Source organism: Thalia democratica, chromosome 6 (genome assembly GCF_965202585.1).
Source record: "Thalia democratica chromosome 6, ktThaDemo2.hap1.1, whole genome shotgun sequence".
In the NCBI taxonomy this organism is placed as follows: domain Eukaryota; kingdom Metazoa; phylum Chordata; class Thaliacea; order Salpida; family Salpidae; genus Thalia; species Thalia democratica.
This window is the reverse complement of record NC_139170.1, coordinates 28866354-28974601: the sequence shown is the minus strand read 5'-3', so window position 1 is coordinate 28974601 and position 108248 is coordinate 28866354. Positions and strand designations below refer to the sequence as shown.

Here is a 108248-nt window from a genome sequence, read left to right as displayed (position 1 = left end):
AAGTTTTTTTATTATTAACATACTTATTTAGTTGAGTTTTAAGACGTCATTATTTTTTTTTTCAACATTAAATTTTTTTTTTATAACATATGCTTAAATGATTTGTTCAGAAAATTTCCAAATTTGCACGGTTTTGGTTCTTTTTTTACATGGTTTTATAGCAAAAGTAAATTGTTTTTTAAATAAGTTTTATTTTTAACAGACTTATCTAATTAATTTTTTTAACGTTATTATATTTTTTCCCAACTTACTATTATTTTTCAAACATATGACCCACTTTAGTTTTACCTAAATTCTTAATATTTGATCAAAAAGTCCCTCAAATTACGTAAACAAAAAAATTAGGTAAAACTTGTATGGGTCATATATTTGAAAAATAATAATAAGTTGGGAAAAATATAATAACGTTATAAAAATTAATAATAAAAGTCTATTAAAAATAAAATTTATTAAAAAAATAGTTTACTTTTGCTACAAAAACATGTAAAAAAAACAACAACTGTGCAAATTTTGAAATTTTATGAAAAATTTATTTACGCATATGTTATACAAAAAATTGAATAAAAATATTAATAACGTCTTAAAACTCAATTAAATAAGTATGTTAGAAATAAAAAATTAGAAAAAAAATTTTTGGAGAAAAACGTTGCAAAGTGAAAAAATGAAAAAAAAACATTAAATTTTTAAAGGGGCCCCACTACAAAAATAAAACCCCAATTCGATAAAAACTATTGTGAAAACCTAAGCAAAAGAACGTTTTTTAGAATAAAAATAAAAAGTTCCAAGTTAGCATAAAAGAAATTGAAAATAATTGGTTTCAAAGTTGGGTTAAAAAAAAATTACAAAAAAAGCCATTTAAGCCAAGTTTACGCACCTGTATTATAAATGGTTATACACACGAATCGAGTCACACCATATTCAGCATTATCTGAAAGAACTTTTTCTTATTTTGAATGATATTCAATATACATTTACTACCAGGTTTAAATTTCTACACTGTGCTTTAAAAAAAGTAAAGACATCGGTTAGGTAAGCATTTTAAGTGGTACGCACCCGCCTAAGGTATGCATAATATTAAAAAATGAATAAAATCAATAAATAAAAGCAACAATGTGTATCATAATTTCTTTAATAATTAAATTGTTTTCTTTTATGCTTCAACAATTTATTTCAAGTTAAAGATAGTTTGCAAATCAAAATAAGAAACAAAAAGATATAAAAAAAAATATTACACAACTAAAACGATGTCTGCCGGACTTAACCTTGTAAAATATTATAGCAAACTTTAGAACGTTGTTCGTGTGTATAGTCTAAAATTAAGAATGTGCTATTAATTACAGTAAAGACATCGATAACATACAAACTTTAAGAAGTACGCCCCCGCCTAAAGTAGACACTGAATCATAAAATGAATGAAATGAATGAATAAAAACAATAACATACAGCATTTATTTTACCCTTTTTTTTTTGTTAAATGTTAACAGTATAAATCAAAAAAAAAAATCAGCAAGGAATATTTTACAATGTCGAAGTCTGGACTTTCGTGAGCTGAGAGAAAAGCTCAAATTAACATACAGCTTTGATCATACCATTTCAATCTATAGACCAAATTTAAGCACAACTAATATAGTAAAAGAATAAGTCAGCTTGTTGAATAAATAACTGCACTAAAAATGATTAAAAAGTATAATAGTAAACGAGTAAAGAACATATTTCGTTTACAGAAACAGGTTAATCCACAATTAGGTAATCATTTTAACTTAAGTACTAGTTAAAATAAATATTCTAAACCAGTAAAGAATAAGCTCAAATCTGTTTAGCTGTGCAACTGTATCAAGACTTCAGTCGGAACGCACATACTTAACTGTAATCAAAGCAGACAATATATACAACTATTTGGACACAAATTTTATTTATTTTTCATTTGCATGTTGTTAGAAAAGATTTTGTGTACATTTTATTTACAATTTTCCATGTAAATATACTATTCCAAATTTTCGTTTTAATTTTTTTTTTTTTCGTTGGTTTTATTTGTTGAAGACTAAGTATTTTTTTTAAATTTACTAATAATAGGTTGTAAAAGAGGTTTTTAAAAAATCATTCTTTATTCGGTCGTAATAGATTGTAAAAACATGTGGTGTACGACTCGATAACAAAAGTATTTTTCCTACACTAGGTTTTTAGACCAAACTTTTAGAGCGTTTTTATCGTGTAATAAACAGTACTTTTGTCCTAGACATGACATTAAAAGGTATCCAAGAAGTGTGCGACTTAATAACCGAAAGATTTTTTCGTGCACTAAGTCCTAGGACTAAATATTTTGAGCACTTTACTTTTTTCGTTCAATAAACTATAAGTATTCAGTGCTCAGTTGGTATGGTAATATTAGCATTGTAAAAACCCTGCTTCAAACTTAACAAATTACTGCAATAAATTATATTTTAAATATAGTTAAACTCAGACCAGCTTCATTTTAACGAGATTTCTTCAAAATTAAATTAAGTTTGACTGTTAACTTTGAAGTTGCAACTGTGTTGTTTTACATTCTATAAATAAGATTTAAATTTTATATCTACATAAAATTAAAATAGAAAATTTAGTTTTTGTAAAACCTATTTTTAGTTAAAGTATTTAAATCTATGAATATATACAGGTTTTGATAACATTTTTTGAATTTCAATCTAGTGTATGTAAAAGAAACTCAATTTCTTAACTTTGTAAAAAGCTAAAACTTTATTTGTTTAGTCAAGTTTTTAGTTTATTAGTTTTCGATAATTCTAATTTGATATTATATTGCTTAAGGATAAAATAACTGTTGTTGTGAATAATTAACTTTCAAAATGTGTTAAGTAGTAATCTGAGAATTTAAAAATAAAATCATACAAAAACGTTAAGAAATTTGCATTTTTGAGTACATAAAATTTGAATCTAAAATCATACAAAAAAGTTGTTAAAATTTTGCATTATCGATTATAACCAATATCTATTTCGGCCATCAACAACAAAGTTGAGATGTTTGCGCCATCAACAATAAATAATGAACTTTACACGACCAACAACAACAGCATCCGAAAAAACCTACGACCGGTTTGGTCTTTATTAGGACTCATCAGGCAGGTATAGTCGCGAGAAACCACTGTTGTGATCTTACCAAGCGGGCTTAAGTATAAAGTACTTAAGCGACCGTTTGTGAGTAAAGTTGAAAAAATTGACTTAGCTAAATCGTTCATAGCCCAACGTCTCAGACATTGTCAGCTCATTGTGAGGTTACAGTCTGTGCCAGGGGCTGTAGCTCTACCTAAAAAAATGAAAAACTATGCTTTTTTTTTTAATTTTAGAGCTTAAGCTTAACCACGCTGCTTTAAATGGGTCCCTGCTTTAGCTGTACAACCCTAAATTACGTCAATGTAATTTTATTTTATAGTTGTGGAATTGAGCTTTAAAATTTTGAACTTTCTTTTATTTTAGCTTAAAAAATAAGAAAGTTATGTTATTATGAAGCTGTAAAAAACAACTCGAGCAGGTGCAATTCGAGCAGGAGCAACTCGAGCAGGATCAAATCGAGCAGGGAAAACTCGAGTAGAAAAAAAATCGAGCAGGAAAACTTGAGAAGGAAAAACTCGAGCAGGGGCAACTGGAGCAGGGGCAACCTCGTTTTTTTAAGTAACTTGCATGTTTTCTTTTCTATCACTAGTTAGATAAGTCATGAAATTAAATTAGTAAATTTATACTTGTGCAAATACAGAAACTTACATGGACATAAATAAAAATAAAAACAGCTATAGTTGTTAAGAAACGGAAATGATACACAAAGGTATGAGATATGTGTTTTATTTTTTATTATGATATATTATATAGTAAAAACATTTTATATATTATATATTTAAATTAATTTATTATTTAGTTACACAATTATGTTCAACTTTTTTTTTTTGAAAAATTTCCAATTTACCATATTACCTTTATGATTTTAATCTAGGTGTTTCAAACTAGGGGAATTTTTAAATTGACAATGTCAATCTACAGCACCCTCTAACAAAAAAAACCACGCGACGCCACTGACCTGTGTTACTACAACTTTTTCAACTTTATTCACAAACGGTCGCTTCACAAAATTGATGGCCGAAATAGATATAGGTTAAAACTGATCAAACGAGCACAGACTATAATCTCACAATAAGCTGACAATGTCTGAGACGTTGGGGTGTGAACGATTTAGCTGTGTTAATTTTTTCAACTTTACTCACAAACGGTTGCTTCGGTACTTAATACTTAAGCCCGCTTGGTAAGATCACAACAGTGGTTTCCTCGCGACTATACCTGCCTGATGAGTCCTAATAAGGACAAAACCGGTCGTAGGTTTTTTCGGATGCTGTTGTTGTTGGTCGTGTAAAGTTCATTATTTATAATTTTCGATTATGAGATTTTTAGGCTAAAAATACTTCAATTCACCCACAGTGTTCTCTTAAGAATTTAAGCATGTTCAAGAACCTAAAGCAAGGTTTCCAAAATGAGCTTAGGAGACATTGCAGAATTTTATGGAACCATAAGCATCAAAGGGGTCATGAGTAGTTAAAAGGCCACAAGGGGCCTTGAGACCATAACATAAAACTTGCACTACATATTTTGGAGATGGTGGTGAATAGCAAAAAAAAGTCCTAGGTGTATTATTATTAATTATTATCAGTTTATTCAAAAGAAGTTTTTTTTTTAAACTTTGTCGGAGAGGGTCATAGTTTTTTTTCTTTAAAGGTGGCCTTATGAAAAAAAATTTGAGAAACCCTGGTTTAAACTATAGTTTCCAGAATTTTAGTATGGAGTAAACCTAGCCATTTTAAACACTATAGTGTCTAAAACTTTTATCGTTAGTCTTGAGCGCCTAGTCTTGACGAGTTAAGGTCAAGAAGTATAAGATTTACAAAAGCTAAACTTAACAAAACTTCATTATCATGGCCCTGCATTGAAAAAAACTGGCTATTATGATCATAAAACATACTTATAAAAAACCGACTGAGATTATAACAAATGTATAAACTTAATTGTTTTTAAATAAACACAAAACTTAAAAAATAATCCAAAATTGTTTGTTGATTATTAGATAGTTAAAACAACTTTTATTTTAATTTTTAAATTTTCTACTTAAGTATTTATTATTAAAAAAGTCGTAAATTTAACTTCATAGTTTATATTTTTACTGTAGAAATATTAATTAAATGAAATTTTTTATCAGTTTTAAAAGTAAAGTTTTAAATAAAATAAATAAACTATAAGGAAGTTATAATGAAGAAACTTTGGCTGAAAGAAAAATTTTATCTGTTTTAAAAACGAAACCTTAAAAATTGTTTAATGTGTGGCCATGAGTCAAGAAAGATTCTTTTTGACAGTTCGATAATAACTTAACACTTGCAAAAATGATATTTTCTTTTCGTTCTGGCGTTTTCTTCTAACAATTTTTTCAAATCAGAAACCTTTAAAATAAGAATTTTTTTTATATCATTTTTTAAACTTTTAAATTTTGACCTTATTTCGTCAAGGCTAGTCTAGACTTAAACTTATCTAAACTTTAATTAAAAGCATTTACAACCGCTACATTTACACCATACTCAAGCTCTAGCTACAATGACTAATGCTCACTAATTTATAATTCCTCTTAATAATTATCTTATATTTTAAAGCATACATTACAACAAAAATAATTTGGATAAAGTAAGCTAAAATTATGTGTACATTTTTATGATTAATTATGTATTTAATTTTTACTGTATATGAAGTTACGTGTTTTTGTAAAACATTTTATGATTTTTAAAAGTATAAATTTAATTTTTTTATATTTCCTAAAAGTATGAAAACTAGTTTAAGTAGGAACAAGTTGTTGTACACTTATTTGCTACAGCTTTTAAAAGTGTTTAAAAACTTGAAAGTAACTGGTTAAGAATTATTTTATATAAAAATTAACAGCTGTTTAAAATCCTTTTTTTATTTATTTCATTCAATTATCAACTTCGTTTTAGTTACTTCGTATTAATTTCTTTTAGTGCATAAAAGTTAATTAATTTGTGAGTTTAATTAGTTTTCTTCGCACTTATAATGTTTTCTTTGGAATCTTCCAAGAAAATCGAATAAAAACTAGAAAATATACAAAATGAGTTTTATATATTATGTTTTTAAGTTTAGGAAAGTCAAGATTAATACTTTCTGTAAACAACTTTTTTCTATTTATCAAACTAGCTTGTTTGTAATTCTTCTAAATTTGTTCTTAATTTTAAGCTTATAAATTTTTTGTTTGTTGCTTTTCTAAATTATAGTGAGTTTGATGCACTATACTTAAAAAATGCATTCTAATTTGAAGCTTTAAAATATTAATGCAAAAAAATAGTTTTTTAACTTAGTATCCAATTATATTAAGCGTTTAATTTTTCATTTCATTAAAAAGAAAAAAGCTTTAATGTTTACGTTAATAAATGTTTTTGAATATTTAAGAATTTAAGAGTTGTCCTAAAACGTAAAAACAACGCTAATAGTGGTAATAATGCTACTATTTTGATTAGAGAACAAAAAATATTCAATCAAAGTTTTTTTTCTAAGTTTATAACTTTAATGAGTCCATGATAAAAAGAATGCGAATAAAACACGAAACATCTTTAGAACACAAATAGAAACTTTCATTTAACATTTTTAAGAAATCTGTAAATAATACCTTAAGATTAGTTTAATCTAATTATTTTAAAGTATATGTATTTTGATATTTATAGTCTAAGGCTAACACCCTTGTTTTTTTTTTGAACCGAGAGGTATGAAACAAAATGTTTCATTCAAATTTTCATTCATAACAAGTTAATGAATTTTTAATAGAAAATTAATATAAATTTTAAAATGAAAGTTGCTAAGACTAGTTATTACTACTTTTAAAAAACTATAAATAGTTTGCTTTAGAGAAATCTCAAATAAAAAACAAAAATCGTTTTACTTAAAAAAAATCTATTTAAATTTAAAGTTTAGTTTGTAAAAAGACTTAACAATTATAAAAGTTAACAATCTTCAATAACAAAAAAAACATTTATTTAAATTTGTAAAATTTGTAAAAAGACTTAACTATTGAGAAAATACATTTTGTCTTTAATAAACCTATAAAGCACATCCAAACAAGAACATTATCTAATCGATAAAACAAGGTATCGAATGTAAAAAAAACATTTACCTTACAATTAATTATATTTGATCGAGAAAAGATAAAAATCAAAAATAAGTATTTAGCAGTTATTTATTAAAATAAATACAAGAACATTACGCACAAAAACGTCATTATTTTATTTCAAAACACTTTTTTATGTCATTAACTAGTGCTAGAATGTTTACTTAATTAAATTTTTAGCTAAATTTCATAGAAGTTTTATAATTGTGAATAAATAAAAGTTAGTTAAATATTAGTAATAGGACTTATATTAGTAATAGTTATTGTTATACGGTCTTTAAATCTATACTATAATTAATTTTTGTATTCACATTGACTAAAAAAACATACATTAACAATAGATAATCAAGTAAAATGTTTAAGTAAAATTTAAATGTTTGTTAGCATAACAAAAACAAAACTAAAGTAACTATCAACAGTTAAGACAAAAAAAACGTCTACATACTTAAGCAAGCAGGTTTTAGTTTTTTGTATAAATATAAGTCAAGCTTAAAAACTGTGACAGCATTTATAAAAAAACTTTTTAGGAGTGATTAAAACACTAATACTTTTGTTTTTAAGATAAAAGGAAAATGTTCTCTTTAAACAAATGGCACTTTTATTAATTACAGTGGACTCATAAAAAAACTATGACCGAAAACATGATAAGAATTTTAAAAAATAGACAACTGTCTGTTAGATTTCATCCAGAGAAATTTGTAACAGTCAATTATTTCAACGAGTCCATGATAAACAGAATGCGAATAGAACACGAAATACCGCACGGGTTGGAATCTTCGAACGAGTATATCCAGTGCGCTTCTTGGAACAGCAATGGGCACTTATTTGCCTGTGGAAAATATGAAAGAGGCCTACAAGTGTTCAAGCCTTTCGAAAACACTGAAGCAAGTTTCATACCTGTCCAACACAACCACTACTTGACTTATGCTTTGTTTTTGGAAAAACATGAAAACCTGATCGCTGTTTGCTCGAGAAATCATGGCTACTTTACTTGGGGCACACTGAACGGGCTGGAAGCCGACGACTATATCAAAATATGGGATTTGGAAGCGAAAACTGCAGTAAAGTCCTACAACTTTAAAGGATTTGTGAAACAAGTAGCAACTTGTAAAGGTCTTCCCAACTACTTTTGGTTTAATGTCGATCATAAAGCGCAACACATAGCAGAAGCGGACGTAAGATCTCCTTCGTACAAATCGATGGTGTTAAATGACGCTGAATGCAGCACAACTTTGTTTCAATCGAGAACTTTTGATATAAGTCCTGTAGACGGAGTCACAGTTGTTGTTAGCGACAAGAATAAAATACTGTTTTATGATCGAAGAATGATGAGTTCTTTTACAGTTAATCATCCTACTAAAGTCGTTGATATTAGCTCGCTTAAAGGTGATAGATCCCGTATTTTGAAGGTCAAGTATAGCCCTAGTGGAAACAAATTGTTCATCACAAGCTCATACAGCTTGGAAAATATCCAGTATGTTGTTCCCGCATGTGACACTAAAGTTGAAAATTTCAGAGAGTTTGCATTTAAAGATCAATTTATGGATGTAATTCTAACTAAATATCCGTCTTTTCTCGGTGAAAAATACGTGCTTTTTGACGCATATTTTAGAAAATATTCGGTTGTTTTCAACTACGAAAACATGCGTTACATTGGTAAAATAGACTTTTTAGGTCAATCAAATTATTTTTCCGACATTAGTAGCATGCCTCATCCTTTTTACTGTCTGATAGCTTCAACAAATCCAGAAACGATAAATTTTATTACTCCTACTTCATCTGCAACTGATGAAATGTAATAGTTCAATAAAAATTTGCACTCTAGTTGTTTAATACTTTATAAAAATTTATTTTTTTATCACTGGACAAAAGTTTACTATAGAGAATTAAGCATGTTAATAAACGTAAATTTGACAAGAATTGACGTCACTGATCATACCACAAAACGGTAGCTTCAAGGTATAAAAAAAAAGCTTTAGATTGACGACTGAAAGGTTTTTCGGTTACGACTAACTGACGAGTTTCAATGAAAACATAAACGGGATCTCAGTTTACAGAAAACTTATGGTCTGATGATCGAAGTGGTATGATAAAAACGTTTTGCAGTTGTGACAAGCGCTAAATGTTTGTTATATATAATACAAGACAAACTAATTTAAGATTGTTTTTTTTTCAACTGTCTTATGCATTTTTTATATCTATAAGCTTAAAAAATGTTTATTGAAATTTTGTCAACTTTAAAGCGTTGTCAAATTTTCAATCTTTAAAACATTTACTTTCGGAAAAAAATCAAAACTAACGTTAATTGTCAATAAGTTGCGAGTTTTAAGCTTGTTGTATCCCGAGAACCATTAAAATAGCTTAATTGTATTTGTACTGATAGCTTCGTTTCATTAACAAATTAAACAAATAATTTTAAGATATCATAAAAACAAAGTTTTCTGTATGAAAATGTCATCGTTCGAACTTGAAGTTATTTGTTATGCCATTTAAACACAGCTTTAATGACAGTGTTATTGAAGTTTAACAAGGTTAAACTCTTATTAATTCAATAAAGCTATAACTATTTTAGTTACCTTACAAATTAAAGGTATAACTATTAAAAAGAACGTGTAATAACTGAAGCTATACTGTATTTTGACTGTTGATGAATATTATTTATCAGAATATCAGAATATTATTCATTTTACAGACAAAACTTGTATGTAAAAGTTTTTAATCAAAATGCTGTGATATTGATTCAAATTACCACGTAACTTCGTTTTTAGAATTTATTTGTTTCTTAAAACTTTGTTTGTTGTATTTTACAGTAAGTATGTTTTGTAATTTGAGTTTAGTATTGTTTTTAAAACTTTGCAATGTTTTAGAAATATATTTATAGCTAAATGTTTTATATAATCGTTTGTCGATAGAAAATTCAAAATGAGCTGTAATTACGAATATGTAAACAACTTTAATTATACGATTCGTATTTTTTTATGTACTGACTGTTTTGTATAACGTATGTTAACTATAAGAAAATTTTTAATTCAATGCATATTTTAATTTAGTTTTTAAGTTTACCTTTTTTTGGAAAAGTTAAATGATTTTACTTATAGCAAAAGTAAAAGTTTTATTTGTATTATCTCTATAAACATGCATTATTTTAATGTGTTGCTTAAAGTGAACTGATGAAGGACTGTTGTCCGAAATTAATTTGCACAAAATGTTGCAATAAACTGGTAGATTTTTAAACCATCGTTTATTTATTTTTTGTAACCACTGATGCAGGGAAAAAAATAACTAGTAAAAACAATTGACTTGTGTCCTGGACCGATTTGCGAACTATTTATAAATCTTATCTAATAAAGCTTAATAAATTGTGAAGTGTTATAGTTAGTACTATAGCGGTCATGAAAAATGTTCTTTAAATTAGGTTATATTTTCTCTCAAATTAAAAGTTAATTGTTTTACAAGTTTTTACAACATAAAAACATTAAAAAAAATATTTAAACACATGTTTTTGTAAGAAGTATAAATTTTAAAAAATTACAAAAAAAAATTTTACCTAGTGGTAGTTTTTTATTATGTAATTACTCTTTAAAAAAATTCATAAAGAATAATCTTATTTAAAAACCACCTATATAGACTTTTCAGTAAAATGAAAAATTACGACGCCAGAATACAGAAAAACTAAAGAAAAACTAAAGAAAGTTATGATAAGAATATTGTAATATTCTTGCAAGACTTTATTATGCAAACTAAGTTTCAGTCAAAGACCTCGTCAGTGCTTAAATGAAGAAAGTCTTGAAAGAATAAATATATTATTTTTCCTCTAGTATTTGAAATCTCTTTAATTGTTTTCTAGAAACTAAGACATACAATAGCAAGAATATTATGTTAGACGCAATAGAACTCAATAAAATAATATCTGGAACTATATAGTTTTTTAAATTTAGATCTTCAAGATCTTGGTTTGACGTATTAAGTTCAAAAACATAGAAGCTTTAAAACAGCTAAATTTAGTAAAGCTTCATTTCCGACGTCTCTGCTTTTTAAAATAAAATAAGAAAAAATGCTTTTAAGTTTACTTTTTATTTAAAAATATTTCCTTTTTTTTTGTCATGCAGAGTTGCAATAAATATGAAAACTCTAAATTATCAGGTACAAAAAATTACTAAATACTTACTGTTCAAGACTCTTTATTTATTGCAACTCTGCTTGACAAAAAAAAAAGAAATATTTTTAAATAATAATTAAACTTAAAAGCATTTTTTCTATTTTATTTTACAAAGCAGAGGCGTTGGAAATGAAGCTTTACTAAATTTAGCTGTTTTAAAGCTTCTATGTTTTTGAACTTAATACGTCAAGCCAGTATCTTGACGATCTAAATTTAAGAAACTGTATAATTTTTAACCTCTAGATTTACGCTTTCTTAAGTTAAAGTATTTATTAGTAAGTAACTGTCCAGAAAAAAAAACTTGTATTGTTAATTTAAAACTAAAGCTTTAAATTATAAATGCAGCTTGAGATTTCATTGATTATAACTTTTCAACCTGGACAAAACTTTTTTAGTCGCCAGGGATACCATCAAAACTTTATGCTTTGTCTTTTAAAGATAAATTCAAAGCGAAAAAGTAAATTAGGTTAAAAGTCTTTGATCGTTATTTTAAGTAAATAAAGACCTGAAGCAGGGTTTTCGAAAGCCATCTCAATAAATGCCTTCTCGGTAGAAGTTTAAAAAATAACCACTTTTATGCTACTTAACTACCCATTACTTTTTAATATTTTCGACGTCTTACTTACTAACGCCCATGGATAGCAAAAGTCACCATTTAAAGGGTGATATTACCTATTCTGGAAAAACTTGACCTAATGTAAAAATAAAGATTAAAACAACTAAAAGTAGAAAGAAAAACTTAAAAAAGTAGTACCTTTGAATATTTTACTAACTATTTCATAAAAATATTTACAATAGTAGTCTTAAGTAACATAAGTTGCTAGATAACTTTTTTAATCTTTATAAAAACACTTAACAACAAATGATTCATAAAAAAATATCTATACGAAGATTTTTTACTAAAACTACGCAAAAGTATACCTTAATAAGTTTAAAGTAAAAATTGGAGTATTTATAAACCAATGGTCCTTAGGCTTAAAATACAACGTTTTACAACATTTAAAACAAAACTTTTAACTAAATTTTAAAGTTTAGTTATGACCAAGTGTTAACTTAATTTTCTTCTAAATTTAGTTATAAAAAAACGTCAAAAATAAAAAACAATAGATACACACGCTTTTGTACTTTGTAAAAAGTTAAAATTAAGCTTATTTTTTCCAGCATAAGCTACTAGACTTTTAGAAAAGGACTACTGATGAACATCAACTGCACAGGGCTTATAAAAAATAATTATGTATGAATAAAATTAGATTTTAAACTTAATAATTATGATCAAAAGTTTTTTTATACGTAAAACTTTCGTTACGTTGAAATTTTTTAATTATAATTTTAGGTGTTTATTAAATTTTTGTATCTTATATTATAAACTTTGTAATGATGCAGTTCAAATCATTTCCCATGGTTGCCATAAATAAAGAAATAGCAACACTAAATACATAATAAAAGTTTATTTGTTTTAATGCTATGTCCAAACAACTGTTGTAAATTAAATTAATTTGCAAAATAAGTTCTGCTTCATTAGTACATAATAACTTGTGAAAATCTAAAAAGTATTATTTTAAACAACAGTTTTTAAGTAAATATAATCTACATATATAAAATTCAGGTAGATTGTTTCCTATATTATTGTTCAAAAAACTGTTTTTTATTTATTATATTAAGGATTGCCATGATTCTATAAATAAACAATCCTGATTGGACAGTTGCTTGTTAAATGTTAAAATTTCGTGCTTGAGTAACTTTCGGCGTTTTGATAATAGAAATATTAAAACTTTGCTTTAATAACTCATTGCATACTTTAATCAAGTAAAACTCAAAAAGTTTCAATGCAAAAGTGGTCCTACTAGCAAATATGAAAAAGCCACAGTTGGTAAGGCTCAGTTGTAAAACTAACTGTACTTTTGCTGCACTAACCATAACCCAGAAGCGGTCATGTTGTACTAATAACTTCACCTATAACTTTAAGTTGTTGATTTTTTATTGCTTTACTGACAGAAAACAACAACAAAATGCATTTGTAATTACAACAACAGTAGAAGGTTTTTTATTCAACCTTTTTTTTCTGTAAAATAAGTGTATGTGTTTTATGAAAGGGAAAGAAAATATTGTTAATATAGAAATAAATAGTTATTATAACAAGCAACTGATTTTTTTATGTGTATATATAACAGGCAAAAATAATTTTACTGTTATTGGTAAAATGTTTATTTTTTATTATGTAAAGTATTTGAAAAGTTTTCTTAGTTGGTAGGAGTTGCAATATAGTATTTAAGTACATACCATTTGGTAATTATTAATATCATAAAATGCTTATGATTTTTATCTAAATTTTTTGTATAAATATCTAAATTTCATTAATAATTAATATCATATTGAAGAATGTGTATTTATGAAATGAATAGTGTTTAGAGTTTTAGACCTTTACTTTTTTAGCTTTCATACTGAAACAACATTTATAATTAAATAAATTGTTCTAAAAAAATAGTATTAATTAAGTTTAAAGCCTTTCTTTATAATTTAATTAAAAATTTTCTGACGGTACTAAATTTTACTATTACTCAATACATCATGTTTTTCTTTAGTTTAATTTCTAAGCAGTAGGATATTATTTGAATTTATTTTGTTGTTTAAAATAATTAAACCTACTGCAGTAATGTATTACTTGACCTTTTTTTAATCAAAAAGCCACTTAAAAAAAAAATTTAAAGTATATCTTGTGGTAAAAAAGTTCAATTTATTCCTATTCAAATCGAAAAATACATTCAAGTTTAATTAGCAACTTTTATCTTTAATAGCTTTAATTAAATTAAACAACCCTTCTGCTTAAAACTTTTTACTCTAAAGTATTTCTGAGTATCTTATTATATTATTAACGTCTCGTTTTAAGGTCTGTTATTAACTGAATTGCTCAGCTTGATAAAAAGTACTTTTAACAAATTAGGAAAGATGGTCAGTCGTCATGCTTTTGTAAAACTTGTGTTTCAGCATCGCCAGATACAGTTTAGACATAGATAGTCTTTTTTTACACAACCCTGATACTCTTGTTTTTATAACATCCATCCCTCTATGTGTTATATTATTTCATAAAGTTTGTATTACAAAACAACATTTTTGCATTACAAATGAATAGTTTTCTTTATTTGTTAACTTATTTTTTTTGTTCAAATAACTTCCTGGCAGAAAAACAAAACTACACACTAATAGTAAAACAGAGTTGCCAAAAAACCGAGAAACCTGGAAAAACCTGGAATTGAAAATTCAGCCTAAAAAACCTGGAGTTTGAGAAATTTTGAAAAAACCTGGAATTTTAAACACAAATCATAAAAAAACCTGGAAAAGTTCGGAAATTTTTACAATTTTAATATATTCAGAAGTAAAATTTCGATTTTACACAAATCTATCATATAGATAAAAATTTATTGTTATCATCAAATTTCTTTTTATTAAAAAATACATTTAAAGTAGCTTTACAGTATCTTTTCATTTTATTTAAAACTATTTAACACATTTTTTTTTACCTTAAACTTTACTTTAAACGAAAAATAGACCAAAAAATGTGTACTTTTAAAAATCTGGAGGAAATTTTAAAAACCTGGAGAATTTTTTCCAACAACATTTGGTAACCCTGTTAAAATGATTAGTAAAAAATAAAAAAACTTAAGGCTAAAAACTGGGTCAGCAATTCTTTTGTGTCTTTATTAAAAAATATGTTTTAGTCTATAAATGGAATAACCAAAAACTTTTTGTTGAAAAAGTATATTTTCTAAAAGAAGTAAATAAAATTATGAAAAGAACAAAAAAAGTCTTTAGGGTTTTTTTAAACCATGAGACTTTAGATATTCAATTTGTAAAAAAATAAAATTATAACACAGAAGTTCAGGCTAGTCTAGTTTTTTGTTTTAAACTTAGGCTCTTGCTAGTTTTGCTTTAAATTTCAAGTTTAGGTCAATTCAGGCCAGGTTTCTTTTCAAATTAGGCCAACACATGGTGAACAGTTTCTTTAAATTAAGATAATTTGTTTAAAAATTCAAAATTTTGACAGTTTTTTAAACTGTTTAATATTTTTAAGGATTTCAACATTACTTTTAGAACAATTGAACAGTGATATAACTCTGACAGCCTTCAAAGAACCTTTGATTGATCTTTTTGTTTTCAATCAGATCACATAAAAAGTGGGCTAATATCTTATTTACAGAAAAAACATGATCTTAGAAACAAAACCTATATTTGAGGTTTTTTGTAAAAATATTTAATAGCCTACTTACGTGTTTTATAAAAGTAATTAAAAAAAAAATAAATAGTTTTCAAACAACTTGTTTTATTTTCAGTAAACACTATACTATGTTCAATTTAGTTTTTAAAAATAGGAAAATATGACAAGCATACGTAATGGTCAGTCTAAACTGTTTAATGCTGAGTCAGCAAAAAATATTTTTTTAAGTTAGAAAAAATTTAATCATTTAATGTTTTTATTTTTGCAATTTTCAATATGTTTGTTTAAAGTGGGATAGCGATATAAATGAAAAAAAGCTTTAAAAAAATTTGCTGACTCTTTTTTTTTAGCTCAGACTGACATTTAAGTATACTTTTAGTTAGAAATAAGTATTTTGTGTAATTTAACTTATTTTTGTAAACCATTTTCTTAAAATATTTTTAGAGAAATTTAGTAATTTGTCATTTAAAAATTTTGCGAAAAAAGCGAAAACTAGTTACATTTAAATCTATATTACTTTAATACTTATATAGGGATAGGAACAAAACCTATATTTAAAAAACCTTGACAAGTATGGGTTACATGACTAATCAAATTCGGACAATTAAAACTACGACAACTTAAGTTCTTAAATTAAAAGTTTAAAAGCCATGTTTCAAAAAATAATTTATAGTTGAAAATGATAAGAGATTAAAAGTGGTAATAGATCTAATTAATAAGATTATGATTTTTAAAAATGAATCAAAAATTTATTCATTCAAAGATAATTTCAAAATCTACTAATAAAAAACGATATTCAAATTTCTTTGGACCTAATATTTTTTGCGCTTTTTTGTCTTTTAATGAACAATTAAATTAAAACCAGTTTTTAACAAATGCTTACAATTTTGCGAAATAAATAAAAGCATCTTTAGGTAAATTAAAAAGATCAACCATTTTTTTACCTTTTTCTAATATATGTTACTTTTTGAGATATGACCTCTTAAAAATTATTATGAAGAATTTGAATTGTCGGAATTTAAATTGTTGGAATTTAAACAGTCGTGCACCCCTTACTATGTACAAAACATCATTTGATTTTATCATAACCAAACAAGTCAAGACCGCCTTTTCAGATAACTACGCAATGTACACTGTGCATGGTCAATATTGGCAGTAATTGGCTTTAATTTTTTTTTTTTACTAAAAAACTGTTTTTAATTTAACTACATGTTTAGAAAGTTTGTTTGTATTTATTGTTTTTATTTGTAACAAAAAAAGGCAAAGAAGCCTGATATATATCATTAATTGATCGACAAAAAAAACAAAACGCTTAAAATTTTTGTTTGTAAGAGCTTGTGCACGAAGAACCTTTTGGTTATCGAGTCACACACCACGGACATTTTAAGGTCTTGTCCTGGACAGGATAAAGATAAAGTTAATGAGTGGTATTTAGTTTTATATTAGATGTTTTTTCCAATTCACATATCTTTGACAATTTAGAGCCATAATACTTTGTTCTATTGTTTATTCTTTTCGGCAATAATGGTAAAAACTTCAACAATTTGTAAAGTTTGTCTTTAAAATGATTACAGGGTTGCTACTTTACCTAGAAACCTGGAAAAACCTGGAATTCGACAATTTAGGCTAAAATAACTTAGAAAAACCTGGAATTTGAGAAATTTTGAAAAAAAAACTTAAAAAATCTGGAATTGTGAACAAAAATCACTTAAAAAAACTGAAAAAACCTGGAATTTTAACAATTTTCACATCTTCAGTAGTAAAATTTCGATTTGACTCAAAAAATCTATCATATAAATAAGAAATATTTGTCCTCATCTAAATATTATTTAGTTAAAAAGCATATATAAAGTAGCTTTACATTATCTTTTCAATGTTTTTATATTATTTAACAAAGTTTCTTACCTTAGACTTAACTTTAAACTAAAAATAGACCGAAAAATGCGTATTTTTGGAAACCTGAAAAGAATTTGAAATACCTGGAAAATTTTTTTAAAATCAAGTGGCAACCCTGTGATTACAAAAGAATAGTTTTTTGCTTAACAAATATATACAATCCTAGTCAAATAATTCAAAATATAAATGCAACATACTTATTTAGAATTAGTTTTTAAACTAGTTTTTCTTACCATTTCAGTTAATTCAAAACAGAGGTTAAATATGAAACATAACCTTATAATACCTAAAACAGCATTATGCAATATACGACCAGACAAGAAAAATATATCCGTTCTAATACTTATTTTCTATTTGAAAACTTTTACAAGATAAGTAATTTCTTAAAAAATTTTTGAATCAGTTTTATTATGTACGTTGCGGTAATAATTTTTGATCTGTTTCTAATTACTTAAAATTTAATCTTAGTTTTTTTAATTTCAGATATTCAGTATATAAATTCAGTAAATATTTGACGGGCCGGATCCAGAAAAATATAGTCCTCAGCGGGCCAGATCATTTCAAGTTAGTGATCTTTTGGATTAAGCTGGATTCTTTTTTTAGATCCGGATCCCACTTTAAACATATTATCCGGATCCGGCTAAATACTAATTTTAGACAAAGATCTAGATCCGAATGGAAGCTAATTTCAAAAAGATTTGGATCCGGTTAGATGCTTATTGATCGGGTATTTCAGAATTTTGAATCAATATATTAATTACCAAGGTTCTCAAGTATGAAATTTTATGTTAAATTTAGTTAAGTATTCATAATTCTATATATATTATAACTCTGGACCGAATTAATACTAGTTAGTCCTAAAAAATTATAATTTGGTTACTAAAAGTTACTCGAGCCTAACATTTTAAGCTAAAACATAAAAAAAATGCTAACTATTCGAAATTAATTAATTTTAAAAATCCTTATCTGGAGTTTATATTGATAGTATTTGTTCAAAAATTAACAAACAATACAATATTAAACTACTATTATTTAATTTGATTAAGCTAAAGAAGATTCATTACATTTTTCTGCATGTATAAAAGAAACAAAACAAAAAATAATTCTGATATAATAAACAGTTTTACCATAAAAAGTAAAAAAAAATAAAAAAAAGATCTCGATGAAACACTTAAGGTTGATCATGTATTAGAGTTGTTTAAATTTAGTTGCATGACAGTTTTGGAAAATCTGCAAGTGCACTGAAACACCGATTAGGTTTGAAGTTAGCTTATCCTTGTTAATGTTTATGGTCAGAAATGTTTGTTTTCAAATGTATGAAGTATCGAACAACACAACTAGTTCCATGGTCATCTTTAGAAGTTGAGAAACTTTAGCTCGATCAATTATACATAAAATTTATCTAAAAATTTTATAAAAGCAATAAAAATTATTTGTTTGATTTCAAATTTTCTTATTAACTTATTTAAAAAAACAGTTAAGCCTAGATAACAAATTACTTTGGCTTGAAATTTTAACACTTTTACTTTCAAAATATCAAATAGTTAAATTAACTTACGAAATTTAACCAAATTCTGTACTTTAAAAATATTATTATCAAACAGTGCACCTAAAATACTTTAATAAGTTTACTAACATAAAATAACGAAATATTTAAACAAAAAAGAAATTAATATGTATTTTTAGCATAACAAACCTTTTAGTTTAATAGACTTTAAGATTAAGATCGATTTTACTAGTGAAAATATTACTAAACGAAAAACTAAAACATAAAACTGTCACATTATACTTTTAATGTTGTCAAGTTTAAAGAATTTAGCAAGAATAATTACGCTAAAAAGAAGTCAATGAGACATTTTTGGATCATTAAAGTTTTTAACAAGTTATTTAAAATCTGGAACTTTATTTGAAGTAGATATTCTCAGTAATGACTGCAAATTGGTATCAGTAAGATTTGAACGCAGCTTACTTTTGTTTATATACATGGTTAAGAATGTTTGTTTGCAAAAATATGTAGACCAAAACAGAACAAATAACTTCATTGTCATCTTTTTTAAATTAACAAACTTCGACTTGTTAAGTAATTCATAAAATCTGTCAATTTTTCAGTTTTGAAATTTTCTTTTTGTGTACTGCCACATTAAAGTTCAACAGTTCTAACAATAATACTAAGTACATTTTCGGTGTCAAATGTCGACGGTGATGAAATAATGTCAAATTCTTCACTTAATTGTTAAAAGTCTGCAAAACAACGACCAAACTTATTATCAAGTGAAACTATTGTCATCAATTGGTCATCACTAAACTTAACCATATATTTAATCAAAAAGTCCTTAATGAAAAAACAATAGCAGAAAAAGTGCAAATTGTAGTCTAAACTTAAAACATTTGAAAAAAATTTAAATTTGAGCAGTTTGACTTAGAAAATTTGTCGATGTTTAATAAGATATTTTTTTTTACTTTTAAACAACTCAATACTTATCTGGAAAAGACAACAACTTTTTACACGTCTATGTTTTATGAAATCATTATGGTAGGTAAGATCATCAAAGTTACTTTAGCAAACAATTGCTTTTGATAATTTGAGAAAGGATTACTTCAACTGACTTAAAACAGAACAAGATACTATAACAAAATAGTGTTTTATCACCACAAAATAATAAACCATTTTAACAAACGTTTTCAGGGTCAAAGTCTTAAAGTTTTGTTTAATGAAATACTTCAAAAAAGGTTTTGTACAAGTTTTGTGATAATTAAATTGGCTGGCCGGATTTTATATAAATCTTGAAAATGCTTAGCGGGCCGGATCATCCACTTGCGGGCCGGATCAATGTTGTCCGCGGGCCGGATTCCATTTAAAATCAAAAAAGGTTTGGGGGCCGGTCATTTTCACTCTGCGGGCCGGATCCGGCCCGCGGGCCGTACGTTGCCCACCCCTACTCTAAACTCATAAAAAAATTGCAAAATTTTACTAGAAACTTACAAAGTTACTAATTTTTCAACTCCTTCATCTGCTAAAAATTAGTAAATTTACAAAACTCTCAAACAACTACCCTACTTGAACAACCACTTTTTTCTGCCTATTAATATTAATGATCCGTGGCCAAAATTTTCCTAGTGAAACTGTGATATATACACAAATGTTTATCTTGCATAGATTTGAAATCAAACTGATTTTTGTTTAAGTAAATAATCAAGTTTATTATAATTAAGCACTAAGTTTAATATTTTATGTAACAATTTATAATTCTTTTAAAGTTGTTTAAATTTAAAAAATAAGTTATAAGAGAGGTATATGCCTCGGTTAAGTTGACTTAATTGTAATTTTTGTAGAATAACTGAAGTTTTAAAATAATTAAAAATAGATAAGTTTGAAAAAAGGAATTCGATTTAGAAAATTCAGGATAATTTTAACTAATAGTCATGAAACTTTTCTCAGCTAGAACTGTGGCAACCCTGTAATTTACTTACACAAAAGTACAGGCGTCCGCTAAGAAATCTGTTTTATTCCATCTTTGTCATCAATTATAATATTTGCCAATCACTGTTTACAAACTTGCTAAAGTTAAATTTATTTTAAATAAATTTGTATTTTTCACAGGCACATAGAGCACACATAAAAACAATGTTTTTCGGTAAATTTCTAAGAAGAACCGCTAGGGACATCACCATGTGTTGTGTCGGGTTCGTGCCCATGTTGACCTTTATCAACTCGCAAGTTTACTACGGATTTGTGAGACCGGATGATCGGGTATTCGGGTGGCTACACTATTACTCGTTTGATTGCGTGAAAGAAGCCGCCAGCAAGCGGAGAGAAGAAAAAATAGCTGAGGCAGAACGAATGAAGGCGGACTCGATGAAATAACTTGTATGTCGTCGTAATAAATTATAAACAGCGGTTGATTGATTTTATGGTTTGTTTTTAAGGCATAAAAACACAAGTTTGCATTGTACTTTACTTTGTGCAAATGGTGGCATAGTATTTTCACTTTTCTTAACTTAGACTTTTCTTTATAAATTACTAAATAACTATTGCGTGGAAATAGACTACAAAATTTTGTCATATAATAACAACTTAGTTTGGAGAGGAGTATATGTAATTTACAGTTAATTTAATAAGTTTTAAAAGAAATTATATTATTACCATAAACTATTAAAAAATTATTTGTTATATACGATTAATTGGTTACAAATGTGGCTAGCTCGCGTAAATTGATAATTTTGATGACAACAAAAATTAAACTAAGATTTATGTTTAATCTTTAGAGATTAAATTCTTTTTTTTTCGAAGTTTGACTTTTCAAAACTCTAATACTTATATAGACTATTTTCATTATATTTTTATTGGATATGCTATAGTTTTTTTTTTTGAAAATAGCATTTGGTTTTCAAAATTTAATTACATTTAAATGATTTTTATAATTATTCTTTTATATAACTCAAAGGTGCTATTATAACAATATAAGGTTATCATCTACAAGATCATATAGCTGAAAAGTCCAAAATTAAATGTCTCCATATTTTTCACAGGTTTATGTACAAATATTAGAAAAGCTAAAAATAAATTACTTAAAAATTTAGTTCATTATAAAAAACCTTTTTTGAGGGTTTTGATAGGAGTTTTATGAAGTCTGCTTACGGTTAATTTTTTTATTAAAGTAACGATTTTTACATAAAAAGATATTTTAAATAGTTTATAATGATTTTTTTTGTGTTTTATATAACCTTTTTTTTCTACAAAAAAATTTTTTTGATTAACTTATAAACCTTAAAATTAAAAAAAATATTTGAATTTAAATTAAAAAAGTTGTTGACTACTTTACATAGAAAAGAAACGAAACCAATTTTAATGTTTTTTAATTAAATTTTAGTTAATTTTTAGTTTAGAAAATTGACTTCTTAAATTTTTGTCAAAAAAAAACTCTTTGCCTAAATTATAAATACCAACTTTAAAATCATTATATTTTAGTTGAAAATTTCTATTAGTTTATTAAGTTTATCAATAGGTTAAAAAAAGAATTTTTGATTCAAAAACGTTATGTTTAACTAACTTTATTTCAAATTGACTATAATGAATATTTCTATGAGTAAAAACTTATTCTTATAAAATGGTTTTACGCTTCCTATAAGTTTCTAATATAACATAAACAATTAACATCTATAAACAAATTGTTGCAGTATAGATTGAACACAATTTATTTTGATTTGTAGCGTTTTGAAATCGGCTCAGTAGAATTTATTACATAAAAAGTACTATTAATTACAAAACATAAATGATAGAAGACAAATATAAAGTAAAAATACTTCTTATACTTTTTATGAAATAAGTTACGAATTATTATGATTAAAATGTAAGTTAATTGTCAATAAAAAAGTTTACAAACAATGTTTAAAAAAAAGTAGTTTAAAAAAATTGTGAATTAAGACATATAAAGATTTTAAATTATCCTAACTTTTATTATACTTTTATTAAAACATTCAAAACGTTACAAAACTCTTTAAAAAGAATTTTTAATTAGAATGTATGATTTAAAAAAAAATAAGTTTTCTAATACTTTTAGTATATTAATCAATTTATAGAGAAAAAAACTAGACCCTTTCAAGATTTCTTTTAAAGCATAAATAAAATTATTTTTCAATGCACACAAACTCAATAAAATACAACTATAACAATTTGTTTTATACTGGATTAGATAAAACCGTTAAAGCAGTTTTCAAGAAAATGGCAAAACTTAAAAGTATTTGTTTTACAAATTAAATTTTGATTATTTTAGGGAAATTTAAATTTCAAGGCTTTATAATAATTATTTTATAAGCACAACAACTATTTTTACTGTTGTACTTACGGATTACAAAAAGAGTAACATTGACAAGGAAAATAAATCTCAAAAAAATATTTTGTAACGAAATACTTACGAAAAGACAAGTACTCGTTATATGTAAAACTATAAAGCAACAACAAAATTAATTAGTTTATTTGTTTTAGCTACTTAATGATTTCAATAAAGCATCCTCAACAAGTTTTACATCGCTTAGAATATCTCATAAAAACCCACAAAGTATTTGCAGTACATACTTGTACACTAGAAAAAAATACGACTCCCAAAGCCGACAGAAGGGATAACTTAGATAAACGGTACGAACTATTCAATTCTTGTCTCCACTTCAAAAAACTACATTTTAAAACTTAAACCTTAAATTTTTAGTAATATTGGTTTTATGTATACACTTAAATAATTTTTATGTAGATACTATTTTCAACAAACTAAGGGTTTTTATAATATTCAAGCAAAATTTCAAATTTTCATAGTCATTACAAGCATATGTTTCTTCAAAACTTTAGTCCTAAATTGTCCGCAATATAAGTTTAATGTACTCTCTTATAAAGTTTTTATGAGACTACTGTTATTAACAATTTAAAAGCTTTTATAAAACCCAAGCAAAACTTCTAATTGATATAGCCAATACTAACAAATACTTCTTTAAATTTTTTATAGCTACGTCATGATTCAAATCAGCCAAATTATAAACTTAAAGCTCTTGCAATACGTACTAATAAGCACAATTTTATTTTAACAATAATTACTTTGAAAACTTTGAACAGAAAAAAAGAAACCTTATTATTGTTCTGTTATATACTTTTTTACTAACATTTTGATTTTGACACTTAGCCTAAAAAAAAATTAAACTGTAACACACATTAAAACGTAATATAATATTTCAATTAGTTTTGTTTCATAAGTAAATATTTGTTTTTAAGTGAAGATTATTTGTATTTATTCATTTTTTTGTTTTAGCACTGTTTTCCATCACTTTCATATATCTTTCTAGAATTTTTTAAATAAGCACTGAAGAGGTCTTTGACTTAAACTGAGTCTGCTTTATAATATCTCGAAATAATTTATAAGAGGTTACTTGTGTAAACTTTATTATAAAATATCATCGTTTTTATTAACATTTTCAAGTTTAACAACCAGGAGAATAAAAAACAAGCTACATACCAAATACATTAATTACTTTCGAGAGTAAAGTAAACGTAGTTGAATATATATTTTCCTCAACGTAACTACATTCAAGTGCATAGTAGGCCTTGAAAACTTATGATTAACCTATGATATTTATATAACACTCAGACAAAACTGTTTTTTTTTTTTAATCCCAAAATGAGTTAGCCTGAGAAGCTGGTATATTGATTTAATTTTTCTAACTTGAATTGTAAATTCACCAACAGCGTTTTGATGTTTTAACAAAAATACTACTAGTTAGCTTACTTGCATTTTATTTAAAAATAGTGTAATAATGGTTTTTCTCATAATTTTGTATATGTACTTTCAAACTACTAATGGAAAGCGAAATTTGAGGGAGTAAAACTAATTTGATAAACTAAATAAGTTTTAAAAATTATTTTTTATTCTTATTGTCGAAAAGATTTTTTTAAAGTTCTTCTACATACAAAATTTTAAACTGTAAAACTCGTAAAAACAAAATTGTTTTATATCTAAGTTATAGCCACTAAAACATTCCTCTGTTACAAAAACTTTTTAATACGAGCTAGAATTAAAACAAACAAACTTAAAATAAAGTTTTTACGTGACAGAATAAATCGTGGAATCTTATTGAATTGGTTAGGACATACCAACACAGCTAAAAAGTTTTACATTTAAAATTTAGTTTCTTAAACATTTTAATGTCACCTATGCATAAGCTTCTTAATTTAAAAATAAACAGCTCTCAGTTTATATTGACTAGGTTTTAAATAAAACTTTTTTTAAACCAAAGCTTGGACAATTATAACGCAAGACGTTTTAAAACTAAGTCATTATTTTCGCATTTACACAAAAAAAGCATCTAGTCGTATTGAAATCAAATTAGTATAAAGTAATTAAGGGTAAGGTATTTTATATAGAACGGTTAAGCAACGCATAGTGTTTATTAGCATATATCGTACAATTCATGTAATAAAAACTTTCAATAGAAAAAACAAGCACTAGTTTTTTCAAACCGCCCTATAAAAACCACTATTTTTATTGTACTGAGTTTAGAAAAACAAGTGGAAGTTAAGTGTACAACATAACAGTAGATAACAAATTAAGCTAAAGAATATACCTTGAATGCAATTAATTGTTCCAAAACTTTTCCTAATTATTTTAACATACTTTTTATAGTTGAGATAGTTTTGATTTTATTGTTAAATTTTGTTGTTTTTTTTTACTTTCGTAACAATAATTTCCATTTTGATTTTAACAATTTAAGCTAAAACTACTTTAAAAGTATTTTCAACATCTAGATTAGTTTGGATCCAAAACATTTCGTTTTTGATTTTTGAAATAAAAGACATTTGAGTACATTAATATTTTTACTAAAAAATTTCAACGTATTGTTTACTTCTTTTAGTGCTCTCTGTTATAGCTTTCCAAATCTTATATTTAAGTTTTTTAAAACAAAATATTTGGTTTAAATTTTGTTTATAAATATAAGGCTACATTTTTTACACTACCATTAAAAAAATTCATGTAAAGTGTGATTTTTAAAATGTTTAATAAAACATGAGTCATCAATTATCCGGTTGTTGTGGTTAATTTATTATTTCAGTAAATGCAAAAAAAAACTTATAGAAAGCTATTTATTTCAGACAAATTTAAGTATAAATGTAACATAATGCTTATCTAAAACTAAATTTTGTCTTTTCTATACTTTGGACCTTTTTTACTATAATTTTGTATATATGAATTTGAATTATAAGAACCAAAAGTTAAAACTAAGTAGGATTTTAAATAGATTTATAGTAAAAAAAATTTAAAGAATTTATTGATTTTTTATTGAAGATTTGAGACAACAAAAGTCGTAGTTTTATTTACTTTATTACTTCATCACAAACTAAGAAAAGGAATTGATACAGAAAAGCTTTATAATTTTTTAACAATATGTTATGTATAAAATCAAATCATTGACTTTTTACTACAGTTAGCTTTTACATAAGTTATAAAACTGTATGAATAAGACTGCTCAATATGTATGAGCTTAACTTTTGAAATATTATTTGTTCAACGACTGTTGCTTTAGTTGACACCGTTTCTCCTAAAACACAAGTACAGCATCCTCAAAAAATTACAAACAACAGCTCTGGCCAAATTTACTACATTAAATAACATCGAATTCTCCGAAATTACATGGCATGTGCTATTTGAAATCAACTGCTCAGTACCAAAAAAGACAGATAATTGATCTATTTGCAGTTTAGAAATAATGTCCATCGCCGAAGCGGACAGAGACAAAGACTTAATGTAAGAAAAGAACTAGTTTCTACATGCCCTTATTTTAGATCTAGTTATTTCTATATTTTAATCTATTTATTGTTGTGTGTGAAGAGTATTCTATTAACTAAGAGGTCTCGTCAAAATTGTTTCTGTAGACAATACAAAGTTATTTACTGTACTAATATTATACTTAGTTATTATTATTATTTTTTTTTTATACCAACCTAAGTTTCATTTGTTTCTGTCAGTTTATTCATAAGTATTATTTTGTTTGACGAAAGTTGTTGCTAATTTTTCAATTTACAACTATTAATTATCCTCATATTTACTAAAGCACGTAATTACAATGGCTAATACTTTCTCGTTAGATGATCTTACTATATATATTTGTGTTCTTCGTGTTATCTTATTCTTACTTAAAAATATCTGAATTCTTTTAGGAGAAACAGTGTCAGCTAAAGTAAAAATTGTTGAATAAAAAGTACTTTAACAGTTAGTTTTTTTTAAATTAACAAATATTTATTTTTAGTCTCATTATTATTGCTTGAAGTACTTTCAAATGTATAATTCAAAAAAATCAACAAAGTTTTTCTGTACACTCATTATTATTTTTTGAAGTACTTTTAAATGTGTACTTCAAAAAATCAACAGTGTTTTAATTTTGCACTCAGTATTATTGCTTGAAATACTTTTTAGTGATAATTATAAGTTTAAAATTTAAACTTTGTTGAATTTTTTGAAGTATAACAACTTTTTTTATATAGCAATAAAAATAAAGACAAAAAAGTTACAAAATATAATCAACAGAGAAAAGGAAGATTTGAGAAACTTAAGTATTATTGTATTATAATTGTATTACAGTTATCAAAAAAGTAAAGTTTTTATATTAAACAGTTGTCAGAAAAAAAGCAGAATGACAAACTTGGAAAAGCTTAATTACATAATATAAATACCTTTTGTGTTTTTACTTTTAAAATCAATATCAAGTTTGATAGGCTTATGTACTAAATAGGTAAAACAGTTATACAGAAGATCTTAAATAGTTCTATTAGTTAGAGAAGATTTTAAAACTTGAGAAAAAAATTTTTTTTCAGATATGTATCAGCTTTGCAAGTTTTAGCATCAGTTATTCTAGCTTTCAAACTATAAAGTATTTTTTAATTAATTTTTTTATTAACACATTCAAAACTCTGTTTTATCGGAAATTTATTTTAGTAAAATAGTACTATTTTTAAAGTGTTTTTAGTTAAATATAGGAATAATTTTAAAATTCTATTTACTACATGGTTTTAGTGGGAAATGATTCCGACCTTGTCAAAAATCATAAAATAGTAAATCGCACTAGACAATTTTTGTTTATGTAAAAAAATTAAAATCTATAATTAATTTGCACATTTATCATATTTATATAACCTCTTTTCTTTACAGTAAATTGAGCAATTTTTTTTACTTAAGACAAATAACTATAGTGTTTTAATGTTTAGTAATATAAAGTTTTTAGGGTTAAATGTTTTAACTAAAATAGTACAAAGCAAAAGTGACATATATGTAAAAGTTTTTAAATAGAAAAAAAAAACATAAAACAACCGTAAAAAGCAATAATATATCAGATATTTATTTAAATAAGAAAATATTGTAGGACTTATTTTAAATTAATCATTAGTATTTTATTATTCAAGAAAAAACGCTTTTGCTTTTTTTTTGTCTATAGTCCACGTTATTATATAAAATATTTACTCTTTTTAGGTAATTTAGTTTCGTTTTAACAGTTTGTATTTTTTAAATTTAGACCTTAGCAATTAGAATTCAAACAAAAAAAAACAGAAGTATTTTCATTTAATTCGAAAACGTTACTCAACAAACTTATCTAAATAAAGATAAAAAGAATAAATCACAGAAAAAGCGTTTAAAAGTTCAGCTATATTTTAGATTGTCAGCTATAGAAATTATACACTAAAAATTTATTTAGACACCTTTTAATTAATTCAAAAATCTTAAATTTGTTTACACTACTAATTAAGTCTCAAGGCTCAAATGTTATCAATTTATCAATTTAAATCTTGACAAAATTTTAGTCTTTTTGATAAGCTAGTCTCTACAGTGTTTTATTTCAAGAAATAAGTAGAAGTTTCTATATTTATTTCTGCATTTGAATGGTTTTTGCGGATTCGTAAAAGTTTTAATCTAACTTCAATTGCAAACTGTTATCTTTATACAATTCTAATTAATAAAATAATAAGAAGAAAACAAGAAAACATTATAAAAAGGATTTAATTAGTTTGTTATAGTTTTTTTGTTATGAACTTGATTACATTAAAATAACCTTTAAATACTTTGTTCAGATTATAATAATTTTGAAACTCAGTACGTTGGTTATTACTTTTTTCTTTTAATTTCCTTACTTCAACTGCTCATACCTAAATTTTTTCCATCACATAGCAACAGATTCCGTTTCTTTGACTCATGTTAAACCGACACGGTTAGTAGATATTAAACTTTTACTTTATACAATTGCTTTATAAATACTAATGTCAGCAATCGAAATTTTGTTTTTACAAAAAATGTATACATTTTAGCTTATTAATTGTTTAAAAATATTAATATACTAATTACGTTAAGAAATTTTTGCAATTCCTTAAGTAATAGTTTTCGTTAAATATTAGTTGATTTTGGTAAATATTAAAATTTAATCTTAAGTTTTTATAAAATTTATAAAGTTATTTTTTTTATACTAAACAATACTAATTTAGATCCATGTTAGAAATGTTCTGTATTTTTACAGCTAAAACGTTGTTACAACAAACGTAGAGCAGTAGGATACTCAATATTTGTTTTGTTAGATCTACTCTTGTTCTAAAAACACGGAATATGACAGTTTCCGGTGATAAACCCAATCCTGCTTGGCAAAAGGATGGGTGCCAGGGGTCGTATTTGTCGGTAAAAGAAATTTTTGGATTCCACTGAAAAACCACCGCCTGCTATAAGCTGAGCAGCCCTCAGCCAATAAAATGTTGTTTCGCCACAGTTTACCTTCCTCAATGAGTGAATGGGGATAGCTTAAAGTGAAAAGTAAACTGAAAATAAGTTATCTGACAAACATAAACGGAAAAAGAGACCCACTCTCAAACTGGTAAGCGGGAACGTTCTTACCATGTTTGCGTACTTTCACCGACTCTGTTTGAAATCTTCTTTTTAATGCTATTAAAGCTTGCTTTTTGTTCCTCAATAGCTTGTATTAAGCTTTATACGAGAACTGATAGAAGACATTTCAATTTTGCAAGTCTAAGAGCAAAGCGAAATCTGAAGATTGTCACAATACGTGATCTTTTCTTTGCTAGTAATTCAGAACTCGTGGCTCACTCTGCCCAAGACCTGCAGATACTACTGAATCAGTTTTTATCATCATGCTCGTTCAGCCTCACTATAAGTCTTAAGAAGCTATAAATCAATGAACAGATATTTTACGACCATCAATCAAAGTCAATGGCAAGGATCGAAAATGTAAGACACTTTGTACACCTTGGCTCAATTGTTGCGTCAAACGCATCATTGGGCACATAAACAAATAGTCGTATTGGTAAGGCCTAAGGCACTTTCGGTCGTTTGACTGCAATAGTTTTGAATAAACAAAAGTTAGGCATTCGTACAAATGCTAATGTTTATTGTTCCTGTGTATGCAGTACACTGCTATGCGGTAGTAAAACATCGACGTTGTATAGCGTGCAGGAGAAGAAAACTAACCAGTTCACCTACGATGCCTTCGTCGCATCCTTAGAATAGTATGGAAACAAGATCACCAACGAGAAAGAGTTGAGATATACTAGTCTTACCACTATGAACTTTACCCTCAGTCAGCGCAGTTTTCGCTGGCTCGGTCATATTCTGAGGATAAGTGCTGTGCGAATCCTAAAGTCTCTGTTGTATCGCGAGTTGATCGTTGGCAAACGCGACCGAGGTCGTCCAAAATCACTTTTAAGGACGATGAGTTAGAGCTGCTTGCAAACGAAGTGCGCCAAAAGGAGATTTGCTGTACACAAAATACTGAAAGAAAGGGAAAAACGATGCATTAAGAAATCGAAGAAGATGAAAAAAATGAGAATCGGAATAAATGTTATTCATTTTTATTTATTTGTATTTTTATTTCTTACAATCACTTTTTTAATATATCATATTTATTATTTGTTTTTTCTATATACACAAATGCATAGCCGATCCCGGCTGACAGCGGGTCTTTTATAATAATTATTACTCTTGTTCTGTTAATAAATGCTTGCACATTATTTACTTTACTGTTTGTTAGCGCTACTTGTTTGATTAAAAACGTGCAAATTTTTTGTTGATTAAATTTTCTTTTTATACTGATTACTTTCTCACATGATTAATCATTTTGCACTATAAAGCTATAGAAAGTTTCTCAAGTTCACTAGATGTAAACTGAGCTACCTAGCTACATGTCCAGGCAATATACTTCAAAAGTTGCTACATCAAAGTTTAATTCTTGTAAGTAATGGCTATCTTTTTGACAAGTTTTTGATATTTATATTTTAATGACTAGATAAAATAAGATTTACAACAAAAATAGTTGAGCAGGATTCTGTTCTTAATAATAAGAGAAGTTATAGTTTAAGAAGTTTTCAGCTGAAATATAGATTTTTTGCAGAGATTAAATAAAAACATATTGAATAAGTACTTAATTAAAAACTTTAGTTTAAATAAAATATATTATCTCTGCTTTTCTACATGATTTAAAAATGGCAGTTAGAATCACAATTAGTGACCCTGCCACATTCAGGCTAAATTTTTGTAGGTTAATGTTATAACTTCAGTTAAACACATTTCTTGATAGAAATAACTAAAGAAAATATAGTTGTTATTTAATGTTGTTTATGTAAATAAATGTTATTTTAGTTTATTTTTATTAATGCAGTTATGATAACATTATTACCTGAACTAATTTAGATGTTGAAGTTTCAAAACATAAGCTTAGACCAATAATTTTTACATGTAAAAAAAAATCCGTCTTTAACTCTACCCCTTGCAACAATAAACGAGTTCTGGGAAAAATGAGGTTGTTGCATCATATTCAATTTTAATCCCTATTAGTATTTAACTTCATCTTATATAAAACCAATAAAAACCATTTGGAGAACACTCCCAAGGCTAAAATCTCCACACTAAAAACTACAAAGTGTGGGAAAAGATATAACTTCAATAACTTGAAATTTACAAGCATGTTGTTTATTTTCCAAATCTTAGTTGAACTATTTTAATCTTTTTTAACTAACGTACTAATTTTTTTTATTGAGCCAATATCATGACCATTGTTGCTGGTAAAAGCACAGAGAAACGAACTAGATTTATGTATAATGTATATTACTTGCTTGACTTCAAAAATTTTTGTTATCTTAAAGGAAAGAAAATGATGTTTTACTACCTCAAATAAATTAAATTTTTGCCACACTAATTCTTTGTTTATATTACTTTCAATTATTTTAAGTTCCTATTTTTGTGTGTTCACTAAAAACTGATCATGTCATCTTAACTATTTATTATCTAATTATGACATTGAATTGAAAATCAGTCTTAATTAAAAATTAACTTTGATTAAATTAAAAATAACTCTAAAACAACAAAGGCCATAAATATTATTCATAATAAATAAAATTCATAATTTAGTTGAATATAAAATAAACCAGTCGAAATGGTACTATGATACAAATTAATCAAAGAACAGCTGTAGGATATTATGAACTTCTAGGATAGAATTCTTTAGATTAAGTTAAAATGTTTTTATAATAATATTTTTGTATAATAAAACCTTTAAAGTTTATGGGTATTATCAGTTAATGAGTATAGGAAAGAAAACTTATCTGAGTATACAAAGGTACCAAATATTAAAATCAAAATATTATTCTGAATAAATTTGGAGGATTCTTTAAACATTACTTGATTGTGTTCATGGATAGTGCTAGTTAAAATGTATACCTTAAATGTAGAGAAGTAATTTTATGTTTTATAAAAGTATTAAAACTAAAAATGTTTGGGACAAAGGTACCGATTTTTTCGATTTTGTAATGAATATAATGAGTAAAATTAACTGTTTTAGCTGAAAAAACTGAAATGAAAGATTCCTTGATAAGAATTCCCATTCATCAGTACATTCATGTACTAGATTATAACACCAACATCACTAAAATTCAAGTTGGACCACAGACCTACATTCGTCAAGAAAATGAGAAGTTAGTTTAAAAGCCTTCTAATTTAAATTATAATAAAAAAAAAAAAATTTTTCAAGATAATTTTTAGTTAATCAAGTTTTTTTTTTGTTAAAGTTAAAACCCTTGCACTTGATGTTGTAATAATAAAATAGTTTTTTATTCTTAATCGAAAACTTTATAATTTTCTTGGAAAAAATTTCAATGATACTTTTGAAATCCTTATTTAACTAAATTTTTTTTACCTATTTAAAAAATATATAATTAAAATCAACAATTAAAAAAAAAAGTTTATTATGTATCACAACCCCACTAAAAATAAAAGTTATTAATTGAAATTTTTTCAATTACTTTATAACTTTAGTATTATTTGAATATGTGTATTAAACTTCTTATTAATTTTTGAGCATAGCAAATAAATTAAACTAAAATATAGTCAATTAAAGCCTTTTCTAATTCATATTCAAATACATTAAATTGTAATACTTAAGTTTTGAAGCTGAGTTTTATTGTTTTTTTTTTATTAAGTGTAACTAATTAGTCAAGTTAATAATGTGCATACAAAGTTACTGGTGTATACTGTAAAAGTTAAGTGCACCATTTACTTACATTCTAGTTTCTCATTATAGTTATGATAATGTTCTAGTTCTAGTTAAAACTGATTTAAAACTAAAACATCCAGACTGTGCAATAAAAAAAAAACTTGATTATAAATTGATATGGTGTTTAGCTTAAAATATTTATATAAATTTATGATATGTAGTGATATTAAAAAGGTTCAAAAAAATATTTAGCCAATTATAAGGAATGTAAATAAAAATCTAACTCATAGTCCTAGAAAATGAATAGCCAACGTTAAAACCACTAAGATTATTGTGTAGAACAGACATTATACATATGTTCGAATAATTAAATTAATAAATTGACCAACAGCTCCCTACTAACATGGTCCAAAAAGTAAAATTAATTTGATGAGCAAAGTTGTAATAAGGTAATAAATTTAGAAATAAATCAGTACCAAAGACTATACAAAAAGCTAATAAAGTTAACCATTTACTACTTGAGATTCAATAAGGAGTTAAATAATTTTAAAATGATTGTAAAAACAGTCATTGAATTATAAAATTAGATCTTAAAATATTTATAAAAAAGTTAAACAATAAAAGCTGTCTTAAAATCTAATGGTCTAATTTTGTACTGATCTTTTAAGTTTCAATATAAATTGGTGATCTAAACTAACTTTATATCAAAAAAGTTTATAAATTTATAAAAATTTAAGTCAAGGAATCAAACAAAACATATACTTGAATAAATATCATAAGTTAAAAAAAGGTTTAGTAATAGTTAAAATAATCAATTATAAATACTACTCCACCTTGATTTTTACAAGTTAATCTGATTTTATAGAGTTTTATCTGAGCTATCAGACATTTTTAATAGCTTGAGAAAATTCCAAGTATTTTTTGAGATATGAGCAGTCAAAGTCGGTGACCTCAATAGGTTTTTAATGGAAGGCACAAACTAAAAACGCGAAAAAAGACTATTTCTATCTCCTCCTTCATTTTTTAAGCAATCTTCTTCAATTTTTTTACAGAAAGTGTATTATTAAGTTTTAAAAAGATTAAATGTAGGATTTTTTTAATTTTGAAAAAATTAAATTTTTATTAAAAAAAACCACCTATTTTTTTGTGTCTTTATCTAAAACTTTTATTTTAATAACTTAAAAATTCCACCATTCTAAGTCTTTTAAACTATAAAAGGATCGTTTCCTGAAAATTTAAGGTCTCTAGCTCAAAAAATGAAGGAGAAGATATATTTTTAGTGATTTTTAAATTTCCAAGAAAATTGACCCCAAAAAAAATTTGCGGTCCATACGTTTGTATCGGAATTTTTTTAAAAAGGAACAAAATCTCTTAAGTTTAACAATATTTTTTAATTCTATGAAAACTGGCTTGTAGTATATACTTGAAGCTTTCATATAATAAGATCCAACTTTTTTTTAATAAAAAAAATTCTAACCCCCCTATGCCCTTAACTATTCTTAAATATAATATTGAACATAAAAATTTTACATGAAAAATTGAAAAAAAATTCAGTAAATTATTCAAAATTTTACCACCTTAACTGGAACTCAATTTTATTAATTCCACAGAATACAAGCTGGACCATTGAAAATGATCACAATACCGCCAAGGTATTACTGTGTGATTGAGAATCCAGTTGTGATGGAATGCGGCTCGCCAGTTGTCGACCAGTATGGTCAGGTCAAGGTTAAGCACGCTGACAAGGAAGTCCGGTTCTCACAAGAACCTTTCCCCTTGTATCCTGGAGAAGTTTTAATGGAGGTAAGACCGTGAGATATTTAATTTTAAAATTACTTGGCATTTACTGATTTATTGGCACACATGTAGTCTGACGATCTAATAGGTATGATCAAACCTTGTAAACTTGAGCTTATCATACCGCATATAAAAGTCCAGGCTTCGGTTCTGTAGAATTTTGCCAATGTTTTTGTTAATAATCTTTAATTCAACAATTTTTGACAACTATTATTCGGTGTTAAGCTTTTAATATGCAAGACTATATACCCTTAGTAAATTTAATTTATGAATTAAATACACTGAAAACAAAAACTGCAATTATAGTTTATTTATTTACATTAAAAACATAAAAAAGTATGAAGTTACATGGTAATATAGTGTGACATTTCAATGTATTTTAACTAATAACGAACATAAAGCCACAATTAAGGATTGGCATACTACTTTGTATCACATTTAATGCAAAAAAAATCAGTTCACCAAAACTAAGGTTTCTTGTGAAATCGAAAACAAGTTTTGGAATAAAATAAAATAAAAACCTTTAAGGCTGTCACTCCACTTCGCGTAGTCAAGTCCAACACTGCTTTGAAGCTGAAGGCGGATGAAGATTTCGACGACAAGACCGCAGGAGACGAATGGCTGTTCGAAGGACCAGGTAAAACTAATTATTCAAAAAACAATTTTCATAAGATATAGAAAATTAAATCCGTTCACAATACATAGTTTGTAGAAACTGTAACAATCTACTTAAGGTACCATTATGGATTGCATTTGAAAATTAGTACTCCGTAATTATACTTAGCATTTAATTTCAGAATCTATTTAATAGACTACGACTAGAGTAAAAAAATAAGCATTGGATAGATTAAAGTTAGTTCACCATAAGTTTTAGAGTTTTATTAATTTTTAGCAACCTACAAGCCTCGAAAGGAGGTCTCAGTGGTTGAAACGGTCTACGCTCAAATCATTGGAACGAACCAAGCTTTGATGCTGCGCGCCAAAAAGCTAATGACAGATAGAGATGGTAAAGAAAGAGTGACTGGTTTGTTTTATTTTATTTGATTTGTTTGTCTTAAATTCTGTCTCTAAATAAGTATACTCCAACAGATAGTACTGTAACTTTTTTCTAACTATCATTATGCCTCTTCAACATAATTGTTACATGCCTAAACTTTTAGGTATAATTTTAATTAATAAAAATTAACCGTGATTCTCAGGTAAAACTGTTTTTATATCAAATCGTACAGCATATTTATAGGAAGACTACTAAATAATAGAAACTAGTATAAAGTATGAATATCAAAAATAAATATATAATCACTTCATGTATATAAGCAATAACAAAAGCCTAATGATAATATAATAAATAACAGGTGAGCAATGGTTAGTTCATGACATTGGTGCTTTCCTTCCTGGCGCTTATGAGGAAATTGTTGAAAAAGTATCCGCGTACATCCTCACTGAGAAAGTTAATTTATATTTTAGTATGTTGTTTTGAGCCTAATTGAGTGTTAGATATTTCGTAAAGCTTAATAAACTTATATTGTTCTGGTAGCTCCTCAGCTAAATTGAGTTGGCAAAAAGTATTGAAAGTTTTTCATATGAGAAAAATAATAACTTGATCTGCTACTATTCGTGGAGAAAGCAAAAACTTAAATGCATTTTATTTAATGACTAGTAAATTTCAGAAAGCGCTTCACATGCGGGCACGCCAAACGTTGGAAGACTTCACTGGCAAGAAGCGCTTTAACGGCGAAGAATGGCTCATCAAAATGTCCGATGCAGAGTCTCACATACCAGATGTGTTTGAAGAGGTTTGTAATATAAATCGTTTTCATAAATTATAGGACCTTCAAACTAGAAAAAAATTAAATGTTTAATTTTCTGAAACTGGTAAACCGTGTATTAGTTCAGTAATGTAAGCTCTCCGTGATTATTACAGTGCAAACAAGGTGTCAAGTGTTCAAGAAACAATTTTTACTTTTTCGAAAAATAAATCTTATTAGTTGAACGAATTTAAACAAAATAAAGTCTTGAACCGTGTCATCTAAATTTTTGTTTTTTACATCATCAGGTCGTCGGGGTTGTGGACGTGACGACGCTGACCAGCCGCCAGTACTGCGTGGTGTTGAACCCGGTCGACCCAGTGACTGGCAAAAACAAGCTGGGCGCAAAGAAGCTGATCAAAGGAGAAATTTCCTTCTTCCTCCAGCCGGGAGAAACTCTAGCTGCCGGAATACAGGTTTGTTAATTTAGCTTGAGACTTATCTTTGAGTTCAAAAAAAACCATCTACATTCAACGTGTATTATATATAATGCTTAATGGACCGAACCATTACTCTATTTAATCTAAAAGTTAAAAACACTTGGAATTAAAAAAATCAATCTCATATTAAAATTTATTGATGTAATTAGTTATGCAAAAGTTGAGAAATTAGAAAGCATTTTTTTACAAAACTTTTTATTAATAAATTTAAGTTTAAAATCACTTGTAAACCTAAAAATTTAACTTCGTACAACGTTCGCATATACAAAATAAACCTAATTTTATTAATAGAATGTGTATGTATTGGGTGAAGACGAAGGTTTAGTGTTGAGGGCAGTCGAGCACTTCGTTGACGAAGACCAGAACGAACGAAAACCTGGCGACAAGTAAGTCAAAAAACTAATACCCAAGCATATAAGCTTACTCTTCTTAAGGTGCGAATGTTGTTTTTGTAAACAAAGTTTTATTGTGTAAGAGTTTTCGTAAGAAGCCGTTATTCTTTTGTAGAACTGTTTGCACAAGCGCTAACAATTGGAAATGACGTAAAACAATTAAAATAAGTACTAAATAAATAAAACGAATTTTTTTATTACTTAAGTTGTAAGTACCCTACAATTTTCGAGCTTTATTTAGCTTTTTTTTTCAAAAAATTAATAGAATGATTATAAACCTACTATTTATTAATACTAGGTTTACTAAACATAAAGACGTATAATGTGCAAACGACTTAATGTAAACAATTAAAATGGTAGTTAAATAAAGTTATAACAAAAGTTTACTTTGCATGCAATTTTTTCTGCTACAATTTTAATGCTAGTAATTAAGTATTGAATAAATTAGCCTTGTTTGAACTAAGATTACCGTAACTGAAGAATTAAAATAAAATCCTGCTAAATAAATGAGCTGCACCAAGTCGGAAATAACACCATTTTAATTATTTTTAATTCTTGAAATGATTAAAAAAATTTGCAACTCCGTTAACAATAGTCAATATCTAAAATTTCCATAAAAAAATTAAAAAGTTATAAAAAAGCCATTGTTTTTAAATGAAGCGTAAGATAATTTGGTGAACATGCGATGTTGATCATAAAATAATATTAAAACTACATTAAACATATTTTCTTAAAAAAACAAGTTTTTGCTGATTACTGAGTTTGTTTTAAAATATTCTAGTGAAGTTTTATTAATTTAGCTTAACAGCTTAGTAGAAGTTACATATAAAGTAATAAAATCTAAAAATATTAAAGGCATCTTACTGTTACAATTATAAAACTTAAAATTAAGCTATGAACCATAAAAATTATGGCACTATTGCTTCAAAAATCTACTAAATGATAAAACAAATCTTTCCAATAGTAGAAAGATTAAATTCAAAATTTGAAGCTTCAACCTCAAATGCCGTACGAGCTAATAATAATTTTACTTATAAAGGTGGAGGATCCGAGGGCCTTGCGAGTACGTTCCTCCGGTCACAGTGTGCGTTCACGCCAAGAGACAGGCTATTTCCCTTGATAAAAATGAGGGCATCTACGTGCGCAACTTGAAAACTGGTGAAGTGAGTTCACAATATGTTACATAATGAATAGCTAAGTTTAAAATAGTATAAGCCACTACTTCTTTAAGCAATATAATAAGTACTTATTTATTTGGTGCACAACTTATTGACACGGACTTCACTATTTTAAAAGATTAAGTAGATTAAGTAAGTATCAAAAATGTGTTATAAATTAAAAACAGGTGAGAAGCATTATTGGTGAGACTTATATGCTAACTCACGAAGAAGAGCTGTGGTCCAAGCCTCTACCGGAGCAAGTAGAGAAATTGCTTGGTATCAATGTCGATCCTTTGGCCGACAGAGCCTTGATTGCCAAAAGTTGGTTTTAATTATTAAACTAAATTGTTCTGATTGTAAATAAGCTATTAAAAATATTATTAATAGTTAATTAAGTAATATCGAAAATTGTAATTAATTTATTTAAAGAAAAAATTAACTTCTAAATAAGCTTTTTTACCTAACAGTAATGTTAGCAATAAAATTTAGTGAAAACAAAAAATTTAAGTATTTTAATTAATAAAAAATAAGCTTCGTAACCAACTAGGTTTGAAATAGGTTTTAAATTGACATATCTAAGTTTAAAACCTCTTAAATTTATTAATTGTTAATTACAGGAGCTCCTGCAGCGGGCGGCGACGACAGTCGGGGCAAGCGCAGGGACAAGACGAGAGTGGTCACTTACCGGGTTCAGGCCAACTCATGTGTTCAAGTGTACGACTACAAGTCCAAGCGTTCCAGGTTTGTGCAGTAAATCGAAAAATAAATAAACTTATTTGAAGTAAAAGTCGTCGTTTGTCCAGATCAGCGATTCTTAACCTGGAGTAAATTATCTTGTTTTAGGGGGTAAATTTTCTCTATTACAAGTTATGTATACGAATGTTTTTAATTGTTTTTTAATTTATAAATTAATATTTACCTAAATTTTTTATGTTAAATAAACTCATATATATCAAGTTTAAGTTCAAAAAATCTACTACCTTCCTCAAATTAAACACTATTCTGTATATTAGGGGTAAATTTGATAATTACTTTCACAAAACGCGTAAATTTGGTAATAATCTTTCAAATAGGGGAATAAAACGAAAAAAAGTTGAAAAAGGTATAAAAAAAGACTTTAATTGACACGTTTAAGTTAAATAGAACAATAATTACAAAACTACTAAAAAGTAAGACCAAGAACTAATTAAAATAGAATAAAAACAAAAATGAAACCATTATGTAAAATAACCGAAATTGTAATAGGAACAAATATTTTCCAGGGTTGTGTTCGGTCCCAACCTGGTCATGTTGGAGCCGGACGAGCAGTTCACTCAAATATCGCTGTCGGGCGGCAAGCCGAAAAAACCCAACGTCATCCGGGCCCTTTCCCTGCTGCTGGGCCCCGACTTCTGTACCGACCTGATCATCGTCGAGACTTCGGATCACGCCAGGCTGCAGCTCATGCTCTCCTACAACTGGTTCGTTTGACGACACCTAAAATTTAAAAAAATGATATAATATAAATTAAATAAAACTGATATCCACTCAATGCTATTACTGCACTAAAATATTTTTTTTTACAATTTTAATGTTTAAATAGTGTTTATAAATAATTTACTGAGGATAATTAATTTAAGTCTGTTTGATTTTTAAATTGAACGTTTTTATTAACAAAACGGGCGTGCTTGACGCTAGCAAAAAACATTCGCAGGCATTTCGACACCACCGGAGCGGAAAACAATTTGGAAGAATCATTGAAGCTGTTCTGCGTTCCGGACTTCGTCGGAGACATGTGCAAAGCGATCGCTTCCCGGGTGAGAAGCGCAGTGGCATTGAAAACTTTTGACGATTTCCACAAGGTAAAATTGTTAAATTGCTAATACAACGTATTAAAGTTTTATATAGAATTACTTATGAATTCATGGTAGTTTTTAAAGGAAGATAAACTGTAGTTAACTTTATACGGTTCAATTTATTTATACATAATACTTATCACTGACTAACACTTATTGTAAATTCTTCAATGCTAGTTTAAAAAAAATCGTATTAAAGTATTAGTTAATTACTAAATAAATAAAGATATTTCTTGATACAACTACATGTTCGCTTAACCAACATACATTTCAGAACTCGTCAAAGATAATCCGATCGTCGGTGTTCGGAGTCAACGACCAGGGCAAGGTAAAGGAGACTTTCGAGTTTCCGCAGAACAAATTAGTCGTCACCAGCATTGACATCCAGTCTGTTGAGCCGGTTGACCAGCGGACGAGGGACGCGCTTCTCAAGTCCGTTCAGTTGGCCATCGAGATCACCACCAATTCGCAGGAGGCCACTGCCAGGTTAGCATAATTGTAGAATTTAATGATAACATATATGATATAAAAATCAAAAAGTTATAATTTAAACGGCTAGCTTTGGCAAACGATTAACTCCAGTTCATCAATTAACTAAGTACGAAATATAATTACCAAATTCAAAATAGGTTTTATGTATCAAATAAGTAATTAAGTACACGCAGGTTGTATTAAATAAATAAAATAATGTTAATATTTATTTGGCTCACATAGTTTACTAATAAAGGCACAACGCTCAAAAGACCGAGCAGGAGGCGAAAGGCAAGCTGGAAAGGCAACAAATAGAAGACCAGGCGGCAGCCGAGAAGGCGCGGAAGGAGCTGCTTAATTTAAAGGCGGAGAGCGCGGCAATCGAGAGCACTGGAACCGCCAAGGCCGAAGCAAAGGCGCTGGCCGAGTCTGCTCAAATCAAGGGAGAGGCCGAGGTGAAGCAGGCGGAGCTGCAGGCCCAGGCTTCAAAAATTTCCAGCGTGAGTTTTTTGCTTGAAACATTAATTTAATTTTTTAGATGATTTAACGAATGCACTAAATGTAGGCATTCGTTTGAATAATAAATTTAAATATAGAAAAGAAACAAAAACAAATAATTACAATCACTAAAATAAAACAAACAAAAACACCAAAAAATAAACCTAAAAACTAAACTTGCACAGGAAGCGCAACTGAGCCAGATGAGGAATGCGAGGGACGCAGAGTTGGACTACATGAAGAAGCAGAACGACATGGAGGTGGAGAAGAGCCAGCAGCTGTCCAAGATCGAAACCGAGAAGTTCCAGAAGATGGTGGAGGCTATCGGAGCCGGAACCATCAAGGAAATGGCGACTGCCGGTCCCGCCTATCAAGTTGGTTTCGTTTGTAAATTGAACTTGTTGAGTTATGAATTTGAGTTGTAGCTTTGAATTCAGCTGGTCTTGTGTGGCTGATACTGTGGATAAAATATTTTGAAGATGTTTTGCGTGGCATAGTTGAACACTTAAACATATTAAATTATTTTTATATAGAGTTTGCTAGACACCAATTTCAAGTTATAATATATTTAAAAATGTTTTAAAAATTAAATTACAAATGTATAATTAAAGATATCATAAACTATAACCTCTTGAGATATATTTAAGTTGAAAACTAATTAAGTTGTAAAACTAGATCATTAATGTGAGCTTTATTCGCTTACTTTACAGCATATAATTTAACAGTTTTAATAAAAAATTCATGCAACCTACTTAAATTAATTAACATATCAAATTCTTGAACTTTGCAATAAACTTGTAAATGAAAAGTGATAATTAAAAAAAAAAAAGACACAAATGTTAGTGCAAACCTGTAGTGTAAATTTAAAAGTGCTTTTTCGGACGAAACACTAGAAATAATGTTTATTTAAGTCTTATTCGAATCGCTTTTTACATTTAAAGTTAATTTTTTTTTCTTTAACTTAAAAAGTTAAACAAAATATTAACTAGGATAGTAGGTTACATAAAAAAACGCTATGTGCAAAGTTTGTATCGATTAACTGTCAAAAAGAATAACACACAAACTAATATTCAGGTCAAACTGCTCCAGAGCCTCGGTATTCAGTCCACCATATTCACGGACGGGAAATCCCCGCTCAACTTGTTTAACACTGCGCAGGGATTGGTGGCCGGAAGCACTTCTGCTGGCAACAAGTCTTATGTGAGCGACTTGAAAACTGATGAAACCGACTAGTTTTTCGCGCACTTATTTGTACATAATAGCTTAGTTTGCTTTTTTTTTGAGGTGGCATTATCGTGCATTATTTCATCATTCCTAAACGTTTCTGTTCATATGCATAATCATCTTGTGTTTTTCGAGTACTTCTTTTCCTAATTTACAAAAAATCACTGAGTTACACGTTTCTTTTTTCGTTAAAATAAATTTATTTGCTGATGGTTAAGTGTTTAATATGTAGATAACACAAGATTTCAGGCAAATCTTTTCAAATTTGTAGAAACAGTGCTAAAATTAAGAGCAAGTGCGGAAATTAGTAAGCTATAGAACTACTTAAATTTAAAGTAACTTAAAGATAGTTTCCAGTCTGAAGGTGAACAACAAAATACTAGTTAAGTTTTTTCTTAAATATTGCTAAATTATAATTTAATTAGTTTTTGTATTTCGATGTATGTGCAAACTTTTCTCATTGACAGTTTGTACACAAAATTGTATGCTAATCAATCTACTTCCTGCAATTAAAGTAAGTTTGAAAGTTTTTATGAGTTACGAACTACGTTTATCTATCTTCGCTTAAGAAGTTCACGTTTCATAACAAAATAATAAATTTCAAAATATAGAGATGTATATGCTAAAAACTTTGTATTGTAATAGAGCATGCGCATATATTATCTTAAATTGTACACACTGAAAATTAAATTAGTTAGAAAAAAACTCCATTTGATTTGAATATTAGTAAATATTTAACTTAAAACATATTTGACTACGTAATTGAAATATATTTTGAAATTAAAAAATATACGAAGTGAATACTACAAAAACTAAGCTTAAATGTTTTTACTAAAAGCAAGTTTTTACAAACGTGAAATAAAAATGTATGCTAATCTAATACCCGCTATTCAAAAAGTTCAGTACCATCATACACCATTTCCTTTCCTATAAGTTTTAAACTACGTTTAGCTACGCTTATCAACTCATTTATTATTTGAAATAAGTTTTATGTAACTAAAAATTAACTTCATCTTTGTTAAATGAGGTTAATTTAAGTCTTCACGTTTTAACAAATAAATTTAAAATGGTTAATTACTACGTTAAAGAAGATAATTGTTACAAACTTCTAGCAGAAAAAACAAAAAAATAATTTTTAAAACTATTTTCTGTAGTATAAAGTAAAAATGTATTGTAGATTCAAATTACTTACTAGATTTTTTAAAATTTAGTAATAAGTATTTAAAATGAACCTAAGCAGCTGTTAATATTTAATAAAGATATGAAAAATAAAATTTTAAACTATCGTAATGCGGTGGAAGAAACCTCTAGGGTCAATGATTAAAAACAGTTTTTATAACAGTATATCAACTACCTTACGAATTTAAATATAATTAAATTAATTGGATGGCTTATTCTCCGAACTTAATAGTAGATTTAACTGCTTTGAAGTTGAACTTTATTTAAAAAAAACTAAACTAGTTGCTTAAATTGACCTTTCATTTTAAAACTTTGAAAACTAGTTTATTAGCTGTTGCTTGAAAACAATTTTATATTGACTTGAACTAGAATGATTTAATACAATACTTAAAAATACTAAGTTAGCAAATTTTCTCTTAATAATTAAACTCTAGACTAATTGAAGCATTTTTATAGGTTTTAAACTTATCAAGAATTGAAATTAGTTTTAGTAACACCTTGAAGACCAGTTAGCACTTGATATTAAGTTCACTTTTTACGAATACCGTTGTAACATCCGAGCTTATGTGCGTCTTTATTTTTGAAATTGACTATTTATTTTAAAACTATATACGTTTATAGAGATGTAACTGGGTTAAACTAGTCTTGATTTTTTTCTTGTGATAAACTATGATGTCAATCTAACTTTTTTACTTCGCTTGATTTTACAGTGTAATAACCTTTAAATTACAAACAAGCTTCAAATTTTTGGTTAACATACAATGTATAAGCTCAAGTTAAATGCTTAGTTTAAAATAAAAATTTTTGTAGTGTAACGTCGAAGCAAAATTTATAATATTTAAATAATTGATCAAATAAAGCTAATCTAAGAGAAAAAATTGTGTTATGCTTATGGTAGCATGTAGCTTTAATGATGAATATTTGCAGTAGTATGTTAAAAAAGCAATGTCAAATTTTTTGACCAAAATTTTTTACTTTACTTAATAATCGATAATATTGATTTTATTTAAATAAACGAACTTCATTAATTTTTTTTATTACTATAAAAGCTCAATAAGAAATTCAACTCAAATGGTTTGTAGCTTGATGACTAATAGTTCTTTCTCTTCGCTAATCAATTAACCATACGTTTAAGCTTCTACATTTCTTTCTTTCTGTTGAAAACAAATTGAAAGTTTTTGATATATCTGTTAAAACTGTAGTCTAAATATTTAAATGATTAAATTATTAGTTAGAAATTTAGCTTATGACTTATACTTAAGAAAGTGCAGTACAGTTAGCTTAACAGCTTCTTTTAAAGTTTTTCACATACAATTTTACCTAAAATGTTTATTATTAAATATATTTTACTATTTTTTAAGTTTAAAAACATAGTTAGTCTAATTCCTCTTCATTATTAAAGATATTATAACCAAGCGTATTAATAAATCCCTTGAAGCCCTTACTCAGAAAATAAAAGTTGTATTTGATTTTTAAAGTAAAACAAGTGTGGTGGAAACTATGTTCAAAGTTATTTTTGTACGAAATCTATTTTGAATTTTGCACTAGTATTGCTTTATGACATAAATTGTAATTAAAGTAAAAATATATTATAATTAAAATAAACTTTACTAAATATTAAGCGAAAATTAATGAAAAACTCAACTTAAACAAAATATAAGGTAAATTTGAAAGACAATTCCAAAATCCTAAACAACATTAGTGTAAAAGTGACCTTCTGTGCAAAAAAAGTGACTCTCGTGCATTGTGACACCTACCCAAGTGTGGCTTGGTGCCATAGGAGTTCCAATGACAACATTTAATACTGTTTTAGTTGAAAAAATGTAAAGAACATAATTTCTAACCTAACTAACAAAAAAGTTAATATAAACTTCACATTTAAGTATTTAACAAAAAATTAAAATATGAGTTTTGTAAACCAAAAATTTATATTTTTTTTAATTTCAAAGATTTAGTAAATTATTTATTAGATATAAATTATTCATATTTTAAAGGAAGTAAAATAACTAAAGAATTTAGTAACGTTGTTATTTTTTAATAATGTTTTATTATTATTATATTATTTTTCAAGATTTAATTTTCGAGTTATACTAAAACTATTATTACGACTAAACAACCGTATTTATGATTTTTAGAGTCTATTCTATTGTTATATTGTGTTTAGTGATCTATCAGATCTACAAGTTAGGATCCTGCCGGATCAAGATCCATAAAAAAAAATCTGAGAATCCGGGAATCAAAGCAAAAAATGGTAACTGCTTAAATCTGTTGTACTTTGAAACTAATTAACATTATGTGATTTAATACACAGAGTTCTTTGTGAATGGAAAAACTGTTTTTATTGCTGCCATTTTGTTAATTCAAGTTTTCCCAAAGTAGGGCAATTTTGGCTATCAGAGGGCAACAAATAGCAGTGTAGCAAAAAAGTAATTCGTTAATTCCCTAGTAAAAGGGAGATTTCTAATAAAGGGGTAGATTATTTTTAAAGTTTCTGTCAAAGAGTCTATTATGAGAATGAGTTTGAAGAATTTTGATACATACCAATATCAAAGATCTTTAGCTTTATTTTCATTAAAAAATTATGCCTATCTTTAATTAATAGTGGACTTTTTTGGAAACTACTAAATTTTGGCTGTTGTTTTACAGATTTCATTATACGCTCAGACTCTGGACAGTTTTATTTCTTAAAGTGCTCAATTAAATATATTTTTTCTGTACTTAGATACAACTGCACCTGTTGATTTTAACGACTATTTTGGCTTTTTTTTTTGTTTTGAATAAAATATTATTTTTCAATTAAATTTAATTACAGTTGAGACATTGATAAAATGACGCGATTTTTCATGTAATAAGCAAGCATTTTACATTTTTGGTTTTATGCATAACAACTAAAGTTCTTAGGAGCAAAATAAAATAATTTTTAAGCGCATTTTTGATTGAATTTTTTACTTAAAACAAATAAAGATAACTTAATTTTTTGTTTTTAACTTGTAAGGTATAAAATATCAAGGAAAACCAAATCCATTTAAAAGCTCAGAAAAGACATTAGTGTCTTGTTCTAGCACTTTTGTACTTACGTAAAACCCTGTGCTTGTTTTATATTTAGTTGTGTTTAAAATTATAACAATTTTGCATTTACAAACAGATCACTGAATTTTGAAATTATTAATTAGTCTTACTCTTTTTTTCCAAAAGTTTGGCTCCTAGAAAATAACTGTACTAAAAACAATTTTCATTTCTAAAGTGTTAATAAGTTTAAAATTACTCAAGTTTATCTTTATTTTTTGTAAGTTTGACTTTTTTAGCAACAAGTTAAAAAATTATAAGTCAAATCTGATTGTATATTTGATTTAAGTAATATCAAAATACAGAGCTTACAAAAGTCTTAATTTTTGAATTTAACTAAACTATAGAACAAGGCATGTTTGCAGATTTAAACTAAATGTTTTCTGTTAAGTTTATTTTTATAAACAGCTCCAATGAAAATCTACAACAGGTTTCAAGATAAACCATGACTATACATAAAAATAAAGGAAAATAATTAAATTACGTTATGTAAAGTAAAAGCAAGTGTGACTTAAAATACATATACTTTTATTTATTTTCGGGTTTTCGACATTGCTGATAAAAGTAATTAACACGTTTTTAGTTTTGACTTGTGATTAATGTTAGTGAAGTAGTTAATACTTTTATGTTAATGTTTTTTAGAATAAGAACACAAAAGTGTTAATAAAATATTTTTTTGTAAACATATAACTTTATTTGTAAACTAACACTTATGTTACACTTTATAAAAATAAGACTAGTATAATATTTCGAACAATTTGTGTTTTGTAAACAAGCGTATATATATATCTGATAAAAAAATACGTTTTAAACATCTAGTTCGACTTTGAGAAAGTTTCTAAGAAAAAAAGTTACTAAAAAGTATATATTTTATGATACACTGTTAATTATTTCTAAATATACATGTATTTATTAGTATCTAGTTCAGTTATGTTTTTAATTCAACAAAATCCTTTTATAAATAATTATATTTTTATAAAAAAACGTGTATTGTAAACCAATTAAAATTGTGGATATTTCATATCCCTAAATGGTTGTAAATATTTTATACAATTTTAATTAAACATAGTCATATTACACTTTTCCAATAGTTGTGTTTGTTGTCAGCTTGTTTTATTTGAAGGTATAAAGTTAATAAGCCTCATAAAAATATTAAGCATAAACTATTTAACTTTAATGACAACATAATAATGATTAAGCAATACAAAGCTTTATAACCTTTTTTACAGACATAAGTTAAATTATAATGGTTTTGCAAGTAGAAAAGACATGCCCCACCAGCGTCACGACCAAAAGTGGCACTTTCACTTTTTACCCCCAGTACGTGCCAAGATGCAGGGCCGAGCAAATTTGCCACAACTTCGGTCAGATATTAGCGCCAGTCACAAACATCGAAGACAGATGGGCCCTGCAGGAAATCGCAGATCAAGAGTGCGGAATGTTTGTGACCCCAACTGACATACCCAGTTACCACATTGGGTTGAACAACCACGTTTGTGGGGGCAAAGTTACCAGGGTTTTTACAAACGGAGTTGCGTGGGACGAAAAAGTTCACCCCAAGTTGTATTATATAACCAAACTTAAAAGTAATTGTTATGCTACGCTGTGGACTCCTTTTAATGGGTTCAATAACCGCATAGGTGTTTACGCAAGGCCAGCTAATTGTTCCGATTTTTCGTTTCGATTTATTTGCTTGGACCCGGCTAAAAATGAAAACAGCGTTGTAGTGACCGAAGTAGACCTTGGTGTGAACAAGTCTGTGAATAGTGAAGCGTTGTTTGTTGATGGTGGGAATGTGAACCAACTAACAGTTTGGTGGCAACTAACTGGTTTTTGTGTTATAGCTTCGGTTTGCTTTCTTTTTATTGTTATCAGGTTATTGAATAACAAAAATAAATTTTTAAAATTAGACAACGATTCTTTGAAGGGTAAAATTGAATTACTTGAGAAATGCCGTACCGCGGAAAATCTAATTAAATAAATAGTTTAATATTTATAAAAACTTTAGTTTTTCATACTTCCAGAATGATAAAGGTTACTATAAGTGTTCAAAAAGATAAGATATAAATAAATTTGAACAACTTTTTTTTCAATTTATTTTTAGTTTATTAGTTTTTCTGAAATGTTACTTCATAATTTTCTAAAATATTAATAGTTTACGATGTTTTAATTTAACAACTTGTTGGTTTGTAAGAAAATTTAGATATTAGTTAAGTTAAACATTAATTATAAATAAGTCTTTTAAATTTTGCTGCCACCAACAAAAGTTATTCTCAAATACCTTTACAGAAGAAAATAAAATTAAACAACGGACCCTAAATATTTTTAGACAAACTATTTGTTTTATATTTTAAGATGCTTTGTTTAAATTGAAATAAAGATAATTTACATTACTTTGTTAATTGTATCTATATTTTACATTTGTGTAAAAGTTACTCAGAATGACATTTTTACTGAATAAAAAAACCTCTAATAAGTTCTACTTTTATTATAAAAATTGAAAAACGAATTATTTATGAGTTTTAGTTTCTTAATGTTAGTAATTTATTTAATCGTATCACAAAATAACAAGTTTAAAGAAAATTAAAACTCTTAAGGTAAACTTGTTAAATTTTGTAACCATGTTTTTTTAAATATAATAATTTTTACCAAAAAGAAGAAGTTAAAAAAAAAAGTTTTGGTTTGATAGCTTTTTTTATTAAATTACTGAATTCACTCGATGTTATCATTTTTGCCTAAAATAAACAAATAAAAAGTGATCTTTTAATGCATTTTATATTCACAATGTGAGAGTAAATATTATACACTACGTTATTGTGATAAAGAAATTTTGAAATTAAAACAATTTTTTTATTGTTTATATTTTTTCTCAGAACTTTAAACTTATAAACATTTCTTTTTTTAAATTTGTTACCAATGATGTTTTTTTAAAACTATAGTTTGACTTAGAAATACTTAAACATATATACGTTAAAATAAGAGTAATAAAAATCAATTGAAAAATATTGTCTAGAAATAATAAACTAGTTTTCTATGGATAAAATAAGTTTTAACTGTCAGCTGAAAACTCTAGGCGCTTCTGATTGGCTAGTACTTATTTTTTCTTACTTTTAAGTTTTATTCAATAAACTTTGTTTTTCGATTTATTTGAAGTATAGATGGTTTAGGTGAGTTAAAGGTAAATGTTTAGATTTAAAGTCTTAAGTCAATTGGGTTAGAGATACAAATTTTATTGATGTGCTGTTTTTTTTTTATTTTTAAACCTCATTTGCAAAATATGATTAAAAAAAAATTTTCTAAAACTTTACTACTGCAGCAGAAATATGGTTCTTTTATTATTTTCCGAACCAATTGTCAATTATTTAAAGCTATCAAATAATCTTCTTGCGTTCTCATACCATGTAATAAGTACAATTAACGATAAACCGAATTCCTTTGAGTATTAAAAATGCTGATTTTTTTGAACTATAATATATTTCGTAGTTTAAAGAAGAAATAATTTTAATTTACAATTAAAGACGTCATCATTGTTATTTTGATAGTTTTAATCCTGTATAAAAAATGCGGTTTTAATTTTTTAAAAAGATATTATTATCACCACACGGCTTAAGATCAACATTTTTATTCCTAACATAAATATCTTGACTGTATTTTTTAATTAGTTTTATATATTATACGAAAAAAAAGCATTTAAAATAATTGGTTTAAAGTTAACGAAAAAACCTTTCGGTTATCGGGTTGAATTTCATGGATACCTTTTAACGTCTTGTCCAAGACAATTTAAATTGATTTTACAAATATTGAAAAAATATATATTATATTTTAATTAAGAGTTAATCTAAGTTCAGCCAAAAAACTATTTCTTTTGTCGAGATTGATTTTTTTTTGACTAAAACAAAGAATTAAAAGTAAACATTAAACAATACTTAGTAAACTAAAATAACTGTTTGTTAAATTTCTTTTTAAAGTAATTTTTTAAATTAATTGTTAACGTAAAAAAATATTTTTCCAAAAAATATAAGGCAGGTTTCAGTAAAAAATAATTTATAAAGTGTCTTACAAATATATTACCAAAAATAAACTAAACTTTTAGTAAATATTTGACTTAAGGTCATTAAAGTTGTAATTTTTTACAACAACACAACTTAAAAAGTAAAATAAGACCAGTGTTATACTTGACTATAATTTTTTTTTATATAGATCATCAAAATTAACTAAAAACGATTCAACTTTAAATGCATATTCATCACATCAACAATTCAATGATGTTACGCAGAAATAAGTTTAGTGTGCTTAGTATTATACTGCAATATTGAATGTAATTTTTCTTATTATACTATTAAAATTTTTAACATATTTTTGTATCAAAATTGCTATTATCTTTTAATTCTTCTAGGATTATTAAAATTTTAATGACCTTTCGCTATTTTGTACTGCAGTTTTGAATTACAGTTTTTTTCAGATAAAATTTTCTTCTGTAATTACTTAAAATAATTTTATAATTATTTTGATAATGCAAAGTACCAAGTGTTTAGATGAATACCAGTTTTTTCACCATGAGTATTAACTTTTTCATAGACTACTTTAGTAATTACAGACTAAAGACACTAAACTTCGAATCATAACAAAGCAGCACTTGCAAAGTAGTTGACAGTCTGCTACATGTTATCTTTGAATAGCATGACCTGTTGACGTAACATATAAACGTTGGTATGTATCCTGTTTGGAACTCATTTTTATCTAATATCAAGAAATTACTTGTATCCTATGAAAATTGTATAATAAAATCTTAGTAGACTTAAGTTAAAACTAATTAGCTCGCTTAAAATAAAAAACATCTTTAACTTTTTTTTTAAATAAATAAAAATACTTTAAAAATATAACCACTACAACTAAAAATAAAACTCAATTTGTTTTATTAAAAAAAGCTATCCTTTCTGCTCACTTCCACAAACGGTTTTAGAATTAAGTAACTGTTTTTTTATTGGTCATTTTCATAAGTTCATTTTCGTAAGATAGTTTTGAACCATTTTGTTCAAATCGACATTAAAGAAAATAAAAAACAATGTTACTAAAAGAATTAAAATGCATTAAATGACAAAAAACGATTTTCTGTATCTTCTAAGGAGAACAATTTTTTGTTGTTGTTTTAATTCGTTTTTAACCTAAGATATCAATTAATTTTTTTTATTGAATTGTTTATGTTTAGTAAAATTAGTTTATTATGAATTTTTTTTTTAAGGAGTTTATAACTTTGATAAAATTTTACAAGATAAAACTAATCTGTGAAAGAAAAAAACATACCTCTTCTTATACTTATAAAAATTCCAATAAAAAGAAAACTTTGATAACTTAAAAGCTAAATGATGGTAAATCTGGCATTTTTTTTTTGCGTTGGTTTTGTGGTTCCTCACGCAGAAAAAAAAAAATCAACCGGAAACTGGAGCGTCCGGGCAACAGATGCACACTATGTGCGTTATAAGTTCGCATGTTTGTTTTTCATGTGTTGTAGATTCATAATAAAACTTTTCAAAAACAGTTTTGGTTGTTTTCGTATTTAAATTTATAGTACTTAAAAATGTTGAGAATTATTTATAAGTTTAGACTTAACATAATCAATTAGGTAAATGTTTTAGTACTTTTATGCTAACAGAACTAGTAATTTGAACGTCTAAAACATTAAGCCTTACCGCCAATAATTTAAAGATTGTCTTTGAAAACTAATTTAAATCATATTATTAAAATAGTTTTGATTATTTTTCCTTTTTTCAATGTGAATGACAAAAAGCATCGGTCTAACATGATAATGAGTTTGAAACAATTGAAAGTAGAAAAATCTTGGTATAAGGTATTGTCATAAACAAAATTTCGTTTATCCTACATTTTAATTTATTTTTAAACTATATTATTAAACTGACAAAAATGTTTGATGTATATTTGTCATAAATTGATTATAAACATAATTTTCAAACGTGTTGTTATCATGTACAATCTCAGTTGTCTTCTGAAACTAAAAACCTATCTTGAAAAAACTAGCTTTAAATTTATCGACTTATTGGGCAGACATAGTCTCGAATCGTGATTAAAGATAAACTTAAATATTGGCTATGTTACTAATCAAATTATAAAATAAATCTTGTATAAGATCCTGTTTTTTTTTAATTAAAATTGTTATATCATTTTTATTTACCTTAATAAAAAATAAAAAGGTTTATAAATATTATAAATTTAAACAGTTTGAAAAAAGTTATTATGCTTTTATTTGTATGTACTGATATGCTTTAACTACCGTATAGTTGAAAAATATTTAACTTCAAGTATTTCTAAAAATTCCAAGTAGACTATAAGCTTAGAGTCTGTTTATTTTTTTTATCAAAGTATAACTGATAGAAACACTCAAAAAACACTTACTATTAATAAATTTATTACAAGTTAAGTAAATAAAAAACTTTTGTTGTTACATTTAGTATAATTTTGTTATTAAGTGCAGGCTTTTGTTACTGCTCAAACAAGTAAGTATAATTCAAATTGGTAAGTCAAAATATGTAGTGCAAAGTTTAAAGACGTTATAATTTTTAATTGATTAACTTACTAATTAATTTCTTTTAATACATACAAAAAACAATACAAAATGTTTATGTTGTAGAACTTGGAAGTATGTACTAATTAAAAGTAAGTTCTTTTTATCATACAAAAATCATTTGCTGCAGTTATAAGGACATTTTTTCTAAAGGTATGCTGTTTAGATTTAAAGTCACATTCATCAGCCTCTTTTCAATTTTCTTAGCTAAAATTTATAAATTTAGAAAATGGTTAATACTTAACATAACAATAACGAAAACAAACTAATGTTAAAGTTATCAATAAAGAAAAAATCTAGACCTATTTTAACAATCGAGTACACAAATTATAAAATTATCGTTTGTAACAGTAACGATTTATTTACAATAATATTTTAAGAGTTTTTGTTAAAACTGTAAAAAAAAGGTAAAACTTTATTAGTATACTAACTGCTACTGATAAAACATGAATATATTTTTATAAATCTTAAAAAATAACTTTTTATTTATTTACTACAGAAAATACTTCAGTTTTTGATTTTCATGTCTATAAAACTTTTTATTTTGATAAAACTACAATACAAAAATATGATTTTGGCTTTGTAAAACAATGCAGTTAAAAACAATGACCACAAAAATTTTGGTTCAGCATTTAAAAACGTAGTTTAGTATTTTAATACTAAACTGTGTATTATAACTTTTCTAACAAAATTAATCATTTTCATTTTAATTAATAACCATTTTGAACTAGTTTTAACTGGTTAAAATAATGTACTTACTTGATTTCTCAGCTCATTATTTTCTTGTCTTTTTTTTTCACTTTTTGTTGTTTCCTTTTTAAATAAGATGAAAAATTGTTAATTTACTAGTTTGATGAAAAAAAAAATTAACAAATAAGTTGCTTTAAATCGATGAAATTTTTGAACAGATAGTATAGTTTTACTTTATTGTATTCAATTTGATAAAGTCTTTTAATTTGAAAAACAGTTTTTTTTATACATTTACCAATAAAATAAAATCAAATCCGTGCTTGAACATTAAAGTGAAAACTAATTTTCAGTTGCTAATTTTTTTTTAGTTTGGCTATATAAACAATACTAGCTTTAAGTTACAAAATATACTGATATTGTGCAGATTGCTTACATATTCTAACTGATTTAATAGTATTTTGACATCTCGTTTATAGTAACTCATCATCGTTAACGTCGTCAGCTGGTGTATTATGAACTCCTTAATTATTGCTAGCCTATCCTTAAAAATCAATTTTGTTGTTTAAAATTTCCATAATTTAATACTATTTAAAATTAAATTAATAAACAATTTTTGAATTGATTACATAGCTTTGGGTGCTTTTAAAAAGCTACTTTTTTTTAAAGGTTTGTACAAATGAGGTTAATTGAACAAAAACGAAAACTTGCTCAAACATGGTTTTGATTCAAGGACCTGAATACACAAAAAGACCTCTCGGTCTTTGAGTTGCATACCCAGCTTTAATCAAAGTTATAAAGAGCCAAAAAAAAAAATTAAGTCAAAATTTAAACTCTAAAACGAAAAACTCTATAAAAAATGAGACTATTAAACTTTTTTCGAAACAAAAAATCAAAAAAAAAAAGATTTTTATATAACAGTATCTAACATTATACCTACATGAGATATATATTGAACTCTACGTTAAAAGGTAAAGTTTTAATCTGAAATGTTTTTAATTTTTTTTTCCAATAGTTTTAGCAAATAATTTAACCTTTTATATGACGTTTATGAAAAAAAAATAAATGAATGAATTTCAAGTTTTAAAAAGTATGTTTAAGAATTTGGATTCTATTATCAACCTATTTTTACTTATTAAAATAAGTAACAATGAAAAAGAGCTATAATATTTTAAAAATAAAAATAAAAATATAACTGCAATATTGAAAAAAAAGCAAAATAAAGCTATATAAATAAAAACTTTTTTTTCTTAATCTAAGTAAAAAGTATAAAATAAATATATCCTTTTCATTATAACTATAATTTTTTACAAATTTGAATAAATACCTAGAAATAGGAGTTTTACTATACCAAAATAATAATGTAAACAAACACAAAAAAGCATTTATAGTAGTTAGTAAGTTTTTTGGAAAAAAAAATCAAATAGAAAAAATTATAATAATCATAGAATAACAATAAGTCAACCTATTACTAGTTTCAAACTTTATCAGTAATTTCAGCTTGAGATTAAAATATTTAACTTTTTTTTTTCTTGAAAATATATATAGAAATTAATAGTTTTACACAAATGAAATGTAGGCTATTAAATGAAGTTGTTTACTAATACACTAACAAACTAAAAAAAAATTATATCAAAACTTTCTATAAACTAGACTGGACCAATAGATACCTTATACCACAAATAACACTTAGTATGTCAAGAGAAAAAATATGTATATACTAGTTTGTTTTGAAGTAAGTACAAAAAAAGCTTTTAAGATTAAACTGAGTTTTCAGATTTTTATAATTATATTGCTTTATTATATTTATAGTTCATATTTATCATAAATAAAGTAGTTTTGTTTGATTACTAAAATGTTTAGGTTCCTTAGAGGTATATTTGCTTAAATATTATTCTTTGAATTTTGTTCCAGTAGTTTATCTTATTGATGCATCTAGACATACCCATGAAGAAAGTCTTTCATTTTCTCTTCTAAATACCTCATTGGTCCAATTTTCCACCTAAATTAAAAACATTTGACACTAAAGAACTATCTTTAAAACACAGCTTTTTTTTTTGATTCAGTTTGTTTTTAGATGTAAATAATTACTCTCTAAAAAAAGGATTAAAATCTCACTTCAACTGTACCAAAATTTTCTTCCACTGAAAACAACTTGTCCTGTTCATTTTAATAAGTAAAACAGGTTTTATAAGGCAAATAAAAAAATTAGACCTGTTATAAAAACTTGTTCGTGGTGTTACTGTTAAATTGTTTTATTCTAAGAATATCATAGCTCTCTTAACAATAATTTCATAAATTATTTTAAAATTCCTTTTAACAATGTATTTTAAACTAAAAAAATTAGTAAAATTTACATTTAACATATTTTGCTATTTACTTAAAGTTTAGAATTATGATTATTAAAATTCAATAAAAGTTTTAAGTCAACAACTAAACTTAAACTTTGCAAATTTCAAAATCAAGTTTTTTAATTTTAGTTATAACAATTTTTAAACACATACCTTAATAACTTGTACAGTTTGTGTTTCTGTACCGCGTACTTCCTTGTCACTTGATTCAACATCTAATGAATTTTCGGTATTTTCACTTTCCTCAATTTTGTTAAAAGTATTTTCTTTAATATTTGTTTCAATATCAACTACAGGTGGTACAGCCTGGTAATCTTTCTAAAAAAATAAACTTTTAGTCATCAAATTGAAATAATGTTGAATGCGAAATACTAAAAGATTTAGATAAATGATTTTGACAAATACAGCTTAAAAAAACAAGTCATAATTTATGATGAATTTTGTCAAAAAACTGTTCTGACTCTAAGGTTTTGTAAAACTTTTATATGTTTACTTTCTATTTTAGTTATAAAATTTACCTTTCTAATCTTATTTAATTATGTTCTAAAACGAAAAAAAAGTATATTTGAAAGAAAAAAAAATAAATTCTACACAACAAGATGCAACTTAAACTCAAAGCCAATTACATTAAAGCTATTTTTTATGTTAAAATACTTGTTACAAACCTTTTTTTTGTAGACTATCGCAATAAGAACAGCAATTAAGACAGAAAGAATCGAAACTGCCACTATGAAAGAAGCACTGACAGCGTCTTTGGTAGCACAAAAAACCTTTTGTTTTCTGCAGATAGCATGTCCTTCAACTTCTTCGTTCAATCTGACTTGTTGAGATCTTACGGAGTTGCCAGCTGTTAGAGTGGTCACATAGAAATAGTTTTGAGTAGAATTAATCGAATACTTCAATTTTAGAATTTTTTTTTCTGTGAGTAAAATGTCACTGCATCTCTTCAGAAACATTAACAGCGATCCGCTTTCAACGACCTCTTTGTCCATGGTAAATGTAGCCTGTCTGTTCTGACATTCTAGTTCATCTTCGTGGAAGGTGATGGTCTTTCGAAAGGCGATGAAGTAGTTGTTTTCGATAAATGTAAAACTATGACAACTATTATCTTTGGAATCTTTTAAAAGTATTTAGTTTAAAAGTCATTATTATTTTTTAAATCTTACTGCAATTAAAAATAAAGTATTTTAATATTAACAAAAACTGTAAAAATCTTAATTAACCCGACTAACATCTATATTTTTATGAATTTTTAAGAAATGTCTCAATTTCAATATATGTTTAATCATTTCTTTATAAAGCACAAACATTTTAACTAATCCTTTTAACTGTGCTATAACTACGTTACTTGTTTACCAGCATAGATTTTCTAAACAAACATTAGTATGACACTTACTTTATAGCTTTTATACATAAATTTTTAAAATTCGACTACCTGAAGTAGAAATGGTTCCAGTGAGCACAAAAATTAAGTAAAAACGCATAGTTTTAACTAAAACTATCTCCATTACACTTGTAGTAGCTTTCAATTTAGTAGTCTCAATTTTTTTCTAAGAAAATAAGAAACTTTGTTTAAAAATAAATGTCTACGAAAACAGATATGTTGAAAGATTAGCTTCGCATCATTTACAGCGTTGTGGTTTTGCAAGTATTTCTTTGTTAAGAAACTGTAAAGCTACGATGTTTATTAAATTTGTTTGACTTTTATTAGGAATTTTTTACCAGATTAATTTTTGTACTATACGGGCGGGTTTAGTTGCTTTAAGTTCGTTAACTTTTATTATTTAAAAAGTTTAACATTAATTTTCTTTTAATGGTTATAAATAAAATATGATCTAAAACAAGTCAAACTTAATTTAATTTATTTAAAATATGATAATATTTAAAAGTAAAAATAAATAACAGTTTAACAAAAATGAACAAAATAAAACTTTTAATTCAAATATTGTTCAAGTTGGTTGTGTAAACAATTTTTTACTGTTGGTTATCAAGTAGATAAAATTTTAGTATGTGTACTTAAAATATTATAATAATAGTCTATATATGTCTTTTCTCATGTTTAGCAAGAAGAAAAACTAACATTAACTTACTTTGAATTGAATTATGATATGAATGTTTTACTGTATTTCAAATAAGTATTCTTTTAGCACCGGCTTCAACTTTAAGTTTAAACAATTATTTAAAAAATATATGTCATTTTATGTTGTGTTAACAACAAGCTTTGAGTTTATATAAAAAATATTCCTAGTCTTGATAAAACAAAAATTTAAAACAAATGAAAATGTAATTATTTTATGTCTTTTATTTATTTGTTTTTGAAAACAACCGTTAAATGACCCTTTTAGTATAAAATTTAACGATAAAAACCTATTGTATAACTTTTTGAACAAAGAGTTGTAGGAAAAACAAAACTTTTTAATCACACTTCAGCAATGCTTTTAAAAATATTTTTTGTACTAGCAGTTTTTTTGAAAGTGTTTATTTTTCTTTTAACAATACAAACAATGATAAATTTATCTAATTAGTGAAGCTTTTATTTAAAAGCTAGTAAAATATATTTTTAAAAATTGTCGCTTCGGATATAAAATAAAGGTTGATAAACCATAAATATTAAAACAAAGCAACATTTAAAGTTATATATAAGTCTTGAATACACATGAATTAATGAAGGAAATAACAAGAGTGACATATATTTTGTTGTTGTAAATTATATTAGATTATTGTTGATATTTTACCTGGAAATATGTAAATAAAAGGATAAATAGTTTTTAGTTTACGACTTTTTGAAAAGTAATGCGTGTATAATAATTGAAATCGTAGTAATTTTTATGTAAACATTACTTTCAAACTTTATTAATAATGAAATGATTTTGGATTTATAAAATCAACAAATTAGACTTAACTGAATAATTAATTTTTGTAATAGAAAAATATTTAAAACTTATTTAAAGACTAACTGTAATTATACAATTTATAAAAAGACAAAAACTATAGTTTAGAAAATTAGTTAATAACATGTCAAAAAAATATTGAACGAGATATGTTTTGATTTAAGTGATATTTCTATGGAAACAAAGCCTTAACTAAATTTTTTAAACTAAAAAGTAAATTGATGAAATAGTTTATTAAACAGACTAATCTAAACAAAATAAAAATAAAATTGAAAAAAAAACAATGCTTTAGCTAGAGGACTAAAAGAAAATGATATGAGTTTTGATAATTCTTGGCAATCAAAACACTTTTATACTGGTATAAAAATATTTTTTGCGTTAAAAACAAGACATAACTTGAATATTTTTCAAAAAAACTTAAAAAACAACTATCTAACTAAAAAATAGCTTTGCATTGGTAAAGTTCACATTTTTAAAAGTTTTTATGTACAGTTTGTAAAAAAACAATACACTTGATTTAAAAAGCCTTTTAAATAGTTTTTTTTATCAAAAATAAAAACTTTACAATTTGTTTATGAGTTTTTATAACGTTATATGACACAAACAATATTTTTCATTCAACAGAATGTTGTTCTGAAGTAAATGTTACAGCTTATGTTTCTGGTGAATAAATCACGTTAAAAATAACTTTTAAAATACAGCATTTAAGAAAACAACTTTCTTAGCTTTTGTGTATACAAGCTTTGAAAAAAAGTTATAATTTCCATAAAATTTTATTTTAAATATTGCGTTGAAAGAAAAAAAAACCTTGTTTTTAGAAACTGATTTGCAGAATATTTTTTATAAAAGCTTATGTAACAAATCATCTTACAAGTACTAAAAAGCTGATAAAATAAAATTTGAACTATATAGTTTTCCACTTCTTATAAGAACATTTAAAATAAATATTTTCTTGTTAGTGTGGTCTTACATTTTAAAAACAACTGTTTAAGAGTTTAGTAGACTAAAATTACTATAAAATTTCTTTTATAAACAGTTTATATTTTATTAAATGAAAGAATTAAAAAAAAAAGACTTTGGAAATATCCCCTTATAGTTTTCAATTTATTTTTATTTGTCTTTTTTTAACGTATATATTAAAAGTAATATAAGTCAAGCTATACTTTAAAACACATCATTGGTAATATATTTGAAACGGATGCGCCTAAAAGTATTAATTTTTGAGAAAATCGGTAAACAATAAGAAATTTCTTTTAATTTTAAAGATGGACTATATTTAGAAGGGGTGGGTATCACTTTTGCACGAGCGTCACTTTTGCACGAGCGTCACTTTTGCACGAGAGGACACTTTTGCACGGAGGTCACTTTTGCACGAAGGGTCACTTTTGCACGAGGGGACACTTTTGCACGGCGACTCTTTAGCACGAGCGTCACTTTAGCACGAGGGGACACTTTTGCACGGCGTCACTTTTGCACGCAGGGTCACTTTTACACGAGGGGACACTTTTGCACGGCGACACTTTTGCACGCAGGGTCACTTTTGTACGAGGGGACACTTTTGCACGGCGTCACTTTTGCACGGAGGGTCAATTTTGCACGAGGTGACACTTTTGCACGGCGACATTTTTTCATGATGATATTTTTTTACGACAGCATTGTTGCACAACGTCACATTATTACGATGAAATTTTTGCACAGCGACATTTTGGCACGAAGACTTTTTCGTACGGAAAATTAATTTTGCATGCAGGCCGATTATAAGATTTTTTAGCTACTACCAAGTCTGTAACTTAAAAAGAAACTGAAAACAAAAAATTTATAATGTACGTATACTAAAGGCAAAAAATGAAAGGTCTAAAATCTTAAACAGTTAAAGTTAATGTTAGAAACAAACTAACGAAAAGATAAAATAAAATTATTTATAAAAGATTCATACCAGGGACAATAAAGTTAATTTATTTAGAAACTAGGATAAAGAATACTTTAAATGTAAGTAAGTTGTTCTAGTTTCTAATGAACTTTATTATATTAATTAACAACTATGCTTTTTTATATATTTTACTATACGGTTACAAGTTTATTGTTCATATGATGAACCTAGGCATCAAAACCTAGACCACTTAAACTGGAAGACACATAAATGAAAGATAAAATAACACGTATAAATTATTTATTGTAACAAATATAAAATCATAATTTGATATAAAATTTATAAGTTAACATAAAAAGCAAAAATTTAGCCACAAACTTATATTTATTTACGATTTGATGTAGAACGATCAACATCAAGTATTTAAATGCATTGACTAACTACAAAAATAAAAACCTAACGCTCAAAGGACATTAACGTTAGGCTCTCATCGGCTTATTTCATGATCATGGAATGCTGTTGTAAGCATCTCTTGATACTTTTGATGAACATAAGTTCAAACTTCCAAATGTTACTCTCTTATTTGCTTATCATGATCATGCAACATTATTGCTATGAAATAATCTAAGTTTAAACCATGAAAAATGCGCTATTTTATTGCTTTTTTTATTCTCACGCTAAATTAAAAAATAAAAATAAACAACATGTAGAATCTGAAATACCTTTACACTTCATAAACTAACTAAATCTTTGTTTGTAATTAAATATTGTTTGAAACTAAAATATATTAAAAAATTTTTTTCAACAACTATATAATGCTAATTATAACATTAAGAGAAAAAAAGTAAAAAATAATACTAAAAAGTTTTAAAGCCTTACTAAATTAAGTTTATTTTCATGTTTGAAAAGTAACAAAATTGAGATTATTTTCATTTAATGTATTCAAAACTATTTTTATAAAAAATTAAAAATGTGTATTCATCTAGTTTATTTAAATTAAGCTAAAAAATATAAATTAATGAACTGTGGTACGTTATTCTATTGTTCTACGTAAAACTTCAAATAAAGTCTTTACATTAAAATTTCATTAAAAAACTACCACATTTTATTTATTCAAAACAACTTAAGCTTAAAAGCGAATATTTTTCAAGTAAAAAAAATTTAATATGAAAAAAAAATGTCGCCGTGCAAAAGTGTCTCCTCGTGCAAAAGTGACCCTCCGTGCAAAAGTGACGCCGTGCATAGTGTCCCCTCGTGCAAAAGTGACCCTCCGTGCAAAAGTGTCGCCGTGCAAACGTGTCGCCGTGCAAAAGTGTCCCCTCGTGCAAAAGTGACGCTCGTACAAAAGAGTCGCCGTGCAAAAGTGTCCCCTCGTGCAAAAGTGGCCCTGCGTGCAAAAGTGACGCCGTGCAAAAGTGTCCCCTCGTGCTAAAGTGACGCTCGTGCTAAAGAGTCGCCGTGCAAAAGTATCCAAAAGTTATTTTAATATACCTTTACAGAAAAAATTAAATAAAAAAATAACATTAGAAAACTAAAACTCAATAACAATTTCAATTTTTTTTAATAAAATTAGAACTTATTAAAATTTTTTTTAATAAACAGTAAAAAAAATCATCTGAATAACTTTCACACAAGTGTTAAGTATAAACAAAATGTACACAATAATGTGCATCATCTTTATGTTAATTAAAACAGAAAGTATTAAAATCAAAGAAAATTATTTAGGGTCTGTTTTTTTATTAATACTTTCTGTAAAGGTATATTAAAATAACTTTTGTTGGTGCCAGCAAAATTTAAAAGTTTTATTTTTATTCAATGTTTGACAATTTTAAACAAACATTGTAAATTATTAATACTTTCGAAAAACTAATAAATTAAAAAACTGAAAATAAAGTTGTTCACATTTAATTAATACTTATCATCATAAAGGGTCATAGTAACCTTTCTCATTCTGTAAATAAAGCAAACGAAATATTTTATAAAAATATTTTTTTCAGATTACTCTTTTAGAAATTACAACACAATAAAACTTTTCCATTTTTATAAGCATAGAAAGAAAAGATAATAGAATTAAAGCATCTTATTGATTAGTAAAGCTTTTAAACTGTTTACTTAATTAAATATTCTGTGATACGGCATTTCTCAAGTAATTAAACTTTACCCTTCAAAGAATCGTTGTCTAATTTTAAATAGCTTTTTTTTATTCAATTACCTGATAACAACTAAAAGAAAGCAAACCAAAGCTAAAACCCAGAAATAAGTTAATTGCCACCAAACTGTTAGTTGGTTCACATTCCCACCGTCAACAAAGAACGTTATTTTATTTACAGAATTTTTCACACCAAGGTTTACCTCGGTCACTACAACGTTATTGTCATTTTTAGCCGGATCTAAGCAAATAAATCGAAACGAAAAATCAGAATAATTAGCAGGCCTTGCGTAAACACCTATGCGGTTATTGAACCCGTTAAAAGGAGTCCACAGCGTAGCATAACAATTACTTTTAAGTTTGGTTATATAATATAACTTGGGGTGAACTTTTTCGTCCCACGCAACTCCGTTTGTAAAAACCCTGGTAACTTTACCCCCACAAACGTGGTTGTTCAACCCAATGTGGTAACTGGGTATGTCAGTTGGGGTCACAAACATTCCGCACTCTTGATCTGCGATTTCCTGCAGGGCCCATCTGTCTTCCATGTTTGTGACTGGCGCTAATATCTGACTGAAGTTGTGGCAAATTTGCTCGGCCCTGCATCTTGGCACGTACTGGGGGTAAAAAAATAAAGTGCCACTTTTGGTCGTGACGCTGGTGGGGCATGTCTTTTCTACTTGCACAACCAGTCTATTGTTTGTTGAACAACAAAAAATGCAAACAAAATATTTGGTCCTAGGACCTGGTGCACGAAAAAACCTTTCGGTTTTGGAGTTGTACACAACGGGTACCTTTTAACGATCTGTCCAGGATGTCTAATTTAAGTTATGTCTGGAAAAAAAGTTTTCACACTTTGTGATGAATTTTATTTCAATATTGTATTAATTATAATTAAACAATATTTTTTTGTCATTAAAGTTAAATATCTATATTTGAACACTTTTAATAGGTATATTAGTTTTATATTTTGGAATAAAAAAATCTGACAACAAACACAAATATTGGCCAAGTATAATATCATTATGTTTAATTAAAATTAAATAAATGGTTAAAACGATTAAGGAATATAGAGCACCTACAGTTTTGAATGGTTTTGCAATGCATGTTTTTTTTTTTTAATATTTACAAAAGTATTTTGTTGAATTAAGATCATAATTAAACTAGATATTAATAAATACTTGTATATTTTTTAAATAATAAAGAGCGTATTATAAAAGATATTTTTTTATAACATTTCAGTAACTTTTTTTATTTAGAAGCAATCACAAAATCAGATAAAATATTTAAAAATAGTTTAACTATCAGTTTTATATATGCACTTATTTACAAGACACAAATTGTTCGAAATACTATGCTATTCTTGATTCTATAAAGTATAACAAAAGTGTTTAGATATTTACAAAATAATGTATTTCATTAACAATTTTATGTTCTTATTCTAAAAAAAAAATAAAAATATTTATAACTGTACTAACATTAATCAAGTCAAAACTAAAAACACATTTGTTATTTTTATCAGCAATGTCAAAACCCGATAATAAATAAAAATACTTGTTATTTAAGTCACATTTGCATTACTTTACAATACGTAATTTAAGTCTTTTCCTTTAATTTTTGTTTGTATAAGATACGGTTTATCTTGAGTTCTGTTTTTGATTTTTGTTTGAGCTGCTTATAAAAATAAATTTACTATTTAAAAGAAAACATTTAATTTCATTTTTCGAACATTCCTTGTTCTATAAATTTAATAAAAATAAAAAAAATTACGACCTTTTGTAAGTCCAGTATTTTGATGTAACTTAAATAAAATATATCATCAGTTTTGACATATAAGTTTTCAACTTGTTGCTAAAAAAAAAAGTTTGAAAAAAGTAAAGATGATTTTGAATAATATTAAACTTATTAAAACTTAAGAAATAAAAACAGTTTGTTGTATAGGTTTCTTTTGGAGCAAAACTTTTGAAAAAAAAAAGACTAATAAATAATTTTTTTAATATTAAAATTGTATGATCTGTTTGAAATTCAAAATTTTTGTAACTCAAGTAGATAACTGAAGAAATACTTTGTGCCATTAAAAGGGTTTTCAAGTAAATATTCTTAACTGAAACTATTACTATTCAAATATTTTTTTTTCACACTGTGTTACCACTACTAAAGTCCAGCCTTAAAAATACATATTAGAAATAATAAATACAATTTTTTTCTTTAATATTTACATGCACAGCAAGTCTTGTTATACGCACATATTTAGAAGTATCTAGACCAGGGTTTCTCTAACTAATGTTAATAATGGCCCCTTTGACAAAAAAAAAATCGCTCCCCCCACCTATAACATAGTTCGGAATCTTACTTGTTAATTACTTACTTGGTTGTTCGCCCAATGAAATTTAAAATCACATCTTAAGGGAGATATAACACTTTTTAGGGAAACCAAAACTAGACGAAGTAGTTTGATTGTACAACTTATTGAATATTAGAAATAATTTGAAAAAAAAGTTACAAAGCAGAAACGTGGAGGCGCTTTGCTGCGATGAAAACCTCTGCAGTTAGTACATCGAACCGGAAGTAGAGCCGAAAGTTAGCGGCGGAAGCGGAATTGCTGCGCAAATTGCAGCCAGTTTGTTTGCAGCATGCCTTTGTTAAATTGTCGCGGTAAACGTATGAGATTCTAATGAACACTTTTGACTCTTTAAATAAACTTTGCTTTAAGACAACGACTTACATAGGAAACTTTTAATTGAATTTTTAGGTACTGCCCAAAATTAATACTGACCTTACCTCTTACTGTTTTAGCTGTAACATTTTTTTTTTCTTACTTAAAAGAAACTTTGAAACTAAAGTTTAACTTTAGTTCTCTATTTTGTTCTCTATGCAAGTTTTACGAATTGGTTTTGAAGTATACTTTAAAGTAGTATCACGTTCGTTGATATAGAGATATAATAACACAATCTAGATCAGGGTTTCCCAAACTATTTTTCAAATTGCCACTTTAAAAAAATTAAAAAACTATGGCCTCCTTCAACAAGATTACTCAAAAAACTACCATCAAAAGCACCTAAGACCTTTTTTTTTACTGTTCATCAAAAACTCCAGAATGTCTAGTGCAATTTCAAAACTACCATTAATTTAGTGTAAGTTTCAAAACTACCATTGAAACACACCTAAGATTTTTTTTTGCTCTTCATTAACCATTTCAGAATATCTAGTGTCTTTCAAATTACGAACTGATGGTCCCTCTGTGGCTTCTTAACTGCATATGGCCCCCCTTTGGCCACTTTGCTGCTCATGGCACACTTTAGGAAAGCCTGATGTAGACTGTTATGTTTAAACAAAAAATCCGTAAAGATTATTAAACTAAGAAAATTATTTTCTAAAGTAATATTTTTAATTATCTAGTTCTAGCTCACTTTCTCTAATTCAATTGAAACTAGTTTTAAACCATTAGATTTTAAATTATTATGCTATTTATAGGTGGCCATGTAAAATTTATAAAACTAAGTAAAAATAGTTATTATGCTATTTCAAATAAAAATATTAATAAATTTGAGTGTCTTTTAGTTTTATATATCTAATTCTATTTCAAACTAAAACAATACGTTTATTTAAAGTATTTCATTCATTAAAAGTATTATATTGTTGTTTTGCAGACAAAAAATGCTTTAAAATGCTTTAAAATAAATAACTTAAAATAGATAAATTTATAATTAGATAATTATGAATTGAGTTTTAAGACTTTTTTATACGGACTAGATAGAACACTTTGATATGGTATTATAAGTACTTTGATTTCTTTTAAAATTAATATACTCCTTGTAAAGTTTTAGTTGCAACGAAAGAAAATTTTTATAAATAATAACACAATCAAGTTTTAAAACCAAAATGATTAAGTTTATCATAAAAAAATCTAACTTTAAAGAATTAATGAACTCTTTTCTTAATTTTACTTCCATAGCCTTCTTGTATAATGAGTCAAAAATATAAACGAAAGCGTTATTGATAAACTAGTACAAAATACTGTTCTATAAAACTAAGTTTAATTAATAGTACTTATATTTGAAAAAAATAAAATTGAGTCAGTGTAACTACTTAACTTGTATAAATAAAAACTTATCTAAAATTTTACATATCTAAAACAAAACATTACAACTCACAATTTCTCTCCAGTGACAAGCTATGCTATAAAAGCTGAAAACAGTTTTAGGTTCGATAACCTAAAACAAATTGTGTTGTGTTTAATTTTTATAAAAATAAATCTAAATCTGCCTTTTTTCATCCATTAATTTGTTCATTTACCAATGAGGTGCAAGCATAATTTGAGGTAAACAAATTTTTTACTAGATTTATAATCGACCCTCTAATAATCTAAAAATAATAAAACTTATTTGGTTAAATTGTTATACCAAAGTTATCTAAAAAGTTTTCTTGTTTAAAACAATTTATCCTGAGAGATTGATCTAATTAATCTAACAGTTTTGACATCTAATGTGTTAAAAGCATCGTGTCGTGAGTCATTCTACAAATATAGTTATTTTTTAAATGGTCCCAGACTTCCAGCAACAAATATAGTGGGTAACGACTGTACTTTGCATTTTTTCGAGATTCTCGAATTTTCAGTACCCCACAAACTATAGACCTTTGGGAACCTTCAAAGACAATTTTTGACTTTTTATAGGTGATTTAGTCAATAAAAGTTTATTTATGTGAAATTTGACTTTTTTATGTGACATAAATTTTGAAGAAAATAGGTAAAGAATAAAAAATAAAAACTGAACTGCAAAATTACAGTCCATGGGAAGACGCCTTTACTATTTTTAAAGACCAATTTTGTTTTATTTTTTAGAGAATCAGCCGATTCAAGACTAGGTCAAAGTTGACTTTTTTTTGTGACGTCGTTCGGTAGTTTTTTTTAGAAAGTATTAAAAATCAAAGACTGAATTGCAAAACTGCTGTCTGCTGATCATTAGGAAAACGTGTATACTTATTTTTAAGACCAACTTTAGGAGAATTTGCGATAGAAGAACTTTTAGGATATCATATTTAGAAAATAATTGATTACTGTTGAGAGGTAATTTAAGTTATTTTAAAATTAAATACTAGAAACTAAAAATTGTTTTCTGAAACTTCAGACAGACATTCTAAAACGAAAAGGTACCTGTTTTTTGTAATTATTTGACTTTTATATTATAACATATTTTTTGAACTAAATTCGAATACATAGTAAAAAATACACTAAATCTGCAAGATAATAAAGTAATGCGTCAGCTGTAGATCAAAGATGCTTCTGATTGGCTAATATTTTACTTATTTTTAGTTTGAGTTTGATCAGATAAACCTCTCTTTTTGATCTTTTTTTTTGGTAAGGTGGGTTAAGGTTTATGGTATATATTAAAAATTTTGGGTAAGGTGCGTTTGTAATAAGGACATATAAGTTTTTATATACTGCTGTTTTATCAATTAACATCACTTGCATAATGTTATTAATTAATAAAATGCTAAAAGCTTACCACTTAAGCCAACCCCATACTTACCACTAGCCGACCCTGAAGTAATTAAACAAAAATGTTATAAATTCCAATACTTTGTAAAATATCCGAAAGTTGACACCAAAATATTTAAGCTGTAATTGTTTCTAATATTTATAAAATAAATAGATATAGCAAAAGCAAAAACTAGACAATGTTCCTAAACTTACTTAGAAAAAAAAAATTAAAAAAAAACATTGATTAAACTAAATTTTAAATGTCAAAATTGCAATGGTGGTAAAAGCTAGGAGGCTATTTTTATATACTTTAACTTCTTATCTAACTCCCCATGCTGAAATTATTTTTATTATGCCATTGAACAATTTTAACTTCAGAGGGCAACAAATGCGACCTACCCTACTGCCGTACTGCCCAAGGAAACTCAATTATAATTTGGTTTTAGTTTTAGTCATCTAACTTAGCTATTGATAACAAATAAAAAAGAAAAAAGTCCAAAAACGTTACACAACACTTTTAAACTGTAGTACAAGTTGCCATAATGCCAATTTATATTTAAATTTAAATAAAAGTTTTAGATAGACATTTTTAGCATAATTTGTTTATTTTTGTTTAGTAATCACTAGCAACATATTCATCCTCTAATGATAAACTTAAAGAAAAGTTTAGCTGTAATTATATCCATCTCCTTTTTGAAATTAAATTTATACCAAAGGTTAATGTCCTCAATGTTGATTTTTGGAAACTGTAACAGGTTCTAACCTGCAAATTTTTTACAATTTTAGTTCTAAAAATATAATTTTTTTTGTTTTTTTTTAATCTTATTATTTCTTATTATCTAATGTGATGTCACAATAGTAATAGAATCAATTTGATGTTCATTTCTACCGATACTGGTGTCTGCAGAGGAAGCATACAAATTTTCATGAACAATAATTAAGTAACTTAGCTGGAATCGTGTTCCAATTTTTTTTTACAATTTCCACTGTGAGAAAGTATTTATGATTCGGTAGGGGTCCCAATGATGGCAGTAAAAACTCTCTAAGTTTAATGATATAAGATTAAAACCCAGAGGCCAGCACATTTAGAAAAAAAAAAGTCTAAGTGCTTTAAAAGTTTATGCATTTATTTCATAAGTTTAATTTTTAAAATATTTGATTATTTAATGTTAATAATCTATAGATTTTATTCATGGTCTTATTTTTACTTATAGTGTCCCTGAAACTTTTAAAAACTTGAAAAAAGATTATATTAAGTTTAGATATAAAAACTTTTTGTTAAATAACTACAATGAGTAGATCTAGAGTGATTCTGTATTTATGTTTTGTTTGTGTTGAAATTTGATTAATGTTATATGGGCATCAAATTGTGATGTGTAAATCTTATATTTTATGAATGTCCTGGTAGTGAAAAAGTGATTGTTATAAATTATTGAAATAAATTTTGATTATTGTTAATTATTTTATTATTTTTATTTTTGTTATTATTTTGTTCCTGTGTTAGTTTTCAGATAGATAGTTCATTTCATTTATTTAATTTTTATTTTATTAGAAATTAGGTGTAAAAGTATAAAGTTAATACAAATTTACTATTTTTATTATATTTTGAGTTTTATGTTAAGTTTACTAACAAGTTTATAAAAATACTTTTTATTTTATTGATTTTAGTGTTGATATATATATATATATATACAATTTTTGATACAAACAGTATCAACTTACAGTATTTCTTTATTCTAGTTTGTTTTTTATAGAACTTAATACTTTGAATTAGGTATTGATTTATTTGAGTTTGCAACAGCTGATTGTGAGCTCACACTGGTAGAATAGATCACATGATTGGATAGTTGATGTGTTTTTTGTTGTAGCATCGGCGGATACTTACTTGGGGATTTGAGCTTCATTGTTTTCCCACACTTTGTGGTTTTTGGTGTTGAGATTTTAACCTTGTTAGTATTTGCTAAATGACGTGTCACAAGGCTTTTTTTCAATAGTGGGTTAAGATTAGTTTTTTTTTTTAAGTTTTTTATTTTGGTTAGTTAAAGTTTTTATTTTATTAGTTTATAGACAGATTTAGTTTTGTTTTTAATTAAAAGGTAAAATTTATCTTAATAAATTTAAAGATAGGGCAGGTGGAATAACATGTGATGAGCTCAAACTCGCTTGCTTGACCTTCAGAAAATGTTTATTGTTGCAGAGGGGAGAGTGAGTTCTTCTGATGTTTTTCTACCATTAAAAAAAAAAGGTAATAAAACATCAGTCTTATCATTCCTTTTGCAACCATACACGTTTTGAAGATCAAACAGGCAAGTTGTCATCATCTGTTATTCTACCTGCCCCTTTAAAATTAACATTAAACTAAGCAAAAAGTTAAACTATCTATCTAACTAAAAAACTTGACAATTTATTTCGCATACATTTAAAAGGTTAAAATGTCAACAATAAAACCAAAAAGTGTGGGAAAATCAATAAACCAAAATCCCAAAGCAATTATTTGCTGATGCTACTACAAAAAATACATGAACAATCCAATTGTGCTGTCACTGCCACCAGTGTGAACTCACAATCATCTGTTGCAAGTTCCAGTAAACAAATAACTAATTAAATGTTTAAGTTCTATAAAGATATTTAGTAAATAATAAAACATCGAAAAAAAAACTATTAACACTAACCTTGAAAAATTAAAAAAATATAAAAAAGTATTTTAAAAGGTTGTTAGTAATATTTTAACATAATACTCAAAAAAAAACATCAAATTTATATTTTAAATTTACTTATAACATGTAATAAAAAAAATTCAACAATATTAAAATCTATCACTGCAACATAAAAAATAATTAAATTTGTTAAAAAAAATTTAAGAGTCAATTTTTCATTAACCAAATAGTCATAAAATAACAACACCCAGCACAGTCTGGTGTACATATAACATGCATCAAGTTTGAGTACATATAAAACAGGGGTCGGCAGGCAGTTGGTGGTCGCCAGGCCAAATTCAATTCGGGTCGCAGTTTTAGTTTTAGTCACACTAGAGAAAAGTTTTACTTTTATTCACCTTATTATTTTAAATGACTTTTAGCTATAAATAGAATGTCTATTTAATATTTATTAGAATAGAATTTATGTTGACTAATATACATAAGTGTTAATAAACGTTCATAAGCACTTAATAAGTTAAACTTAATACTTATGTAATTTTACTTACAACCTAACTCTCTATAAAAACCTAATTTGAAAGAAAATTTATCGTTTATTTTCATACATTTGTTATATCATCAACCTTTTTTTCATATTTCTAATAATATTTACTTCAAAAAAGTTTTTGCGTGTTAAATAGTTTACACTCATTAAAAAATTTAGTAATTAGTTAACTTAATAATATTAATACCGTTTTGTATCCCAGAAAGCTAAAAAAAAATCTTTTACATAATTAATTCTCGAAAACTTAATAAAACATTTTATTAGTAATTAGTCTTTTACATGGTTGCCACATAAAAAGCAAAAATGTCTGAATTGTATCAAACCAGCCTAAGTTGATTAAAAGTTGAAAAAGCTAATAAATAGTTTTTAATCAAGTTTAAATACCTAGTTAAAATATCATCATTATCAAAAAGTACACAAAGTGTAAGAAAACAATAAAAAATTAAAATTAGTAAACTACACTACAGTCATAAAATTTATTCTGAAAACTGAAAAATTTCTTTAAAGTGTTTGAAATAAAAGTTTCACACACACATGAGTATTCAATTTTAGAAATAGCCTGTTTGTGTAGCAACCCAGTTAAAATAAAGTTCACAGCATAAAGAAATAACGAAAATTATTAACAGCAAATAAATTACTTCCAAAAAAATATAAGTCAGCTGAATGAACAATTAAGTTTCTTAAAACATTTTAACAAAAGTAAAAAACTTTACTGGGTCATCAGCAAAGTAGAAAAACTTACTTTTTATTAAGCATTATAGCAATTCTTTATCTGCAATAAGAACATTGCATTTAAAAATAGTAAATGTAAAATATAAGAGAGCTACAAGAAAGCTACAAGAATAAAAAAACATTAGTTAGGAGTTATTGGAAGAAAATATAATAAAACAAATCATCAAAGTCAATTCCAACAAAGCATATGATTATCTTCAGTAATTACAGAATGATCAGAAAAAATTGTTAAGGCAAGTTATAAAGTAGTGTAATTTGTTACTTAAAATGAGATACCGTTTATAATAAAAAACTTTTTTAAAGAATTTATGTTGGCTATAATGGAAAGACATTTGTTTATTTCTTCAATGACAACAAGAAGTCATGTCTAGGAAATGCTATAAGGTTATAAAGTCGAATAAATCAATTTAAGACTTAAATAATCCTGTTAACATGAGAGCATTGATAGAAAAACTATTGCTCATCTGAGAATTTCTATTAGAGATGTTTTAATAACTTTGAAATTTTAGCAGAATTTCTTGATTTAGTTCCAACGCAAAGGTTCTTCACAACAATCGGTGAAATATTACAAGTAAAGGTGCAATGCATCAATACAAAGTTTTTAAAAGTACAATTCCTTCTTTTATTTTTAGTATAAAGTTTAAATAAAGTTAAAAAAAATGTAATAAAAATGTATCAATATTAGAAAATACTCTTATGCTACTTTAATATATTAAAAAAAAATATATATTTGGTAAATTTTTTGTGTCAAATCGAAGCTTCATTACTTTACATAGAAAAATTGTTTGAAATTCCAGGTTTATCAAAAGTTCTCAAGTTTAAGTTTTTTTACAGAGTTTTTAAGCATAAATTTTCAATTTCAAAGCTTTCAGGTACATTTTGAATTATATCAGCTGCAAGACTTAAAATTCAACATATATTATAACTCAAACTAACACTGTGGATTGAGCAAAATATACATCATAAGTTTAATTTGCCACTCTTTCAAGCAAAAAAGCCAGTCTGAGTCAACAAAAACATTCCTGATATTTTTGTATACAAAAAGGAGTTCTAGCCAAAAACTTAAAAAAATGACTTAATCGGCTTGAGATTTGTGGTCTTCAAATAGTAATTGTCTGAGTGTGTGCCACACTGTTTGGTAATGTTTAGTTGTTTATTTGCTTGAGTTTGAACCATTTCGATTAACAATATACAATTTTAATAAATTTACTATCCCTAAATCTAATTTATATTAAATAGGTAGCTCAAAAAAACAGCAATTTAGTGTATTGATATGCAAGGCATAAAAATTAACTTAGTTTGTCAAAAACAATGTTTGAAAAATGAAAATGTATACCTAACAAAAACTATATTAAGTTATGTCATATATATTTTGTTTTAAATGTATCTGTACAAATTTAGGTATTACATGTAGAAACAACAATGTTAGAACATTATGTATAAACTAAACTTAAACTAACTAAAGTATTAAATAAAAAGTGGTTTAAAATATGAGCATCTTTTTAAATTGGTGTGCAAATTAATTTAAAGTGCAAACAATACTTCTAAAAAACTAAAATATGTCAAAACAAAAATGATATAAACCTTATTTCTTATTACTATGTTATTTTATATACTTTTACACAAAAATATAAAATTTACAAATAAAAAATCTGTAAAAGAAACTTAGGTATAAGAAATATTGAAAAAGAATATCTAAGCTATAAAGATATGATACTTAAGTTAATTACTGTTTAATACTTTTGCACAAAATGGAAACACTTGCATTTAGTTATTTAATAAATAGGTGTTATATAATAACTTATTAAATCCAAGCACTCTTTACACTCTTTTTTTAAGATAACTACTGGCTGTTGTAAATAAGAAATTATCATGAACTGAGAAAAACATCCTCTTAGAATGTTAAACTGTTGTTTTTATACTTTTAAACTAAAGCAGAAACTTATTCTAATTTATTTTAAATGTTATACAAAGATTTAAAACCAAACTAATCAAATTAAATCGAATTACAGAATAAAATTTAACTTGAAATATATTTTTGCTCAGCGGGCCACATTTACATGCTTGCGGGCCACAAAAATTTCTTTTGCGGGCCGTATTCCATTTAAAAAAATAACGTGCTCGCGGGCCGCAGATTTACCCTTTGAGGGCCGCAATTGGCCTGCGGGCTGCAGTTTGCCGACCCCTGATATAAAACATACATTGAAAATCACTTTAAATTACTCCGTGTAATGATTTAATAATAAAAAAAAGTTGTAATTGAAACAATTTCTTTAAAGTTTTTGAAAGTTTCTTGGACACTAAACCAAAACTTTGGACTTAATAACTAAAGCAGTTTAGGCCAAGTCTTGTTCAGGTATTACAATTTTAAAGTAAAACTTTGAAAACTTTGTATAATGGGAATTGAAAGTCTTAACAAGAGTAAATCTATTGTTTTCTACCTCAAACCCTAATAAAGTATTACCATCAGTTTACAAATTTGTAAGTTATACACATCATTTAAATTCAGCAGAATTTTTTTTTAACATAGGGTTTGTTGTGGTCAGGGCAGGCACACAACAAACACTCCTGATTATTCTTTTTGCATACAATTTTTTTTTTGTTTTTTCAATGTATTTTTTTAATTTCAAATACTTTAAAAATCACAACATTGAAAATCTTTTAAACTGTAAAAGCGGTTTCTCGCGACTATTCCTGCCTGATGAGTCCTAATAAGGATGAAACCGGTTGTATGATTGTCTTGTATGCTGTTGTTGTTGATCTTGCGGTAAAGTTCATTGTTTATTATCAATTGCATAAAACATCTCAACTTCGTTGATGATGGCCGAAATGAATACTGGCTAAAACTGTAAAAGCAATATTTCCTGAAAGTTTGAGGTATATAGCTCAAAAAATGAAGAAGATAGATTTTTGGTGATTTTTTATTGATTTTCTAGAAAACTGACACTTAAAAAATTTGTGGTCTACACATATGTGTCTGAAGCTTTTTACAAGTTAAAGTTATCTCATAACTTAAATAAAAGTTTAAAATTTTATAAAAACTAGCTTGTAGTTTACACTGGAAGCTTTCATATATAGGCTAATGTTATTTTTATTCAAAAGTGTTGGACTACCTCCTATGACCTTAACTGACCATTTCATAAGTGTAAATTTTTTTAGCTTTTTATTAGCTTAAGTTATATATATTTATGGGTATACTAACAATTCCCACCCAATAAACCACACTCGCTCACATTTCCCACTCTAAGTTTATTTCTTTTTTCTTTATTTATTCCTTTATTTTTTAATATTTTCATTTATTATTTATTTTTACTATCACTGTTACCCATAACCCTTACCCTTGGTTGATAAGCTATTCTATAATTTGAGTTTGGGTGTGTTGAAAATTAGCGGCTCCCATATTGATGATATTCATTTTAAATAAAAAAGAGTATTCAAAGACTGTTAAAATTTGTAGATTCACAAAACTAATAAAAACATTTACAGCTGTCACAGCAGAAGTTTGTTTTAATGTAAGTAAAATTGTAATTATTTTTCAGCTTGTAGTTTGTTTGCAGTTTTATGCTTGTTGTATATTTTTTCTTATAAAGGAATTTTATACATAACTAAATATTAATTCTTATACGAAAAAATTAGTAAAAACTTGAAATAATTTTTTTTTAATAATTTTATCACTACTTTTTCAACTTTTAATGTGCAGGCCAAGTCTTTTTATTGATTTACTACAATGAGCAGAGTTGCCATACACTCAAGATAAATTCATTATGACTAGGATATCATGAATTTAAAAAAAGTAATATGGATGATCAGGCCAGTTTATTCTTTTCTAAAAAATATTCACGACAGTTTTAAGGTTTCTGAAAATCTCAGGCCACTTTTTTCTAGATTTGAATGAGATTTAGTTTTGATATTTTATTGTTATATAACTAATTTTGTAAAAAAGCCTGATTTTTATTGATTTTGTTAAGTTAAAAATGTTTTCAAAGGACTTGAAAACTCAGGATGACTCAAGATAAGTTAAGGTCACTCAGGACAGTTTTTGGTCACTCAAGACAATTTTTTTGAATTAAAAAGTGGCAATCCTATATAAGCGTCCTCTAAATTTAACATCAATAAGGGAACATTAATTTTTTCAAATGCTAATGATTGATATTATAAAAATATTTAGAACTGTTTAAAACTGCTATTAAAATTTGGAATGACGATCAAATAAATAATCAAATTAGCTGTTTTTATTTTATAACATAATAAATTAACTATTATTATAAGTTTAATACATTAAAAAAAAACAATTTAAATTGTTTCATTTCTTAAAAAATAAAGTTTTTACATAAAATTTTGTTTGTAATTTGACTGTATTTTCTTTGACAAATTTTATGTTAAGCTTAAACAGGAAACAATGTTTTTTGATTTTAATATTAAAGTAATTGTATATTGCTTACATTAAAATTTTTGGAAGCAGGTCTCAAATTAGCACAGCTTCACTTAGGTACAAGGTCACTTTAGCACGGTGGGTCACTTTTTTATGGACCGTCATTTTTGCACTTTTTTTCTTCCAATTTTGCGTGAAGCGTCTATTTTAAAGTTTTTAATTTTTGGTTAAGTGGTGTTATTTTGCATAAATCAAACCTTTTTAAGCCTTCATGTGAAAGTTTTTTGATTATACATTTTTAATTATAAATGTTTTGAAGTTAGTAATATATAAGTCTGTGTTATAAACTAAATTGAAATATTAAAGGTAAACACAAATTAGATTTGTAAAAATTTCAAACTTACAACTTTATTTTAAAAATATTTTAATAATTTTATATGTAGTACTAAGTATTTTATAAATTATTACAACTTAGGATATTCTTTTATTTTGCTATAACTCTTACAAAGTTAGTCTTATACTACTAAAAACTTAGTATTTTTTTAAAAAGCTATATAAATAATGAATAATAGTGCTAAGTCAAAAAAAAATTCTAAAGACGCTTCAAGTAAAAATTGAAGAGAAAGACTTAGTGCAAATTTTGACGCTCCATGCAAAAGTGACCCACTGGTCTTAAGTGACTCACAGTGCTAAAATGATGCTGCAAAAGCTATCAGTGACCAAACGTGCTACACTGTGTAAAAGTGACCATCCATGCTGATTTGGCCGTCCTGCTAAAGTATTGCTGTGCTATTTGGACACCCACCTAAAATTTAGATACATGATAAGATTTTAAATATTTAAGTACATAGAAAGAAATTTCTACCATTAAACTAAGTGGTCATGATTATTTTATATATAAATTCGCTAGTTTCTTATGTTACTAGATTAGGTTAAACTTAATTGTAAATATTAACCTCAATGACAAAAATATATAACGTTTTAAACTCTTTTGATTAGTTTAATAATAGATAAAAATAAGCAAGCTCAGCAAATCTTGGATTTCATAACTTTAAACAAAATTTACTAGTGTAATTTTTTATTTTGTTAATAATATAAGTTCTATATATTTGTAAAATAAAACAAGTATTTTTAATTGCTTTGTGTTATTAACTTTTGTAGAAGTTATAATTTCTCTCTAAAAATATGAAAGCAAAGTGTACAAATGAAAATTTAGGAACAATTATTACCTATCTTCAAAACTTGATGAAAAATTCTATTGTTTCTCAGGTAGTTTATGTTCCATTACAGTCACCTCTTGCAAATCTACGCACATTTGTCCTCAGCAAAAGTGCGTAACTAAACAATAGGTAGAACGTACTGTATTGGCTGTATTATTATTATGCATTTGATTAAACTTACTTAGTGAACTTTCCTATATTTTTTTTTTACAAAAGTAGATTACATTCAAGTTGTACATATATGTTAAAAGTTTTTTTTAAATAAAAACTTTATATGTGTACTCAAACTTTTTTTCTTCCTTTTTCCTTGCTTACCTAAGTTTACTAGTAGGTGGGCAAGGAACAAGGTACCTAAAAATAAGAGAATTACTTGTTTGAATTGAAACTTCATGTCATAAACATTGTGAGCAATTGCACATTGTACCTTGTTTAATATAAAGGAATAAAGAGGTGCTAAAACACCTAAAATATAAAGAGTAAAGCCATAAAGTTCTATAGGGACTTAGTTAAGGCACAAACTAAAAATTCAAAAATTTCAATTTTATTAAAAATCTAATTCCTTCTATTTTTTATAAATTAAAGATGTTGTTTAGTCACTGCATACAATAAATTTACAATATTAAACATTTTTAAACTGTAATTAATTGTAATTTTTATATGTTCTGAATTTTAGAAAACAAATAAAGAGATTTCGACTACTAGAGGAGAATTATTGAATTTATTCTTTCTAGACTTTATTTTACAAACTAAGTTTTGGTCAAAGACCTCGTCAGTGCTTAAATAAATCTCATTCAAATAGAATTGAATAAGATTATTTCTTATTGAATAAGATTTATTTAAGTACTGATGAGGTCTTTGACCAAAACTTAGTTTGTAAAATAAAGTCTTGGAGGATAAGTTTGTTTGAAAAAAATAAAATTTTTAAAATGCTAACTAAAAGATGTTGTTAGGTCAATGCATACAATAAATTTATAATATTAAAGATTTTTTAAATTGTAATTTTTTTAAAAGATAAATATTCTAAAATGCTAACCAAACGAATGTGTAGATTTGCAAAAGGGACTGTATGAGTTTTCAAAACAGAATTCAAAACATAGTTTATAACTTGATTGAGAACATTATATATTTATCTATTGTATATTAATTTTTTTTTTTGGTTTTAGAATATTTATTAACTAAATAAAGTAATGTGTTTTTATCCTATGGGTGAGAAACACGTAGGTCAGATCCGGCCCATTAACATAAATGTCTAAAATGTTTAAACTATTCCGAAAAAGCTTTTTGTGCAAATAAAATAAAACTGAGCTCTATTACCTAAAAGTTATAGATTCTCCAAAATTTAGTTTTGAAGTGGCACTCCTGCTTATTGAAAAGTAACTTAGTTGTAATAATGCTTTTAAAAAGTTGTTTTGTTTATTTGTTCAGTATAATTGAATCAAAGTACTTGCACATGTAAGACTATTTCTAGTAAATCTGGCCTGCTAACTAGAAGAGCTGTCTATCTTTTTTTTATTCTATCAATTAGCTAAATTTCAACTTTGATATTTTTAAAAATATAATTTCATAAATAAATGATCAGTGCTAAACAAAGCTTAGAAAATTTTAAAGACTTTTTTATATAGCTAATCAACATTAATATTTCAAACTAGATGGTGATGTACGAAAGTGACACTTCAGAGTTCATGTTCACAGACGGTTCCATCATTCAACTCTCTTCGTGTGGAGCAAATTATCGCTACATCAAAAACCCTCTGGACTACAGCTTGTGCAAGAGTCAGCTGTGCAGGTACGCCACAAGCGAGACCAAACACAAAGTTGATGCTTCATTGAAACTACGAAACTTGTTTGCAACTAGGCCCTACGTTATGGTTGATGACTGTGACAAAGTTGTGAGAGTCCACAGTGACAGGCATGTTTACTGGACAAACAATAATGTTTCCGACAAAGCTGATAGTTTTGTTTCAAAAGAAAGAAATGTTGAATCCCAATGTAGTCCTACACTTACCATGCTTAAATATCTCAGCCAAATAAGCTACAAAAGGGCTAAAAATACTAATGTTTCCAGCAAAAAAGAATTAGTTTGGGTCACTAACATATTTCCAACGGAATTGCCTTTTCACCATTGGAAAAGTCTGAACAGTGAGACTGAATCAGTTGAAGAATTACCTTTGCCTTGCAACAAAAGATGCAACAAACAGTACAAACACAATTGGGAAAGATACAGCGATGAGCAAGGCGACTGTACACGCACTTTGAAAGTTTTTTACTGCAGCCAGACGTTCTACTGGCTGCTAAACAATCAAAAGCCAGACATAATTGCGTTGCTTTTAAATGATTATGGCAGTGTTTTGAGTTCGCACGCCAAAAACAAGTTCTACTACAACTACACAAAGTTTACTGAGACTAGCAATACAGTAGATAGAACTTTTTCTTCAACAAATTTGCCATCAGACGCAGCTGTGAAAAACGTCATAATGAGAGCAAACAGGTTGATCATGTGCTCAAGCAACTTCGACCAAAACAACAGGTCATTGCGTTGCTGTGATGAAGTGCAAAGTGAAGAGGAGAAAATCCCAGTTCTGCCAAACATCACAGAACTGGCTCGTCTCGGCCGCTTCAGCTACGCCCAAAACGAAGTTCAAATATCTTTTGCGGACCAGACGACTCTCTATTGTGATGTCACCGAGGAAATCTTTGATCTTTTACGCGCTAACCGAAACGAAGCGTTCCAACTGCTCAAAGCCAGAATTTTCTTTTCGGACGGAAAGTATTTCAACTGCGACAGTTTGTTTCACGCGAGCCAGCACCTGCAGCCTTACTCCCAGCCCTGCAAAGACTTCTTGATGTGGCTGCTGAAAAGCGAGGGGGAAAGGAAGAAGGATCCTTTCTACCGCAACACCGTACATTGCTCTGAAATCAGCAGCTTGATCGAAGACGAACTGAGCAAAATAAGCAAAATTTCAATTGAAATCGACGACGTGATGGACTTCAAAAGTGATTCGGTCAGAGATGCAGTTGTCTATGACGTTGACGATATTTTGAAAAGAAACTCTGAAGCTTTAATAGAAATCAAAAGTATTTTATCTTAGAAATTTATTTAGTTTTTATTAAACTTTTCCACCAAGCTGTAAACTTATACTTATTTAAAACTTTTGCTGCCAATTTTGATTATTAGTATACATTTTTCATTCAACATAAAATGCTTTCATTTTTTAAATTGTGTAAGTTGGAAATTATGTAATGATCAATTAACATAATTTGACTTTCTTCAAATTACTACGAGTTTACTTAGAACTTTTCAACAATAATTTTGTGACTTAAAAAAAAAATTCTAAAACTAAGTTAAACTTAAATGTTTTTTTCTTTTTAGTTTTTCTTACTTCTAATAGTGTTGAGTAAATTAGTCATTTATAGTAAAAATATATATGATACAACAAAATTTTAATCAAAAATACGTTCTTTGTTATGTTTTACACAAATTTACTATGAATTTTTAAAAGTTTAAGCTATTTTAAATAAATCAAGCGTTTTTTACTCGATTTTTGATTCTAAATTAATAAATAGGTTTTGTATTTAAGTTTAGGTTAAATATATTTTAAATTTTTGTCTTGTTTGCTGATCTATAAAATTTTTAAATATACTTGATTTAAAAATAACAGGTTGATTGAATATCTATTTAGTTTAATTTTTGTCCAAATTACATTTATAACACCTATTTACTTACTGAAACCGTTAAAGTGCAAGATTTTTAAATTAAATGAACTACTTTAAAGTTTCTTTAAAATAACTGAATTCAAGTAACTTTTTCAATTTACTATTTGTACTAAAAGTTTATACTTACTTTACTTAGTTTCTTTTTATATTTTTATAAATAATATCAAAAACACGAAATTGATACAGTTGTCTCAAGTGCAATAGTTGTTTTTTTATTATCAGGTATACATTGTTTGTTTAATATTTCCATTATCAGTATTCTTGAAATTAGAAGTTTATTTTAAACTTTTGCGCTAAATACCAGGTAAAAGCATGTTAAGTCATCAAACTAGTTTGATCATCTGAAATGTTTATTTTTATCGTCAGTGATATTTTTGAATATAATTATTTATAAGCTTTTAATGTATTTGTAGAATAGAAGACTAGTTTTGTGGTTTTTCATAATTTAGCACTTTCCTTTTTATCCAAAAAACTTATATAAAATTAAAAGTTTGGAATAACTTAACAATTAAGATGTGTTCAGTTTTTTATATCACTTAATGTTTTTAAAACAGCAGCTTTTTGAGTAAATATTAAAAAAAAGATTTAGTAAGACACATAATTGGTTATTTCTATAACAAAAGATTCTTAATGATGTTTGCTTAACTATAAAACAAGCATAAAGTTAGGATTCTTATAAGATAAATTTTAATTTATTTCTTCAATTGTTAAACAGTTTTTTTTTTCATTTAAATAAGAACTTGGCTATTTTTCAAATAATGATAAGTAATACTTTGCTAAAATAATTTTTAACGAAGCAAAGAAAATCTTGTGAGCATTTTTTTCTTCTCCGTGTTTTTTATTTGAGCTTGGCTAGCTTCTTTGTTTGGTAATTTTAGCTGGAAAAAAGCTTTACTATCACTAAAATATATCCGTTTTTTGTAGTAATAAATGATTTATTCAACTCAAATACACTAAATAGAAGTACTTTTCGCCACGCTCAACAGTGTGCAGAATTGCCACAAGGTCAGGAAATCAGTAAAAGTCAGGAAAAACTAAAAAAAATGACAAAAGTCAGGAAAAAATTGTGGTTTTGTAAAAAAGTCAGGAAATTTGACAAAATAAAAAAAAAGTCAGATTTTGTCAGTTTTAGTTTACAAAATTCCTTATTTTCCTAAGCTTTCAAATGGTAAAAAACTAATCAAAAATGCTTTAAAGTCAGATTGAATTGCAATATTTTCCTAATAATTTACAAAATTATTTAATTTCTAATGCCTTAATCTTGTATAAACTAATAAAATATCCTTTATAAACCTTCAAAGTTTTTCTATTAACATATTGAACACTACCCTACGAAACAAGAAGTTTTTGTAAGCTTTTCAGTATTGATGATCTATAGCAAGGACACTTCGATAGTGAAACTGTGATCAAAGTATTTTTTGCTTAAGTAAGTAGTTGAGGCAGCAAAATTGTAGGTAAAAATAAATGAGTGCAAAAAGAAAAGAAATGAAGCCCACAAATTGTGGCTAGATTTAGAGAAAAGATTCTCTTCGACAACAAATTAAATAAAATGAGGCAATGGTTTTAACTGCCAAGAAAATAAAACGGGATGCAGACCAGATGAAGGAAACATATCTTCATTAGATGAAGAGGTTGAAGTGCTAATAAAAAAACGGAAAAATAAAATTTTGTAAATATTCAAAAAAAGTATTTGATTAAGTATTTATTCTTTCAAAGTTATAATTGTAAAAGTTCGTTATTGTTTTAGTTGTGAAAGTTTGTTACTAATTTAAGGTTTTAATTGTAAAAGTTCCTTGTATGTCCTTTCGTTTATTTAGATACATTTATATTGGGAAATGCTAAAAAAATGAGTCTTTTTTTGAAACAAGCTGTGTTATTAAGGTAATAATACAAGTATTTTGCTGGTATAGCTGCTTATTGCAAATTCATCAATCATACACAGATAATTTAAGTGATGTAATGGAAGTTTGATGATTGCATTCGGCAAAAAAACTGTTGTTTTAACCTGTTTAAAAATTAGATTGAAAGCTTTATATAGTTTTAAGTGTTAAATTATGTATTTAAGAGTAAGTTTAAATTGAGAGTTTGATTTAGAAAAGTCAGGAAAATTTTATCAAAAAGAAGTCAGAAAATTTTCTCAGCTTAATCTGTGGTAACCCTGAGTGTGTAATATCGTCAATAGTCAAGCTGTAATAAAATGAAGTTATAATTGAATTAACTACGAAAAAATCAGATATAATTAAACCAACAAATTACTAGGCTGAATTATTTTAAGGAATAAAATTTAACACAAAAATAATTTCTAACTAAGTTTATTCAATTAATCTATGTAAATTCAACGAAGAAAATAACTTAATTATAGGTCTTGTTTCTAAATAAAACTATCGGCTGTTTCTAAAATTTTGAATTAAAACTTTTACGTGCATTATATAATTTTAAAGTTTTTTGCTATGATTGTCAAAGCAATTCAAAACAATTATCAAATTTGACCTACTACAAACTTTTTCTGTAAACTCTTTTCACTGTTGAAAACTTTTCTTTTGTCGAATAGAGTACTAATAATTTACAACAACGTATATCTTCATTTATATTCTAAAAATCATAAAAACTTATGTTGTTTTAAAATATATATATAAATTTTATTTGTTTGAAAATAAAATAGTTACATTTTTATTACGGTTTATCAAATTCAGCAGCATTAAAAATTTTTATTTAGATATTTTTTAAACAAAGAACTACTTGGTTTCTACTTCGTAAAACAATACATTATTGATCAACCGGATCCTAAGATTCGGATTCGGCTATTTTGGATTCGAAACCGGCCAGATCCTAATTTCTAAATTCGTTCCGGCCAAATCCGAAATGTTTGGATTCGATGGATCAATTTAAGCCTTTTGAATTTAAAATTACTTCTCAAAAGTAAAACTAAATTTAAAACTGTTTGAAGATTATTGAAATCGAATAGGACCTAAAACACACAAGGCTAAAAGCTATATTTTGATTTGTGGCTACTTGTGTGTTTAACTTTGGTTTTTATTTTTTGATTAACATTTATTCTAAACTATAAACCTTACTTCGAACACACCTCTAGAAATTTCAAGTTATTCTCATTGTTTGAGTTTTAACACGGTATACATTCATGCAAGTGATCGCAAATGGTACTGAAAAACAGCAACTTTTCGAAAAATTTGTCCCGATGTTTTTTCCTATGTAGGAGATGCTCTAGCCTACAGAGCAAGTATACTTGTTTATGACACTTGAGTCTAACATTTCCGAACTTCAGTAATTAAACACTTTTTTAGTAAAAATGCTTGTATATTTTTAACTTAGTGTTTTTCAAAAACAGTTATAACTTATTTTAAGAATCTTAAAAAAAATTTTTTAAATAGATAGTTATAAAATACGAACATTGTTGGATTTTAGTATTATGAAATGCATTCGTATTTTATTATTATTTGAAAGTTTAATTATCGGTTTTATGGATGAAAAGAAAGTTCTTTAGTTCAGTTCGTACATTAATATTTAAAAGTATTTATGACTTTTTTTACCTAAGTTATTATTTTACAGCTAAAAAGCTCTTATGTCTAAACGTCTTTACTGCTCTTTAGCGTCTTATTAGTTAAAAAGTTAGTCTCAGTAGTTGTATCTTACAGTTCAAATTTATAAAAATTCTAATAATGTCTCTAATAGAATAATGCATCTACGATATGAAAACAAAAGTCACAGCTTCACATAAGCAAGAAAGAAAGAACGTTTAAAAATAAACTGTAGGTATTTTATGTAAATTCAAAACTTTATAAAAATCGTGTTTTGCATTGCCAGAAAATGGAGGGTGACCAAACTTGCCAAAACATTTATAATTAAATTTATAATATGCTTAGTATTTGAAATATTACTTTGGATCGTGTTCACGTTTTCTTTTTCGGAGACAATGCACGCTCGATTAAGCTGGCAGTATCATTGCTAAAATCCTAGTCATTACCCTGTTTTATCCATACGCTTCAGCTAGTTATTAAAGAGTCATTGTTTGTGGACGATCGTATAAGTTTGCAATTAGCAAAGGCACGAAAACTAGTTTACAATTAAGCCAGCCTTTGTCTAAAAATTTCTAGATGCATTTTGACCCCGCACTAACAAAACAAAAGGCCATGCTTCTTGTTTACAAGGTAGAACTCAAATTATTTTATGCTAAAGAGATTGGAAAAGCTAAAACTAAATGTCTAGCATAATGTTGCAAACTGTAGTATTGAAACCGATTTGTTAATCACATTATTCTACTGCTCAAACCTTTTTTCATTGCAAAAAAGGAGTATAGTTAAAACAATGAATCGCTATCAAATGTGATCCTTCAGGCACGATCACTGACGAAGTTTGTTAACTTTTGTTAAAATTCTGAATAATTATCAAATGTTTATAGAACTTTAGTTAAAAAAACAGGATAGGCTTGCGAAAGAAGGTTTTATAACAATAAGAACCTCTTAGATTTGAATGAAAACAAATTACTATTAGTCACAACAGCTGATACACAATATCGATTTTCCGCTTTCCCTTCTTATATCAAAAAAAAAGGTTAAAGAGGTGCTAAAGTTAAATTTTAAAACTTATATCTGTTATGAGGCTGATCAAAGTGGCGATTCTCCTATATTGCCATCAGAGAAACCGAAACCCGCTGCAACTTTGATCTAATTTGTTTTTAAAAGATTTTGGTCTTTTCAACTTACTATCTTTTTTTTAAACATAATCAAACACAGCTACACAGGAGAAAAAGCAACAAGATTCTATTAACAAAGAAATTGAAGAAAAAATTAAAGGCTTTTTTGCTACAGAAAATTCGAATGCAGAAACTGAAGAGGCCAAAGTCTTAAATTGGTAGAACTTGGACAAAACAAAATACCCACATCTTTTTAGCTTTGCAAAGGAATATATTTTGCACCATCACCTTCTGTGTATTCTGAAAGACAAAGTTTTGAAGCTGAGAATTTGTACGACCAAGAGTGTAATCGATTGCTTTCAAACACCGGCGAAAAGCTTTTATTTCTCCACCACAACTTTAAAAAACTAGAATAGCTTTGTTGGAGTATAAAAGTTAACGACATTTTTTGCAGTTGTCGTTCGTTTTATATTTTCGAACAGTTGCTTAAGTTAAATTGTATTTCTTTTTTGTAATGGTAAAAACGTAATCCCTAAACATTTTGTTACAACTGTAGTTCGTATTCTCTATTAGGTCTTTACTATAGTTGATATTATTTATTTATTTATTACGGCTTCATGTTATTTTCATTTATACTTTGTTTTTAAATTATAAAAACTTGCAAAAGTTAATGTTTTAAATCGTTTATGGTAACAGTAATAATTTGATCTTTAGTTAAATGTAAATATTTTGACTCTGCTTGTGATTTGTTTCCTGCTTTAAGCATATATTAAAGTCGATAACTTATTTATTTTACATAAAACAAATAACAAATACATAACTTATTGTTAGTGTTTCTTGCATGCAAATCAAAATTTTTAAACTAAGTTCTTATGTATGTGGCTTGATTTATTGTAATTTTTAGCAAGGTGTTCGTTTTTTTTGATCGCTTATAAAATAAACAATTTTTGCAATAAAAATTGATTTATTTATTAACACGTTAGAAGTATTGTTCAAACTTTTTTTACGAAATAAGTAAAGTAATACATAATTATTATATCTAAACTTGTACTGTGTTTACATTACAAGCAACTTTAACCTTTATGATTTCTTTTAAACTTTTAGAAACGTATTTACGTTCATAATTGAGTTTAGGGTCCGGATCCAACCGAATCGAAATTCAAAATAAGGTTAGGATTCGGGTACGGTCAGATCAAAAATTTTTGGGTTTGGTAGATCACTACAAAACATTCGTTTTTAAGTCAACTGAAACACACTTTAGTTTTTATTATTATTATTTATATTATTTAATTTTTTCGCTATTCATGTTACCATTTGCAACCTAAGATACATAAATAATACTTCATATGGTATTACAAAAACTTTTCGACTCTGACTAAATATCTTTGTTTAAAGATTTTAAACTGAAGTCAATATAAAGGTTATACAAGTTTGACCTAATATTTTAAAAATTGGATATTAAGTAGTGTAAAAGTACAACGAAAACATTTAAACAAGAGTAAAAATTAGTCTTGTTTTTAAAAACAAGTGCCCAAAAGAGTTCCTTTTCTATTCGAAGCAATCAACTGTTCAGTTTCGGTTTTTAACCTTAGTTGGCATGACTTACAAACTAAACAGTTATTTTTGGTTATATCATTAAGGAATTGTCTGAGTATACATCAGCAAATGCTTGGAAATACTTGACGAGAACGTCGATGAAAATTATACTTTTTATGTGGATCAAAGTATCTAGTTCATAAGAAAAACAGCGTTGCATATCACAATGTAATTGCAAACTTGACTTTCATATTCGCATTTTTTTCCTAATCTCAGACATTAAAGCATTCTCAAAGTTATGAAACTTTTAAATAATAGTAGTTGTATTTATAGCTTAAAATGTTGTCAATTGAAATTAAAAAAACTAAGTAGTTAGAGTGTTTTAAATTGAAATGGATCACTTTTAAGCATAAGGTCTTACTTATTCTATTTTAAATACTGTTTTATTTACTTATATATATGTCCTTTTATTGCTAAATACTACGCTTTAAAAGCACTAACACTACACTGTTATATTTAATTTAGATAAAATTATTTTTGATTCGGATTTTAGGTTAAATATCAGAAAAACTTTTAGAATTAGATAAGAAACAGTTAAACTTAAGTGAATTTTTTACTTTCATCCTAAATTGAAACTTAGAAATCAATAATGTTTTCTTCTCTGATAAAGACTCAAAAACTTATTTATTTAAAAATAACAAGCTTGTTGATTCACAGTACTGAATCATTTAAAGCTAAAAGCGCAAGTGTTTTTAAATGTGTATTAATTATTGATTTTTTATTAGGTTTAACTAATATAGCTTTTTTTGATTGTTTTTAATCTTCTATTGTCTAAAATAACTTTAAAACATATTTCAACACATTAATAAATAGCTCTTTGCAGACGATACAAAAAGTTTTAGCCATTCTAACACAATTCTACAAAATCTTTGGATAAAATTTATCATTGGCTAAAAGAAAGAAAACTAGTTTTAAATCCTAGTAAATGTCAGGTTCTAAACATTCAAAAAAATACATCTAGTATCACTTCTGAATTTAGAATAAACAACATAAGGTTACCTTCAACTAAAGTGTTTAAAGATCTGGGAATTTTTATTGCTGAAAACCTAAAATGGAACCACCATATCAATTACGTTTATCAAATTGCATCAACTATTTCTTTTCAAGTTTTAAAGAGTTTTAAATCTACAGATATAAACATTCTCAAAAAAATTTATCTCGTTTACATTCGTCCTAAGTTAGAATACAACACACCAATTTGGTCTCCATACCTGAAGAAAGATATTAACCATCTTGAATCCATTCAAAGAAAATATACAAGAATAGTCTTCAACCGTTGTAACATCTCATACACATCTTATTTTGATAGACTCTCAAAACTTGGTATTAAGTCTTTAGAGTATAGAAGGATTGAGTTTGACTTAATTACTTTTTTCAAACTGATTAATAGTGAAACTACAATTAATTTACAGTCTATTTTTGAACCTCATAAATGTACTTATTTACTGAGAGGTAACAGCAGAAAATTTACATGCAGACATAATTTCAATAATAATGTTTGGCATAATTCTTTTTTTTATCGTTCAGTTGAATTATGGAACAAGCTTCCAAACGAATTAGTTTCTTGTAAAAAAGTTGAGCATTTTCGGTCAAGGTTAAAAAAGTTTGATTTAAATAAATATTTTGTTAGCAAAATTCATAAGTGATTTTTTTTTTGTTGTTATTTCTTCATTAACCACTGGTTGTATTTGTCTAATTTGGTTTAACGTATAGCTTTATTTTATTAGCGGCGCCTTTCCTCCGTGTATAACAAAACCTGTTCCTTAATACATAGTTTATTGGGCTGTTAAAGTGCTAGAGGCCTTGGGTTCTTAAGTTTTGTTTATAGTCAGTGTTCTCAACATTTATCAGCTACTACGAAAGTCCAACAAACGCTGAGTTATCTGAGTATTAAAGATTTGAAAGTAAATATGAAGCAGGCTCTCCTAAGAAAAATGAAAAACGTTGTTCATATAAAAGCGGTTCTAGTTATACGAATAAAAGTGAAACAAGTTGTATGGATAAAAGTTAAGCCGGTTACTCAAATGAAAGCTGAACCAGTTGTTCAAATAATGTGAAGCCAGTCGTTCGAATGAAAGTGAAACCAGTTTTGGAGTGAAACCATCTGTTCGGGTGAAGTTGAAGTAGGATATTGTTGTTCTCTTTTCGGAAGCACCGGAATTATAAATTTTGTGTTATAATTTTTGGTGTTTTTATGTTAATTTTTAAACTTTAATTAGTTAAACTCAGTTTTTTTTTTTTCATTTTTAATGTACAATTTTGGTTTATTTTTGTCTTTTTGTTGTATGTCTTTCTGTATAAGTGGCCTAGGTTTTGATGCCTGGGTCCTGCGTATGACAATAAACTTACAATAATAATAACACCAATATGTTTTTAGTTTATAAGAACTTTTTAAAAACCAACATAAATAAGAGTCTGTTTTCAAGTTTGTTTATGGCATCATAATTGACAAATATATTTGTGCTGTTTCATTATTAAAGCTAAGCTTAATTATTTTCTATTGAGTAGTTAAGTTTTTTTAATTAATCAAGCTTTAGAATTAAAGTATTTTTTATTTTGTAAATGATCTAGTATAAATTATCTAATATTATATTATTACTTTTTCTTACAAGCATATTTTTTACTTTAATCAGTAATATCTACTTAATATATTTTTATATATTGTTTAAAAACAATGTTTTAATTATTTTTATCATTAATGGTTATTTAATTTTTCTTTTAATTTATGCAGATTATATTTTGTAACATAGTATAATCAAAGCTTAATCTACTTAAACTACTTTAAATTTGTTTGTAAAAATCTTTAATTTAAATCATTGAATATTTGTTTAAAGTGTAGTAATAACTCAAGAAGGTTGAATTCATAATATTCCACTTGGTCCAAAACTGCCTTTAAACTACACAAATTATCAAACCTACAATAGGTAAATTCTATAGTCGGTGAGCTAGGTAGATGTGGAAATATTGAGTCTGTTGCGGGCCAGATTAGTAGTTATAGGCTTTAATTTGCCTAATTTTGTAAATTTTTACTAATTTTTTAATTATTTAAATAGATAACAAGTTTCATTACAGTTAATTTAGTTAAGCATCATTAGCATCTAATGTTGTTTATAACTTGTTAAATTGTAATAGTTTTAACTTAAATTATTTTTAATAGGTTTTTTAATTCAAAGACGAATCATGATTTGAATAAGTTTGCTTGTGGAGTTGAACCTTTCATACCGCACACTCTTGCCTCAAAATATTACAGTTTTGTAATTAAAACCAAATTTTTACGAAGTTTAGATTGAAGTTAGTTATGTCAATTAAAATTTGGTTATTGTAAACTTAGCAATTTTAACTTAAGAGGTGTTTGAATCTTTAGAATTGTTTAGTTTTTAATAAATAAGCGGAAATTGTTATAAATTTGAAATAGTTAATTTAATCAGTTCTATTTTATTACAAGGGCTCCGCGTCTACTACAACAATTACATGCATTACTTTCGTGTCTTCAGTGAAATCGAGAGAACAACTCAACAGCATCATAGAGTGGCGAGACAGTATACAATTGGCGATGTTGTAACGAACCTAAGGCTGTTAAGGTTTACTGTTAAGTGCAGAGAGTATATTATGACTTTTTTTGTAAGAAATTAACTTCTAACTATGCATTATTTTACTTCATTTTAGTTAGGGTACCAGACATGTTTAAAAGAAAATAATAGGTTTGCTATGTTATTTGAGTTAAAAAAAGTAAACTAATTACGTAGAAAGTTTAATAAAATTTTAATTTTGCAGCGTCAATGATTATAGTTTTTAATTATGAAAATTATTTAGCAGTTTTTTGTTTTACTATACTTGACAAGGTCAGTTTTTTTTCCAAGCGAAACTTGGAAGAGAATAAAATACTTAATTTGCATTAATATTATTATTTAATTATAAAAACTATTAGTTTTTTAATTTGTTGGATATTTCATCGTAAATCAAAAAACTAAATACCCAGTAATTTTAAGCACTAATCGATAAACTAAAAAAAAATTATGCCATAAAAATCATGAAACTAAAAATTGTCTTAAAAATTAGTAGCGTACATAAGCTTTTAGCTTCATTTCAGTCTGATAATTTCTTTTTAACTTCTGTATTACAGGTATTTTGCTTTAAAGTATGAATTTTTTTTATCTGTTAACTGTTCTTTTTTGCACAATAAGTGTTGTCTTTAGTCTTCATTGTTATTTATGCACTTCTTCAAAAAGAGCTTACGGAACAGGACAAACTTGTGAACCGAAGCCAGTAACATGTGACAATAGAATTTACCGTAATGGGACGTCCTGCGCCACTATAACGTTCGAGTTGTATGGGTACACTGCTATTCACAAGAACTGTTACTACAAAATGAATGAGCCAACAGGAATGATTAGTTACGGTGGATTCGGCTTCACTGCACCGGCAAGTTATAAAACATGCGACGAAGACCTGTGCAATGCATCTGAGAATATCAATAATAAGTTTAATGTGATTGCAATTACTAGCGTTTTGTTTTTGATTTCTAGATTGTTTTAACTTTTATATATATTTTCTTGTTGAGCTTATACAAATCGTTAGTTGGTAAAACTTAAAGATAATTTTGACCTCGATATTTATTTAAAAAAAAAATTCCGAAAATAGTTCAAGTGTACTAAAACAATTACAGTTTTACACAATGTTTTTAAAATTGTGCTTATTACGGTGATAATGTTTTTATTTTAGAAGTAATCGAATTTTTATGCTTTTTAAACTTAAGTTTTAATTACTTATAAATCTGTAAATTTATTCTTTAAATTTAAGGTTGTTGTACTAACATCTTTTATTTACTATAAAAATTTCGTTTCGGTTGATGCAATAAAAATAAAATAAACAAATTAAAGCTATGTTTTAGTTGTAAGTTGATCTAGTTTTAGTACAAATGCTAAAGTATCACAGCTTGGCATAAAATTAAACAACACATTTTTGAAAAATGTTATAAAAACTAACTAAATTAATTTTTAAATACTTTATGTTTTAAATAAAAAAGTTTTTTTTATTTAACAAAAAAATCTACAAATTTATTAGTAAACGTTATATTGCCTAAAGTACTTTCAAAATCTTCTTCAGTAGACAATAAGAACTGATTAATTTAAAATTTTCTTGCATATAAAAGTTTAAAAAAAGGATATTATTACGTAACTATAAATCAAGTTTTAAGGTAAACTTTGTTTTAAAAGTCTGTCTTTAAATTTTTTTTTTCAAATTGTAAATCTTATTAGTATCTCTAGTTTAAACTCGCAAAAACTAAATGAAATAAAATAAAAAAATATGAAATAAAATCAAATCAAAGACAAAGGACTAAAAGAAATTAAGTTGTTAAACTTTGATGTGTTTGATTTAATATTTTATAATACTTTCAAATGTAAAATCAAAATAAATAAATAAAAATAGTAATAAAAATGGTAATCGAGCTTATTGTTGGTTGAAGTTAAAAAATCAAAAACAAATAGAGTAAATAATCATAATTAACAAGTCGATAAAAGTAGTAAGGCGTATAACCTTAACTTGTTAAGTTATTTAGAAATGAATAATCAAAAAACTTTATAAATATTGAAACATGTTAAATAATAGTAACCTAGTCAATTATCTGTAAAGTGGTAATATAGTTTTGTTTATATTTATTGTTGCTTCGAGTTTATTGATCCATTTACTTTCTAAAAAATCTAAGTCTGAATAATTTTTAGTGGTGTCTACAAAGTTAATTGAAAAAGCTTCTTTTAAATCTTTTTTTGATGTTTTGTGTTTTTTGGCGTAATGTATTTTAAGTGCTGCTCTATCACTAACATCATCTGTGGTTGTACTCTTCCAGATGTGTCTGTGAGAGCACCATCTTTGCGAAAAGGACGTGATTGTCTGGCCGACATAGAACTCTTCGCATTCACTACATTTCGCCGCATATATCCTAAAATTTTTGCAATTTAATTTTTTTTTCAATTTTATCGTATTTCTGTTTTTTAACTTTACTAAGCTTGTTTTCTTTACCATTGTATCTTTGCAAAGCAAACATTTACCACAAGGGGATGAAACTCTTTCTTCATTATTAACTTCATGAGCTAATTTCCTGTAGTTAGTTAGTAAAGTTGCAATAGTCTGCGATCGTTTGTATGTTATCATCATTTTTTGATTCTGTTAATTTAAGCAAGTTTGGAAAGATTGTCGTCCAAATGCTTATGTTTTTTTTTACTTTCCTTCGTTCTTTTTGTTGGTGGTCTGAACCGATCTTTCCATTTTTCTGTTTTTTCCAGCATCTCTACAACTAAACCCTCGCAAAAGTATGATTTTATGCACTTATCTTTTAATAGTTTCAAAGCTTCTAAATAGTCACAATCACGTTCACACAATCTTCTTAATCTTATAGATTCGCTAAATACAATAGATTTGTAAATTGAGCGAGGATGATAAGATCTTCCATTGATGTAAACCCTATTGATAGCGGTAGGCTTTATGTAATTTCTTACATAAAACCCACCTTTTTCTTCTTCATCTATGATGTGATTGACATCTAAAAACTCAAACTCTTTGTTTTTACTTTGGTGAGAAATTTCTCTAAAAATAAGTTTTAAATCATAATTTTGAAACACAAATTAAAGTTTGTTTTTGATATTATCTGTGGTTGTTTTTGCTTGGGTAAAAAAGATAATGTCATCGATATAGCGCTTGAAAAGTATTGATGTTTTTAAAGTTGTTTTAACTTGTAATATTATATGATGTAGCGCAATATTGGCAATTGAAACAGAATTGTTATCTCCGGTAACAATTCCGTTTACTTGCGAATAGAATGATGTTCCGTATTGCACTACTACATTTTCTAAACAAAACATTGTAAGATCGACTAAAGTTTTATTTACTTGTTTTGAATAGTTTGTGCACTTTTCGATTGCATTTGACAAACTAATTTTAACTAATTCTCGTCTTATGTTAGGGTATAAGCTTTGTACATCTGCAGCGACTAAAAATATTTTTTGTGTATTCAAATAATTTTGTGGTAGACTTTTTTTCCATAAATCTAAATCTTCTAAATAATTTTTGCTGTCTTTACAGTATTCATTTACATCATATTTACAAAATTTAATATTTATTGGTTTAAATAACATTTCTAAAAAGCTTGTAACTCTTGAAGTAGTTATGTTACCTGCAGATTGTACTAGTCGAGTTGCTATTTCAAAAATGTTTGTATTCAAAACTTCTGAGTTATTTAATTTATGCGTTTTAAACAGTGGGTAAGCATATGCAGGTTCGTTACAGTGAAAGTGTTTGGCCATTGTTCCTTTTAGTTTTGAGTAAATACCATTTTTATGTTTTATTCCGATTGTATGTTTAAAAATTTTATCATCTATGCAATTTAGTTTATGTAAATTTATAATCGAGTCATTAAATTTTTCACGTATGTTTTCAAAATGCTTTTTAATATTATTTTCATTTAGTGTGTCTAACTTTTTAAACATTTCAAGCTCTCGACCCATTATTTTTTGTAGTCATTAAAGTTCAGAACTACTAATTTACCATTTTTATCTGATCTACATATTACTATATTTTTGTTTCTTACTTGCTCATTTAATTCAGTTAGTTTAATATTTAAATTGTTTCTTTTAATGTATTGTTCTTTAACTTGTACTTCTAAGTTTCTTATTTTATTTGTAGTTATACTGCAATAAGTTTTAATTTTTTCATCAACTAGAGCATTTATGGGTCGATTAAATTTTTCCATTTTTAATTTTTCAGGTAAGTGAGTATAGTTTAAGTCAATTTCTTGGTTATCTTTACTTAAAACATTTTGCCATTCAACAGATCTAATATGTCTCATAAATCTAAGCCATTCTTTACCTTTAATATTGATATTCCATTTAGGTGTAGGTACAAAATTTAAACAATGCATTAGTAAAGTTTTATGGTTATTGTTTAGATTATAATTAGATTTGTTGATTATTGTTGTTTTAGCTTGTTCTAAAATATTTTTTTCCAAAACTGATCTATTTATCTTTTTACAGTTTTTGTATCTTTGATAGCTTTTTTTGTTTTTAATTTTTTGTTTGTTTTTTCTTTTTTTATGTTTAGAAAATGAACTTCATCTTTTTGTTTTTTAGATAAAAAGTTAAACTTGTTTATATAATGTTCTTTGTATTTGTTTCGCTTTTTTTAAACTTTTATATGCAAGAAAATTTTGAATTAATCAGTTCTAATTGTCTACTGAAGAAGATTTTGAAAGTACTTTAGGCAATATAACGTTTACTAATAAATTTGTAGATTTTTTTGTTAAATAAAAAAAACTTTTTTATTTAAAACGATCGATAAAGACAAAAAAATCACAAAGAACATCACACAACCAAGGGAAGATTTGAGACACTTAAAACTAAAATATTCTTACTGTAAATACTTTATGAAGATAGCCTAAAATAGTTTAATAGGCTAAAAGATACATTAAAAAGACATATCAATTATTGTACTACAATGAAAGTTGATAATTTAATACATACAAAAGTAAAATTATGTCACTAAAACTACACGACATTTTTGAAATCGATTTAAATAGATATATTTTTTCGCAGTGACAATAAGATAGTTTGTCACATTTGCTCCACGCTTGACAATTAATTGGTTGTTGTGAATATTCTTCTAAAGAAGAATATTTTAACTAAACTAATGTTTTAAAACAAAATTATTTAACTAAAAATTTCAAAGTATGTTATAGTTATTATTCAACTGTACCACAAACAAATGCTTATTGTGCTTAAATCCGCTTGGTTAGACAAAATCAGTCGTTCATCATGATTGTATCTGTTTGACGAATCCTAACATGAGAAAAACCAGGTGGTAGGTTGTCGCGCGTATTATTGTTGATTTTTGTGCAGTACACTCTATACTCTCATCGTACTTGTCGATAAAAAGTATTTAATTTTAACAAAACCTACAAGTCTACAAATAGTTCTAAAAAATACATCTGTAAAAACTTGCACACGTAATAAAACCTTTTGTAATTCGAACATCAAATTCTAACGTAATACACCATTATTAAAAACAAAATAAAAAATTAACTTAAAGGTAGTATTGTTGAGCCTAGATGTCTTTGGAGTGTTTCTGAAATAAAACGTGTATTAGATTAAGAATAAAATAACTTAAGTAAGTATTTGAAAGACCTTAAAAAAAATATCATTTTAAACTTAAACTTATCTTATATCAGTAACAAATGAAATCAATTTATGTTAACTTTAAAAGATTTATTTAAGTGTTTCAATACTTAATAGTTCAGTACAAAATCGTAAAATATAAAATATATTAAGCAAAAACTTTAATATGCATACACTAAAAAAATTAATTATCAAAGCTCTTATTTTCTTAAAATTAAGTTGGCTTTTAAAACCTACAGTTGTACAACTGTTTTCAAATCGAATGCAGTATAAAAACATTTTAAATGGTAGTTTCTCAGATTTGCTTAAAGTCATCAAATAAAAAAAGATTGAACACTAGAAAATATAATGACCTTAAAATCTTAATAATTTGTTGTAAAACCATCTATCGTATAGATTTTAGTTCGTAAAAAAAGTTTTTATACAAAATTTTAAAATACATAGAAACATATGAGTTTTTTTAGTATTCAACACTGCTTAATATATATGTTTGTTTTTTGCATCTCTGTTTATTAAAATGATTTTTATTTTAAATTGAACTAGCTAAAGAATAAAAACAATCTTTTTTTGTCTTTATGAAACATATGTTCTAAAATTTAAAAATTCGCATTTTCCTAATAAATTATTTAAAAGCCCTTCAAGTGGGCTCTTTAGAAAGTGATTATTTTCAAAAAATCAATTAAATAAATAAATATATATATATAACAAAGTACAAAGTGATAAATTAAAATTTTGAATAGTATTTTAAGAATAAATGAGTAACGTAAATCTATTTTAGTAAAACTTGAGTTTTATTTTAAAAGAAACGTACAAGGCTTATAATTGTTAGTAAAACAGAAATTTTTTTTTTTAAGTGTTAAAAAACTTTAAACCACTCAATAATAATAAATAAAACTTTTCTAATTTTTTTAGCAAAGTTATTTTAATTATAATAGGTATTTCTTTTAATTCGTAAAAAGAATTTTTCTTGCTTAAATTCTGAAAACAATAGTAAACTCATTTCCAATCTTTACTTTCTTGGTTTTATGCATTTAATACTGACAACTAAAAAAAAAACGTTTTAGTTATGACTGGTTTTTATGGTTAAAGTTTTCTGGCTACCCTGATACGTGAAAATTTGCTATTTTATTAGGGGATATTTATTTTAAGACTTGTCAGTTTGCTAAATGTTGAGCAATTGCACATGTTTCTACAAAAAAGCTTCTTTATAAGATGCTTATTTTAATTGAGATCTTAATTGGCTAAGATTTTTTTCTGGCTAAGATTTAAAAAAAGTCTGAAAACGTTCTGCTTAAATAACTTCATCGCGGCTAATATTGGCTAAAGTAAAACTTGGCTAAGATTGGCTAATTTTGGCTAAAGTAAGAATTCGAATAAGTAAGAATAAACTAAAAAAACAAAATAAAAATTAATAAACTCAAGTTCAAAAGTTAACAAAAAAAAACAAAATCAAAAAAATTAAGAAAATACTCTTGATTGTTAATATTTATTAAACAAAAAAAAAACGCTTATAAAGTATGTTTTAAGAATCTCTTACATAAATCAAAAATCTTTAAGATATCGAGTAATACATCATCATACTACAATACATTTTTTTACAATATACTTAAAAAGCTAATAACAATTTAAATTAATTAGAATAACAATAAAAACGTTATAGTCACGTACAAATTAAATGAAAAACCTTCTATTTAAACTGCGCGTTATTTGTAAAAGTATTTGTCTAGAGCTTAACACTATTCTTGCATAAAAATCTCCACAGTTAAACACAAATTTATTTAAAACTTTATACAAATATGTTGGATTAAAAAAATTAGAATTTTAAACAAATCACTTTTATATATTAGCTAAAGTTGGCAAAAGTATAAACTTTCAATAAAAATTAAACATTAATAACATTTTATTTATAAAATTAATCAGTTTAATTTGAAAGATGTTTTTACTCAATGTAAACCTCAGTGAAAGAGGTAATCATGATGTTAAAAATAGAGAGAGTAGCTCTTTAATGCTGTATCCTAAAATGGTTTGAAATTTGAAATATCAGCAGAACAACAACCTAGAAAATATTATATTTTAAGTTGGTGAAACAGAATATAATTTGGTAAAGAATTTTAATAAGTAAAATAAATAAGTAATATGTATTAGAATTTTAATTTAAAACAATAAATTAAACTAATATAATTTATATACATTTAAAGTGTTGTAACAGTAAAATTATAATTAATTTATACTGTTTAAAAAAAAACTTTATAATAGTCTCATAACCGAAACAGAATAACTCTAGACCATTTCAAACGTTACATTAAAAGAGTTATAGAGTTAAAAAAGTACTAAGAGAATAAAAGATAGACTATGTCCTTGCCATAATCATAACTTTAACAGTTTTATTTAAAATCTTGTCAAACTTTGTAAAATCCTTTTTAAATGTTAACAAAACATCCCATTTAAACAAAATTTGTATATATCATGTACTTAAAAAGTTATTGTCGTTTTGAAATTACCTTTTTTACGTGAATGATCTGCTATTAAACTTAGCGCTGTAACAAAAAGCATACATTTAAGAACTTAATACTTTGTTTCTAGAGTTCATAACTTCTATGTTTTTACTTGAAATCTTGTCAAACTTTGTAAAATCCTTTTTAAATGTTAACAAAACAACCCATTTAAACTAAATTTGTATATATATTGTACTTAAAAAGTTATGGTCTTTTTAAAATTACCTTTTTTACATGAATGATCTGCTATTAAACTTAGCGCTGTAACAAAAAGCATATATTTAAGAACTTAACAATTTGTTTCTAGGGTTCGTAACTTCTATGTTTTTACTTGAAATCTTGTCAAACTTTGTAAAATCCTTTTTAAATGTTAACAAAACAACCCATTTAAACTAAATTTGTATATATTATGTACTTAAAAAGTTATGGTCTTTTTAAAATTACCTTTTTTACGTGAATGATCTGCTATTAAACTTAGCGCTGTAACAAAAAGCATACATTTAAGAACTTAATACTTTGTTTCTAGGGTTCGTAACTTCTATGTTTTTACTTGAAATCTTGTCAAACTTTGTAAAATCCTTTTTAAATGTTAACAAAACAACCCATTTAAACAAAATTTGTATATATATTGTACTTAAAAAGTTATGGTCTTTTTAAAATTACCTTTTTTACATGAATGATCTGCTATTAAACTTAGCGCTGTAACAAAAAGCATATATTTCAGAACTTAACAATTTGTTTCTAGGGTTCGTAACTTCTATGTTTTTACTTGAAATCTTGTCAAACTTTGTAAAATCCTTTTTAAATGTTAACAAAACAACCCATTTAAACTAAATTTGTATATATTATGTACTTAAAAAGTTATGGTCTTTTTAAAATTACCTTTTTCACGTGAATGATCTGCTATTAAACTTAGCGCTGTAACAAAAAGCATATATTTAAGAACTTAACACTTTTTTTCTAGGGTTCATAACTTCTATGTTTTTACTTGAAATCTTGTCAAATTTTGTAAAATCCTTTTTAAATGATAACAAAACAACCCATTTAAACTAAATTTGTATATATATTGTACTTAAAAAGTTATGGTCGTTTTAAAATTACCTTTTTACGTGAATGATCTGCTATTAAACTTAGCGCTGTAACAAAAAGCATATATTTAATAACTTAACACTTTTTTTCTAGGGTTCATAACTTCTATGTTTTTACTTGAAATGTTGTTAAACTTTGTAAAATCGTTTTTAAATGTTAACAAAATAACCCATTTAAACAAAATTTGTATATATCATGTACTTAAAAAGTTATGGTCTTTTTAAAATTACCATTTTTACGTGAATGATCTGCTATTAAACTTAGCGCTGTAACAAAAAGCATATATTTAAGAACTTAACACTTTGTTTCTAGGGTTCATAACTTCTATGTTTTTACTTGAAATCTTGTCAAACTTTGTAAAATCCTTTTTAAATGTTAACAAAACAACTCATTCAAACAAAATTTGTATATATTATGTACTTAAAAAGTTATGGTCTTTTTAAAATTACCTCTTTTTACGTGAATGATCTGCTATTAAACTTAGCGCTGTAACAAAAAGCATATATTTCAGAACTTAACACTTTTTTTCTAGGGTTCGTAACTTCTATGTTTTTACTTGAAATCTTGTCAAACTTTGTAAAATCCTTTTTAAATGTTAACAAAACAACCCATTTAAACAAAATTTGTATATATTATGTACTTAAAAAGTTATGGTCTTTTTAAAATTACCTTTTTCACGTGAATGATCTGCTATTAAACTTAGCGCTGTAACAAAAAGCATATATTTAAGAACTTAACACTTTTTTTCTAGGGTTCACAACTTCTATGTTTTTACTTGAAATCTTGTCAAACTTTGTAAAATCCTTTTTAAATGATAACAAAACAACCCATTTAAACAAAATTTGTATATATATTGTACTTAAAAAGTTATGGTCTTTTTAAAATTACCTTTTTACGTGAATGATCTGCTATTAAACTTAGCGCTGTAACAAAAAGCATATATTTAATAACTTAACACTTTTTTTCTAGGGTTCATAACTTCTATGTTTTTACTTGAAATGTTGTTAAACTTTGTAAAATCCTTTTTAAATGTTAACAAAATCCTTTTTACCATTTACCATTTAAACAAAATTTGTATATATTATGTACTTAAAAAGTTATGGTCTTTTTAAAATTACCATTTTTACGTGAATGATCTGCTATTAAACTTAGCGCTGTAACAAAAAGCATATATTTAAGAACTTAACACTTTGTTTCTAGGGTTCATAACTTCTATGTTTTTACTTGAAATCTTGTCAAACTTTGTAAAATCCTTTTTAAATGGTAACAAAACAACCCATTTAAACTAAATTTGTATATATATTGTACTCAAAAAGTTATGGTCTTTTTAAAATTACCTTTTTTACGTGAATGATCTGCTATTAAACTTAGCGCTGTAACAAAAAGCATATATTTAAGAACTTAACACTTTGTTTCTAGGGTTCATAACTTCTATGTTTTTACTTGAAATCTTGTCAAACTTTGTAAAATCCTTTTTAAATGGTAACAAAACAACCCATTTAAACTAAATTTGTATATATATTGTACTCAAAAAGTTATGGTCTTTTTAAAATTACCTTTTTTACGTGAATGATCTGCTATTAAACTTAGCGCTGTAACAAAAAGCATATATTTAAGAACTTAACACTTTTTTTCTAGGGTTCATAACTTCTATGTTTTTACTTGAAATCTTGTCAAACTTTGTAAAATCCTTTTTAAATGATAACAAAACAACCCATTTAAACAAAATTTGTATATATATTGTACTTAAAAAGTTATGGTCTTTTTAAAATTACCTTTTTACGTGAATGATCTGCTATTAAACTTAGCGCTGTAACAAAAAGCATATATTTAATAACTTAACACTTTTTTTCTAGGGTTCATAACTTCTATGTTTTTACTTGAAATGTTGTTAAACTTTGTAAAATCCTTTTTAAATGTTAACAAAATCCTTTTTACCATTTACCATTTAAACAAAATTTGTATATATTATGTACTTAAAAAGTTATGGTCTTTTTAAAATTACCATTTTTACGTGAATGATCTGCTATTAAACTTAGCGCTGTAACAAAAAGCATATATTTAAGAACTTAACACTTTGTTTCTAGGGTTCATAACTTCTATGTTTTTACTTGAAATCTTGTCAAACTTTGTAAAATCCTTTTTAAATGATAACAAAACAACCCATTTAAACAAAATTTGTATATATATTGTACTTAAAAAGTTATGGTCTTTTTAAAATTACCTTTTTACGTGAATGATCTGCTATTAAACTTAGCGCTGTAACAAAAAGCATATATTTAATAACTTAACACTTTTTTTCTAGGGTTCATAACTTCTATGTTTTTACTTGAAATGTTGTTAAACTTTGTAAAATCCTTTTTAAATGTTAACAAAATCCTTTTTACCATTTACCATTTAAACAAAATTTGTATATATTATGTACTTAAAAAGTAATGGTCTTTTTAAAATTACCTTTTTACGTGAATGATCTGCTATTAAACTTAGCGCTGTAATAAAAAGCATATATTTCAGAACTTAACAATTTGTTTCTAGGGTTCGTAACTTCTATGTTTTTACTTGAAATCTTGTCAAACTTTGTAAAATCCTTTTTAAATGGTAACAAAACAACCTATTTAAACTAAATTTGTATATATATTGTACTCAAAAAGTTATGGTCTTTTTAAAATTACCTTTTTTACGTGAATGATCTGCTATTAAACTTAGCGCTGTAACAAAAAGCATATATTTAAGAACTTAACACTTTTTTTCTAGGGTTCATAACTTCTATGTTTTTACTTGAAATCTTGTCAAATTTTGTAAAATCCTTTTTAAATGATAACAAAACAACCCATTTAAACAAAATTTGTAAATCTCATGTATTTAAAAAGTTATGGTCTTTTTAAAATTACCTTTTTTACGTGAATAATCTGCTATTAAACTTAGCGCTGTAACAAAAAGCATATATTTAATAACTTAACACTTTGTTTCTAGGGTTCATAACTTCTATGTTTTTACTTGAAATCTTGTCAAACTTTGTAAAATCGTTTTTAAATGTTAACAACCTTTTCACATGATTGATCTGCGTTTAAAACTTAGCTCTGTTTGCATAAATAGTAGTTTTAGAACTTTAATTTTTTGTATATCATGTAACATTATTGATTATTTTGAATAACCTTTGTATTTTTATCTAGCTTTGCAAAGTCTTTCATTAATAAAATAATACTTTTATAGAACACTCTTTGAGAAGTTTTTTTTTTCATTTAAAACACAAAACTAAAAACACAAAATCGCAAAAAACTCTTGATCATCAATCAAATAAACATAGATTACTATAAACGTGATACAAACTTTAAGTTATAATTTATGCTATTTAAACGAAATAAAAAACAGAAAAATGTTTAAAAATAGTACTATCTTCTCGTTTTGCACATATTGCAAATCCACTTTTTAGTCTTAGGTGGGTTCTTTCTTAAACCTAAGCATTCAAAATGAAACCAACGCCTACATTCTTTTCTTTCGCAGAAGATCTTAATGTAATTTCAATATTAAATAACCAGAGTATATTGTATACATTTATTTATAATACCAAAAAATAAGTTATCGGTATGTTTACTGCAGTTTTAAAGTGTTGAACAAATAATCAAAACAATAAGGTTGATTATTAGCAAGTTTTTAAGCAAAATAAAATTACACATTTTGAATATCAAATTAAGTTGAATAAACTTAGGGACCTCCTTTAAAAAACAACTTCTGTGTAAGCTAATTTTTTTAGCTTGAAAACAACAGCAGTAGATATTTGTTGAACCGCAGTAAACGTATCGTAAGGTTATTGATATTTTTAAATTAAATATTATTCTATGCTTCTCATAGACAACTTTTATATTTGTCAAAAAATTATCAATTTCTTTATTTTAATAATAAAGCTTAACAAAAATTACCCAAGTGTCTGTTTTTGAATTTTTTAACTTTTTGCTTTCTTCGACAGTTTTTCTTCCACAATCAAAACAAACATTTCTGTCCTCTAGAGAGTTTGACGGTCCACCGCATAATAAAATATCAAAGGCGACTTCTTGTCTGTACTCTCTAGAGTTTTCGAAAACTTGCAATTGCCAAGCCTCTTCATTTTTCATAAGTTGCTGGGCGTACTAAGTATAATAATTGAAATCGTTTTAATATTTATAATACTTTTTTGTCACGTTTAATATATGTAGAAGACTCACTTTCAATATAGCTAATTCAGAGTCATTAACTCTATCCTTAGGCAAGTATTCTTGATGAAACGTTTTTTTGATTATGTTTTTGATGCCAACTAAATCTCCTATATACTTTCTTCTTTCCTCGTTTGGTTCTTCGTTAGCAAAAGGATTGAGAATGGTTAAAGACTTTAGGTTTTTGTTGACATACTGTAAAATTTTGCAAAACTATTAGCGTAAATAAAGTTTTTAATTTAGAATACAAATTATTAGCTGAAAAACAAAAGTTTCTTAATTTGAATAAGTGTCAAAATACTTACAATTATTCTTGGTATTCTGCTTCTTACAAGAATGATTATTTTTTTGGCCTTGAGCATTTGTTCTATTTGTTTTACATGTAGACTACTCAGTACAGTTTTCTTTTCAATTTGTTTTTCATGAACCACTATCACACATGTATCTAAAAAATTTTTTTTAAGGTTAAATTTAGATAAAATTTTTGTAATTTGTTTAAGTTATTTCGAAATCATAGTTAACCTGGACTTTTATAGTTTTTCAGAAAATATTCTGTAACAATAGGTGATACTTTGTTTGGGTTCTTTATAGATAAAAAGTCGTAATGCCTAAGAATTGTGTCACAATTAACATTGGTACTGGCAATGACTCTCGATCCTTCGCATTTCCACAAATGCTCTCTCTGAAATTAAAATTTATTTCAATATTAGTTTCTAAAATGTTGTTTATAACGACTTACATCTTTGAATGTTTGGCACATCTTTGCTTCGTTGGATTTGTTTTTTTCGCCTTCTTGTAGCTCAGCCTCTATTAGCTGTTTGTTTTTAAGGTATCAAAATGTTTTAAAAAGAATTCAGTTACAATAAATTTCACTGCTTTAACATACCTGATGATCTTGATTCCAGTAAGACGTAATTAATTTTGCATTTGGATTAGCTTTTTTCCAGGCAAAGGTAATACCGTCTTCAGCTACGGCTGGGTGATCAGCTTCTAGTATTTCGTCTTCTGAGTCAGTTTCATCGTATACTTTATGATTGTCTTTATAAACCAGTTGATTTAGTCTAAAATGTTAATAAAAATTAAAAAAAACAACTGAAAGCGTGTTTATTTACTAAAAATACCAAAGCTATTTAGTGATTTAAAGAGCGAAATCTAAGAAATCTACATAAAGAAAGTAGCTACTGCCATAATAATAAAAAATATACGTATTTTGTTAAAAATATATTATTGTTGAATTAATGAATTATTGAAAGTAATTATTAAACTCGAGGGTTTACAATCATATATTTAACTACATTTTGCTAGGTTTTTTTATTAAGTTATGCATTTTTCTAAACCAAAAAAGCACTAACTAAATTAATATATCAAATAAAATAATTATTTTTTTTTTATTAGCCAATTACAAAAATTACTTTAATCATTGCATACGTTTAAGTTCAGTTCAAGATTGTTGCAGTCAAAACATAAATCTTTAGCCAGATGTTTTATTTAAATTTGATACATATATAATTTAAACAACTCATTGTAGTATTTCTTTAGAAAAAACTTTTAATGTGATCGATAATAAGCAGCAAAAAATGCTTTATTAATATTTATTTTTGTGCATACCTTCTTAAAGTACTATTTAATGTTTTTAATAATTTTCTAATAAAATGCGCCCGTGAGCAACGTATATTTAAAATCGGCCCATTTAAAAAGAATACCAACGGCTGTACTGAGTAGTGACCAAAAATGTATAACAAAATTATGTAAAATTTATATATATTTTTAAGTTGTTTTAATTGGTTTAGAAAAATTTAGAAATTTGTTCAGTTATTCAAGATAAACATTTATATAACAAAGATAATTTTAAAAAGACCATAACTTTTTAACTACAAAATGTAAAGACATTTCGTTTACTTGGTAAATTTAGTTAACATTTAAAAAGGATTTAACAAAGTTTGACAAGATTTGAAATGAAAACTTGGAAGTTATGACTATGACAAGGACAGTGTTAAGTTCTTAAATATATGCTTTTTGTTAAAGCGCTAAGTTTAATAGCAGATCATTCACGTAAAAAAGGTAATTTTAAAAAGACCATAACTTTTTAAGTACATGATATATACAAATTTTGTTTAAATGGGTTATTTTGTTAACATTTAAAAAGGATTTTACAAAATTTGACAAGATTTCAAGTAAAAACATAGAAGTTATGAACCCTAGAAAAAAAGTGTTAAGTTCTTAAATATATGCTTTTTGTTACAGCGCTAAGTTTAATAGCAGATCATTCACGTAAAAAAGGTAATTTTAAAAAGACCATAACTTTTTGAGTACAATATATATACAAATTTAGTTTAAATGGGTTGTTTTGTTACCATTTAAAAAGGATTTTACAAAGTTTGACAAGATTTCAAGTAAAAACATAGAAGTTACGAACCCTAGAAACAAATTGTTAAGTTCTGAAATATATGCTTTTTGTTACAGCGCTAAG

At 26.2% G+C, this 108248-nt stretch overlaps 3 protein-coding genes across 4 annotated transcripts; 2 read left to right on the top strand and 1 right to left on the bottom strand.

Moving 5' to 3' along the window:
* Positions 1–29057: 29057 nt before the first annotated feature.
* Positions 29058–43309, top strand: LOC145839450 (major vault protein-like). Of its 2 annotated transcripts, none has more exons than XM_082947019.1 (18): positions 29058–29196; positions 32824–32956; positions 35085–35277; positions 35800–35908; positions 36164–36295; positions 36627–36721; positions 36942–37067; positions 37328–37495; positions 37811–37905; positions 38951–39074; positions 39257–39392; positions 39689–39812; positions 40334–40531; positions 40765–40912; positions 41181–41392; positions 41634–41877; positions 42061–42249; positions 42950–43309. In XM_082947019.1, exons 1-18 carry the CDS (start codon positions 29181–29183, stop codon positions 43106–43108), a joined length of 2601 nt encoding a protein of 866 aa, XP_082803145.1. In that variant the 5' UTR covers positions 29058–29180; the 3' UTR covers positions 43109–43309. The 2 variants fall into 2 exon arrangements, with proteins under 2 accessions (XP_082803145.1, XP_082803144.1); XM_082947018.1 differs by lacking the exon at positions 29058–29196 and adding an exon at positions 30983–31217.
* A 10586-nt stretch (positions 43310–53895) lies between these two features.
* LOC145838546 (uncharacterized) lies at positions 53896–58463 on the bottom strand. Its single transcript, XM_082946160.1, has 8 exons — positions 58398–58463; positions 57628–58079; positions 57116–57280; positions 56730–56771; positions 56557–56613; positions 55048–55155; positions 54684–54737; positions 53896–54131 (listed from the first exon to the last, which is right to left on the bottom strand). Exons 1-8 carry the CDS (start codon positions 58444–58446, stop codon positions 54108–54110), a joined length of 951 nt encoding a protein of 316 aa, XP_082802286.1. The 5' UTR covers positions 58447–58463; the 3' UTR covers positions 53896–54107.
* A 20357-nt stretch (positions 58464–78820) lies between these two features.
* LOC145838349 (uncharacterized) lies at positions 78821–82056 on the top strand. The gene is made up of 2 exons (XM_082945922.1): positions 78821–78928; positions 80529–82056. The coding sequence occupies exons 1-2, from the start codon at positions 78845–78847 to the stop codon at positions 81966–81968; spliced, it is 1524 nt and encodes a 507-aa protein (XP_082802048.1). The 5' UTR covers positions 78821–78844; the 3' UTR covers positions 81969–82056.
* Positions 82057–108248: the final 26192 nt, after the last annotated feature.

Excerpts from the sequence above, each read along its gene's own strand:
- LOC145838349 (XM_082945922.1), top strand. The coding sequence starts at position 78,845 with ATGAAAGCAAAGTGTACAAATGAAAATTTAGGAACAATTATTACCTAT. Across the intron at positions 78,929-80,528 it reads AAAATTCTATTGTTTCTCAG|ATGGTGATGTACGAAAGTGA; the intron begins GTAGTTTATGTT and ends ATTTCAAACTAG.
- LOC145838546 (XM_082946160.1), bottom strand. The coding sequence starts at position 58,446 with ATGCGTTTTTACTTAATTTTTGTGCTCACTGGAACCATTTCTACTTCA. Across the intron at positions 58,080-58,397 it reads TGGAACCATTTCTACTTCAG|ATTCCAAAGATAATAGTTGT; the intron begins GTAGTCGAATTT and ends TACTTTTAAAAG. Across the intron at positions 56,614-56,729 it reads AAAATTTTGGTACAGTTGAA|GTGGAAAATTGGACCAATGA; the intron begins GTGAGATTTTAA and ends TTTTTAATTTAG.
- LOC145839450 (XM_082947018.1), top strand. The coding sequence starts at position 31,169 with ATGTCCAGGCAATATACTTCAAAAGTTGCTACATCAAAGTTTAATTCT. Across the intron at positions 39,393-39,688 it reads CAGAGCCTTGATTGCCAAAA|GAGCTCCTGCAGCGGGCGGC; the intron begins GTTGGTTTTAAT and ends TGTTAATTACAG. Across the intron at positions 41,393-41,633 it reads TCGCAGGAGGCCACTGCCAG|GCACAACGCTCAAAAGACCG; the intron begins GTTAGCATAATT and ends TTACTAATAAAG.